General features: G+C 42.3%; 3 protein-coding genes across 5 annotated transcripts in view; 1 reads left to right on the top strand and 2 right to left on the bottom strand.

Moving 5' to 3' along the window:
- Window positions 1-1,635, bottom strand: part of LOC145356961 (dual specificity tyrosine-phosphorylation-regulated kinase 2-like) — a 17,109-nt gene extending 15,474 nt beyond the window's left edge. The window contains exon 1 of the mRNA XM_080209978.1: window positions 1,294-1,635. Within this exon, the coding sequence (XP_080066104.1) occupies window positions 1,294-1,357 (64 nt within the window). The 5' untranslated portion in view covers window positions 1,358-1,635. The remainder of the gene's footprint in view (window positions 1-1,293) is intronic.
- Window positions 1,636-7,579: 5,944 nt separating this feature from the next.
- eif2d (eukaryotic translation initiation factor 2D) lies at window positions 7,580-45,759 on the top strand. Of its 2 annotated transcripts, XM_080209977.1 has the most exons (16): window positions 7,580-7,793; window positions 13,111-13,301; window positions 16,749-16,832; window positions 21,087-21,177; window positions 21,611-21,718; window positions 27,019-27,410; window positions 28,744-28,861; window positions 29,945-29,990; window positions 31,603-31,706; window positions 33,060-33,212; window positions 35,358-35,447; window positions 38,816-38,911; window positions 39,813-39,933; window positions 43,361-43,535; window positions 45,273-45,358; window positions 45,498-45,759. In XM_080209977.1, exons 1-15 carry the CDS (start codon window positions 7,738-7,740, stop codon window positions 45,344-45,346), a joined length of 1,899 nt encoding a protein of 632 aa, XP_080066103.1. In that variant the 5' UTR covers window positions 7,580-7,737; the 3' UTR covers window positions 45,347-45,358; window positions 45,498-45,759. The 2 variants fall into 2 exon arrangements, with proteins under 2 accessions (XP_080066103.1, XP_080066102.1); XM_080209976.1 differs by having other exon boundaries at window positions 45,273-45,759.
- An 8,054-nt stretch (window positions 45,760-53,813) lies between these two features.
- Window positions 53,814-143,916, bottom strand: LOC145356958 (TBC1 domain family member 30-like). 2 transcript variants are annotated; one of them, XM_080209974.1, is made up of 13 exons: window positions 143,532-143,916; window positions 129,233-129,294; window positions 120,624-120,689; window positions 112,999-113,124; window positions 104,524-104,709; window positions 89,253-89,421; window positions 82,756-82,924; window positions 74,188-74,284; window positions 70,207-70,301; window positions 69,998-70,110; window positions 67,816-68,007; window positions 61,444-62,102; window positions 53,814-57,361 (listed from the first exon to the last, which is right to left on the bottom strand). In XM_080209974.1, the coding sequence occupies exons 1-13, from the start codon at window positions 143,695-143,697 to the stop codon at window positions 57,281-57,283; spliced, it is 2,181 nt and encodes a 726-aa protein (XP_080066100.1). In that variant the 5' UTR covers window positions 143,698-143,916; the 3' UTR covers window positions 53,814-57,280. The 2 variants fall into 2 exon arrangements, with proteins under 2 accessions (XP_080066100.1, XP_080066101.1); XM_080209975.1 differs by lacking the exon at window positions 53,814-57,361 and having other exon boundaries at window positions 59,993-62,102.
- Between the last annotated feature and the right edge of the window lie 263 nt (window positions 143,917-144,179).

The raw sequence follows: 144,179 nt of genomic DNA, 5'->3' as shown, positions 1-144,179 counted from the left end.
TTCGTTCTACGCGAATGGTGTAAAATTTACTTCACCAAAGCTTAAAGACCTGGCCACCGAAGCATACATATAAACATTTGCATCAACTGGAAACCATAGAAACATCCACAATTGTTATGTCACAATCATTTAGAGTCAGTGGTTGGATTCTAGCCCTGTTTTCAAAATAAAAGATTCAAGGAGCCAGTTACACAGAGGAATGTGTGAAATGGGAACAAGCCAGCTAGTTTAACAGACAAAACTCTGGCAGATCCTGACAGAAAGGTGGTTCAAACTTCTCGAGGCCAAAGCTTATGAAACAACATGGACAAAACTGACAAGTCAACTAAAGTAAATCGGGAAACTGGCTGACACAAGCACACTTTCTGAACAGTAAAAAAATGACTGAATAGAAAACATATCTCACAAGGGGTTGTGGGGGGGAATCGAGAGGGGACAGTTGGCATCCGCTGCCATATGCAAACAGTCTTCTACTCTTGAGGCAGTCCCCAAGAAGGCTAAAGTTATCAAAACATTTTGAGCCATTTCCCGATGTGACTAGTACAGAAAGTGGTGGCATTGAAAGAACAGAAAGTTCAAAGAGCGACACATGGGGAGTTTTCATTTAGTGGAAAATCCTGAACAGGAAGTGGGAGGGGGGTTTATCCTTATTTAAAAAAGGAAGGAAAGTGGGTGGGGAAAAAACAAAATAGGGTGGGGGACATGCATGATCATGATCTAAATAGAATGGAATAAAATCACACAGAACAAAGCAGAATGAAAGAATAAAGGAGGAATAAGAGATTTTTTAAAAAGCACATTTGAAGGATCTACGTTGTTTAAATGTTTGGTGGACAGACATTTAAAACCCTGGGTGGGGGAGGGGGAACACATTGAAAACCCTGGGTGGGGGATGGGGGGAATACATTGAAAACCCTGGGTGGGGGATAGGGGGGAATACATTGAAAAACCTGGGTGGGGGATAAGGGGGAATACATTGAAAAACCTGGGTGGGGGATGGCGGGGGGAGACACATTGCAAATCCTGGGGGGGGGGGGGGGCGGTGGGAGAGACATATCGAAAATCCTGGGTGTGAGGCAACACATTGAAAATCCGGGGTGGTGGCGGTGAGGGGGGGCGGGAACACATTGAAAACCCTGACCATAAAATGTAAATCCCTCAGCACAAAAATCAAACTAGTGAAAGATTATATCAAAGCTGAACATCAGATTTGTGAGAGGATAACCGATTGACGCGTGGGTGACAATCCCACGCTGTAATGGAGATAGAGGGACATCATTAAGTGACACATACCGAGTGAGGAGCTGCTGTGACCCGCGGCCAGGTATCCGGGAGCCGCCGCTTTCCTTGTTAACATGGCTTTCAGAGAGCGTTCAGCTGCCTCCCAGCGCCGGCCATTCCGCACACCGCTCCCCTGCAGCCGGCCATCTGTCCGTGTCCAGGCCGGGCTGCAGCCAGGATGTCCCTCAGGCTTCCCCCCCCCAGGTCCGGTCCTACGCCTCCCCGCCGCTCACTGGGTGTCTGGCCACAGCCTCGCCACGATCGCCCACCCGTCCCTGTCCGGTACCGGCCCGGCTGTTTGTCCGTTAACGGCGCTCCCCCGCTCTACGCGCGGCCCAGCGTCACTCAGTTAGCCCGAGCTCAGACAGAGAATGGGGGAGGGGAGGGGCAGGGGAGGGAGGGAGAACCACCGCCCGGCCCATCCCCCATTCTCAGTAGGCTGCCAGCGCCAGACCTCCCGCCCCGCCCCTACTCACTGCTGCCCTCTGCTGCCGGGAGGCCCTCCAGCTGCTCTCTGTTCGACAAGACACCGTTTCCCCTGGTTGGCAGGATGACCCCCTTCGGCTTCCCCCTGCAGGTGGGATGACCCCCTTGCGCCCTCCATTATACCATACCATATTCCCCTGGCTGGTAGGGTATAAAATAGAATCCCTACAGTGCAGAAAGAGCTATTTGGCCCATCTACTGCACCAACAACAATTCCACCAGACCCTATTCCCCGTAACTTCATATATTTACCCCACTAATCCCCTTACACAAACATGGTCAATCAACCTAATCTGCACATCTTTGGACAGGGGAGAGAACCAGAGCACCCAGAGGAAACCCACACAGACAGGGGGACAATGTGCAAACTCACACAGACAGACACCCAAAGCTGGAATCAAACCCAGTCCCTGGTGCTGCGAGAAAGTAAGAAGTCTCATAACACCAGATTAAAGTCCAATAGGTTTATTTTGGCAGCACAAGCAATGCTAACCACTGCACCACCCCAAAGAGGATGACCTCCTTCTGCTTCTCTCTGCTAATGGCAGAACCTCCCCACCCTCACTGCTGCCCTTGTTGGAGGGATCCACTTGTTCACCCAAGATGCTCCCTCCTCTGGTGAGAGGGCCTCCTTGAGCTCCTCACCTCCACTCACTGGTGCCTCCTGCTGCTTGGAAGGCTTCCCTTTTGGACCTCCATAACAAAAGACTGCCCAACTCATAATTATAGATGGTGTCCATCATTTTGGTCCACATTGGATCAACAATTCCAGAAGCTATCATGAAGCAAAACTCTCCTCACTACCCTTCACCATTTCACAGGGAGCGCTCCCTCTGTGACACCCTTGTTCAACTCCCCATCCACTTCCCACAGCATCTTTCGCCTTCCGCACCCGTTGGGCACTGCAGGGGCTGAGGTGCATTATGGACCCTGACAATCACATTTTGATTTGATGTGTCTTAAGTTTCCTTTGTACTTTTTGTTTCTGTTTGAGCCGTTCCCCCTCCTTTTGGGGAGCTGCCCCCTTTTTCTTTGTCCGAATGTAATTTAAGTTTGTTTACTTGGTTCGACCCGAAAGACTTGACCCGAAAGACCGACCTGAAAGACTTGATCCAAAAGAACCACCCCCCCCCCCCACAGCATCTTTCCTTGCAATCGCAGAATGTGCAACACCTGTCCCTTTACCTCTCCCTTCCTCACTATATAAGGCCTCCAAATACTCCTTTTAGGTTAATCATCATTTCACTTATACACCTTTCAATTTGGTCTATTGTATTTACTGTTCCCTCAGTCTCCTCTAAATAGAGAAGGCAAAGATATTTTGGCCTTGGAGGGAGTGCAGAGGAGGTTTACTAGGCTGATACCGGAGTTGAGGGGGTTGAACTATGAGGAGAGGCTGAATAAACTAGGCTTGTACTCGTTGGAGTTTAGAAGAATGAGGGGAGACCTCATTGAGACGTATAAGATGATGAATGGGATGGATAGGATAGAGGTGGAGAGACTCTTCCCACTGAAAAAAGACAGTAGGACTAGGGGGCACAGCCTCAAGATAAAGGGGGGGCGTTTTAGAACGGAGTTGAGGAGGAACTTCTTCACTCAAAGGGTGGTGAATCTCTGGAATTCTCTACCCGTTGAAGTGGTGGAGGCTGCCTCGCTAAATATTTTCAAGAAGCGGGTTGATGGGTTTTTGATAAGAGAGGGGATTAAGGGTTATGGGGAGAGGGCCGGAAAGTGGAACTGAGCCACGACAGATCAGCCATGATCTTATTGAATGGCGGGGCAGGCTCGAAGGGCCAGATGGCCTACTCCTGCTCCTATTTCTTATGTTCTTATGTAAATGCAGACTGGGTGGCTGCTTTGAGAAACACCTTGACTCACCACTTTCACTCAGCCCACAAGCATAACCCAACCTTCCTGGCTTTATTTTAACTCAGCATCTTGCTCTATCCTTGGCCTGCCTCAATACTCCAGTGAACCTATCCTTTGTCTGCCTCAATAGTCCAGTGAAACCCAACACAAGCTGGAAGAGCAGCTTCTCATTTTCTGATTAAGTGCATCACAGTCCTTGGAACTCAGTGTTGAGTTTGGTAGCTTTAGACTGTGATGTTATTCCTCCATCTTAAAACCATTTTTGAAAAATATCCCATACATTTATTCTCCCAAAGCAAAAGCCTTCCCTTCACCCCTTTCCCTTCCCACTCCCAGCCATTTGCATTTCATTCTGAATGTTGCTACATCTTGTTGGAATCTTTCACAGTCACAGTTCATATCTAACACGTTTCTCCCTCTCCAGTTCTGATGAAGAGTCAAACAGACTCAAAACATTAACTCTGTTTTCTCTCACTACAGATGCTGCCAGACCTGCTGAGTTTATTCAGCATCCTCTGTTCTTATTCCAAAATCTAATTATTCCTTATATGCCAATGGGGCTATACACCTCCACCGCTTTCTGGTGAAGTTCATTCCATGGGTTTTTTACCCTCAACATGCATCTCTTCACTCAGTCAAACTGTATGTAAATGTTTTTGTGAGAGTTTGGTGTGCACCAATGTTGGTTGCCCTGTTTCCTACGTTACAATGGTATCTATACTTCAAAATCACGTATTCGGCTGTAAACTGCTTTGAGGAGTCTGGTGGTCAAGAGTAGTCCCCTCAGGAACTGTTTCAAAAAGGCCACTTTTCATTCTTCTACAATCCTATGAGTGAAGGCCCAATCTGTTCAACCATTCTTCCCCAGAGTGAATTGAGTGAATCTTCTCTGAACTGCCTCTAATGCAATCAGATTTTTTTTCATGTGAGGAGCCAACAACAGTACACAGTATTCCAGATCTGCTATCACCAAGGCCCTGAACAACTACAGTAAAAATTCCTTACTATTTTATTTGATTTCCCCTTGCATTAAATGCCAACATCCTGTTGGCCTTCCTAATCCCTTGCTGCATCTGCATGTCCACTTTTTGTGATTAATGTACCAGACACACACATCCCTCTGAAACATTAAGATCTGCAATCCCTCTCCATTTAAACAGCATTCTGTTGTCTATTCTTCCCACCAAAGTGGACATGTTCCCATTTTCTAAAGTTATTATGCATTTGCCAATTTTTTTGCCCACTCATTTAATCCATCTATATCGCTTTGTGAGCTTTTTAACCTCCTCTTGACAACTTACTTTCTTACCTATCTTAAAACTATAGGAAAGCATAATACAGAAAGAAGCCATTCAGCCCATTGTGTCTGTGTCTATTCAATCTTTTATCAAAGCTGCAATTTTTATGGAGCCTATCTGGATCATAAATTTTGAATCTTGAATTTGGCTAGGATAACCATGATACGCTTCACTTCAGGTATGATGGAAATGACTTAGTAGGGAGCTTTTATCAAACAATGTTTATTCAAGAATATAGTTAACATGTAGAGTAAGAAAACTAACAAGAGCTTTTATTAATTACGAACAAGAAACAAAACAACCAGAATAATGTATAACCTTTAACAAAAATATCTAAGTGTCTTCCAATCAAATCAAAACCCTTGCCATTAACAAAACCCTTTAAACAGGTTCAATACAGCAAAATCTACTACTCACATAATACTGGAATTGAGTCCTTGAGGTGGAGAATTGGATACTCTCAGTCTTGTAAGTTCTAGTAGTCCTCTTGACAAACCCAGAACAGTTTGAAATCAGAACAGCTTCCAAGAACTCCAGATAGACTCTGGTCAAGCCACCAACAGCAGAATTTCTATTCCAGGAAGGCTTTCTGCTAACCCACAGAATTTCCAAGATCACAGAGAGAGAAATACTTCTTTTCAGCTTGCTGTCCCTTCTAAAACTAAAAACTCAAGTCTGTAGCTCAGAACTAAAAATGAAAGAGCTCCTTTCGCCTGGCCTGCAAACAGTTTTTCTCCCAACAAGACAGAGTACAAAACAACAACAGGCAACACAGTAGTTAGCATTGCTGCATGACAGCTCCAAGGACCTGGGTTTGATTCCTGGCTTGGTTCACTGTCTATGTGGAGTTTGCACATTCTCCCTGTGTCTGCGTGGGTTTCCTCCGGGCATTCCAGTTTCCTCCCACATTTCAAAGATGTGCAGGTTGGGTTGATTGGCTATAGTGGGTTGAATTTCCATAGTATCCCAGAATGGGTAGATTAAAGGAATTAGTGGGGTAAATGTGGGGGTTGAAGGGAAAAGGCCTGGGATGGGATTGTTGTTAACTCAATTGATTGTGGACTCAATGGGCCGAGTGTCCTCCTTCTGCACTATAGGATTTTTATGATTCTATGAATCCAGAGTTAAAATAAACAGACCCCAATTAAACTATTGAAGTAACAATAAAAGGACCTCTCATAGACAACTCGACAGCAATGAAACCAAACTGATAAAGGTCTGCTTACAACAGGATTTGAAAACAAAAACTTTCTTAAAGGTCAGTACCTCAAGTTCTTTGATTTCCTCAACCTCTTTCAGTATCTTTCCACTTATTGAGTACTTCCTTGCTTTGTTTGCCCTCCTCAAAGGCAGTACCTCACATTTTTCCGGATTGAATTTGATTTGACACGTCTCCATCCATTTAACCAAACCATTGATATCATTCTGAGTTGATAGCTATCTTCTTCACAATCAAGTACACAACCATTTTTTGCATGATCTTCAAATTTTCCAATCATGTCTCCCATAATTAAATCTAAATCTTGGTGCCATTGGCAAATTTAGCTCCCTTGATCCAAGTCATTGACGTAGATTGTAAATAGTTGAGGCACCAGCACTGATAGCTGCGGCCCTCCAGTAGTTACAGCTTGCCAACCTGACAAAGACTCTTTTATTCTCAGTCTCTGCTTCCTGTTAGCTAAGCCAATCCTTTATCTGTAATTTATTACCCTCGACACCTGGTCTTATCTTATGTGGTAACCTTTGATGTGGCATCTTATTGAATATCAATTGACAATCCCTTTTTTGACTTTACAACACACACACCCACAGCATAAGTGTTCTGTATCTAGGCAGGAAATATAAGGGAAAATTTGTATGTAAACGCATGCTGTAACTGCACACCTATACCAATCTTAACATTGTAGCCCTCAATGGAATTGTTGTTGGTGGAGGCTTGATGGGCCGAATGGCCTCCTACAGCATTGTAGGGATTCAGTCCTAGCAATCATAGGAACCCTACAGTGCAGGAGGCTACTCAGCCTATCGAGTCCAAAATGGCAACAACTCCACATATTTACTCCGCTGATCCCTCTAACCGACACATCCCAGAACACTAATGGTCAATTTAGCATGGCCAATCAAACCTAACCCGCACATCTTAGGACTGTGGGAGGAAACCGGAGCATTCGGAAGAAACCCACGCAAACATGGGGAGAATCTACAAACTACACACAGGCAGTGACCCAAGCTGGGAATTGAACCCAGGTCCCTAGAGCTGTGAGGCAGCAGTGCTAACCACTGTGCCACCCTAGTTATTCATCCTAGTTATGACTGTAACACTACATTCTGCACTGTCCTTTCCTTCTCCTCCATGAATGGTACATTTTGTTGGTTTAACGTGCAAGAAACAATACTTTTCACTGCGTCCCAATTCATGTGACTACAATAAATCAAATTAAATATGATTTTAACCTTTAAACTAACATAACGCTCTCTATTCTACATTGAATTGAGTACTGATTGACAGCGTTTACCATTGTCAGTAGATTTATCTTTGATGCCTACATTTGGAGAAAAGGTCATACAGTGATTGATGTACAATTGGTCTTGCTGCAGTGCTTGGGGCAGGTAGGAACCTCCAGAGCGGTCACACTGGAAGCGTGTGTTCCACTCGGAACACTGAGGGGAAACACGCAAGATGGCTGTGTGTGCGGTGGACAGAAGCCGAACAAACATTGAAAAAACAATTGCTGTCTAATTAAACAAGTGGCTGTAATACGGACGGGCTTTTTGAGAGCCGCCCAACAACGCGAAAGGGGAAATGTTCGCCAAACCTTTTCGCGTCAAGTCCAACACTGCGATCAAAGGGTCGGATAGGTGAGCTCATGATGTCCGCTCTGTGGTGTGTTCCGCCGGCTCCCTCCCCTGAGGAGACGATGAGCCGCCTTTAGAGGTTAAACGTCTTTCTCATTGACAAATAATCGGAATCAATAAACTCCAGCACGTCAGAATGTAATGTTTACGCGTCAGTGTCACGGTGATTTGAGCTAATTAAACTGCAGTCTCTAGACAGTCCCAATCCCCCTTTGGCAGGCCTCAGATTATCAGCAGAAAGTTGTTGCTGAGTCTTTTTCTCTCCTGTACAGCACCACAGCTTCTTATTATTTTCAATCTAATATGTTACGAGACCTTCCAGGAACTCGTGAAGTCAGTTCTAACCCCAGGGGCAGGAAACTTGTTTTTAAATAATGCATTTCACAGCAGGGTTATAGCCAGTGAAGCACTTTTGAAGAGTAGGAACGGCAAAAGTGTGTTCACTTTATCTTAAAATCCCTTACAGTGCAGAAGGAGGCCATTTAGCCTGTTGAGTCTGCACCGACCCTCCGACAGAGTATGTACCCAGGCCTTTGATCCGACCCTTTGATCTCATTGAGACGTATAAGATGATGAATGGGATGGATAGGATAGAGGTGGAGAGACTCTTCCCGCTCAGAAAGGACAGTAGGACTAGGGGGCACAGCCTCAAGATAAAGGGGGGGCGGTTTAGAATGGAGTTGAGGAGGAACTTCTTCACTCAAAGGGTGGTGAATCTCTGGAATTCTCTGCCCATTGAGGTGGTGGAGGCTGCCTCGCTAAATATTTTTAAGACGCGGGTTGATGGGTTTTTGATAAGTGAGGGGATTAAGGGTTATGGGGAGAGGGTGGGAATGTGGAACTGAGCCACGACAGATCAGCCATGATCTCATTGAATGACGGGGCAGGCTCGAAGGGCTAGATGGCCTACTCTTGCTCCTATTTCTTATGTTCTTATCCCTGTAACCCCATGTGTTTATCCCACTAATTCGCCATCCCACACATCCTGGGCCAGTAAGCAACAATTTATCATGGCCAACCCAGCTAACCTACACATCTTTGGACTATGGGACGAAACTAAAGCACCTGGATGACGCAAACGTGGGGAGAACGTGCAGATTCCACATTCTCACCTAAGGTTGAATTGAATCCAGGTCCCTGGTGCTGTGAAGCAGTAGTGCTAACCACAGTGCTACTGTGAAAATCACCCTGCTTGGTCTGCACCTTGTGTACCTACTGTATATACCTATTATCGCTGTCTAAGAGACCAAATATGCATATGACTCGAGTTGATTTGTTTCAGGCTTGCTGAATCCAAAATGAAATCAAGAAGTGCTGGAAGTACTCAGTCGGTCTGACAGCATCTATGGAGAGAGAAGTAGAGCTAATGTTTCAAGTCCAATATTACTCTTTTGAACTGCAAGTTTCTGAAGAAGTCATATTGAGCTCAAGATGTTAACTCTGTTTCCCTCTCCGCAGAGACTGCCAGACTTGCTGAGTTCTTCTAGCACTTTTTGTTTCAGCTGTCCAGCATCCACAGTGCTTTGCTTTTAGTTTAGCTGCCAAATGCAAAACCAGAGCAAGATGGAAGATGTACGTGGCAAAATGCTGGGAGGAGGGGGAGGAAACGCGTGTTAATTATTTTTACTTAACTTTAGATGGGTGTGGGGGGGGTGGGAGAGACAAAGTGCAGCCTATCTTGACAAATGGAGACAGAGGAATTATAAATATTTTCAGTTTGAATTCTCAGTTTAACAAAATCATTTTGTTCCAGTGTCAGGGGAATGGATAATGTGTACAATGGATCAGTTCTAGCCATATTTTCAATAAAAAGTTTTTGCTGTACTGTCTGCTCTCAAATCCACATCCCAGTTAGGTTAAAGATTGCTTGGTGACTAGACAATCTCTTTGAAGTGATAGTGATATACACCCAAAAGACTGGTGTAGACAGAGGATAGGCTGGAGAGAGGGTAGAGACAAATTCATTGTTACTGATGTTCAAGTCATATACTTGGAGTTTGATGATTAATTTTATCACTTTCACATCTTTTGTTGACAATTCTTTCAGCATTAAAGGTATTGCTCACCCTCCAGTTTAAATCAAGTAATTAAGTTTAAGTGAACTTTTGAAGTTGGCACAAGAATAATTTTACTCATGGAGAACATTGGGATCCAAGAGGAAAGATTGTTACATCCAAATTTGTTAGATTACCTGGCTGTTTGCGAGATATGCTCCAAGGGGGAATAATTTAACTAATTGTGGATTTAATCAGTCTTTATGGAAACTGTCTTCCTTGCATGAATTTAGTTTAAAATTATGGTATATATTCTGAGTCATAACATTAAAATCGTGACTTGGGTTTTGATGTTCAAAATGTTTCTGATGAAAATGAATTGCATAATAAAATGCACAACCAGTGCTAAAATGGTCTCCCTTTTTAAAATTCAGTCTTTGGTTTCTGGTTTGCATTCAGTCTACTTCTGGATGGCATGTTCTGTAAAAGCAACTATAGGGTCCAAAATTAGATGGTGGCAAACTGTTCTCAGATCTTAAAGCTCTGCAAAGACTCCTTTTGTGTGTGGTTTTTGAAATTAAATATTACCTTCAGTGATTGCAAGACTGTGTTTTAGAAATATAGAAAATAGGTGTAGGAGTAGGCCATTCAGCCCTTTGAGCCTGCAGCACCATTCAATATGATCATGCACTTTCAGTATCCCGCTCCTGCTTTCTCTCTATACCCCTTGCTCTTTTCAGCCATAATGGCCATGCCTCTTGAACATATCTAATGAAGTGGCCCCAACAGCTTTTTGTGGCAGAGAATTCCACAGGTTCACAACTCTGAGTGAAGATGTTCATTCTATCTCAGTCCTGAATGGCTTACTCCTTATTCTTAGACAACGAGGACTTCCCCAACATTGGGAACGTTCTTTCCACATCTAGCCTGTCCAGCCTCATCAGGATTTTATATGTTTCTATGAGACTCCCTCTCATTCTAAATCTCAGCGAGTACAAGCCCAGTCGACCCAGCCTCTCTTCATTTGTCAGTCCTGCCATTCTGGGAATCAGTCTGGTGAACCTTCACTGGACTCCCTCTATAACAAGAATATCCTTCCTCAGACTAGTAGACCAAAACTGCACACAATACTCAACGTGTGGCCTCACTGAGCCCCTGCATAACTGCAGCAAGACATCCCTACTCCTATACTCAAATCCTCTTGCTATGAAGGCCAGCATGCCATTAGCTTTCCTCACCACCTGCTGTACCTGCATGCCAGCCTTCAGTGACTGTTCCACCACGATGTCCAGGTCAAGTTGCACTTCCCTTTTTCCTAAACTGCCACCGTTCAGATAATCGTCCTTCCTGTTTTTGCTACCAAAGTGGATAACTTTACATTCATCTGCATTATATTGCATTTGTCAAGTATTTGCCCACTCAGTCATCATGTCCAAGTCACCCTGCAGCCTCTTAACATCCTGCTCGCAGCACACACTGCCACCCTTAGTGTCATCTGAAAATTTGGAGATATTGCATTCAATTCCTTCGTCCAAATCATCAATGTATATTGTGAACAACTGGGGTCTCAGAACTAAATCCTGTGGTTCACTAGTCACTGCTACTCTGAAAAAGACTCGTTTATTCCCACTCTCTGTTTCCTGTCTGCCAACCAGTTCTCTATCTAAGTCAGTACTTTACCCCCAATACCATGAGTTTTAATTTTGCTCACTAATCTCTTGTGTGGGACCGTGTCAAAAGCCTTTCAAAAGTCCAGGTACACAACATCCTTTGTACTGGTTACATCCTCACAAAATTGCAGAAGATTTGTCAAGTGCAATTTCCCTTTAGTGAATTCATGCTGACTTGGACCGGTCCTGTCACCACTTTCCAAATGCTTAGTTATTACATCCTTAATAATTGACTCCAGCATTTTCCTCACCACCCATGTCAGGCTAACTGGTCTATAATTCCCCGTTTTCTCTCCCTCCTTTCTTAAAAAGTAAGGTTACATTAGCTACCCTCCAATCCATTGGAACTCTTTCAGGGTCTATAGAATGCTGAAAGTGATCACCAATGTGTCCACTATTTCTAGGGCCCCTTCCTTAAGTACTCTGGGATGACAGGCATCAGGCCCTGGGGACTTATTGGGTTTTAATCCCAGCAATTTCTCTGAAACAATTTCCCAACTAATAAGGATTTCCTTCAGTTCTTTCTTCATGCTAGACCCTCTGTCCCCTTGTATTTCTGCAAGATTATTTGTTTTCTCCTTAGTGAAGACAGATCCAAAGTATTTGTTCAGTTGGTCAGCCATCTCTTTGTTGCCAATTATGAATTTGCCTGATTCTAATTGTAAGCGACACTTGTCTTCACCAGTATTTTTCTCTTCACATATCAGTAGAAGCTTTTGAGGTCAGGTTTTATGTTTTCTGCAAGCTTACTGTCATATTCTATTTTCCCCTTCTGAATTAAACACTTTGTCCTCTTCTGCTGAATTTTAAATTTCCGCCAGTCCTCTGGTTTGCTGCTTTTTTTGGCTAATTTACATGCCTCCTCTTTGGCTTTAAAAGTATTCCTGATTTCCCTTGTTAACTGTGGTTGAGTCACTTTCCCCGTTTTACCCTTATGCCAGACAGGGATGTACAGTTGTCAAAGTTCATTCATATGTTCTTTAAATGTTTGCCATTGCCTATCCACTGCCAACCCCTTAAGTACCATTTGCCAGCTTATCCTGGCACGACTCAGACCATCAAAGTTAGCCTTCCTTAAGTTCAGGACCTTAGTCTCAGACTTAGCTATGTCACCGTGCACCTTAACGAAGAATTATGATCACTGTTCCCTAAAAGATCTCGCACTTCAAGGTTAATCCTTTCAAATGAATTGTTTATCATTATTGACAATGTTATAGAAGTTGGGGCATGAAGCAGCTTTAAAATTACAGAGGAATGGGGATTTGTTAGGAAGTAAACCTATTTATTTTGAAGTACTGCATTTGACAATGTTGTGCTACAGGTGATACAGTCCAGCTACTGCATCCCAGCCACGCTGCCCTGCAAATCCTTGACTGCAGTACGAAAGTGATGTTTCACGTATTGGACTGCTGAGTGAAATAAAAACATCAGACTACTATAATGTTTGAAAAAAGCTTTGCTTAGGGAAAGTGAAAACTGATTGGAACAAGAGAGAGAACAAGAACACTCTGTACACAGTGGAATGAAACTATGTAAATACACACTAAGAGATTTAAAAGTAGAAACCCAAACATGGATTGATTGTCGTGAGAATTAATGTGTTGATAAAGAATTATTATTTTAAGCATCCGATCCAAATTGCTTTTCGTTCCACAGGAGGAAGCTCAGGGCTGACTTACAGTCTGCCTTCCCTTCTTTATCCGGTGAGAAACTGTCACAACTCATACCGAGCAAGGAGCAGCTGAATGTGGTGAAAATGTATTTACACAAAGGAGAAGCAGTGACTGCCTACGTTTTGAATAAGAACCCCATCTTTTTTGAACTGAACAAGAGAATTTATCCAACAGGTGTGTGTGATTTATTTAAAAACTGCTGTAATCAGAAAACACAATTTCATAAGAGTAGAAGTTAAGTCTGCAGGTTGGGTGGATTGGCCATGGTAAATTGCCCCTTAGCGACCCAAGATGTGTAGAAAGACCATGTCAGCAAACCCATGGGATCACCAATATCCGGAAGTTCCTCTCCATGTCAGTCACTATTCCTGCACTGTTGCTAGGTCAAAATCCTGGAATCCCTCCCTGACAGCACAGGGTGTACCTACATCACATAGACTGTAGCGGTTCAAGAAGGCAACTTACCACCACCACCTTGAGGGCAATTAGAGATGGGCAATAAATGCTGGCCTAGCAGCAAAGCCCACATCCCTTGAATGAATTAAAGAACAAACTGATGTCGTACCTGAATCTGTCAAATTTAATTTTGTGCACTTGTTTTACTGTATTCTGACCTCAAAATTCCATCTCCAAAGTAATGCGCCATTGATGTTCTGTTCCACGGTGTCATCTACCTGAGTCAAGTGGCAATTTAGCAGGGCCAATCAACGTAACCTGTACATCTTTGGACTGTGGGAGGAAACTGGAGCACCTGGAGGAAACCCACCCACACAAGGAGAGCATGCAAACTCCACACAGGCAGTCACCCAAGGCCAGATTTGAAACTCGGTGCTTGGCACAGTGGCACTGCTAACCACTGTGTCACCATGCCACCCATTATTCCTGTTGTTAACTGAAGCCTTCTCTGAAGCTAGCCCACTGTCAATGTTGGATCCTGCCAACCATGACTGGTAACCCAGAGCCCTGTGTGCACCCCTACCCTTATGTGCCAACACTACCAGAAGGGACACATGAGGAGAGAAGCATGATTGGCCAGAGATAGAGAATGAAAATAGGAGATAAAACAGATGAAAACATCTTGTAAAGAGAGGAAAATAGGAACAGCATATTAACACAAACCCATAAGAGTACAACATAGGAAGGAAACACACACACACACGTGCGCGCGGATATATCTTGTTGACTTTGACATGGCTAACAGAAGTAGGTGTCTTCTTGTACACTTACCACCACAAGATTAACAGAACAATTTTTCTCTCATTAACTTTATGGCACAAGCATCCTGATTGTTTGCCTGTCTCTACCATTGCTTGAGAAAACAAACAATTTCATTCCATTATAATATTTCAGCTGATTACTGACATGTGCTTGCTGATTTAAAAATACAGCAGGACAAAAAATGCCCTCTTTAAGTACATCAGTTTATGGTTCTTTTCCTGTACATTACATTGTATAGCATGGACCTGACTCAGCTACTCCTTTATATTTCTGCATGCCAAAAACAAAAATCAGGAGGGTTGTACTGTATCTGTATAGTTATTTCCCATTAATCATGATAAAGCTGCAGGACGGTATGTTTCATTATAATTTAGTTAATTGGATGTCAAGTGCTTTATGCTACCAAGCCCAGTAATTAATACTTTTTTGCTGGAACATCCTGCTTCATCCTGTTCCCCATTCCAGATGTTGACTTGTACTCTGTAGCTTAGTTTTATTATAATCTTTTGGGTATATTTTATTTTACTGTTGTTTCTAAAAAAAAAACACAATTTAACTGGAAATCAGTAAAATGAAATTATAGAGGAGTATGGAGTACTTTGCTGTAAACCATGAGCTGAACAGGAAGGGGAGCCATCATTTTTCCACTGGAATGACCTCAGCCCAGCAGCATTTAACTGACCAAATTACTCTGGAAGGATATGGGGGTAAAAAGAATTATACCAGATTTTCAAAGGGGTATGTAGTACTTCTCATTCCTTGTTAAGATCCCTGATGTTAGGGTTTCAGTCCCTATTTTAAAAATAATTCAGAATTTTCACATCTAATGCCAGAACAGATGTCTTAACAAAAACATTTTTATTCATTGTAATACTGATAATTAGTTTTTTCAGCCCCAAATTCCCACTGTTTTGATTTATTTGCATGGCTTAATTTGATTTACTGGTATTAGAAATGCAAGATGGTTATGTTTTAAAATGTCTCCTCTAACTTAAGGTGATACAGAATGTTCTGGATTGGTGATGGTGATCGCACCTCTGACCAGAGACAAGCCATTGTGATTTGGTTTCCATGGAAAATAAATCCAAACTGAAACCTTTTGAAAATCAAGCAATAGTTTTCAACTCTTGGCAAAGAAAAGTGACCATTTTTTCACCCTCATGCAGAAAAAGGATACTTTTCACACCTTGACACAAAAAGTAATGGTTTTCACGCCTTGATATGGAAAGGTGACAATTTTCACACCTTGACACAAAGCTGACAGAAATGTGAAGAAAACTGACCTACAAGCATGACCATTTTCATATCCTGATACAGAAAAGGGACCACTTTCATGCTTTGATACAGAATGGTTGAGCCAGTTGACCAATTATCAGCGCACCCTAATTGCTCCCTGTTAGCTTGTCTTGGTACCTGTTTTTTGTCAATCTTAAACAGAAGTGTTCCCATTTTCATAAGCATGCTCATCAGCTGGTTCTTACTAGCTTGGCCCTATGCAGTTACAACAATCATTTCATGCAAGTATGAAAGTATTCTGAAGCACGTACATAGGCTCAGGTTAGAAAAGTTCACTTAGAGTTTGGATTCCGATATTTGAGGGAAGGCATATTAAAATGGGGACTTCGGATGCTGACTTGATCCCCTTGTAAAATGTGATTTACTCACAGTGGACTGGCTTTCAAAAGAAGTTGCATCCTGGTATGACGGGGGAAAATAAGCCTGCTGGAAAGCTGGGAGTAACCTGGAACTCATTCTTGTGTTGCTGTGTATCTGTCAAAAGTGTAGTGCACGCTGACATGAGTTGTAAGGTGTGTCTCAATCACATCAGTTAGTAATGCTTTTATTTTGTTCAATGGATTAATTGCCCATTAGTTAATATTTGGTGTATGTTGATTTTAATTTGTTTGTTACAGTAAAAGTCTTAAAATATGAAAGCTTTGCAAACTGAAAGATTTGGCTCTTTTGGAAGCTATTGGTCTCTATGGGGATTATAACACTGTTAATTCATATATTTAGCATGTGAAAATCACTGAATAATCAGAAATACTCTGTAATGACAAACACTGTTCTCTGCTTTTGACAAGTGAAGAAATTTTGTTAATGTTTAAACAATAACGTAAAGACTTCAACATTAAATCTGATTTCAGCATCAGGTCTGAGTGAATTGTTCCCATTTGTATGGAGCATCCAGTGAATACAATGGAGGGGGTGAGCAGTGTCTTGGTGACAATGGGGGCTACTTTAAGATGGACGACTGCCATTATACGTCTTTCTGGAAAGAAACTAGTAACAGGCAGCTAATTTGATACCATGCATATTTCTCTATTGGTCAAACTCAGAATTCCTTTCTCCCCGTGTCTTTTGTGTTTAGTAATTTGATATATTTTTATTTCTATTGCACAGTGTATACCCTCTGGTCTTACCCAGATCTGCTCCCTGCATTCACAACATGGCCTGCTGTACTGACAAAACTTGCTGGAGGAGCAGGTGAGGCATCTGAAAGCCAAAGGCACAAAAACGTTTTATAAAGAGAAAGATTTAAAATGACTTCAGTCTATGTAATAGTTCACATTTTGTGGAAGAATATTTTCTGTTCCTATAACTACTTGAGTATGAGCCGTTTAGCTAAACTTGACGTGGCGACTAAATAATAAAACTTAAGAAAGCATTCTGTAATCCTGAATGCCACTTAATTCTCAAGATTTTCCAAATCACTACTTGCCAGAGCGCATTCATCTTTTATGTCAATTGTTTTCTGTTTTGTGGCTTTCTTCAGTGTTCATCTGTGGAGCAGTCATCACAAATCCTTATTGAATGTATTTATTAGGGTGCAGTTTTAGGAAAATAAATAAATAATCCAATTTCATGGAAGGCAGAAGAGTCCTTAGACTTTTGTGGAAGAAAACACCTTTTTATGCTTTAACTACAAATAGCATAGCATTTTTAACTTAAACGTTGCAAGGTGATTCTCGAACAGCTTCTTCCCTGCTGCTGTCAGACTTTTGAATGGACTTACTTTGCATTAAGTTGATTTTTCTCTACACCATAACTATGACTGTAACACTACATTCTGCACTCTCTCATTTTCTTCTCTATGAACGGTATGTTTTGTCTGTTTGGCACGCAAGAAACAATACTTTTTACTTTATGTTAATTCATGCGACAATAATAAATCATATCAAATCAAAAAGAGAGTCAGAGGTCTGGGAAAGATAGTCCAGAACTTGGGGCCTAGACACCTGAGCCACCAGTGATGGAGAGATTAAAATCAGGAATGCACAAGAGACCAAGGATTAGAAGGGCATGGTTGAGGGGCTGGAGGAGTTTACAGAGACAGAGAAGGGCAAGACCATAGAGGGATGAGAATTTTAAAGTCAAGACATTGCTTAATTGGGAGTTCAGTGAACACAGGTGATAGGGGTTAAGACATGGACAGCAAATTCAAGCCTGCTTTTCTTTCAAATCAAAGTTTCACTTGAAGTATTTTGGAAAAAATTATTTGCCATGGCCATATTAGCTTTCAAAAAGTTTGACGTGCCTTTTCTGAAAGAATATTGTACACATGTACTCAGTGGTCACTGCAGATCGCCAATGCGCCATCACTATGTAGCAAGCTCTGTCAGTTGCTGATTGAGGACTGCACATTCCTTTGCCTTAACCAAACCATTGTGTAACATCTCATCATCTATGATGCAATGTAATTGCACTTATTCAGTGAGTGTAATTAGACTGTCCAAACTATTCATTCTACTCGTGTGAGTTAGGGTTTGTTTAATATTGTTGGTGAACTTCAGACCATCCAAAACTGCTGCCCATGCCCTTACTTTCACCAAGTCCCATTCATTCCCATGTTCACTAGCCTACATTCACTACCAGTCAAAGTGTTGATTGTAGAATTTTCTTTGTTGTTTTCAAATCCATCCATTGCCTCACACCTTCTCCATCTCTGTAATCAACTTCAACCCCAAAAAGCCCCAAGATATTGACATTCATCTAATTCTAGAGTTTGAGCATCCTTGGTTTTATTGCATCACAATTGCCAGTCAGGCCTTCAGCTAACTATTCCCTAAGCTCTAGAACTCCTCCCTGAATCTCTGACTCTCTACTTTGCTTTCTTCCTTTAAAACATTTCTTAAAACTGACCTGTATAAACAAGCTTATAAACATGTGCCCTAATATTGCCTTATGTGTCTTATTGCCCCTGTCGGGATTCTGCACCAAGAACATCTGAACTTTATCAGCCACCCTCCTGGCAATATTGGATTACCAAGAAAATATAGTTTTTATAATACCATACTTGCTTTGAATACTAAGAAAAGATGTTTTTAATAATAGAGTACTTGCTATTTAATCATAAGAAAATATGGTTTTTATAATTGAGTAGTTGCTGTTTAATCCTTTGCCATCAACCTAATGGAAAATCAACCAGGGCGTATACTAGGGACCTGATCCAATGTCTCCAGTTTTATGCCTCTACATTGACTATTCCAAAGCACTCCTGACCTGCCTCCCACTTTCTATCTTCTGTAAACTTGAGGTCATCTGAAACCCTGCTGCCCATGTCCTAACTTGGATCAAACCCAATTCACCTGTCACTCCTGTGCTCACTCTCCAATGTAGGTCTCTGGTTAAACAAATCCCTGATTTTAACATTTTTATCCTTGCTTTCACATCTATCCATGATCCCATACTCTCTATCTTTGTAATCTCCTCAAGCCCTACAACCCTTTGAGATATCTGTACTCCTCTAATTCTGGCCTCTTGAGCATCCCGAATTTTAATTGCTGCACCATGATGGTTGTACTTTTAGCTGCCAAGGCTGTTAGCTCTGAATTTCCCTCCTTACACCTCTCTTCTCTTTCCTCCTCTTAAGACTGTCGCTAAGGCACTGGCCAAAAGCTTGGTCAAAAAGGTGAATTTTAAGGACAATGTCAGATTAGGTTTATAATGTTCCTTTGAAGTGCTTTGTGTCATTTTATTCCTCGGGCAAGTAAATACAAGTTGCTGCTTTTCTTGATGAGAAGTTGTCAGGCAGCAGGAGAATCCAGTACAGCTTCTTGTGGGGAAAAAGGCATTCATTGTAATTTTGAACTTTCAAACAAATATTCAAATGTAAGGGAGAGAGAATGCAAAACATTCACTTTATAAACATCTTGACACATCGCTAAATTACTGTGAACTTTGCTTCTGAGGTTAATCACAGCAACTGAACCCCTCTATTAAATTGTACTATGGGGATTCAATCCAAGAAATTATTTTAATTTTAGCTTTGTGTCTTTTTATTTCTGGTTATGCATTTGATTTTAACCCAAGCTTTCGCTGCCATGTTTTAGTTTTTGGCAAAGGTTTTAGTCAAATATTGGGTGGGATTTTCTGGTTGCTCCTGCCGATAGGATCTTCTGGTCCTGCTGACAGTGATACCATGCTGTGAGTTCCCCAGCTGCAGAGGGTGAGAAAATTGGAACTCTGTTGACAGTGGCGGGACTAAAAGATCCCGCTGCTGGCCCAGGGCAGGTCATCTCCACCTCCACAAAACAGAGTGCAGAAAACCCCACCCATTAGCTTTTTTGTCGTGTTCTTTTTTCCAGGATTTATCTTTTTAGGAATTATGTTTTGTAAATTGTTATTTCTCAGACAAGGCCACATGTTGAAAAACTATTAGATGAATGGCAATGAAGACATGAGTCATCTATTCCAACTTCCAAAGTTGTGACTACTGGACAGTGTTGTAGTCATAAGCACAGGAAACAAATGTCAAGAGTGATGGGAGTAAAACAATATGCTTGCTCCTGTTCCATTTTATCAAGTCTATCATATAACTATCTTGAATTTCCCTAACTTATTTGAGTGTACTGCTTTCCCTGATAGATATTTATACAGGAAGTCAGTTAGCTCAGTTGGCTGGATAGCAGGTTAATGATGCAGAGCGACCCCAACTACAATTCATGTACCAGCTGAAGTTAATCATAAAGGCTCCCCCCTCCTTCTTAACCTTGCCCCTCACCTGAGGTGTGGTGATTCTCAAGTTTAAATCACTACCAGTGGCCATTTGGGACTATGGCGACATTACGTTTTACATATTTGTATAAAGCTTTCTTTTCCTAGGATCTTAAGTTAAATTTTCTGGGATATAGAATTTTAAATCTAGTGTTTGCAAATCATACTTAAATGTACAACCTCTAATTGTACTGTTTGGACTGACAAACTAATATTCTAGATTTGTCTTGCCAATGCCATTTAAAACTTTATATGAAATCAGTTAGGTTGCCCCAGACTTCACTCACTAGATGATCAAGGTTAGGCTTCTCTAGTCTGAGTTTGTTCCCCTTTGTACGTGATCATCCTTGATGTTGTTCACTCCTCCAATCCATAAAACTCCCTTTTGAAGTGTGTTAACCAGCAATGTACACAGCCAAATTCTGACTGGTATGTCATAGAAGTCAGCATAATCTCAAGAGACTTGCACTGCAGTGCAATAGTTTAGTATCATTTGCCCATAATCTTACTTCAGTTAATCTTTATAAAAATATGTCTTATAACAATTAAATATCAACCTACATGGCTGAATCATTGATATTCATTACTCTATTGCTCACAAAATTAAAATTAAAAGTTTCTACATTTGATTAAAATATTAATAACTTACAGATTTAATACAGAAATTGCTTTCTAATGGATATCTGCTGTTTTAACATTTGGATTCACTGCATGCAGTAAGTCTGGATTATTTTACTGTTATAGATCTTATGTTGCCTGGAGTGGTTGTGCCACCTTCTGGTCTTCCTGAGGTAGGGCAGGGAGATCTTTGTGCCGTTAACCTTGTTGAAAACAGGTACAGTATTCCCATTACTACATTTAGATGTCCAATTTTTATCCCTTTTGCAAAGTTTGTTTGCAAGAAATCTTTTTTTAAGATTGTACTGGCAGCCAATTTTGTGCTATGCATCCCACAGAAAATCATTGAAAGTTAAAGCGTGAAGCTCAGAGATGACCATTTAGCCTGTTGTTGGCCTTGTATTCTTTGTCTTGTATTCTTGCTATTCTATTGAAAGTTGCTGGTTGATGTATGTATTGCAGACAAGTGGAATGAAGATCACCACTTTCTAAAGCCGTGAGTGCACAAAACAGATCCAGCAATACAACTACTTTTAAAAAAGAGGCACACTAATTCCTCTGAGAGGGGAGGAAGATTCATGTGACCCTATTTAAATTTAAAATAAAAATGGCATTGCTTTATTTTACATCTTTTGTTCAATATATTGTAGAGCTCCAGTGGCAGTAGGCTTGGTTGCTGTACCAACAACAGAGATGCTTGTGGCTGATATGAAAGGAAAGGGTGTCATCACCCTCCATACGTATTTGGATCAATTATGGTAAGAATGGGGAGTACCTCAATTCAATTTGTAACCTTTATGTGGCCGTAAACAGATTGGTTTAAACATGGCAATTGTATTTTTAGCATTTTAACTGTTAGTATCTCTTAACATCAGTTATTGAATCCTTGCTGGCAAAGCTTTTCATCTTGCACTCATCAGGACAGTGCATAACAAGAACAAAACCAGTAACGAGAACTGTTATAATCCAGGTCAGAATTCCAAGAATTTTTAAGAAGTCATCCATTATCATAAGTTTTGTACTTTGAAGTTGGGCACCAATAAGCATAAGATGCATCACTCCAGGTATGATTCAAATTATCCACAAGAGAGCTTTCATAAAACAAAATTTATTTAAGAATACAGTTAACACATAGAAAGAAAATTAGAAATAACTTTTGCCAATTTCAAACAAGAAAGGAACAACCATGATATTGTATAAACCTTAACAGCTAAGGATACACTTGGGTGGCACGGTGGCACAGTGGTTAGCACTGCTGCTTCACAGCTCCAGGGACATGGGTTCAATTCCCAGCTTGGGTTACTATCAGTGTGGAGTTTGCACATTCTTTTCGTGTCTGTGTAGGTTTCCTCCCACAGTCCAAAGATGTGTGGGTTAGGTTGATTGGCCATGCTAAAATTGTCCTTAGTGTCCTGAGATGCACGGATTAGCGGGTAAATATATAGTGATATAGGGGTAGGGCCTGGTTGGGATTGTGGTTGGTGCAGACACGATGGGCCAAATGGCCTCTTTCTGTATTGTAGGATTTCTATGATACTGTTCCAGTACTACGTTCTTACCAACATTTATGCTCATGTGATATTGGATCTTGTATCTCTGCAAAACTTGCTGTGAACTAGTTCTTTGGATGGAGAATTGAAGCTCTGACTTCCCCGTCCTATAGCTCCCAGCACACCTCGAGGTAGAGATAGAGCCACTGCTTGCCTCTAGCTAGCAAACCACCAATAGCAAAATTTTCGCTGCAGAAAGGCAGGAAAGACTGCTTTCAACTAGCCAGGAGAATTTCCAATACCAGGGAGGGAGACAAAAACAGTCCATGCAGTTTGGAGTCCATCACCTTCTAACAAGCCAGCTGCCAAAACTGAAACTCCTGTGAGAAAAAAATCCTGTCCCACCTGACCTGTCACCTGTCAATTATTCCCAAACCACCCCCCCCCCCCCCCCAAAGGAAGGTTGTAAACTCCAGGAGAGTGCATTAGGCCCCGCTTAAAAATAAAAAGCCTATTATTTGACTCCAACACCAGTAAAAGACATACAGCTTGGTGCCTGCTTACAACTGCAGTTATCATGCTTCAAATATATCTCTTTAAGGCACAGTAGCATCGCATAACAATAGTTTATACTACATGAGAAGAGAGTGCTGATTGGTTGACAAGTGGGTTTTGATTGTTGGAGGCATTGCCATAGAAAATACACCAGGAAACAGTTAACTGTCAAGCTTTTGTGCAAATTCAAACCAGACAGGTCCACTGTGGTCAAGGCATTACCATGGTGAACTAACCAGGGAATGGTTGTCCCCCAAACTTCTGTTTAGTTGAAAAGGCGTAGTGCTTCTTGTGTTGCAAGGGCCCTGTGTGTGAATATATGTAGCTTCTAGCATACGTAAGTGAGCCACTGTGCGAGCACAACTGATAATCTTAAATTGGTTTTCAATGTAATTCGGTAAATGTTGTCCAATCACAGAATCATATATAATGTTGAATAATATGGCTGGGATTTTACCATCGCGTTGTGTTCATTTTACGAACGCTGGATTTCTGGCGCAGTCACCCTCTTGCCAGAAATGGGCGAAAGGCAGGTTAATGTATTTAAATTCATTTAAAGAAGCATTTACATATCATTAGCGAGCCCAGAGCTCAATCATCCGGACCCACCCCCCCATGACCTCGCTGGGAAAGGTTCTCACCAGCGAGGGATAGACACTGTAGGAAGAAACCAGAGCACCCGGAGGAAATCCACACAGATATAGGGAGAACATGCGGATTCCACACAGACAGTGACCCAAGCCAGGAATCGAACCCGGATCCCTGGCTCTGTGACGCAGCAATGCTAACCACTGTGCTCTGACCTGCATGATTTGAATTTGAAGAAAAAATTGGCAGTTAACTGTTTCCTGGTGCATTCTCCATAGCAATGCCTCTACCAATATCCACTTGCCAAAGAATCAGCACTCTCTTCTTGCAGTATAAATTGTTGTTCCCTTCAGTATTGGCTTTCCTGCCAACTGTCCCGATGAATGTAAGATGAAGAGCTTTGACAGCATGTCTCTCTTTTTCAGCATTACTCCAATTCTGTACGACTAAACGGCTTATGTAACTTAGGCTCATTTACCGTCCCTTGCAATCCATTGCATACTTCAGTTATGCACTTTTAGCGACCTGCAAAACATTTCCTGTGCAATTAGTATCTTTATTGTAACAGTACTCCTTTAAATTCCCATCTCATTCCATTTTCTCCTTCTCATGTCATACCCATTCCATTCCTTTCATCTTCTCATATTACCCCTATCCCATTCCTCATTCCATATCTCCTGTACATTCCCCCTTCCTCTGCACTCTAAGCCCACTAAATGTACCTACCAACTGACGCAGCCCTTAAAATAGTCCGGACAGGTAAAAATTGTGTATTATTATTGTTGCTAGGTAGTATTGGTATAATAGCATGATGTGCCACAAGTGGGCATATCTGCTAAACCTTTTAACTTGTGGCCTCATGAAAGATTAAAATTAAGTTATAAAATCTCTTGGACACTGAGGTTGCACTAACCCGTAACACTTAGGATGTAATTTATCTCCTTTTACCTAACACAATTAACAGCTGACAAGCAGATTGTAGTGTGAGTGGCACAATAAAAAAAACTTAATTTAGCTTCTCCAATCTTTCTGTTTGCCTGAATCTTAAAAATAGAACACATTTGTTCAATTTTCTGAGGTTGATTCATTTGCTGCACGCTCTTGAATTCAAGGGTAAATAAAGCGATCTTTGTATCTACCTATTTGAAGTGCACTGCTGGTTTTCACACGTTACGAGTTATCTGCTTTAACTACCATTCAAACGTCTTTTAGTTTTTAGTCTGAAGGAGGGTATTATGTATGTTTTGGGACATTTATACCTCATAGGGTGTAAAGAATGAATTATGTTTTGAGGATGGTATCTTAAAATAAAGTGAATTCACACAGGCTTGATAAGGAAGGTTCCTGGCCCTCCCCCTGTTAAACAATTGTTTTATCATGATTGGACCCATGCAAAGTCTTCTTATCTTTCCTAATTTATTGGCAATTTTCGAACATCGGTGTTCTTGGCCTTCTAATCTTTTATTGGCTTTCCTATAGCTGTTACATTTGTCCTGATTTGCAATTATCATCTGTGTGGTAATTTAAAAAATACGTATATAATTTACAAAAGGAAATTGTAATCTGGCACTTGCTGTCCTGTAGATGTGGAGTCATTTGAAAATTTGAAGATTCTGATTAGAAAATAGTTTCACTGAGTAGGCGTATCAAGAGATATGGAAAAAAAACCCGATAAATGGAATTGAGGTAAAGATCAGATTGAATTGCAAAGCAGGGTGAATAGCTTACTGTGTTTCTATGTGCTACACAGCAGGGCTGTGGGCAGAAACAAATATCTGTTGTGAAAGGTAAGCTGAAATAGGGGACAGGAGTCAAAGAGGACATGAAAGAGTGCTGCATAGGCAAACAAATGACAAAATAAAATAGCAACAAGTGAAAGAAAGGAAATAAAAGTAATGAACAATATAATGGACTAGGCAGGAATGATCTAGGTGTAAGTGGAGAATAAAGAGAAAACGGAAAGACTTGCAGTTTATAGCACCTTTCACAACCACCAGATGTCTCAAATGCTTTATAACCAATGAAGTACTTTGAGATGTAGTCATTGTTGTAATGTAGGAACGTGGCAACCAATTTATGCACAGCAAACTTCTACAAATGGCAATAGTGGCCAGATGAAGTGTTTTAGTGATGTTGAAGGATAAATATTGATTAGAGCACTCTTCTTTGAAATAGTGCCAAGAGATCTTTTGCATCCACTCGCACCTAGATCATTCCTGCCTAGTCCATTACATTGTTCATTCCTTTCATTTCCTTTCTTTCACTTGTTGTTGCTATTTTATTTTCTCACTTGTTTGCCTATGCTGCACTCTTTCATCCTTTCGTTGTTCATGACCTCTTTGACTCCTGTCCCCTATTTCAGCTTACCTTTCACAACAGACATTTGTCTCTGCCTGCAGCTCTGCTGTGTAGCACATAGAAACACAGTAAGCTATTCACCCTGCTTTGCAATTCAATCTGATATTTACCTCAATTCCATTTATCAGCTTTCTTTCCATATCTCTCAATACCCCTACTCAGGAATGGCTGCAGTTTAACAGGTCATTCGAAATAGCAGTGCCGCACTCCCTCCATGCTGCACTGAATAATCAGCCTTTACTTTTGTGATTTTTTTTAATAGGGAGAGAAACTTCTTTTTGGGGCGACACAGTGGTTAGCACTGCTGCCTCACAACTCCAGGGAACTGGGTCCAATTCTGGCCTTGGGTCACTGTCTTGTGGAGTTTGCATGCTCTCCCTGTGCCTAGGTGGTTTCCTCTGGGTGCTCAGGTTTCCTCCTGCAGTCCAAAGATGTGCGGGTTAGGTTGATTGGCCATGGTAAGTCACCCCTTACTGTCAGAGGAACTAGCAGAGTAAACTCGAGGAGTTATGGGCATAGGCCTGGAATTGTCGTTGGCCATAATGTCTTCCTTCTGCACTATAGAGATTCCATGATTCTATGAAAACAGTATACCCTTAACTTGACACAAGTAACACTGAGTGATTCCGTTTAGGTTAGTGCCTGTTCTATACTCCAATACAAAACTCCATTCTATTTTCTTTCTTTCTAATGGAATCATCAATTTGGGTTCTTAGAAATTCAACTGTTTCCTTTTTTCCTCTAATTGCCCTATCTGTATTGCTGTCCAATTGGATCTAATGTAAGATCCATGTTCAAACAATTGGTGAATTATTACTGTTCACTGGATTGATTGGGTGAGGTAGTTAAAGGAAATAGTGTATTCCCCTATTGCCAACTGCACCCAACCCCACTTCCCCTTTCAACCCTTGAAAAAGGAAAGAGGATCAAAGCATAAGTCCATGTATTTTATTTATTTCCCTTTGATGCAACATGACAGCTGGTTCAAGGCTGTTTTAACTGGAAGGTGCAGCTTCAAAGAGGAAGAGAGAGAAAATGTTTTTCATTAATCTTTTATTCTTTTTAAGGGCATTCGGAGAAAAGGCTAACCCACCTGTGATTCCTCACATGTGCTGTGACCCTGGGGCGAATGGATATCAGGCTGAGGAGGAAGAGGAAGACGGGGAAAAAGAAAGAGGAGGAGAAGAGAAGGAGGAAGAAGTGATCATGAATGCAGATGATATTGAGAATGTGACCGCAGTGCTGGACAATACAGAGAATGATACACCAGACATGGACAGTCTTTGTTTGAATGTGGAAACTGAGTCAGAACATGTATCCTCAGCAACAGGTCAAACGAACGACGATGAAGATCATGGCTCAGAGAGTGTTGATCTAAAAGAAATGACAAAAGATAGTGAAAATCACCAGGATACAGAGAATGACCAGGACACTGCAGAAATGAATGGGACTGTACAGGGTATGAAGGAGCTTTCTTCTTTTTTAACATCTACACGAAACCATGAGAGGGAATTGTCCTTGCCTTTAAGTGCTTAGCTGTGTATACCTTGCATTTCTTGCAAATCAGTTAAAAATCCTGAAATCGCACATAACCATACATTCATTCTTTCACTGGATATTTTGAGAAATGCCCAGAAATTTTAAGCAATGAAAACAGTCCAGCAGTAGGAAATTAATGTTTTTTAATAAAGCAAAAAATATTTATGAACCAATAGAGTGAACTCTGAGACCAAATTTTATTTTCTTTAACAATTGTTGCATTTGATTTTAAAGAAGTCTATAGATCCTCGCTTGAGGATCAGCATGGCACGGTGGCACAGTGGTTAGCACTGATGTTTCACGGCGCCAGGGACTTGGGTTCGATTCCCAGCTTGGGTCACTGCGTGTGTGGAGTTTGCACATTCTCCCTGTGTCTGCATGCGTTTCCTCTGGGTGCTCCAGTTTCTTCCCACAGTTCGAAAGACGTGCTGGTTTGGTGCATTGGCCATGCTGAATTCTCCCTCATCATACCCAAACAGGTGCTGGAGTGTGGTGACTTAATTGCAGTGTGAGAGTAAGTTTAGTTGTGTCTAATAAATAAACTAAAAAAAATTTTTTTTTTAACTTTTGCATTTTTGCCCGGTGATGAAAGCTACACAGTTCATCATTTTCAAAGAAATCCTTTTGTTTCATAAAAATACAAAATGCTACAGCAATCAGGATTTAGTTTGGCATCTTAATCTTTCCAAGTGTTTTTTTATTATGGAAAGAAGGATGTATTTTACAAACGGTGGTCTACTTATAATTTAGTCACCTCCTAATGCAAAAAAGGCTGACTAACCCAACAATTTGAATTAAACAGATAACGCAGCAAATTAGGAATGGAATATAAAAGATTGCATTATCAAGAAGCTTAACAAGCAACGAGTAGACTATGCAGCAATGTTTAACTCTATAGGAAGTTTTGTTGCAAAACGTGAATAAACTTGAAGGTTTGAAAAAGAATATCAGTGTTAAAAAGTTAAAATAAATGGAGAGAATAATATGTTTTTCGAAAAAAATCTTAAGATCTTCTAATTATGGAAGGGTTTGTAGCCAGTAGCAAAAGCTAAATGCCTTCAGGAGTAACATAGTCACATTACACACAGGGCCCATTGTCATTTTGTGCATTCAGTTTAATTCCTGTCTCAGAATCTTGGCAGCCAGTGGCACTTGCAGTTAACTGACCTGTCAAGTCAGTTTAGCAGCAGACAGCTGGATCCTGTAGTGGACAGAGCAAAAATAGCTTTATTCTCCTCTTCCTATTTCTACAGAGCAGATGGATGAGCTCCTTCTACAGTGTTTCCTTCATGCATTGAAATTTAAGGTGAAGAAAGCAGACCTGCCACTGCTTGCAAGCACCTTTCTCAAAGTTCATGTATATCCATGTTGGTAAGTGTAATAGTATTCAATCTTGATTGTAATAAGATGTTCACTCATTGTTTAGTTGGTACTCCACATTTGCAGGTTAGTGAAGGACTCAAATTAGCTCTTGCTTTATGGTTAGTCAAGTTTTCTATAACAGGCTGCACTTTATTTAGAAATTGAGACAATGGATCAAAGAAAAATAAAGGACAAGAGGTCTTACATCTTATTGCTATATTCCTGGAAAGAGAAGAAGCCCAGCTCAGAATTAGACTTTCATATTCTGGAACTATTTTTTTGAAAAACAAATAAGACCGCCTTTATTTTAAAATTGATTAAATCGGAACAGACCTCCTCCCCTTAACATTAAAAATTAATATCGGAGCCTCTTGTTCCATGCCAAGACTATATGCCCACTTAAAAAGTTGAGTGAAGACAAGAATGGTTATTCTGCATTTAGCTTATGGAAGTACCAAAACATGCGTGCATGGTACAGAATAGTTTTACCCTCAGCCACTGAATAAGAGACAATGACTAGTTTAGTCTATTTCAGACTGAACTTGCAACCTTTCCAAATTTCATTGTCATAATGAAAATGCATTTGTCAAATTTATCTTCATCTGTTTACGAGCCAGCAATTTAATGTAATTTGTTTTGTTGAGTAACTTGTTCTGAGCTGGATAATTACTTCATTTGTGCGTCACATGTTAGAAAATGCTAGATGACTCTTCTCACTTTCCCAATGAAAGATACTAAAGAGAAATTTGCTTGTGTCACGCCACTTTGAAAAGCACAGCCGGAGACTTGTGTCGATTCACCAGGGCAGGCAGCCATACAATAATAGCAATGAAGAATGCCAAGTGAGCCATGTAGGTAGCAGCCTGCGGCACTGCCTGCCTCCAGGGGATCGACTTATGTCTGCTAACTGCACCACACAAAAGATTTTCTCCACAAAACTTTGTCAAAAATTTTTTCTTGTTTATAAAGAAATGGTTCTCCTCAGTTTATGAGAACCCCATTTTCATCTTTGACTGCGTAATTCACTAAAATCCAAAACCATAATTTATGCTGAATTATTTTAATTTTCTTGTGCTTTCTTTTCTTGCGTAGCCCTGAAGGCCGACAACTAGACATCAAAAAATCAAGTTATAAGAAGGTAAGGATGCATAGAAGTGTTTCATGCAACAGCTAAACAGAGGAAAAATTACAAAATCTTTGTAGAATCAATGACACCACATTGATCCATTGAACCTATGCCTGTGGCATATTTTCATTTGAAGATAAGTGCTCTCAGTGCATTCCCCTGATTTTTCCTGTATTCTTCAATGGTTCTTTTTGAAGATTTATCAACTTTACTTTTAAACAGTATGATCTCTTCCTCAACAGGCGTTTATGCTCCATATTCTAATAACAACCTCAATGGCGGCATGGAAGTACAGTGGTTTGCAGTGCTGCCTCATAGCGCCAGGGACCTGGGTTCGATTGCCAGCTTGAGTCACTGCCTGTGTGGAGTTTGCACGTTCTCCTCATGTCTGCAGGTGTTTCCTCCCACAATCTGAAAGATGTGCTGGTTAGGTACATTGGCCATGCTAAATTCTCCCTCAGTGTACCCAAACAGGCGCCAGAGTCTGGCAACTGGGGGATTTTCACAGTAACTTCATTGCAATGTTAATATAAGCCTACTGTGACACTAATAAATAACTTTAAACTTTGGAATGTATTTTGATCTCTTCTTCATTCTTTAGCTTTGAATTTATCCCCTTTGCTGATCATTGAAAATATTCCTTCTCAAAAGTTTCAATAATTTTGAAAACCTCCTTTTACCCTTCTCTGTTCCAGTGTACACAGACTAAATTTTCAACCCTTTCTTCATGAACCTCATTCCAGGTTTTATATCGTTGACTCTTTTCTGTAGCCTTTTCCTGTCTTTTAGAACTGCACTTTAATCTCTGAAGTTACAAATTCCTTGTGCAAATACAGTATCACTTCCTTACTTTTATATATTTTGCACTCGTACATAAAGCCCAGATTCCCATTTGGCCTTTTAAATCACCTTTCTTTTGTGTTGTGTTACAATGACAAAATAATTATTGTGATCTATGTGACTATTGTGTTTGTTCTCATTCTTGTGTAATCCCGTCATCCAAACTGGTTGGTGTTTTTGAAATTCAGTTTTAAAGTTGTCCTCAAATTTTCTGCAGTTAGATCATTGTTGGTGGTAAGAGTACCCATTCTGGGTGATCTTGGACCTTGTGAAGTGACATATATTTGGCAGCAATTGTGCTACAATTTCATGTTGCTGGGAAGCTTAAACTTCATAATGGCGGGAAACGTTCAATATAATTACCTGGATTGAAAGATCATAGAATCCCTACAGTGCAGCAGGAGGCCATTTGACTCCTCAACCCTTTACTGACAACAATCCCACCCAAGCCCTTTCCCCATAACCCATGTGTTTACCCTACTAGTCCCCCTGACACGAAAGGGAAATTTAACATGGCCAGTTAACCTAATCCGCACATTTTTGGAGTGTGGTAGGAAACCGGAGCACCCTGGGGCTGTGAGGCAGCTGTGCTAACCACTATACCTCTCCTCTAAAGCATTGGTTTCTTAATGGGAATCCTGAATATCACCGTCATATAATCAGTCTTGTCAATGAGAATCCAGTGATTTAGAGCAGAGATTGAACTGAATGCTCTGCATTTCTAATGCTATCAATTATTTGGTTTGTATGAGTTTTTAAAACTATGTTTAAATCTTGTCTTCAGCTTTCCAAGTTTCTTCAGACCATGCAGCAACGGCAGATAGTGCAGGTGAAGGAACTGTCGAAAGGTGTGGAAAGCATTGCTGTTGTGAATTGGAAGCATGCGGAGTATGTATGCAAAACAAAACCACTCCTTATCAATTAGTTGCCCATGTAACACTGTACCAGTAGAAAAGTGTGTTAAGTTGAGATCTTGCTGGTTTGTGAATTTTGATTATAGCACGTGTATAGTGTGTGGAGCAAGTATCATGCAAACTCGGCCTTTACTTCGCTGCTATGATGAGAAAAATTGATTTTGTTTTTCTCACTTTATTAGCTGATAGTAGTTTCACACCCTTTGAAATCTTCTTAGGTGCTGGGATCCTAGGTATAATCTGTTTCTTTGCTGTCATAACATGAATCAGAAAATGCAAAGTGTGACAACAAGCTGATGTTCAGTGACAAATAACTGGCACATGTTGCCACACGAATTGCAGTTTTTGTCTATTCAAAAAATATATAACTGAGACTTTGGAAAGGGGAGGTGGGCCTGGGTAAGTTGCTCTGTTGGAGACTTGATGGGCCAAATGGCCTCCTCCTGCACTGTGGGGATTCTATGGTTTAATCTAATTTGATGTGAGGAGATTATTTTGCAGAACATGAGTTATTCATTGAGGAAATGTAGAAAAATATATATCCAAATGTAGTTGGTGCAAGAAAACTGTTTATTTTTCTCGTCCTCTTCTTCACGTCTGTCCTTTCCCTGCTTGAATCTTTTGGCATCATTACAAATCAAAAATTTATAGATTTACTGTCATTCCCAATGTTATTGAAAAAAATTGTGCATTTTGAAAAAAGAAGCAGGAGTAGGCATTATGTATAATGGCTATTAGTAAACAGTAAAATAATAGATCAATTTGCCAAATTTAAAAGAGCTAATTCTACTGGGGATTATCACAAAGAGTTTCTTGCTTTTCTTCTTGGACAAGATTAAGTTTCTTCTAAATCTCACATAACTGCCATAAGGAGAGACTGAAGCAGGCAACATTGACATATTAAGGAGAGGCTAGGTGCATACATGAGAGAGAAGGGAATCAAGCCATCTGGGGGCAGAGTAGGCTGAAATAGCAATTCGAGAAGGGGGAAACATGTGGGATAGAAACATCAACGTGGCTCAGTTGGACTGAATCACTTCTTATGTGCTATTGATCCTATACAGTTTAACTCAATGTAACATAAGGGGAACAAAAATTAAAGATTCCAGCACAATAGTTCTCTAAAATCTAGAATCTTCATTAAGAAACTCCATTGGCAATTCTAATCATACACATTGAAATTGAAGAAGTGACATGCTTATAAAAGGGTGAGTTCCATCTTTGCAGGAACCTTCCCCACCAGGGGAGAAAGGAACACTGACTCATTAGAATAACTGTTAAATGAAGTTGCCTTCAAGCCATTTAGAATTGCACTTTCTGCTTGCAGCCTGCAGGCCTTCAAAGTTGCTGAAACAGCTTCTGATGAAGACTTGGTGAAGACGGATAATGTGAGAGAGAGACCCTGCGAACCACTTGAGATCAAGTCCTTTTACATTGTTTCCAGTAAATTAATTCCCCTGTTTGAGCATGCGGGACTCAAGTAGGTATTGTTAAACTTGTCTGCCTGAAGCGTCTGTTACAGTCTGTCTCTATTTGCATGAGCAACCCAGTTTTTTAAAAATGGGAATTATTTTATGGTCATATGCACACTATTAGATAGTGAGTAGTGAAGAATGTAAATGACAAAGCTGTGAATTTGTAAGTTTGGGTGGATCCTGGAGTGGTGCCCAATACATATAGAAAGATTAGAGAAATGTTAATGATCTTGATGTCCGGCAGAAGTGTGGCCAGATGTTACCGTGGATTATTAACACTACCTTACAGGATATTGCTAAGATTCATTATGACCCTGTAAGATCTGAAATGTTAACTCTCTATGGATGCTGCCAGATCTACTAAAAATTTGTAGCATTTTCTGTTTTTACTTAAGATGTCTCTTGAAATAGGAGAAGCCACAACTCTACCTTTCAGAACCCAGTCCTTCGGAATTGTTATACATGACTGCCAGGATAAGGGGGCATGAGTACAAGCTAGTGAGTGGGAGGTTTAGATATGGAGTGTGATGGTAGTTCACACAATGAATGATCAGCAGATGCACTTCTGGTGGTGGCAAGAGAATGGCTAGTTCTTATGATAAGGGCCTGTAATATTTCTCCTGAGTCGACAAGCCCTATCTATATTGTGAAGTCAGATCCAGAATCTTATGCACACGTAAGATCTTGTTGAAGTGGGAGAACTTTCAATTTCAGTACCAACTACTTTTCTGAGTTTTCAGCATTGATCAATTTTGGTTGAAAACTTTCTTTGCTCTTCAGAAAGTGCGCTAACAACTAAAGATTATGGGGACACAAACCTTTGCACTTATTTGCCAGAGATCTGCATATTTGCAAAAATGGCCAATTCTTTATAATTTTGTTGGATTAATCATGTTGCATTACAGTTTTGAATCCAGGTAAATCCAAAACTGTAGGGATCCTATTCCAGTGTTCTAGTTGCTTCACTCAATATATCGACACACTATAACTTAACTCACAGCCATTTTTTTCCTTCAAACAATTCCTTACCTGTCACTGAGTTTTACTTCAGTACCCATTGTCCAAAACAGTATGGCAGCCTTTCACAAAGAACTGGGTGACAGGTTTTCTGGATGGCTTGGTATTCTGTAAATGGGTCATTCGAGCAACCACCTAGGACAATGCATCCTTAAAATAAAGTTATGTAGATTGGTCAGGCAGAATTTACCCTTTCTGTAGCTTGTACATCACTGGCTAAATATTTCATAAATACTTCTCAGCTTTGTTTTTCTGATCACTTGCATTAATTTTCCAGTTATTGCAGAAGGGCTGATTGGCTGATAGATACTTGGGCTTGGATTTAACACTGTGGCAAATTATATGATGAAGATGAACATAGGAATTTACAGTGTGCAATGATGAAGGTTACTGTTTGCTTGTTATCTGTTCAATAAAATTTGTATATAGTGATAAAATCTAAACATGTTTTTGTAACACTGTTACCCTTGAGGTCACGGACAATTAGAACTCATGTTTGAGAACAATCAAGGTATGAATGCCAAAACATCTTGGGGAATAAGGGCAGCAAAGACCCAAAAATGTAACAATCTATTTCTTTTGACTTCCTAAGATACATCGTTGCCTTTGCTCTTCACTCTGACCTTTCTAAACACACTACTTCTCTCTATTACAAACAGTTGTGTCTTTATAAGATCCTTTATCGCATTGTGATCTCCTATTCTACCATACTTTCCAATTGCCACAAAAAAATCTTTAATTATATAGTGAGTGCTTCTGATATTTACATACATATACCTTCAAACATTACCAGCTATTCTACTGTTAGCATTTAATTTTCTTCCACCAAAGATCTGTGGCCTCTGAGAGATTTGTAATTTTTTTATGGATTAATGGGCAATTTCCATCAGGAACTGATTTAAAATGACTGAAACTCATGTTTTACTTGGTATTCTTACTGGCCTCGGTGAAAGGAGACTAACCCAGCAGTCTAGGCTGGATTCTGGTTTGGGTCCCAGAGGTAGGTCAGTCTACTGCACTGTTCTGCTCCCCACATCTTCCTTATATATGCATCTGGGTTGCAAAGTATCTTGAGAGATACAGAATTCTTTTTTTCCATGCTTTCCTGGTAAATTTGTTTTCATTCTGTTTAGGAAAGATGCACTCCTCTCAAATGCAGATGTTAGAAGCATCATCACAACTTATATAAAATCCAATGAACTGATAGACGACTACAATAAAAAGTAAGTAATCCTTACATGAGAATATAAACCACATGAGAATATAGATTTTAAAAATAATTTAGGCTTTTCTTTAAGAATTTGGGGAAAGAATAAGCAGTCTGCACTTTTGAAACTTAATGGCAGAGAGAATTGACAAGATTACACAGAGAAGCTACAGGAATTAGAAAAGATCAAGGATTCCTACCACCGAGAATGCCTCAATATAATTTAGCTAAAATGTGTATTATTGAGTAAGTTAGTTGGCCGTGGTTATATTTTTCATGTATCAGTGGGGAGAGTTGAGAACTGGGGGCAGTGTTTCAGAACGAGGAATTTCCCATTTGAATCATAGAAAACTTCCAGTACGGAAGGAGGCCACTTGGCCCATCGAGTCTGCACCTACTCCCTAACAGAGCATCCCACCAGTCAGATGCAAAGGAACTTTTTCTCAGGACAGTGAATGGCGGAGCAGGCTCAAGGGTACAGATGAGTCTCTTCTGTTCCTACTTCATTGAATCCCTGCAGCACAGAAGGAGGTCATTCAGCCCATTGAGTCTGCATCGACAACAATCCTACCTAGCCCCTAACCCCGTAATCCCACATATTTACTCGAGTAATTTCTCTAACCTACGCATTCTGGGACACTAAGGGGCAATTTACCACAGCCAATCCACCTAACCCGCACATCTTTGGATTGTGGGAGGAAACCAGAGCACCCAGAGGAAACCCATGTGGGACACGGGGAGAATATGCAGATTCCACACAGGCATGTGACCCACGCCAAAATTGGCATTGTGAATTAGCACTGCTAACCATTGTGCTACCATGCCACACTAATAAAACTTCTAGTTGCTAACTCCTGAGACCATTGTATTATGATCTCTTGTCGGAATAACCCAGTTATTCATTTGTGTTTAGAAGAGTTTATTTAAATGCTCTGAACATGAGTTGTAAAGGTCATATTTGTCATCTCGTTTATAATGCCAAATCTTTTAATGAATTGGAGGTACAGTCTGTTTTATGTGCATTATTCATGCATCCATTGCATTTTGCTTGATTTAATAATATCTCATTACAGTGTAACTACTGAATATCTGATGTGTCTTCCTTTCATGGACTCACTTATTTTGTTATCATTTTGGTTCATTTTATCCTAAAATTATAAGTTACTAAAACAAAAATCTGTTAATTCTGCTATCCATGTAGAAAATCATAGTTAAGTGTTTACTAGTGTCAAGGACAGAAGGGTGTTTAATTTAAAGCAGTCTTGATTTCTTCCCTCACCAGCTGTCTGTAAATAGAAAGGTGTTTTTGATGTTTGTAAGTAGTGTCGTATTTTCTAAAACGCTTCAGTATTGGAGTGATCTAATCCTCTATTAATAACCCAACAATAAACTTGAGCTGGGTAAAATCAGATGGTTAGTTGATCTTACAAACACTCAACATGGGAAGAGGGTTTGCAATTGCCCTCCTGCCACTTTTTGCATTTGACACAGTAAAAGGATATAAGAGAGTGAGAGAGGGCTATTGGTCAATGAATTATTGTTTTAAATGAGTTCAGAGCCTTGAATCAAAAGCCCAATGGTGTATTCCTTCAGAGATGTTTTCAGGCTATAACTGATGCGGTGTAATCCACTTTTCCAGTAGCACTGACTTCCATGCTGGGAGGAGCACATAGCAACAAATTAGTCTTGGAGTAGTTCACTGATACAGAAGTTCATGGGCTCGATTCTCCCCAAAAAAATTCTAAGTGCTGAATTGACGGGATAAATGGCGTAATTCACAATTGTTTTTTCAGTGAGAACTCATTCTCAAATCTCCCACACTCTGTTCACAATCATGAATCTCATTAAAAGCTCGGGGAGGCGGTACTTATTCACATCAGAGTCTGACAGTTCCAGGCCTCTGCACATGCGCAGTGGCCCTGATCCGTCAGCTCCTGATTGCTGGCCAGCCCAGGACCCTCGCAATGCTGCCCTCCAACCCTCCCATAGCCCGATTGGGGCCCCCACGACCATTCCTGGGCCACCCCAGCAAACTGGCAGACACTCCCCTCCTTCCCCACCCCGACCAATCCCGCGAAATGGCCAACACTTGCATCTCTCAACCTGACGCGCCAAAAAACTAGCACGTTGTGATGGGAGAATCAAGCCCCATGTGTTCCAGTAGAAATAGTGTAGATGAGGGTCAGGCAATTCATATCTGGACAGAGCTCTGGTTTTGCTACTGCATTATTGATGAAAGTTGGCAGACTGCCTCTTCTAGACAATATTACAAGTTGTAGCGGCTTTGGGGATGGGAATCATGTGACATAATTCTCACTCTTCCCCTTGGTTTGCACAAAAGATCTGTATTCCTGGGCTGAGTTCTTGAGATGGCTAATGTTTCATCCATTAATACATTTTGTGACATAGTGGTTAGCACTGCTGTCTCACAGCGCCAGGGACCCAGGCTCAATTCCCGGCTTGGGTCACTGTCTGTGTAGAGTTTAAGTTCTCCCTGTTCTGCGTGGGTTTTCTCTGGGTGCTCCGGTTTCCTCCCACAGTCTGAAAGACGTGCTGGTTAAGTGCATTGACCCAAATAGGTGCCGGAGTGCAATGATTAGGGAAATTTCACAGTAATTTCATTGCAGTGTTAACATAAGCCTTACTCATGACTAATAAATAAAAACTTTAAACTACATTTACTAGAGGTTTCAGGGTCCTTTGACCCCACAGACAGATCATCTCCATTGTTCAGAATTTTTCCTCAGAAACATAAAGGGGCCTTTGAGCATTTCCTTGGAATTTGATTTCTTCAGTCACAGGGAGGGATAAATGCTTCTTTAGAGACAACAAGATTGTTACAGAATCATAGAATCCTACAGTGCAGAAGGAGTCCATTTGGCCCATCAAGTCTACGCCAACCATAATCCCACCCAGGCCCTATCCCCATAACCTAGCTTTTACCCTAGCTAGGCCCCCTGACACCAAGGGGCAATTTAGCATGGCCAATCCACCTAATCTGCACATTGTCTTACTGAAGGCTAGAAATTCCTTTTGTGTGAGTTGTAGCCAATCATGGCTTCAGTCAGTGTAATACCTTTGTTAGTTTCTTCTTTACAAATGTCATGAGGTAGCCGGGATGATCTAGATGTATATATTTTTTCATGCCTTCTTGGTATGATACTATTAAAGAGCACAAGTAACATTTTGATTTTATTCTCCTGTAAAAGTACTGCCATTTTCCTGAAAGGGACAAACATCAGAATGGATTAGCATATAAACTTAAAATTCAGAACAAAATAAATCCTCAGCTGTGATATTTGTTTCACACCATAAGTATAAAATTAGATTTTTGTGATTTCTGCATTTTACAGTGATAATTTCACTTTTGTTTTGCTTCCTCAGTTATGTAGTCATTAATCCTATACTTTGCGATTGCCTATTGGAAAAATCTGAGCATCATACTATAACTAAACTCACTTGGGATGACCTCTTTACCAGGTAAGCAGAGCTATTAAAATGCTGCACTCTGTCTGAAATATCACAACAGTGTCCACTGAGAGAATGTAATATTAAGATTGACAACAGCTTGCATTTATCTAATCCCTTTAACATGGAAAATAATTGCTTCAAAAGTGCTGATAAAAGCTTAATCAGATCAAAATCAACGCAGAGACAAGGAAGATATTAGAAGGGGTGACCAACACCTTGATTGAAGAGCTGGAGGTCATAGACCATAGAATCCTTACAGTGCAGAAGGAGACCATTTGGCCCATCAAGTTTGCACCAACACAATCCCACCCAGGCCCTATTCCCATAACCCTACATATTTACTCTGCTAATCCCCTGACACTAGGATCAATTTAGCATGGCCAATCAACCTAACCCGCACATCTTTGGACTGTGGGAGGATTAGTGGGATTGCCTGCAGAGAGAATTCCAAATCTCAGTGTTAGATGTCTGAAGACAGAGCTGCCAGTGGGGGCTCATATGGGAAGGGGGGATAGCTTAAGAGGCAGAGTTGGCAGGAAGCTACATTCTCGGACAGCTATAAGGGTTGAAGGTTATATTTTGGAAACAGCTGAAGGTTATATTGGTTGGAAACACAATGAAAATGTTAAATTACAGGCCTTGTGAGACCGGGAATCAACATAAATAAGCTGTTTATAAAGAAAAGTTTTATTTTCTGTCATTTTTCTATTGCTTCATGTCCCTTCAAAAGCATTAGGAAACGGTCGGTAATTTTACCTTTAAAGTACTGAAGCATGCAAAGGTAGCATTAATATTATAAGAGCTGCCACTAACTGCCCTCAAAGGGACGGGTTTAATCAAACTTTAATCACATTTTGTGCTTGGTCTGATTTGTGGCTGTGATCAATTACAACTTGAGTTTGTGTTGCAGGTGCCTGAAGAAGCTTCAGAAATGTCATCAAGTGATTTTCCCTGGACAAAAGCCAGTTGTTCGAAAGGGTGAAATTAAACCCATTGACATTGATATAGCACAGCGTGGTTCAAACAAAAAGGTCAGTAGCTGAAAACCATTTGTCAGTGAGACTATAATGGATACTTTGCGGTGAGTTAGAATCAAGTTGAGAGATTTGGGCATCATCACCTGAATAGCTTATGTTTATTCACTGCATTTTACTGTGTTAAGTTTAAGTGATTTGGAGTTCCCAGTATGAAATTAAGGTTGTGAATTTTCTTAATATTTCTTCTTCTTTCTGCTGTCATTTCTAATTGGAAGATGCTACATAAAATAGGAACTGAATTAGTATATGATATAAGACGTAGAATATGTAGCATTACTGTTTGTCACTATCTTGTAAGCCTAGGATGTATTTAAGAACATAAGAAATAGGAGCAGGAGTAGGCCATCTAGCCCTTTGAGCCTGCCCCGCCATTCAATAAGATCATGGCTGATCTGAAGTGGATCAGTTCCACTTTCCCGCTTTCTCCCCATAACCCTTAATTCCCCTGTCTGTCAGAAACCCATCTACCTGTGACTTAAATATATTTAGCGAGGTAGTCTCCACCACTTCAACAGACAGAGAATTCCAGAGATTCACCACCCTTTGGGTGAAGAAGTTCCTCCTCAACTCTGATCTAAACTGCCCCCCCCCCCCCCCCCCCCCCCCCCCCCCGCCTTATCTTGAGGCTGAGTCCTCTAGTTGTGCTATCCTTTCTAAGTGGGAAGAATCTCTCTACCTCTACCCTATCCATCCCCTTCATTATCTTATACGTCTCTACAAGATCCCCCCTCATCCTTCTAAACTCCAACGACTACAGACCCAGTCTATTTAGTCTCTCTTCATAGGCCAACCCCTTCATCTCCAGTATCAGCCTAGTGAACCTCCTAGCAGTTTTTGGTTCATAGCAGTTTTGATGCAGAATGCAGTGCTTGTTGCACTGGATTCTATGTGCACAGAAGACTACTTGCTTAATTTTTAAATTAATTTTTGAAGCGGTGACAAAGATAATTGATGAGAGAAGGGTTGTAAATGTAGTTTAAATGGACTTTAATTAATAAAGCATTAGACGAGATACCACCAGGCAACAGGTACAAAAAAAAATCACATGGGATTCGTGGTGGATGGGCTGGCTAGATAGATACAGAACTGCCTTGGTCATAGAAGACAGAGAGTAGCGGTGGAAGGGTGTTTTTCAGAATGGAGATCTCTAGCTAGTGGTGTTCTGCAGGGATCAGTGCTAGGACCTCTGTTGTTTGTAGTATAAATGATCTAAAGTAAAGTTTTAAGTTTGTTCGTTAGACACAAAGGCTTACATTAACATTGCAATGAAGTCACTGTGAAATTCCCCTAGTTGCCACACTTCGGCATCTGTTCGGATCAATGCACCTAACCAGCACGTCTTTCAGACTGTGGGAGGAAACCAGAGCACCCAGAGGAAACCCACGCAGACACAGGGAGAACGTGCAAACTCCACAGATAGTGACCCAAGCCGGGAAGCGAACCCGGGTCCCTGGCGCTGTGAGGTAGCAGTGCTAAACACTATGCCACCGTGCTGCCCACATCTGGAAGATAATGTGGGTGGTTGATTAATAAGTTTGCAGATGACATAAAGAGTGGTGGAGTTGCTGATAGTGCCGATGATTGTTAGAGAATACAACAGGATAGAGATAGATTGGAGACTTGGACACAGAAATGGCAAATGAAGTTTAATCCGGATAAATGTGAGGTGATGCATTTTGGAGGATCAAATTTAGATGTAAATTATACTGTAAATGGCAGACCCCTTAAAACATTAACGTACAGAGTGATCTGTGCAGGTCCACAGTTCACTAAAAGTGACAACACAGGTGGCCAAGGTGATGAAGAAGGCATATATCATACTTGCCTTCATCAGCTGGGGCATTGAGTACAAGAGTTGGGAAATCATGTTGCAATAATATAAAACCTTGGTTAGGCTGCATTTGGAGTATTGTGCGAAGTTCTGGTCGCCACACTATCAGACGGACGTGGAAGCTTTGGCGAATGTTCACCAGGATGTTATCTGATCTCGAGGGTGTTGACTATGAGGAAAAGTGTGCTTATATGGCGAATCCAGTTAAGTTTCTGGTCAATGATAACTGCACTGTGACTACAAAAGCAGGTCCGAGGCTAGGAATCCTGCGGCGAGTAACTCACCTCCTGACTCCCCAGAGCCTATCCATCATAGCTCAAGTCAGGAATGCAATGAAATACTTCCCACTTGCCTGGATGAGTACACATCCAACAACATCAAGAAGCTTGACACAATCCAGGATAAAACATCCTGCTTGATTGGCACCACTTCCATAAAAATTCACTCCCTCTGCCACTAAAAAGTCTGACAACACCAGGTTTTAGTCCAACCGATTTATTTGATAATCGGTTGGACTAAAACCTGGTGGTGTCAGACTTTTTACTGTGTTTACGCCAGTCCAACGCCGGCGTACCCACATCATGACTGATGCACAGTGGCAGATGTGTGTACCTTCTACAAAATGCACTGCAGCAACTCACCAAGTCTCTTCAGTAATACCTTCCAAACTCACAACCGCTACCATCCAGAAGGGTAAGGGCAATAGACACATTGAAACACCACCACCTGGAAATTCCCCCTCTGAGCCACATCCTGATTTGGAACTATTTCGCTGTTCCTTCATTGTTGCTGGGGTAAAATCCTGAAACTCCTCAACAGCACTGTGAGTCTACTAACACCGCATGGACTGCAGCAGTTCAAGAAGGCAGCTCAGCACCACGTTCTCAAGAGCAATTAGGGAAGGGCAATAAATGTTGGCCTAGCCACCGGTGCCTACATCTCATGAATGAATGAATGAAAAAGAAAGTAATCCCATCTTTGTTTCTCCCACGTGGGTAATTTTCAACCCTCCAATTCCTACCCCAACATGTTGTTATTCCCTGCATTTCTACCTCTCTTCATCATTGCAGACTTGAATCCCTCTTGGATGAGCCTGTGGTTACAGTCATGCTTTTTCAGCTATTCTAAAAGCTCTGTTAACCATATCCTGTCCCTCACCTCACCAAGATCTGCTCATTTCATTGAACCTTGCTGATCTGCACTGGACTCTGGTCCTCCAATGCCTCCATTTTGAAATTCCCATCTCTGTTTATATTCCCTCATGATTTTTTTCTCTCCCAACCCTACAGCTACCTTCCCCTCTTCACTTCCACCCCCAAGAACACTCCATTCCTCCAACTGTTCATACTTGTGCATTTCACTGCATCAACTGTTTTGTTGGCTGCTGTGTTGTAAGCTGTCTCAGCTTGTAGTTGCCCTCCTAAACACCTAGATGACTCCATGTCAGTTTCACTTTATAATCCTGTTTTATTTTTGGTTCTCTGTCCTTCCATGTCTGCTTATTCTTCTTTGAATGGCCTTGAAAATCTTAAAGAAAACTTATAAGTGAAAATTATTATTTTTCTTGAGCTTTATTTGTGTTTTTGGCAGGTAACTATTGTTAAAAACCTTGAAGCGTTTGGTTTAGATCCTCAGACCTTGGGAAATGCCCTTCAGCAAAAAGCTCAAGCCAGTGTAACAATGTTCCACGTGCCCGGTACAAAGGACCAGATGGCACTTCAGGTTCAAGGCAACCAGGTTAATCATATTGCCAAGCTCCTAACAGGCAAGTACTGTACTTTAACTTTAAATCAAACATTCATAAGTTGAATAAAACCATTTCCTGAATTGCTAAGCCCATAGAATTTTGTGTAATTGATGCATTCTTTTAAATTATATGAAATATGCTTTACATTTGGAAACATGCTATTCTTCATGAGGCATGATGAACTCTGACAATATAAAATACAATATAGATGTGTTGACATAATAACCAAAGGGCTTTTTGTTAAGGACTAAATGTTTACTAGGTAGTGTAATGATGTTAGCACATGTTAATTGAAGCTATCTTTACATAAAAAGGGGTAGTAATTTGGAATTTGTCACCGAAGAAAGCATGGAATTTGGAATCGGACATTTGTGGGGTGGCATGGTGGCACAGTGGTTAGCACTGCTGCCTCACAGTGCCAGGGACCTGGGCTCAATTCCGACTGGGTCACTGTCTATGTGGCGTCTGCAGGTGCTCCCTGTTTCTGTGTGGGTTTCCTCCAGGTGCCCCATTTTCCTCCCACAGTCTGAAAGACATGCTGGTTAGTTGAATTGGCCATGATAAATTCTCCCTCAGTGTGCTCAAACAGGCGCCGGCTGTGGCGACTAGGGGATTTTAACAGTAACTTCATTGCCATCTTAACGTGGCTAATAAATGAACTTTACTTAATTTGTGGGGGCGATTGGAGGGGGGTGGGGTGGTGGCAAAGAACTGCAAGTAATTTCCTCATGAAGGACACTCCCATATCTAGCCTATAAGTACTATCTACAACCATACATTCGGCATGGTGGCACAGTAGTTAGCGCTGCTGCCTCACAGCACCAGGGACCTGGGTTCGATTCCCGGCTTGGGTCACTGTCTGTGTGGAGTTTGCACAGTCTTCCTGTGATTGTGTGGGTTTCCTTCAGGTGCTCCGGTTTCCTCCCACAATCCAAAGATGTGCAGGTTAGGTGCATTAGCCATGCTAAATTCTCCCTCGGTGTATCCGAACAGGCACCAGAGTGTGGCAATTTTCACAGTAACTTCATTGCAGTGTTAATGTAAGCCTACTAAGAATCATAGAACCATAGAGGTTTACAGCATGGAAATAGGCCCTTTGGCTCAACTTGTCCATGCCGCCCAGTTTTTACCACTAAGCTAGTCCAATTGCCTGCATTTGGCCCATATCCCTCTACACCCATCTTACCCATGTAACTTCTAAATGCTTTTTAAAAGACAAAATTGTACCCGCCTCTACTACTTCCTCTGGCAGCTCATTCCAGACACTCACCATCCTCAGTGAAAAAATTATCCCACTGGACCTTTTGTATCTCTCCCCTCCCACCTTAAACCTATGCCCTCTAGTTTTAGACTTCCCTACCTTTGGGAAAAACTGTTGACTATCTACCTTACCAGTGCTCCTCATTATTTTACAGACCACTACAAAATCACCCCCAAAGATTCCTATGCTCCAGGGAAAAAAAATATCCCAGTCTATCCAGCCTCTCCTTTATAACACAAATCATCAAGTCCCGGTAGCATCCTAGTAAATCTTTTCTGCACTCGTTCTAGTTCACACTAATTGAAAATAAACTTTAAACATTGATTAGTGTGTATACCAGTTGTTAAATTTTATATTAAGTGCGGTATTTTAATTAAATCTTACACAGTCATTCAGTTTACACTGTGCTGGGCACCTTTGTAACTAACCACAAGGAAAGGTGTTCTGAGAATCATTTTGTTCAGTCTGACAGTTGCTTTGTGATTGTATTGCAGAGGAGTACAGGATCCCTACGAAGTATATTACTGGCTTGGGAAAAGCCCCGAAAACTGGCAAGAAGAAGCGATGACATGGCAAATAGGTATAGCAAGGGATCCAATCATAGCAATAAATCACTGCCGATACCTGTTCTTGTCAATTTGTTTTAAATTTGTGATATCAGACTTTCTACCAAAAATGTACTAGACATCAGGTTGCTATGCATTTTTGTGTTCCTTTAGAAGAACCTGAAGAACTGTTGCATTTGACCTTAACTGAAAACTACATGTGAACTTTGAATTGTGAAAAGATCACTGGAAGTAATTTGCATTAGCTACTGGGCTGCTGAATTACATGAGGAATCCTGAAGCTTCATTACTAACTAGTGTATCTGAGTTCTTCCAGACCCCAAGCCTACGTAGCAGGTTGCATAAAAACCATTTCAACTGTTACAAGGAGCTGTAAAAATGTAAGTAGTCTTCTAATAAAAATTGCAAGAACTGATCTTTTCAGACTTATGTGGTTATTATGAAGGAAGGGTGAATATTTAAAATATTTTATTAATCTGTTAAGGGACTATTTAATAGCATTCAGTGTTGATGTATGTGTAAAATGTGGGTGGATAAAATACTAAACTGAATTGCAGATTTTCTAATTGCAGATTTCCTAGTTGAGCTCTCTGAAGCTAAAGTTTGAAATCACCAAATGTCCTTCCCCGTACCCTTCCACTCTTTGACATGAAATAATTCCTGACCAAGCTAATTCAGAATAGCATTCATAATTTTAGAACAGAATAGTAGCTATAAACAATGATATTCCACTGCGTGCTTGCATTCTATCTTTTGTACCTGAATTTATATGTAACTGTTTGCTATCTTAAGTAATTGCATTATGAGATGGAGAATCTGGTGAACTGGTGCAGTGACAATAATCTCCCTCAATGTCAACAAAATTAAGGAGATTGTCATCAACTTCAGGAAGTGTAAAGGAGAACATGCCCCTCAAAATCAACAGGGACGAAGTAGAAAGGGTCGAGAGCTTCAAGTTTTTAGGTACCCAGATAACCAACATCTTGTCCTGGTCCCCCCATGCCGTCACTATAGTTCAAAAATCCCACCAATGCTTCTACTTTTCTCAGAAGACTAAGGAGATTTGGCATGTCAGTTACGACTCTCACCGACTTTTACAGATGCACCATAGAAAGCATTCTTTCTGGTTGTATCACAGCTTGGTGTGGCTGCTGCTCTGCCCAAGATTGCAGAAACTACCAAAGGTCGTGAATGTAGCCCAATCCATCACGCAATTCAGCCTCCCATCCTTTGACTCTATCTACACTTCCTACTGTCTCAGCCGGGGAATCCCATCCTATCATTCAGAAAGTGTAATCCATAAGAATTAGATAACAAACAAGAAAACATTTGTCTTACTAAGATAAATATTATGATACAAACTCAGTATTTAGAAGCAATTAAGCATTAGTAGCTCATACATCATACAGCTGGTTGCATTTACAATTGTACATTTCGCATTAGTGCAAAGCAGTTTCTTCTTTATGCCAATGTTAAATTTCACAATGCCAGATTAAAGTTCAACAGGTTTATTTGGTAGCACGAGCTTTCGGAGTGCTGCTGCTTCTAACCTGATGAAGGAGCAGCGCTCTGAAAGCTCATGCTACCAAATAAACATAAAGAACATTACAGCGCAATATGGGCCCTTCAGCTCTCGATGTTGCGCCGACCTGTGAAACCAAGCTAAAGCCCACCTAACCTACACTATTCCATTATCATCCATTTGTTTATCCAACGACCATTTAAATGCCCTTAATATTCGCGAATCCACTACTGTTGCAGGCAGGGCATTCCATGTCTTTACTACTCTCTGAGTAAAGAACCTACCTCTGACATCTGTCTTATATCTATCACCCATCAATTTAAAGCAACGTCCCCTCATGCTAGCCATCTTCATCCAAGAAAAAAGGCTCTCACTGTCCACCTTCTCTAATCCTCTGATTATCATATGCCTCTATTAAATCACCTCTTATCTTTCTTCTCTTTAACAAAAACAGCCTCAAGTCCCTCAGCCTTTCCTCATAAGACCTTCCCACCATACCAGGCAACATCCTGGTAAATATCCTGTGCACCCTTTCCAATGCTTCCACATCCTTCCTGATCTTGGACTTTAGCCTGCTATTGTGAGACTTCTTACTGTGCCCACCTCAGTCCAACGCCGGTATCTCCACATCAGTGTTAAACTTGTGCAGTGGAGATTGGATGTTCAGGATCAAACTGATTCTTCAGCATAGTGGAATAAGATGCCCCAGGGTTTCCCTCTGCTTCAGTCTCAACAGGGAGATGTTGTCCCTAACTTGTTCATTTCATTCAGAGAGCTCAGATGGATGGCTGTTAGAAGCCAAGTGTCACACTGGGCAAGTCCTGACTCCGAATAAGGCGGCATTCAGACTATAATTGCAGTTTTTGTTGTTTGGAGAGACTACTCTGATTTGACCAAGGGAGCGTTTATGCACCTTTAGATGAAGACTAAAGCACCTTTTAAAGTGCTCAGAAATATACAGTTAACATAAATGTAACATGAATTTATCTAATGCCTCCAATGTAGTAAAATATCTTGTACTTTGGAGGAATGTTATTGAACATAGTCTGACACCAAGCCACTTGAGCCAATAGGACAGGTGAACGAATGGTTAGTCAAAGAAGTAGGTTTCATGTAATGTAGTAAAAGTGGATAGATGGTGGACAGCTTTTGGGTGGGAATTCCAGAATGTGGAACTGAAGGCATAGCCACCAACGGTGGAGCAATTAAAGTTGAAAATTCGCAAGAGGCCAGAACTGAAGGAGCACAGAGATCTTGGAGAGTTGGGAATTAGAAGTAAGCAGTAAAGAGGTCATGTAGGAATTTGCAAACAAGGTTGAGAATTTTAAAATATAGGCTTTGTTGTTTGAGAACCAATGTAGACAAGGGTGAATGGGCCTTGGCTGAGTTAGGAAATGAGCATTAGAGTGTGCTGAGGATGGTAGGTAAGAGAAAACAAGCAAGAGAGCATTGGAATAGTCAAGTTAAAGGTATCAAAGATCCTGCAGCATAATTTTATAAACCACTGTGACCTAAACTTGCAACAGTTGTCCATTTAGGCTGTGTAAATGAGATGACCAATTTAGTGTCAAATCTCCAATATTACTCACTTGGAACATTTATTAAACTGCACATACAAGTTTCTTTACTCCTCCCATGCAATGGAAAGTCTTTCCTGTTTGAAGTATATTTACATTCCTTATTTTTGCAGAATAAAACATTGCGTCACGTTTTCCACTTTAAATTGCGTTTATTATTTAACAGCCCTTTTTCCTAGCCTGTGTTCCTGCCTTTGTCCTGACAGTTGCTGTGTTTGTTTGATATTATCAGCAAACTTTGACAAGCACGGCTTGTTGTTCAGACCTGTTTTACGTACGTCTAGAATACATTACAAAGAGTGAGTGATCTCAAATTCCGAAGATGTTGCACCAATGTTCCAGTTAAAATTGAGGATGAACATGAGGCCAGAACTTAGTGGAGTGCAGATATCTCTGAAGGTTGTGGAGCTGGAGGAGATTACAGTTGCGTGGCTAGTACAATGTTTTTCTTGTTGTTGAAAACTATAATTCCCCTCAAGTAGGCAGACAAAATCATGGAGTGGTTTAAAATGATTTATTGATAACTGTGGCTACAGGACTCTGATCCAGTCTTTAAGACTAGTTAGAATGCGGAATTCAGAAATATACAGGCAGGTATAGTTTCGAATTTGATTATAAGCAATTGGCATATACCATCAAAGATTTGCATTTGCACAGAAGTCATATCTATCCACTCAGAACTATCAATTAGGTTTACATCATGCATACATAAGGGTATAGTTGTCCAATTATAACTTGTGCATGTCTTCCTAATTATAATATCATCAAGCAATGATAGCTATATTTCTGTCCAATGCTATATCAACATTCCTTTCCATTATCCTTTGTTCTAATGGGCAAATATGAGTTGCACTTATACATAGCTCAATTGAATGTTCTTTGACTCTTATCTGGGTCTGCTTTAATCAAGACCTGTGTTTTCACATAGCTTCCCTGTGTGACTGAGATACAACTTGCAGTTTACGTGATTTTTAAACTTGTGAGATTATTAACCCTTTCACAGAAGTAGGGAGGGGCAAGTTTTGAAAATAATGATGAGAATTTTAAAATTGAGACATTGCTTGACTGGAAGCCAGTATAGGTCAGCAAGGACAGGGGTGGTAGGAAAATCTGATATGCTGTGAGTTAAGACCAGGGCCAGCAGAATTTTGGATGACCTCAGGTTTATGGAGGGTAGACCAGCCAGGAGTGCACTGAAATAGTGGAGTCCAGTAGCAACAAAAACAAAAATTATTTCAGCAGCACCTAAACTGAGGCTGGGTTAACTCAGGTGATTTTATAGAGATGGAAGTAGGCAGCCTTAGTGAAGGCACAAATATGAAGCAGGGAACTCATCTCAAGATGAATTCCAACAATAGGTTGCAAACAGACAAGCTTAATCTTGGACTGTTGTCAGGGAGAGGGATGGAGTCAGGAGTTGGGGAATGGAGTCTGGACCGAAATCCAGAACAAGACATTGTATTAAATTGAGAGAGTGAGGGACACTGATTAACACAATAAAAGGAAGATTTAGCGAATTGGGAAATTTATCTTGCGTAAAGACTGCTTGATGCATGGAATGACCTATTGGACAGAATAGTTGAGACAGAAACTATAATAAGTCTTCGGAGGCAGAAGTCCCTTCACCAAAATCCCTTTATTTACAGCTTCTAACAGCAATACATAGAGTACTAGAGTCTGTCTCTGGGAGTGTCAGGAGAATGAACACTCCCAGTTAAATACAAGGCAAAGACTCTCTAATTGACCCATCAATTGGATCCTTAATCAGGGACACCTTTTGTTGTCCAACCAAATAAACAAAATCAAATTAACTTAGGGACAACTCAAAGGGGCAGCTCCCTAATAGGAGGGGGACCACCTGAAACAAAAAACAAAGCAGAAAGGACACTTCAAACATCAAATTAAAATGAAATTAAGGAGAGGGGGGATATCCTTCATCAGGGAGTTCATATTCCAATAGGCCAACCTCAATGATCTGATTGAAGTCATTACAGAAAAACATGAAACATTTAAGAAACAATTAGACATTGCAGTGGGAGCTCTGTCGTGTTAATTTGTATTTATTTATATATTAAGATGGGCTGAAAAGCCTCCCTCATCCATAATTACCTTGTGGAACGGAGGCTAAGATCAAGTATGGTATCGACATGCTGTGCTTGGTTAAAGTTGTTAGGTTACATTTTAGCTTCATTTGAAGCAATTTTTAAGAGCAGCATCTTGGCCTTTTGGCTAAGATGCAAATGAGATCAAGCATTGGAGGAACAACTATGCCTACTGCAATCAGTTTGGATCATGTAGATCAAGCCCAAGACAGGAGATGAGAGCCCTGTCTTGTCAGCTTGGATCAGGAATTTCTCAACTTGTTGAGACTCTGAATTGGACTTGATTTGATTGAATTGGAATAAAAACAAATAAAAGGAGAACTTTTGCCATGTTAGGATTGCATATGGGTCAGATACCGATGGTTCTGGAGATACCTGTGCTCACGTTTCAGTTGCATTCAAGTCCATCCCGGTTGGTATTGAGTTTGATGCTTATCCTTGATGTGTCTTGGATCTATTTTATGTTAATAATCATGCAACGAAAGGGGAGGTATAATAGATACTGAAGTGACATTAAATTGGATACATCAGTCCTTTATTTCAAACACAAGTGAGTAATAATAATTTCAGTATTTGAGCAGTAATTTACAAAGACGTACAGTGTTATTATCCTGTTCCTCTTCTGATAGAGCGCCTTGTTCAACTGCTCCCTCTAGTGCAGCATCTCAACCTTCACAATTGGAGGCTGCTTCATCCAAGGTTGTGTTCCTGGAAATCACAACTATAGGTGAAACATTGGTTCTCATAGAAATCAATGTTAAAATTGTAATTTAATATGTAGGCCTCCCTCATCAGAATAAAAATAGTGAAACATTGCACCCTCTAACTTGAAATATTTTACATTGCTAAGTTTCTACATTTATTTTAAAAATTATTTTATATATCACTTTAATATAACTTTCTACCTGAAGCACCTCCTGCTCGATGCTGATCCTGAAGGGAGACACAAAGTCAGAAGGGAGCCTCTGACGGGGCTTCCCCATCTGCCCTTCCTGCCCTAGATCTTAGACCATTCATTTTCCAGCTTCCCTCATGAGGTAAACCAGCCTGAAATACGAGACTGGGAGTGAAATTCTGTTTGTGGCTAATGGCCATTTTGGGACCTCAATTCGGACAAGGGAAATTGATCTCTCTGAGGCCTTGCCTACCCCAGCATAAAATTGCCATGAGGTCAAGGTGGGCAGGAACCCAGAGGGAATCCTCTTCTTCCAATCTTGCACTCTAGCTTTGGATTGCATCTTGAATGGGAAAGCAGGTCCAAGCGAGGGAAGTTAGGGTTGTGGGGAGGTCAAGGAGGAGACCATAATCTAGACGTCGGGGAGTGGGGGCTGAGGGGGGAGCATAATCTGGAGATCAGTGAGGGAGAAGACCACAATTCTGAAGGCAGGAAGAGGCCACTTCAAAATGGCGCTAATCAGATCACACAAGTAAAACGAATCTTGGAATGCTCAATGACATGACAGGCCCACAAACCTTTTCATGTTAAAGCAAAACAACGTTAAACAAGGAATTACTGTACCCCTTTCAGTCTTGCATTCTCATCACCTTCATAACTGTTGTGGTTAGCATTGTCCCCATTTTGTCTTCCCTAATCCGGCAGTGCACACTGTCTGTTTTCTAACCTGGCTGCTTGATGAAGTTAAGTTTTGTAACATCAGGAGAACGTGAGATGTCACACTGCAGCCCAGATCTTTTATGTGATCAGGAGCCATCTGCTTATCAGTGCTGCTTTCCCCATTGCTTTAGGTGATCACAGATACAATTATTTCCTTATCTGATGTTGGCCTGATTGAATGATAGTTCCAGTTGTCTTCTAATGTATTAGCAGTTGTGTTTTTGCTTTAAAGCTAGGTCTGTTTGACCATGTAAAAGGTGACTGTAGTCAGAGAAAGATGTCACTTTTATTCCCATCCCTAATATTGGATGAAATCTTACCAAAAAATGGCAGTGTGTTGATTCAGGCACGAAAAACTGTTACCCACTGACGGCACTGGCGTATTTTTGAGTTGTACCATGAGCCTCATTAGTGATATTCTTCATGCCCACAAGTTTTACAGTGCTCTAACTGTATGTTCCCTCTGATTTGCCTGCTCCGCAATGACTTAACTGCTGCAAGCACAAGGGAGTTCCATATAAATTGCTTCCTAGCACTTGTTCCACAAGGACTGCAGGGGATGGCAGACAGGAAGGCAGCACTGCGCTTTTCAGAGGGGCCTTCACCAGGATGCAAGATAAGAGCACAGCAGAGGCAGGAGACACTCTACCCCCAATTTTCTTTGCGCAGCCAGGGTAAGTGAACCATCCCCAGCTTCTCACTGGACCCCCAACCCTTTCTCTCGGCCACCTTGACCTTCGCCAACACCAGGCCTCTCCTCCGCCCACCCCCCCCCCCAAACACCATGTTCTCCCAGTAGTTGCTGTGCTCCTCACACTCCAGCTCCCACCCAAGCCCCACACCTCATCACCAACCTGTCAATACTCCCACTCTCTCTGTGTCACTGCAGGACTAACTCAACCACAATAGGTGTCAACCGGCACAGCCAGCCTGAGCATAGAATCCACACACGTTTTATGGATCGTGCCCTTCACCAGCGTCAGAGACTGATAGCTTGTTAGATCTCTTCAAGGACGTCTTGGCCTGTTTGGAAAAACATGTGCTGCCTCTCTGGCACAGTGCTGCCTCATAGCACCAGGGATTCCGGTCTCAGGTGACTGTGTGGAGATTGTACATTCTCCACGTGTCTCGGGTTTCCTTCGGGTGCTCCGGTTTGCCCCCCCGTCTAATAATGTGCATGTTAGATTGATTGGCTATGCTGAATTGCCCCTTAGTATCAGGGGTTTAGCAGGGTAAATACATGGGGTTACGGGGATAGGGCATAGCCGGGATTGTTGTTGTTGCAGGCTCAATGGGCCGAATGGCATTCTTTTGCATTGTAGTGATTCTATGAGACTATACATTATCTTTCCAGTAGTTAAAGCATCTATGTGGGGACATAGGAATAAATATGTTATTCACATTCTAGACTATGGGGGGAAGTTTCACATCCTGCTGGCTACGATTCCTGTGGTGGATCATGCAAAGGTCTGTGCACCTCAAGTGGGATTTTCCAGTTTCTGGGGCAGGCATAATCAGAAAATCCTGCACTATCTCTTACAGGAGGGATTTATCAACACAGGAAGCAGGAAAAACCTATTCTAAATTAGGTTTAAATGAGCTTTAAACATGTAAATACTCAGATAAAAATCATAAAGATATGCTCTCCAAATGGAAAAGTTGTATTTATTTAATAATCCTCCAGAAATTACATTTCCACATCAAACACAACTTTAGATTACAACTGACAAATCATGTACATACAAACAAAGCCAATGAATTCAACTGGTCTGTTAAATGAGACAAGCAACATGTCAGTAATACACTATTATTGACACCACTCCTGTGACAACATCTAATAACATCAAATGAATTTCAATGTCAATATGAAGGACTGTATTACTCGATTGACACTCATCAATAAGGAAATCCAGTGGATCAGATGGAACAATGGATCTTACACCCAGCCCAATATTGCTCACTGGTTTCAATGGGGAAGTAAATTAATTTATCAATTTCAATCTATCAATAATCTATCAAAATCTATCAATGATCTTACATTACTTTGACCAACCTTAATTGAAGTTACCTTAATCAGAACTTGAAATGCCTCTGCACTCTCAAATTGCCAGGATGTTATTTGTAACTTGAGAAAATTCCTAATCAGCGGTATGGTTTTTGCAAACATGCCACTTTGTTGCAAAATACCTTTAAGTTGGACTTTCTCTTTGTCTCAACATCAATTAATTCAAATCCAAATCGCAGAACAAGGAGACAGTGGACAAAGAGGACAGGACTTCTCCACTGTGAGGACAACTACTTTCCTCATTGATATGTCTGGTTAATAAGTGCTTAAGATTTCAGATTTTTAAAATTAAATGCTTTGCACATTTTGGAGTTTCCCCTCACAAGCACTCAGTGCTTCATCAATTGGCTTAACACTCAAAATTGAGCTTTCAATATAGGGCAGGGTTTTCTGCCCCACTGCGCTGGTCAAGTAGCATAGCAGGGTGGGAAATATGAGTCAGGGGCAAAGAATCAGACAGGGTCTGATGGGAGCGGACACTGATGGGGAGGTGGGGAAGTCCATGCGGGGGGAGGGAAAGGGGGAAGTCCATGGGGGGGTGAGGGAAAGGGGGAACTCTGCATTGGGGGGGTGGGTGAGGGCTGGTCAGTGTGTACTGGGAGATAGAGACACCTGCGCAATGGCGCCCCTGGCTATCTGCAGCCAGTCTCCGAGCATGAATACATACTCTGCCTTCTGGCAAGAATCACATTATGTCCTCTGTGTTACGCAGAGTGCTGTAAATTGCCACCATTTACCTCACTGGAATAACGGGCAAGAAAACCTCTCATTTTCTCTTCTGTTTGACACTATTTTCCTGAAAATTTTCCGACCGCAGTGTTTGGCTATGGGAAAATTTATTTTTCTTGTTCATTAGTGTGAACCTTCACTCACTTCTAAATTGTGTTGATGTCCACAGTTGTGGATGCTTTTGATTGAATACATTCAAATTTTTTTTAAGTTAGCTGGCTGCTTCTCCATGGTGATATCTGGGTCAACAAATCAAGAAAATGATTAAGACCTTCAAAAATTGTTCCCTTCCAGGTGAATATCCACTCAATTGTCTATTGGCCTTTGCCTTCTTGGAATCTTACTTCATCCTTTAGATTTTACATATTGTGTCTTTCAGAGCTCTTCTGTATGGATTCTAAAATGTTTGCTCATGGCTTGCCTGCATCAACAATGATTCTTCGGTTTTGTCCTCTAATGCTTTTTGTTTGGCGTTTCCTCCTCTGATAGCTTTTTAGAATGGGAGGAGGTACTTCCTTCTTATTTATGCCATCATCTCCCACTTCCTAGGACTGAGCATTGTGATGGTTGAACTAGGAAGACAAGGCCTCCGGAATACAAGCTTTTCTATGCAAGTGAAACCTGACCTTTTCCTTGCTTATATCATTGGAATGAAGACTGGCAATAGTAGAAAATGGAAGACGTCCTTACTGACAGCATTAAATAAGTCTTGGTCAAGTACAACACAAATCAGAAACAATATAACACTCTCCCTACATTGCTTCAAGGCAATGCGCTGGAACAATTTTTGGAACAGTGGTTAAGAATGCAGTCTTTCCAATGGGTTTTAATTTAAAAAAAAACTTTTGTAGATTTATTTCTAAGGGTAAAGGAATGGGATTACCCAGAAACAGTTCATTGGGAACTGCCAATACCAATTTGTTTTGGACTGAGTTTGAAACTCATGCCTCGTAGGCGAACATACTGCATTCTACCAGGTGTAAGCATCCTGCCCCTACAATGCATTTATTTTTGGCTTACCTAAGCTCTAGTTTGCTTGACACATTAAGAAAAGCAAAATTTGGCAAAATGGCTCATCATGGCTAGAGCTGTAAGATTTAGCGAAATAATTTTTTTTTTAAATCTACTGTTGAGCCAGTTTGGGTATTGTGTGATACCCAGATTTGGTGTTTAATCCCTTTCCAGTTAAATTTTCATTTTCAACATGAAGGCACTGGTTACTTGGAAAGTACAAGTTGGTGAGATTTGACTATTGCACCTTTCAAATCCAAGGTCAAATCCAACCTAAAATGAAAGAGTTATTTTCAGGTTTGATTGTTATTTGATGTCAGTAGTTATTTGTGTCAGAAATAGCAACATCTATTGTTACGATAAAAATTGCTGATGTATTCCAGGCTTAGCTGACGTACTTATCCACAGAATCTCTTCTGCTGCATGCACCTATTGTATTTGAAAGTGGCACTGATTTGAAGGAATTACACTGTTAACGTAGGAAGCATGCATCTCAACAATCATGACTTATTAAACTTTTTCAGCACCGAGCATCCTGAGACTCGATGCCTCAACTTTAAAAATATAAATCTGATTCCAAGTATTTAATCAGGATTTGAGAAGTTTATAAAGCCATTGAATATTCTTATGTCTGCAGTATTTGCAATTTTTTTCCCATTCTATGCACCAAATAAGATTTGAAAGAAGATTCTAATAATAGGTTTAGCAACACTGCAACATGGCAGTAAATCATCAACCTAATGGAAATTCCTAACTTAAACTCAGCTGGTTCTGGAATTCCTACAGTACACATTCTGTCAATGCAAAAGCACACTGTCGCATATCTCTCCAAGGAGTGAATTGCAACAGCCTGATGTTGGATTACATTCCTCGCAACACAGACTCAAATAGCACAAAAAGAATACTGTTAACATAATGGGTTTTTGAAAGTAAAACGTGGTTATGTTACACAAACGGTTGTCTCCGATACACATAGAACACGACTAGAAATGCTACAGCCATATTAAATTGGATCCATCCCAGGCTGGATACCCCACAGCAGCCATTCTGTCAAAGTCTAGATATCCACAGTAAGCTGCTCTTTCCCTTACTCTAAGCCTCCTGTAGCAGCTGTTGTCTCTCTTTTGACTGGTCCCCCGCAGCTATGCACTCTTGGTAACAGATTCTCCCTGCAGCATGTGATGTCTTAAACTGTGGCAACTCATCTCCGCAGCTGCTCCTGTTCCAGACGGCAGTGGCAGTTCCTCTGTGCAGCAGATGGCTTCTCACTTTTCAACCAGTATGCACTGAATGAAAGGGTGAGATTCATGCAGAGTCAGTTCGCCTCTTCACTGTGAGATCCCAGGGACTGGGCTGTAGTCCACACTAAACAGTCTGCAGTTAGAAACCTGTGCAACTACAAATTAAACAAAGTTTCTTTTTCTTTAATTCTGAAGAAGAGTAAGAGCTGTATGAAACAGAAAACATAACAAAATAGTGTCTCCACACATCAAGAATCAGCCAGTATTCAGTACGTTCCCATGGAACAAATAGTTGGTAATAAATGACCGACTTTGTTAAAGAATATTTTGTTTTTACTCTGATGCCAGATGATACTATGCAAGAACTGATATAAAAATTACCTCTGATTGCAGACATGAATAGCCAAGGATGCTACAACTAAAATAGAAGGTTTATTTATCATTTATTATTCCACCAGATTCCTAGTCCCTAAACCTATAGAAACCTATAAAAAGCAGTAACTGGATTCCCAAGACTTTAAACTGTCATTTCTCTCCACAGATGTTGCCTGACCTGCTGAGTATTTCCAGAATTTCTGGAAGTTTTTTTGGCTGTAGAAACTACATTCAGCTCCAATACAATTAGGATAAGATCCTTTTTTTTAAACAAAACTTTCATAAAATTAACTTGGTGCTTTCTCTGGGGTGGTAGATACAAAGTCATGTCTATACTTTTGAGATTGACAATGAAATTTTAATCTGGCTTTCCCTCCCCAAACTGTGCATAAGATTATTTATGAATGAAACATTAGTGCGCGATGATGAAAAAATGCATTGGTCTCGTCTCTGTGAGCTGCCAAAACATGCAAACTGATAACATGAAAAAAATACTAATTTGGATCCAGTGGTCTTTAACGACTTTGTGAAAGAATGTTGTGCCGTTCCCCAAAAAAAGATTCAGAGCGTTACTGGGGATAGAGATCATATCAAGTGTAGATCTAACCAAAATGGTGATTATTGCATTAGGCAGTTACTTCCAAGCCAAGTAACATGCAAGTGTTCAATTCAGTTTATTTGTGAAATGGAAGTTGCTTTCCAACACATTTAATCGGATGCAATTAAATTGGAGTAAAACTGAATGGAATTCAAATTATTTTGCTATTCTCAGATGGTTTCAGTTAATTATTGAATGCTACTGGCAAAGCAACAGTAATCAGAAACTATGCTCCAATAACTACTGTAATAATCATTCTGCTCTCACTGTATTCCAGATATATACAAAATATCCATTTATTTCTACGACTTATACATACCAACTTTTGCAGATTTCATAGCATCATGGAATCCCTACAGTGCAGGAGGAGACCATTTGGCCCATTAAGCAAGCACTGACAACAGTCCCACCCAGGCCCTATCCCATAACCCACACATTTACCCTATTAATCACCCTGACACTATGCATAGCCAATCAACCTAACCTGTGCATCTTTGGAGTGTGAGAGGAAACCGGAGGAAACCCATGCAGACATAGGGAGCATGTACAAACTCCATGCAGCCAGTGACCCGAGACCGGAGTTGAGCCTGGGCTTCTGACGCTGTAAGGCAGCAGTGCTAACCACTGTGCCAATTTGTTGCAAGTTTATTTCTCAGTCAAATTCAGTCTCAGGCAAGATCTTACAAGGCCTCTGAAAATTGGGGGTTGTTAATCGTACTTAATTGCATGTGCTGAGACTCCAGAGAACTGACTACGGAGGCCTAGTCTATTACGTTGCTTTGTCAAGCTACCTTTCTGCCTGTCTTGCCTTGCCCAGAGTCAGCTACTTTCCTTGCCTCGCTTGACGCCTGCAAAGCTGTTTGCTGTTTGCCTATGCCTTTCCTACTGCTGGAAGGCCAAAATTGCTGTAGTTGCGTTGTCTCTGAAGTTGCTGCTGCTCGGATCTTAATAACTTTTTGGCTGTGTTTTGCAGTTAATAATTCATTGCCACTAATAAAACTTGCTGTTTGATTTGTTTTACTTTTCTATATAAAATCCCTTCGATTTTTTTTAGAGCTTCTCTTGATTTATGATTGTACGTTGATGTATCTGGCATGTTTGATTAAAGTTTCCAGTCATTCACAACAATGATAATATAATTTACGCCTGATAATTAAAGGTGCGTTTTTGTGCAAATATTTCTGAATTTTCCAAACATTTGAACACAGAAATGTAAGAATTTACCAGCAAATTTCAATAATCAAATAATCCAGATTAAACAATTTGAATTGAGAGATATAGGATTTGATATGCATTCAACTATCTACCTGTGAATAATGATAATAGGCAAGCATAAAATAAACATAGTTGATACTTATTCACTGTGAGTGATGCCTGGAGCTTGGGGATAACATTTTCTTTTAATTGGGGGCGGCATGGTGGCACAGTGGTTAGCACGGCTGCCTCACAGTGCTAGGAACCCAGTTTCAATTCTGGTCTCGGGTAACTGTGTGGAGTCTGCACTTTCTTCCCATGTCTGCATGGGTTTCCTTCAGGTGCTTTGTTTTCCTCCCACAGTCTGAAAGACGTGCTGGTAAGGTTTATTGGCCATGCTAAATTCTCCCTTAGTATACCAGAACAGGCGCCGGAGTGTGGCAACTAGGGAATTTTCACAGTAACTTCACTGCAGTGTTAATGTAAGCATTCTTGTGACACTAATAAATGAATAAATAGAAAACAGGGGAAAAAAAACAGGCTGCTTTTTGCTGTAATGATGCGGAGATGCCGAAGTAGGACTAGGGTGGGCACAGTAAGAAGTCTCATAGCTTCAAGTTAAAGTCCAACAGGTTTATTTGGAATCACAAGCTTTTGGGCGCTGCTCCATCATCAAGTGATTCCAAATAAACCTGTTGGACTTTAACCTGGTGTTGTGAGACTTCTTATTTTGCTGTAATGATTACTCACTAATATATACAGGACAAGCTTCAAAACTATGTGTTCCTCTGATTTCATTAACGGGATGCGAAATATAGAAACAAACAAGTATTTATCGGGCTTTTCATTATAAGAGGAATTTCAGCCTCTAATTATCAGGCCAGCTTTAAAAATGACGAACAACAAATGATGAAATAGATGGTGCATCTGTTACTAGAAGAATGATCAAAACACGATGAGCAACTTATTGATTAAGTCCGGCAGAATTTTATTTTCCATGTGTATGTCATTTAAACTGAGGAAAGCACTAGCCCATTTTGCAGCCAGCATTGTTCCATTATGAAAGTCTACCATGCCTGTGCTAAATTCCTCACTGCACTATTTTGTTACATGAATTAAACAGTGTGCTACAGGAATTTAGTACATGTACGTCAAGTCTTTTATGTTAATAGCATTAGAATGGTCCCACTATCCATTTCTGGATTTCTTATCTGTCTATGTAAAAAGTTAAATGCTTTTACATTTTCTTTTTAAAGTGGTGAGCATTTGAAACAAAACACTACATTAATATTTATCAATTGATCTTTACATTATAATTGATGAAGTTGTCTTCAGTTCAAAATAAATATTAATGGTCTTATGTTAATCGTTAAATCAATTTTGGCACAGTGATTAGCATTGCAGCCTCACAGCGCCAGGGACTCGGATTCGATTCCTGGCTTTTCTCTGGATGCTCCGGTTTCCTACCAGAGTCCAAAGTTGTGCGGATTAGGTCGATTGGCCATGCTAAATTGCCACTTTCTGTCAGGGGGACTAGCTAGGATAAATGTTTGGGGTTATGGGGATAGGGCCTGGGTGGGATTGTGGTCAGTGCAGACTCGGTGGGCTGAATGGCCTCTTTCTGCATTGTATGATTCTACAAATGAAGAATCATTTTGTCGTCGCTATCAGACAAGCTTATATGATAACTTGGCAATTATATGATGTTCAATTCATAAAGAATCCCAGCACGGAGAAACCCTAGCCCCCAGAGGTTCCCAAACAGCACACAGGTTAATGCTTTGTAAAATAGTTTCATTGCAAAGTAAATGATGTTTCTGGCACATGGAATTTCTCAAAGCTATCACTAAAATCCAGTGGTTTATGGTGAAAATACTCAACTTCTGCCAAACCACATGTGCAAATTAACAGTCACCAATGCTTAGTATTTGACTTGTTGGCCACTATGAAATGAGTTGAATTTATCCCTTTCCCATTACCCCTTCCTCACCAAGTCAGTAGCATTTCTTTTCTTAATCATTTATTGAATGGAGCTATCTGAATGTTGCCACACGATCCACATAAACCTACGTTTTGTGTTCCGAGAGATTTTCCAGAGAGATGCACAAGCGGAATATTGTTTAGAGGATTTGCTTTCTTATCAGACTGAGCTGCGAAACTCTTTGCTCTGAGCTGATCTTCTCTCAATTCTGCAGAGCAGTCGTAGACCCCTGGCTTGTTGTTGGGTTCCGCCGCCATTGAAGAATGGTTTGGTTCACCTATTTGAAGCGTCTTGAATAAACGTTCAACCCCTGCCAAGTTATCAACTTCTTTTTCGTATAGCTGGATGGCTAAATGTTCGTTGTATTTTGTTTCAATTTCACAACGTAATTGAGAACTTTTCCTGCTCTCTCTCATTACAATGTGGACGGAGTCATCAACTTTGGCATTTTCCACTTTGTTGCCATCAGTCAGGTCTTCCAGAAGACCGACCGTATCACTGCAGCCTGATTTAACTTTCAAATTCCTGGTCAGACCTTTCCGGGGGACCCTCTTTTGAGAGCACCAAGGGACAGTTATCTTATTTTTCTGCTCTTTCTGTGTGGGCTGAGGGGTCCTGGGACTTGGGGTGTGGTGCACTCGGTTACTTTTGCTGCTGTTCTTTAGCTTTTTGCCTCCAAGGAAACGATTTATGACTTTAGACCTTTTCAAACGAAGTGGTGTCCCCGGAGAGAAAGAATCATTGCTACCTGCAAAAAAAAGACACATTTTATACATTACTCAGTACTCTTTCAAAATTTGACTTTTTAGTTCATATTCTTTCCAGACTGGTTACAAATAATCCATGACAGTGCAAAGGAATAGTTGGTTTGGACCTAGTGATGACACAGAGAAGTGGGAGGAGGCATTATCAACATGGACCAGAAGGGCTGAATAGCTTATGTCTGTGCTGTATATTCTACATTATTCACAGAATTGTAGAATCCTTGCAATGCAGAAGAAGGCCATTCAGCCCATCGAGTCTGTATCAACTATAATCCCACCCAGGTCCTATTCCTGTAATCCCATATATTTACCCTGCTAATCCCCCTGATAATAAGGGGCAATTTAGCATGACCAATCACGGGGAGTGGTGGGGGGGGGAGAGAGAGCAGGGACTGGGCGGGGAGAGCAGATGTTGTTGGAGTTTAAGGTAGGCACAATTATAAAACAAAACAATGCAGCAAAATTAAGCCTCATCTTCCTTTCTGATATCAAAATATGCCAAAAGTTGCAACTCATACAACATTTAAAAAAATCCATGGTATAAAATTCGCCACAAAAATCACAATTTACAGTCATACAAGAGAAAGTTATTAGCTTTTCACAGAACTCTGTACATGAACCAGATGCAAGGGACTTATGATTATTGAACAGGGACCGATGGTTGTGATTTCAGGGAACTGGGACTGTGTGTGTGTGTGTGTGTGTGTGTGTGTGTGTGTGTGTGTGTGTGTGTGTGTGTGTGTGTGTGTGTGTGTGATGTGGTTGATCCGCAGACAATGTCCAAACCGGTTCCACATCTGAAATGCAAACTCCTGTCCAACCTCTACAGATGGTGGGATGTTGCCCCCAACTCTCAGAAAACAAAATAACCAATCCAGACATACCAACTCCTCTTCTTGAATAATACCCAACAACACCACATAGACTCGAAACAAAGCCTCAAACCCACAGAAAAGCTTCCCACCCTATATAAAAAGAAAGCCCAAACCTACCCATCAATACCCCTGTCAAGGAACGTCCCTGGTACTCTCCCCGCACCCGCCCCCCACCCCCAAACCAGCCTTCCCCCCAGCAACTCACTACTACCTCCCGGTAAAAGTTCCCCCCAGTACAGCGACTTACTCAGCAACATGCACACAGAACCTCCCCAGCTCCAAAAAAAACCCCTTTCCACGAAACCACCACCTTGGCATCCACCCCAGCCCGGGGAACACAACATAAGTCCCCAACCAACCAAGTCCTCCCCCTAACGCGCACCACCTCAACAAACACCCCTCCCCAATCATCTAAAAATACAACAAATATCACATACCCACTACCCTCCACCCCACACCCCCCTCACTTTTTTCCAATCCCCCTGGCCCACCATCTCTCCCATATGTACACCAACAACCCCCACCCACCCCCACCACATCACCTCAGTCCATCACCCTCTACCCACTAACAACTAAACCAAGTCAGAATCCACTGGATCAAATGTTCGGAGACTTTGGTAACTTTCATCCCCCTGAAGAAGGCACACAGAGGAAATGGGAATTGGGGCTGGGTGAAAACCCACAGGGAAGAGGCCAACCACACCACCCCCCCCCAATCTAATTACATATGGTCATACATTGGAGACAAGGGCCTTTGGCCCACCGAATCTGTTCCAATAACAACCACTAAAGATGGGTTAACCCCATTTTCCTACAGGAGTTCCGGAACAGGGAATATTAAGAGATATCACTGCAGCCTGGTCAGACCTTTCCGGGGGACCCTCTTTTGAGAGCACCAAGGGACAGTTATCTTATTTTTCTGCTCTTTCTGTGTGGGCTGAGGGGTCCTGAGACTTGGGGTGTGGTGCACTCGGTTACTTTTGCTGCTGTTCTTTAGCTTTTTGCCTCCAAGGAAACGATTTATGACTTTAGACAAAGGCTCACCAAAATAAAACCTGAAAAGTGCTATGACGTTAGGTCCCATTTACCACCACCATGCTCTGAATAAAAAAGGTTTTTTTTCTCAAATCTGTTCTGAATTGACTGATCTTTATCCTAAAATTATGCCCTCCTGGGTTGGACCCCCCCCCAACTAAGGGAAACAACTGCTCCCTATGCACTCTCTCAGGGCTCCCCACAGTCTTACGCACCTGAGGGAAACCCAAAGAAAAGTATTCACTCAAGACCCTTTCAATACCCAGCACTCTCTCACACACGGATAACTTCCCTGGTCCCTAAAGGGCCTGAACATCCCTTTTGTTAATCATTAATCTAGGCATTTACAGAATATTTCGGGATTCTACCCAATACAGTATACAAGCCCCCTCCCTTGGGCCCCCTTCCTTGGGCCCTCTCTTTATCTCCTCAAGTTTCTCCTCCCCCCACCATGTACCCCATGAATGAAAGAACCCTCTTCTTCCTTTTTTCCCCACCACACAAATACACCCTGTCGACCACTCTGCACAAAAAAAGGCTAACACGAATAAAAATAGACAAGCTCTCGGGGACACGAAGACAACAAGCCACAATATAAGGGCAAGGCACTACAAAGGACAACAATGAGCTGAATGAAAAGTGGCAGAGCAAGCAGAAAAGGGGACATGTCCTCCCTCTGTCCGACCCTAGAAACTGAACCAACTATTGCTCCTTGAAGCTAGTTCATTGGCTGAGTGTTTGGAAATACCCATCTGAGCAACTTCCCAGTTTGAAACCACAAACATCCGATCTGATTTCTGCAACATCTTCATTTATGTTGTAGTAGCACATTTGGCAGATCAATTCAAATACTAAATCCTGCCACATTACCCCCTTCACTCCAAAGTGCTTAGGACAGCATGCATAAGCCAAAAAACCTCTCTCCATTTGTTTCCCAGATTTGAGACAAATCCATCATCTGGCATGGCCAGCTGTCTTATTTCATTGGCCCTCTTTATTGCCAGGTAGTTGTTACCTTCATTATTGCTGATGCTGCTCACTGATACTCAGTTTGGGTTTTGCCAAGGTCACTCAGCTCCTAACCTCATCGAGGCCTTGATCCAAGCATGGACAAAGAGCTGAACTGCAGAGGTGAGGTGAGAGTGTCTGCCTTCTACATGAAGGCCGCATTTGACCAATTGTGGCATAAAGGAGCCCTAATGAAACTGGAGTTGGTGGGAATTGGAGGAAACTCCTCTCTGGTTAGAGTCATGTCTCGCACAAAGTATGATGGTTGTGATAGTTGGTGGTCAATCATCTCAGCTGCAGGAGTTCCTCAGGGTAATACCCATCTTCAGCTGTTTCATCATGACCTTTCCTTCAAAGTGGGGATGTTTACAAATGATAGCAAAATGTTTAGCACCATTTTCAACTCCTCAGACACTGAAGCAGTCCATGTCCATATGCAGCAAGACCAGGACAATATTCAGGCTTGGGCTGATAGTGGCAAGTAATATTCATGCCTGGCAATGGCCATCTCCAACAAGAGAGAATCTAACCATCTCTCCTGACTTCCAATTGCATTATCATCACTGAATCCCCCAAATCATGGAGGTTACAATTTACAGAAACCTGAACTGGACCAGTCATGTAAATGCTACAAGAGCAGGTCTGAGGAGTTCTGTGGAGAGTAACTCAATTCCAGATTCTGGAAAATCTATCCACTTGTCCATTTGACTGGCACTCCATCCACCGCCTTAAACATTCACTCCCTCCACAGCAGTGCGTACCATCTACAAAATGCACTCCAGGAACTCACCAAGGCTCCTTTGGCAGCACTTTCCAAGTCAGTGACCTCTACCACGTGGAAGGACAAGGGACAGCAGATATATGGAAACACCACTACCTGCAAGCTCCCCTCCATGTCACACACTATCCTGACTTACAATTATATTGTCGATCCTTCACTGTCACTGGGTCAAAATCTTTCCTAGCAGCAGTGTGGGTGTTCCTACAATACATGGACTACTGTGTTTCATGAAGGCTGCTCACCATCACCTTCTCAATAGGGATGGGCATTAAATACTGGCTTAGTCAGCAACATCTACATCCCACGAATAAATAAAAAAATCTATTCTATCTAAAATTGACTTCAAAATCTGTTTCCAATCTGAGTTAACTTAATTATCGATCAGGTACACTTCAGTTGTTAAACTATATGATGCCAAGTATTGAAAAACAGAAAATATCTCAACAGTTTCTCTACAGGAGTTAGGACATCTTATTGAAGTTGTACAAGATGTTGGTAAGGCCACATTTGGAATACTATGTGTGGTTCTGGTCACCCTATTATAGAAAGGATATTATTAAACTAGAAAGAGTGCAGAGAAGATATACTTGGATGCCACCGGGACTTGGTAGTTTGAGTTATAAGAAGAGGCTGGATAGACTGGGACTTTTTTGTCTGGAGCGTAGAAGGCTGAGGGGTAATTTACAGAGGGCCATAAAATAATGAGAGGTGTAAATCAGCTAGATAGTCCATTTCTTTTCCCAAAGGTAGGCAAGTCTAAAACTAGAGGGCATAGGTTTAAGGTGAGAAGGGAGAGGTACAAAAGGGTAAAAGGTCAGAGGGGCACTTTTTTCACACAGAGGGTGGTGAGTATCTGGAACAAGCTGCCAGAGATAGTAGTAGAGGCGGGTACAATTTTGTCTTTTAAAAAGCATTTAGACAGTTACATGGGTAAGATGGGTATTGGGGGATAGGGGCCAAATGCAGGCAATTGGGACTAGCTTAAGGGTTTAAAAAAAAGGTGGCATAGACAAGTTGGGCTGAAGGGCCTGTTTCCATGCTATAACCCTCTATGACTCTAGGTTTGTCGATGTCAGTACACCACGAATGATTTTATCTTTGTAAGTTAAATGTGATGTAAACTCATTCATATATACTTTTTTTTATTCATCCCCAGGTGCCCTTGAGATAATATAGTGGCTTGCTATACATTTCAAAGGGACATTAAGAATTAACCGCATTGCTATAGATCTGGAGTAATGCATAGGAAAGACCAATGTCCCCTATAAGCCACACAAAAAAATCTAAAGGTACCACAGATAAACAGGCCAGTCACAACTAAATGAATGTAGCAGGTATATTGGGCCTGACTGGGTAAGGGAAGTAGATTTCCTTCCCTAAAGGATATTAGTGAATCAGATAGGTTTTCAATGAGAGTCTGGTAGTTTCATAGCCATCATTATTGATACTAGCTTTTATATTAAATTCTAGACTTATTTTATTAACTGAATTTACCAGCTCCCGTGGTGGGACATGAACTCATGACTCTGGATTATTAGTCCAGTAATTTAATCACTATGCTATTGTAGTCATCATGTCACATCGGTGGCACAGTGGTTAGCACTGCTGCTTCACATGTCCTGAGACCCAGGTTCAATTCCGGACTTGGGTGATTGGGTGAAGTTTGCACGTTCTCCCATTTCTGCTCCGGTTTCCTCCTATTGTGCAAAATGTGTAGGCTAGGTGAATTGGCCAAGCTAAATTGTCCCTTTGTGTCCAAAGATATCTAGGTTAGGTGGATTAACCATGGTAAATTATGCAGTTACAGGGATAAGGTGGGGGAAGCGGGCCTGGTTTCGATACTCTGCCAGAGAGTTGGCAGACTCAGTGGGCTGAATTAGCCTCTTCTGCACTGTAAGGATTCTACGATATAGTTTATATGGATATTGTAACAGAAATTATACTTTTGCAATAATATTTTAGAAGTACAGATGATTGATAGGTATATAAATACATTACCATGTCTGGGAGTTGGACACTGGTTTTGTTGCTGTCTCTTGGTCATTTTTGAGTACTGTTGTTTCATTATTGGTGTATGTGTTGTCATTTGGTCGGTGTTGTTTAATGTCATTTGATGCAACACATTCTCACCAGATGTGGCTTGGACAATCTTTGTCACTTTACAGTTGCCTTCTCCCTTTTCGTGTTGAGCTGGCGAAAGACAAAACACACACAAATAATTGCTCTATGTTTTCTCATTGACCGGACAGTGTCTTGCTGAATCTTCAGGATTATACGCTGAATTGGGCCTATCATTATCTGTAGGTCAGAAGTTTGTATGTAATGCACGTCTGTCACACCTCAAATGTACCACATTCGGGGGTGTCAAACTTTGTCACACTTGTAAATTTTGGTTTCATTTGGTTAGCACAAAGAGAATCAATCACAGTCTTAAAAAAGAAAGAATCCATTTATTTGCTGATAATGATGTTCACAAGCAGACGTTACAAGTGGATGACGAGGATAGATTTGGACTGTTCTCCTGAGAGGGAAGAAGGCTGGGTGAAACCATGATCAGGTAGGGGACGGGGCTAGCCCATTGCACTGGGGGGGGCGGGATGCTGACACCTGTGATTGTGGTTTTTCTAAGTTAGGATAGAGTAAAGGATTAGGGTAGCCAACGAGGTTAAACCGAGGCTTTACCTGATGCAATTTTTCAAAGCATTTAGGCCTTTTGGTTAAAATGAAGCATTACATCAAGCCCGGGAGGGGTTGCAATGCCTCATCCAGTCAGCTTAGATCTTTTTTGATCCAACCCAAGATGGGATGCAACATCTTGTCAGCTTAGATCTGGCTTGTCCCTCGTGGGAACCATGATCAGACTGAGTTTGAATTGGCTTTTTTGATTAGAAATAAAGTACCAAAAGGTACCAATGAAAAAAAAAGGCTTAGACAAGATTAGATAGAGATGTTCAAAATCATGAGAGTGCTGGATAGAGAGAAACTGTTCTTGTTCATAAAAGGACCAAGAATGAGGGCACAGATCTAAAGTGATCTGCAAAAAAAACAAACGTGACGCGAGAAAAACTTTTTCACACAACGACTGGTTCGGGTCTGGAACGTGCTGCCTGGAAGTGTGCTGGAGGCAGGTACAATTGAAGCCTTCAACAGGGTATTGGGTGATTACCCAAATAGAAACAATGCGCAGGGGTACGGGAAAAAGGGAGAAGAGTGGTACTAAGTCATAATGCTCATTCGGACAGCCGTTGTAAACACAATGGGCCGAATGGCCTTCTTCCACACAATTCTGTGATACTATGTTAATATTTAGCAACATTGCTCAACAAAAGCAACTAGCCTCAAATTAACTTCAAACTGTAATTATTTAAACCAAGTCCCATCGAAAGTAGCTGAGAAGTGTTAAAAGGACAAGCCCCGATACACAGACCTGCTCGGACTTTGTACTACCCTTGAGCAACAACACCATGGACGGGATTTTAAGGCCTCACTTGTACCAAAACCATAAAATCCCACCCCAGGTCAATGGACCTTCCCATTGTCCACCCCACGCCAGCTCCAATTCCTGTGGCAGGTGGGGCAGTAAAATTCCAGCAACTGGATCACCTCATACTTGGAAATAATCCAATAGAAAAAGGAAAGGGAAGCAGAAACAGACTTGGTTAACTTGACATTGCCAAGGGCACTATTAAACATAGTAGCAAGACAATCCTAAAGATGGTCTTTCAAAAACGTGGAATCATATTAAAAGTAACACATCTAAGGGGGAAGATCACCATTTTATAATATTTAATTGCAAAATCACTTGAAGAGATACACAAGTAATGGCTAGCAACACAATGGCAAATATCGAAAACAGTAGCTGGGGTTTTGTGTCTGTGTTCGTCGCGAATGCAAATAGTGATGCGGTGCAAAATCCATGGAGAGGCCCAAAACGAGAACCTCGCCTGTGAGATCTCGTGACGTGATAGTACCCCCCCACCCTCAACTCCAGCCATGTAACTCGCTCCCCAAGTCATTCCCTGTAGCATCAATATTACCGATCTTCCACTATAACTCTCGATCTTTCCCATTGTTTATTTGGTCTTTGGTTCTGACGTTCCGCCCCTTCACTCCCACTCTCTTGTCCTCCTCGGACCTTTACCACTATGGCCACAGCAGTAACTGAGCTGAACACTATTACCTGTTTTCCGACAGTTTGGTGCATTACGTGCCCGGGGGTAGCCTACTGCAGAACAGGTTCCACCAGCCTCGTTTGATACCTTCTTCGAGCACTGAGTTTCCTTCAAGTGGCAGCTGTCAGGAAACAAACAAAGGATCATATCAAATTGTTACATTGGAAGAGTTTGACATGAAACATTTTCTACATTTTAATCATGTAAGGAAAAATACCTTGAGGCAGCAACCTTCTGGAGGGGCGTAGGACTGTACTTCTTTCTCAGTTCAACCACTTGTGGAAAGGGGAAAGTTGCCATTGAATACACAGCCTGCAAGATATGTAGCAATGTTTTTAGATGTACAAACCAAGATATAATTACAGTTCATAGAATCCTACATCGCAGAAGGAGGCCATTTGGCCCATCAAGTCTGCACCGACCACAATCCCACCCAGGCCCCATTCCCGTAACCCCACTATTCTACTTGCTAATCTCCCTGACACTAAGGTCAATTTAGCATGGCCAATCAACCTAACCCACACATCTTTGGACTGTGGGAGGAAACCGGAGCATCCGGAGGAAACCCACACAGACACGGGGAGAACGAGCAGATGCGGCAGACAGTGACCCGAGGCTGGAATCGAACCCAGGTCCCTGGCACCGTGAGGCAGCAGTGCTAACCACTGTGCCATCATGCTGCCCAACTGATAAATTATAAACTGGAGGGAGGCTATATTATTTTACTGGTGTTGTTCCTGTACCTTGGTGACTTGTAAATGATCAGGAGCAACAGCAGCATCCTGAAGGATTGGGTTCCATTTGCAAACACACCATAATCTCAGGCCAAAAAAATCAAACAATGTCTTTGGGATTGGAATCATTAATCACAATGCAGTGTTCTCCTTGTCATGTGGCCGCACTCAGATTTAAAGTAAATGTAATAATGCAATAACGAAGGAAACCGAGTGAGACTCCTTCGTCAGAACCGGCCACTGTAAATTTTGCTTAAGGTGTCCCCCATGTTACAAATCATTCCCTCGGTAAGCAAATCAACTCGGAGGCCTCAGTCAATAGGGTTGCTAGGAATCTGAAAATGCACATAAGTGCTGGGCAGCACACAATCAAACAGGGGACTCCAAACATGTCTGGACAACGACTGTACAAACAAATCCATCAGGCTGCATAGTGGCACAGTGGTTAGTACAGTTACCTCACAGCGCCAGGGACCTGGATTCGATTCCACCCTTGGACGGCTGTCTGTGTGGAGTTTGCACATTCTCCCCATGCCTGTGTGGGTTTCCTCCGGATGCTCCAGTTTCCTCTCACTGTCCAAAGATGTGTGGGCTAGTTGACTGACTGTGCTAAATTGTTCCCTAGTGTTGGGGGGGGACAAGCAGGGTAAATTTGTGGGGTTACCGGGATAGAGCCTGGGTGGGGTTTGTTGTTGGTGCAGGCTTGATGGGCCTTTTTTTTTAAACCCCTAAGCTAATCCCAATTGCCCACATTTGGCTCATATCCCATGTAACTATCTAAATGCTTTTTAAAAGATAAAATTGTACCTGCCTCTACTACTACCTCTGACCGCTTGTTCCAGACACTCGCCACCCTCTGTGTGAAAAAGTTACCCCTCTGGACACTTTTGTATCTCTCCCCTCTCACCTTAAACCTATATCCTCTAGTTTACGACTCCCCTACCTTTGAGAGTTTTAGACTCCCCTACCTTACAGGTCTACAGCACCAAAAAGGCCCTTCAGCCCATCATGTCTGCACTGGTCAAAGAGAAACCTCCCAACCATTTTAACCCCATTTTCCAGCACTTGGCCCATAGCCTTGGTATCACAAGTGCACAACCAAACACTTGTTAAATGTTATGAAGGTATCTGCCTTCACCACCCTTTCAGCCAGTAAGTTCCAGACTCCCACCACACTTTGGATGAAAAGGGGTATGGGAGGAAGGGGGGAATCAGGTTATTGAATTTGATGCTCAGCCATGATCAAAATGGGCCGAGTGGCCTACTCCTGCTTCTATCTTCTATATTTCTATGTGGGGGGAAGCAGAATGCAATCAATTTTCATTTTCAGATGCAACAAAAGGAACAAACACACAACACAATGGCTCTGGATTTCTGTGAAATAATCAAACTCAATGCTGTAGTGCAAAATGGTACATGAGGTATGATGTTTTGCGGAGAATCTTGTTGGCTCCAGTTGTTGGGGCATAAATCCATTGGCTGATCACCACTTTGGATATGTTTGGGTCCTGCCAGCCCAGTGAAGCATGGTAAGGTGCCAACAAGTCTGTACTTGACATGGACTGGAGCACGTTTTGCATTCAGAGCGTAATTGAATCGCTAGGAGTCACACATAGTCAGAACATTAGGTAGGACATTCAGTGATTATTGATAATTAGGTGTAACGCAAATGTAATGTAAATGTAAATCCTTCCTTTCCAGACGGGAAGTACATCTTCATTCAAATGACCAAAAATAAATAATCTTCGAAAGGTGGTTTTGGGATAGGGTAAAAAGAGGTTGGATCGGAAAATACAATCAGATACACGTTAACACGCAAGGGCTGGAATTTTACATGGTGGCAGTATCCCCTCCCATTGGCTGGAAAATCTGGGAAACCCAGCCTCCACCGAGTGCTGGAAACCACAACCTGGTTTTACGGTCTTCAGGCAGTTAATTGTTGGTGGTCATAAGTCCCACCTCTCGGAGGCAAGATGTCTTGCCCCCTAGAGCAACTGGCAAATCAGAGGGCTGGCAGCTCTTCAGGCCCAAGGGCACCGTTAGGAGCAGTGGCCACTGCTGGAACTGCAGCAGTCTTGAACCAGCCACCATCAAGGAGGCCTGTGCCAATAGGTGGGGATAGGGTTTGCTGGGAGAGAGAGTCATGGAGGCCTGGGCAAGGAGGGTGGGGAGAAAGAAGTCAATCATGTAGGCGGGTTGATCTTCTAGTGAGGGCTGATACTGGAGGGTCCCTCAATCGACCACAGGGTGCCCAATCAGGAAGGAAACCTGCTCCAAGCTTACAGGGAAACTGCCAGGTTTTACTGAGAGTCCTCCCCAGGTGTACACCTTACCCGCCATGGGTAAAACGCTAAAAAACAAATTTTATAACAAAGTATTCCAAATTATGACCAGCTTTTGTTGTAGATTTCAGTTCCACAAAGAAATGTACTAGAATGTTTAAACTTGTTTCACAGTAGACTTGTACTATAGTGAGAGGACAGTTTTCATTTAACTCAAGTTCAGCAAAAATCAAAGAACATTATATAGTAGAACCACAATTCCAAATGTTTTAATAAAATCTTTTGAAGAAAATGGAAAAATACAAGTACAAACTTGTAAAAATGAATTAATTAAACTCAGTGAAGATGGTAATAACCCACTGAACACAACTGGTAAGAGGCAGGAGACTGAATAAAAGAATAATTCATCACAATGTGCCACATTGCTTCATAAGCAATGAAGCCCTTTTAAAGTCTAATCATTGTAATAATTAGCAGCAGCTAATTTCTGCACTGCAAGCTCTCACAAACAGTAATGAGTAAATAAGCAGATGATATAGGCCTTTCCTTGAATAGTGCCATGCAATAGTCTGCCAGATAGGAGCAGTCAGGACCTGTTTAACACCTAAAATCAACTGTACATTTGCCAACACTCTTGTCATTGGATTTCACCTCATTATCGCTCAAAAGGGCACCAAACTCCTACCAGCCTGTTGCCTCACTCCTCCCAATTTAAGCATGGTGGCCAAGAGACCACACACTGCACAGCCTTCTGGGAAAAGAAGCTGCTACCACCTGTCACTAATGGTGAAGGTGTGAGTTGAGAGCGGGCCTCTCCTCCACACCAGTGACAGGGGAACCGAGTTTACCTTGGTTTTCTTTTTCACTTTCTGCTTCTTCCTTTGCCTGGAGCGTTTTATGAAATGTGCTCCCAGTGCATGTTGGGGAATAATGCAGCAAAAAAAATGGAATTTTTAAACAGCTTTAATCTTGTAAAATGCTGATCTGATGGATTTCTTGAAGCCTCACTGGGGACATCACAATACTTGGCCAAGATTGCATGCTCAAGTTTCAGGAGTGACCTTGAACTCTCAGCCTTCCCACTCAGATGTGAGTATAGATCCTGAGCCGTTGGCCGAGACTTCCCCTCATGACACTGGGATTGCCACTGCGCACCAGAAATGTTGGGTTTAATGTTCTCACCTGCATCAGCTCACTACAGTCCATCAGCTTAGTCTCCATTAGCTCCTGGCTCAGCCACTGGGAAACCTCGTCAGGACTTTGACACTTCTTGATCCACCTGTGACAAGTCAAAGCATGGTTAACACAAACCAGCAAGAACCAGCTATTCAGACCTTACTAAGCACAGATCATACTGCGTTACATTAGCTCAAGGACCTCTTTGAAATCAGAGCGGGGTGATGAAGTTCATGGGCCGTCAGCCTGTGGCACTGAAGAATTACCAGATCTTCCTTCCGGGACTGAAAAAAGAACCATTAGAAATATCACAGCATTACAAGGAATATTCTTTCCACACTGTCTGTCTCCTCAACTCATGCATCAAAGAGTAAACTGTAGCCACCAAATTCGGAGTTTCTTTAATTCTGCGGCCAATGGGAGCCTGTCAGAGCCAAGAGTTGTAACTCTTCACAGTGTCTGTCTCTGGCCTCTTTAAAGTTTACATTGTTGATCTAGAAAACTGGATTTGCTGACCACATTCCATCATCACCTCTTGCGCAAATATTGGTAACTCTTGGTGAGTTTATTCAAACCTCCAGAAGGCATGCCATCCAACATGGACTAACTTCACAGAAGCAATTTAAACTAGACTTAAGCAACAGTGATCTTAACAGTATAATTTAAAGGTACTTCATAGAACCAAAAGCCATCACAGGGGCCCAAACAGGGCGGCACAGTGGCACAGTGATTAGCACTACTACATCAATGGTTCAGGGACCCGGGTTCGATTCCCGGCTTGGATCACTGCCTGTTCTCCCCGTATCTGTGTGGGTTTCCTCTGGGTGCTCTGGTTTCCTCCCGCAGTCTGAAAGACATGCTGATTAGGTGCACTGACTCGAACAGGTGCCAGATCGTGGCAACTCAGGGAATTTCACAGTAACTTCATTGCAGTGTTAATGTAAGCCTTACTTGTGACACTAATAAATAATCTTATAAACTTAAACAAATTTTATGCAAAATGAGAAGTATCGAATCTCCTGCCCATTATATGAACCATCTAATATTCATTTCTGTTTACTTCAGGCAGCAGATGGTGAACTGCACAACCCCCCCACCACTCCCACCACACCCCCAGCCCCACAACCCACCCAACACCGGAATCACACAGCCATATTTCAGCATCTTGCTGTACTGCAGAACAGCTCTGACAGTGTCTAAAAAAGGACTAGTCTGCACTGGCTATGTAAGTACTTCAAAACTGCAATGACAATAATCATTATCATTATATTCAAAGGCTGACTTCATCACACATTCTACTGGTGAAGTGCCTTCCCTACAGACTGCCCATTTCAGGAATTCTTGTGTGCTGTCCACAATTTTCTGACCATTATGGAAGTTAAACTTTCCTGTTGCTATATTGAGCACTTGTACACTGAGCACGTATCCCCTTTCAGAGTTCATGTTGGGCATGTAAGAGGAGATATTGTCGAAATGATGCTCAGTCGGAAAGCTCAGGGCAGCCCAGCTTTAGTTGTCTGGGAGACCCTGGACACATCCTGCAGTTAATGAGCTGCAGTTAGGGTTCCTGTCCCTTTAAAGGATCAAGAAGCTGGCAGAGAATGGGCACCCTCCCCTCCACCCTCCCCTCTTACAGGCCTCACTGCCTGGCGGTACCACCCATCCATCCTACACTTTTGTACAGAACAAAGTAGCTGATGGATCATCCTTTATTCTTTCATGGGATGTGGTCGTCACTGCTCATTCCTGTGGCTCGGTGGTCACATATATAGGGCAGAATAGGGCAGGTAAGGTTGGCAGATTTCCTAAAGGACATTAGTGAACCAGATGGGTTTTTATGACAATCATTTTGTGGTCAGTATTAAATGTTTAATTCCAGATTTTTATTGAATCCAATCTGCCACGGTGGGATTCAAACACAGAGCAATACCCTGGGTCGTCTGGATTAGTTGTCCAGTGATAATACCACCATGCCACCGCCTCCCCCAAATCTGATGTACCCTTTTCAATTTATCTACTATCCAAATCCTTGCAATAAATTTCACTGCAAAATCCTTTTAGCATAATTAGATCTCTTGTTTGCAAGATCTTATTTTTGTCATTATTGCAGATGGTACATAAGGATTTTCATCACCAATTAGATGCCCTGAAAATTAAGATAATTTGCCCAAGTGGTTATTGCAATTTTCCAACAATACAACCATGGCTGTGACACTGAAACCTATTTAGCAATGTCAGTGTAATTATCTATTAACAGCTCAGTGAATTATCACAGAAAGTAATGACATTTATAATCTAATTGTGATTGGCACTGACTACTTCACATTATGAGAGCAGAATTCAGTGGGAGGAATGTACAAACTATTTTGGAATTGGAAAGAAGCCTTAGTGCTTGGCATAATGTGTTATTTTGCTTACATTATGCATCTTGGAAGAAACATGAGTAATTTCAAGAGACAGAAATGTTCCTTCATGGGTCCATAGAGAGAAGCCAACATTCGTAAAGTTAGTTTATTTATTAGTCACAAATAAGGCTTACATTAACACTGCAGTGAAGTTACTGTGAAATTAATGACCCATGGTGCTGCCTGGCCAAGGTGAATCGATATTAAGTCTGCAGAAGATGGTACTACAGAATGCTGCGGTACAGAGGGATCCGGTGTCACAGAATAATAGAAACCCGACAGTACAGAAAGAAGCCATTCAGCCCATCGAGTCTGTACTGACCACATTCCCACCCAGGCCCTATTCCCAAAACCCCACATATTCACCCTACTAATCCCCCGATACCAGGGTCAACTTCACATGGTCAATCAACCTAACCCGCACATCTTTGGACTGTGGAAGGAAACCGGAGCACACCCACGCAGACATGGGGAGAACATGCAAACTCCACACAGACAGAGTCCCGAGGCCGGGAATGAACCCTGGCACTATGAGGCAGCAGTGCTAACCACAGTGCCACCATGCCACCCCGTGGTGCGAAGGGGATGATGCATAATGGGTCAAAATCCTGGAATTCCCTTCCTAACAGCACTGCGGGTGTATGTACCTACAGTACATGAACTTCAGCGTTTAAGAAGGCAGCTCAATACCACCTTCTCAAGGGTAATTAGGGATGGGCAATACATCCTATCTAAGCCAGTGATACCCACATCTCAAGAATGATAATTAAATAAATAAATGTAGGGACAACTCGCTCTAACTTTTCAGATAGTCCTTCAGGATAAAGAATGAGTTGCTTCAATTCCAGTTTGCTATGTTCGGAGATGGCTAATAAATCCAATGTACAATCTGCAGATGCTGCCATATGTGGGGCAGCCGGTAATCAAAGGGGTGGTGGGTGGGTTGTTTGGAGGTTTGCACGCTCCCTCCGACAAGACAACTTCACCTCTGCATGTTCCTGATAAAATCTCCGTCTTCCCAAGACAGCCATTTTGGTCAGTCACAAGCCAGGGCCTCCCAAGAGTTGGCAGGAAAGTTTGGCCTCTTCAGGGATGTTTGGGAGACATTCTTAAAGTGGTTCCACAATCCTTGTAGGAATCTCCTGCTGTGACTGAGTTCAGAAGATGCAACAGCTTCAGGAGTCTAGTGTTGGACATGTGAATGACATATCCCAGCCAGTGGAGCTGGTTTTGAGAGATTAGTGCCTCGATGTTGGTTTGGGAGAGGACACTGTGGCTTGGCCACCTTTCCTTGCTCTGCACTTGAAGAATCTTGCAATGGTACTGCTGGTGGCACTTCTCCAGTGTGTTAAGCTGCCTGATGCAGGGTGTCCAAGCCTCAAAAGCAAATAGAAGCATGGGGGTTAGTGCTACTTGGTAAGTCATGACTTTAGTCTTGGCTTTGTGACTTGAGTCCTCAAACACCCTTTAGCTCAGTCAGCCAAAGGCTGAGATCTCACATTGGAGACAATGATGAAATTTGTTGTCTATGCCTGCCTTCCTTGAGAGGAAACCCTCAAGAAATGAAAATGATCTATGCTTTCCAGGATCTTGACATTGATCTTAAAACAGCTCCACGTGGCATTGGTAGGACTGCACCTAGAGTGCCCCATTTAGATTTGGTCTCAGTGGAATATTGTTGCATTAGAGATAGTTCAGAGAAGGTTCACTAGGCCCATTCCAGTGTTGAAAGGATTGTCTAATGAGGAAACATAAAGCAGGCTGGGCCTATACTGATTGGGAGCAGTTTAAAATTCAGTAAAGGAGGACCAAGGAATTGATTAAGAAGGGAAAATAGAGTATGAAAGTAAGCTAGCAGGGAACATAAAAACTGACTGTAAAACGTTCTCTAGGTATCTAAAGAGAGAAAGATTGGCAAAAACAAATGTAGCCCCTTACAGTCAGAAACGGGAGAATTCATAACAGAGAATGAAGAAAGGGTTAAGGAATTAAATTCAATCTTTGCTTTAGTCTTCACCAAGGAAAACATGAAGAATGTACCGTAAGTGCTGAGAGAAACATGTTTTAATGAGGCGCTGAAAGAAATCAGCACTTATAGAGAAATGGTTTTGGGGAAATTAATGGGATTGAAGGTAGATAAATCTCCAGGTCCTGATAATCTTATACAAAGCACTTAATGAAATGGCCCTGGAAATAGTACATCCATTGGTGGTTATTTTCCAAAATTCTTTGGACTCTGGACTGGAGGGTATCTAACGTAAGCCCGCTATTCAAAAAGCGCAGTAGAGAGAAAACAGGGAACTATAGACCAATGAGTCTAATGTCTGTGCTGGGGAAGTTGCTAGAGCCCCTTATTTAGGATTTCATAGCTCAGCATTTGGAAGGCAGTGGTATAATCAGAAAGTCAGCATGGATTTACAAAAGGGAAATCATGCTTGACAAATCTACTGAATCTTTTGAGGATGTAACTAACAGAGTTGGCTGAGGAAAACCAGCGGAAGTGGTTTATTTAGACTTTCAGAAGGCTTTTGACAAGGCCTCATGTAACAGACTACTATGTAAAGTTAAAGCACATGGGATTGTGGATAGAGTCTTGAGATGGACAGAAAACTGGCAGGCAAATAGAAAGCAAGAATTGGCATAATTTTTTTTTCTGACTGATAATCAGTGGTTAGTGGGATTCTGTAGGGATCTGTGCTAGGACTCCATCTGTTCACATTATATATTAATGATTTGGAACAGGGAACCAAATATATTGTCTCCAAATTTGCAGATGATACAAAGTTGGGTATCAACTGGATATTTTATCAGCATCATGTTAAGTCAGCAATTTAATATTTACTGTTATCAAATCCTGCAACACTTGAGGTTAAAAAATAAATGAATGTTAAATCATCCTGCACACTGTCTCAGAAATCTGATTCATTAAAGTGAATCAAATTGTTGGAGATGACAGACCAATAAGGGTATGTTGATTGAAGATGTCTATCTTGTCTGTCAAGCATTTGGACTAAGCTAATGGGAGTGAATCTCCATCAGTTCACTCAACTGTCTGTCATGATGTTTGTCGAGCAACAGTAGGAACTTTGGGAGTATAACCCAATTGGGATTTCTGTGGCTCTTTAATCAAATTCAGGGCAGACGTTCCAGACATCTCCCTCCCACAAAATGAAGCTTCAGTATCAGCCTGATCTTGAGCAGAATTTTCCCAGTTCAATGGAAACCAAGTTGGTTAGGATTGTATTCAGTGGAGTTTAGAAGAGTGAGAGGGGAAACTTATAAAATTCAAAAAGAGTTAGGCAGGGTAGATTTAGAAAGAATGTTCCAATGGTGGGGGAATTTGTGGTCACGGTTTGAGGAAAAGAGATAAACTTTTTAGGAATGAGGTGAGGAGAAATTTCTTCACCCAGAGAGTGGTGACCACACTAAGTACTTGGCGCCAAAACATTGTTTGATTTCAAGGAGAAATTAGATATAATTCTTAGGGCTAAAGGAATCAAGGGATATGGGGGTGGGGAAGGGGAGAAGGATCAGGATATTGATTTTGATGATCAGCCATGATCAAAATGAACAGCGGAACAGGCTCGAAGGGCCAAATGGCCTAATCCTAGTTCTAGTTTCTATGAGACAGGTTGGGAAGTGGGAGGGCTGGCTGGATGGTAGGGAACATATCAGGACAGGGCTCCATGCATCCCACAGCCGCAGTATAATTCCAGAGGTGGGAATATTGATGGCACCGCCCCCTGCTGGGAAGCCAATGGAGCCACTTCACCCCGTGGGCTTTTGTCCCCATTGACCGGGGAACTCCAGGGGCACTGGGTGCCTCTTCACCTGAGGAACTGCCGACAAAACCACTCCCCTCCAGCTTCCAATCATTATGGCCTGAGACAGGCACATACTCCTCGAGGGTGCCTCGCCATTGAGTCACGTTCTTCATGAAGCCGCCACCTCAGCACTGGCAGCTGCTGCCAAGGTTACTACACTGCCAACCTCTGATTGGGCTGGCAACTTTTGGGGGGGTGGGACAGGTTGCCATCTTCAATTGGACAGTAGCTCCGCCTGTTAATAGGCTGCCATCGGTAAGATGCTGTCCCAGGCTCCTGCTTCCCGCTGGATTTGGATAGGCTCCAACTTATTGCCCTCATGGCAGAGTTCAGCTCCCAAAACAAAATGCAGTGCTCGGTTTCCCGATTCCATTGATTCCTGGATAAGCAGCTAGATTTAGCATGTCAAAAGAGACAAATTCCTGGGTGGAGTTGTGGTCAGTGCAGACTCAATGGGCCAAATGGCCTCCTTCTGCACTGTGGGGATTCCATGATCGCTCCAGAGTGTGGAACACGCTACCACAGGAAGTGCCCGAAGAGAATTGTATAGATGTCTTTAAGGGGAAATTATACAAGTGCATGAGGGAGAAGGGAATAGAGGATTGTGATGATTGATTTAGGAGAGGAAAGATGGGAGGAGGCTTTTGGAGGATGAGCATCGATGTGGACAGTTTGAACCTAATGGTCTGTTTCTGTGCTGTATATCCAATGTCATCCAATGAGATTGAATATTCCACCGCTTTAACCACTTCCTCTTTCAGCCTCATTGCTACCTTCTGTCAGCATGATCCGGCTTGCTACTTTCTCAATACCTTTAGTCAGCACTGTTCCCAGTCAGTGACAGGAATGAAAGGGTGGAGCAGATCCCCTTCTCTGATTGATTACTTCATCTCTCTTGACATGCTAAACCTACTGCTTATCCAGGAATCAATGGAAAGTGTTTACTGAGACGCAGTGTAAATGCTGGATAATAGAAGCTCTATCACAAGGACCAAAAGTGAAAGGGTTTCTGTAAACCATAATTTCTTTGCCCACTTCGATTGTTCAATGTTTTATGGAAATATCTGAAGAAGGGAGACAATTTGTTCAGCAAAGTGGCATTGTCGTTAAGATACTGCCAGCACATTGAAATGGGAATGGCCGAAACTTTTTACATTGGGAATTTTTATTCATCCATGGGATGTGGGCTTCGTCGGCTAGGACAACATTCAATGCCCAGCTTGTTGAGAAGGTGGTGGGGCGCTACCTTCTTTAACTGCTGTAGTCCATGTGATGTAGGTACACCCTATTCTCATAACCCCACATATTTATAAGGATATAAGAACTGAGCATCTGGCCCCTCGAGCCTGCTCCGCCATTCAATAAGATCATGGCTGATCTTTTCATGGACTCAGCTCCACTTATCCGCCTGCTCACCATAACCCTTAATTCCTTTACTGTTCAAAAATCTATCTATCCTTGTCTTAAAAACATTCAATGAGGTAACCTCAACTGCATCACTGGATAGGCAATTCCACAGATTCACAACCCCTTGTGTGAACAAGTCCCTCTTCAACTCAATCCTAAATCTGCTTTCCCTTAGTTTGAGGCCATGCTCCCTAGTTCTAGTTTCATCTGCCAGTGGAAACAATTTCCCTCCTTCTATCTTATCTATTCCTTTCATAATCTTATATGTTTCTATAAGATCTCCCCTCATTCTTCTGAATTCCAATGAGTATAGCCCCAGTCTACTCAGTCTCTCCTCATAAGCCAACCCTCTCAATTCCGGAATCAACCTAGTGAATCTTCTCTACACCCCCTCCAGTGCCAGTAAGTCCTCTCTCACCATACTTTGCCTAACAAAGTTTCTTCTGAATTTCCGACCGCGTTTCTCGGTGATTATCTTATATTGATGGCTCTAGACATGCTCCTCCTCACAAGAGGAACCATTGGCTGGTATTCTCCGGTCTTGTATGCCCTGCTACCGCAGCCAGCGGGAATGGAGAATTTGGCGCTCAGCCAAATCTCCATTCACAGCAGCGGGACTGGAGAATCCCAGCCACGGACAAGGTCAAAGAATCCCGGCCACAATCTCTGTAGCCCCTCTATCAAAGTCTTGCATATAATTTTAACGATCTCTATTCACTCAGCCCCACAGCCTTCTTTCTCAAGAGTGAAGTGACCCAGTTTGATACGTATCCACACATTTTTATATCATCCTCATAAATCTTCCTTTTTTTATAATCTGGTGACCAGGATAAACATGGAGTACTCTGAAGTGTAGTCTAACTAATTAAACCATCGCCTCTCAACTTTTCTTTTCACTGCAATTTTGGGTTTTGCATAAAGGAATTCAATGTACTCACTCTCCAAGTTGAGCCCATAATGCCAGAGCCACTCGAAGTAGCACCTCTGACCCTTCAAAAAAGACCGCATCCCAGATCCGGAGGATGGTCTCTTTGGGAAGACAGGAAGTGAAGAGAGTCAGGAACCACTGCATGGTGACGACACTGGTGAGCGGCAGCATGCACCTCCCTGTTTGGGAACAAAATTGATGGTTTTGAAATGTATTTTACCAGCACGGGTACATCTCTTTAAACAACGATAGCATCAAGTCACAGGGTGGTGTTTCTTCTCATCCTGTTTTATACTTGTTGCAAATTCAGAAACCACAGAACTTTTATTTTTCTTTACTCTTTTATAGGATGTGGGCATCGCTGAGAAGGCCAGCATTTATTGCCCAGCCCTAACTGAATAGCTTGCTAGGCAATATTACAGGGCAGTTAAAAGCCACACGTAGGCCAGGTCGGGTAAGGACAGCAGATTTCCTTCCCTACAAGAGATTTGTGAACAAGATGGGTTTTTCCAACAAATTATTCATAGTTTCATGGTCACTATTATTGAGATGATCTGTTAATTCCACATCTTATTAATTGAATTTAAGTTCCATCAACTGCCAAGGTGAGATTTGAACCCATGTACCCACAGCATCAGTTGGGATCTCTGGGTTATTAGTTGAATTCCATTACCACTATGCCATTGTGTCTCCTGAAGAAACAGACCAATCTTGCAGCAAACTAGTCATGTCCTGTAATTCCAGCATTTCAGTCTATCTTTTTGTGATGTGTTGGAATGATTCACCACATCAAAGAATCAGTACAAGTATACGCTGTTCCTATCCATTGCTACAGGTTAGGGCTTGGGTACACAACGTTAGCAGTGCCACACAATTCAGTCTCATTCCCTATTCTCCCTTTTTTCATTAAGTGGCAGTACAAGACTCGGTCAGAAATGGATCTGGTTTTGGACGTCCATCCAGCTACATTCACAGTGGAGAAGGATTGGATGGAATGAGGACATTTATGGCAGGTTTTTTTTATTTATTAGTATCACAAGTTAGCTTACATTAACACTTCAATGAAGTTATTGTGAAAATCCCCTTGTCGCCTCATTCCAGTGCTTGTTCAAGTACACTGAAGGAGAATTTAGCACAGCCAATGCAGCTAACCTGCACGTCTTTCGGACTGTGGGAGGAAACTGGAGTACCTGGAGGAAACCCATGCAGACATGGGGGGAATGTGCATGCTCCACACAGACAATCACCCAAGCCAGGAATTGAACCCGGGTCCATGGCGCCATGAGGCAGCAGTGCTAACCACTGTGCCATTGTGCCGGCCCTGTGTGGGGGATGGGTGCTTACAATGAAAAATGATAAGAAGAAATAAATGCAGCGGCTGGAATGTTAGCGCCATTCACGCCGGCCAGTTTCCCCATCCCACTGCAGTGAACAGAGGTTTGGCTGGGCACCAAATTCTCCAATCTCGCTGCAGTGAGAACATGGCATGAAAGGCTGGTAAGATCACACCCTCTATATATATAACTTTGAAATAACTTCTACAGGGAAAAAAAGATCAGCTTTAAAAGAAAAAAGATTTGCATTCAACCACCAGATGTCCCAAAGCACTCTGACGAAGGGTCATCCAGACTAGAAATATTGGCTCTATTCTCTCTCCACAGATGCTGCCAGATGTGTCAAGATTCTCTAGCATTTCCTGTTTTTGTTTCAAATTCCAGCATCCGCAATATTTTGCCTTTGTGCCAAAGCACTTTCCAGCCAATGCAGTATAGTCGTTGCAAAATAGAAATATTTGTATTCTCTCATGGGGGTGCAGGTGTCGCTGTTAAGGCCAACATTTATTGCCCATTGCTAATTGTCCTTGAATAGTTTGTGGTGATGTACCCATTTTATGCATGGCAGCCCACCTAATGCCTGTAAACCCACAGTGCTAGCTAGCTGTTTGACTGAACTGAGTAGCTTACTTGGACATTTTGGAGGACCAGTTAAAGAGTCAACCACATTGCTGCGGGTCTGAAGTCACATGGCGGCCAAACCCAGATGAGGATGGCAGATTTCTTTGCTAAAAGATGCAGCTATGATTTGGGTTTTTACAACAATTAATGGCACCAGCATGATACTTTTACTGAGACTTTTTTTATTAGTTAAACTTAAATTCTAGCAGCAGCTGTGGTGGGATTTGAATCCATGATCACCACGGGGATTGGTGGGGTAAATACGTGGGATAGGGCCTGGGTAAGATGCTCTGTCAGACAGTCGGTGCAGACTCAATGGGCCATAAGCCTCCTTCTGCAATGCAGGGCTTTTATGATTGTGATATATGATTCCACTGTTCTGCAAGGAATCAAAACACAAGTGGAACCTGAAAAGCACGCAACTCCTTCGCCAAGAAGTCATCTGCCTGAATCAGGATTCCCATAAAATACAGATAAAACAGTAAGTCTTTGAGCCAGAGCTCGTGCAATCAATCATTCAGTGAGGGCCATGGAGGAACTGTGCTGTCACAGAGACACTGAGCCGAGACTTGATGCTCATGCACATTCCCTGAGGACTGCTGAACAGCTGCAAGTTAACTACCAAAACTGTACTGCCAGACGCCCAGGATTGGCAGTGGGGGATATAAAGTGAAGGTTATAAAAGTATGGGGAAATATTTGGATTCAATGCTGCTAAACTTTACCCCCAGAAGGGTCACCGCCTTTGAAAAATGAGGCCAAGGGCAATTTTATGAGTACCATGCTTAGCAGAATTGAAGGCATGCAAATTAATATGCTGAAAGAAAAACTAAAAATGTTGTTGGACCTGAACTTGGAAATCTAAATGTGTTGACAGGATTTGGGCTCATCCTCATAACTCTCCAGTGGCCTTTATTGCAAGGCTTTTGGAATATCAAAAACAGGGAAGTCTCACTACAATTGCACACAGCATGAGTGAGACCACATCTGGAATACTGTATATGGTATTGGACTCCTTACTTAAGGAGGGACATAGTTGAACTGTAAGTAGTTCAGTGAGGGTTCACTAGGCCGATTCTTCGAATAATGAAGTTGTCTAATGAGGAAACATTGAGCAGGTTGGCTTAGTAATAGGGTCCAGTACATCCAAGGTTAGTACTGGATCTAAGAAGGCACATGATCCACAGCTAGGGTAAGTGTAGAGATGGATTGAGATGCGTAAAGGCCGACACTGCAGTCAGCTCCTGACCTCCATTCTCCACTGTATAGTCATCAGTTGTTAATTAAGACTTGCTGTTAATATACTCTTGACTGTGAAGCCTATTTCATGGTGTCTGAAGAAGGGTTCTTCAATTGGGACCGTATTCATTGGGGTTTAGAAGAATGAGAGGCAATCTTATTGAAACATATAAGATTTCGAAGAAGCTCGATAAGTGTGAAGAATCCTGAGAGATACGGGGGCATCTCAAACCCAGAAGGGTAACTCGGAACGCTGGTTCTTAAGGGTGTGTTTTTTCAATTTGGCATAATGTGAGGACAGATATGCAAAGCGGTGAGGGGAAAGTAACCACTCAAATGAAAAAATGTTTATTAACATGTAAATCATTCCTGAACTCTGAGAAACGTCCCTTGGACCCAAAACAATCACTGCGTAAAGCATAACTCAATGAGCTAAATCCAACAAATAATTACCACCCATAGCCCAGAATTCTGCTTTCTTGGGAGAGTTCTGCTTTCCAGCTGGGTGTGACTGTGATTGTAATTGCTTTCCAAATATTTCTCTTCTTTCTCCATTTCCCCTTCTCCTGTCAGTACAGATATACTTTATTTCCCTTTTAACCTCCTCCTATCTAAACAAATCACCTTAGAAGCCAGGCTTTTAGCAGATTTGTGTGAACCGCATTCTCATGTCTCCACTTTGAACTCATCTCTTCTGCAATTTTAACACTCAATTTATATACTTCCATTGTTACCCACTTCACTTAAGCAAAGATCTGTTTACCTTGCTTCTAACCTAATTTGTATATCAAAACCCCAGATGGCTGCATTCTTATCAATTTCTCTTTCATCCCATTCTTTAAAGTTTATTTTATCCAAGATCCTTTAATCTTTATTTTATCTCATTCTTAAACCTTTACCTTATTCTAGCTCTTGACATAGGGTAGATGCTGAGAGAAAGCTTCCCGTCGTGGGAGAATCTAGAACTAGGGGGTACAGTTTAAAAATAAGGGATCTACCATTTAAGATGGAAATGAGAAGAAATTTCTTCCCACAGAGGATCATTCTAGGTGCCAGAAGGGGACGAGACTGAAAATCCAGGCAATGTCATATTGCTCCTGTGCCAACAGGTCGGTGTTAAAAAACATACAAACTGGCATTGTTTCAACCTTGCAAACTGTACGTTGTACAATGAAGACTAAGACATAGTGAGAAAATTCAAGCTGAGGATAGTGAAGATGCATGTGAAGAAATATAAAGATGAACACAAACTAGAACCATGTTATATTGAACCAAATTCGGTTGATATATGGGTCCGTGCACATAAGGTCAGCATTCTTTCCTCACCAAAATTCTCCTCTTCTTGCTTGAAGGTGCCGACTGAACATGAGCTCCCTAGTATCTTGTCCAAGTTGATATTGCTGAAATGTGAGTCTACGGTGAAGTTGGGCAAACCATTCCATTGTTGGGGGCATAACACCTATCTAAAGCTTGTCTTCACCCAATATCCCCAGATTTCACTTTTCAGTACAAGGTTACAAGCTGGAGAGAGAACTGTCATTGGTTTGTAACCCCCCTTCCCCAACCCCTGCCCCGCCCTTACTGATCCGAAGCATTGAGACCACTGGTGGACTCAACCACTGCAACCCCGAAATTAAGGACAGGACTTCTGATTCCTGCCGTTAGGCTGAACTGATGATTAAAAGCTCCCACTATGTGAAAAACAGTGTGGGACTGTGTACAGTACCACTATGTGAATTACTAAATTTACTCGACATAGTCCCACTCTGTTTCAAACATAGTGAGAGCTTTTCACAATGTGATTTTTCCTCGGGGCAGCCAATTAATGGCCAGAGGGCAGGTTCGCCTCCAATTAAGGGCAATGGGCAAGCTCTTCAAATGGCAGCGCCAATCAGAGGCCTTCCAGCTTGAAAGGAGCAGGGGGCTGCCTTAGAGGCTGCCAGGGCCTTTAAGCCTTCCTGGAATGCTGATCCTTTGATCTGCTGTTAGGACGCTGCCTCCAGGCACCTAAATTTAAAACAGCACACAGTGAAATGTGAGGAATGAACACATTTTATTGAAAAACGGAACTGTAATGTCTCAGAACTGAGCACTGTAAAATACTGAAGTTAAGGAAATTGTAAGTATGACTGTTTTTGCTCTGTCTGTAATGATTGGAAATGTTGTTTCTCTAATGGTTTATTTCCAAGTATTTATGAATAAAGTATATTTTTGAAATTAAAAAAAAATTAGCCCCTGCGGCCTGGAGGAAGCTGGAGGCCAACTCGGAAATCCCTGCTGGCTTTTAATTGCTGCTAATAGGTTCTTAATGAAGTGGTCAGCTACTCACTGTAACACTGCCCCTTTATCCTGCCACACAGATTCAAGCCCCACTAAGTCAGCATCAGTGAAGGATAAGCTTGGGCCGTTACGGGGCTTTACAACTATGTCCTGCACAATGCAGATAAGGTATCATTGTCCAAAAATCCAACATCATCAGTAACGGGAAGAAGGAAACATAATGGTAATGGCACTGGATTGGTAACCAGAGACCCATGATAATGCTCTGGGGTCATAGGTTCAAATCCCACGATGACAGCTAGTAAAATTTAAACTCAAATTAATAAATCTGTAAACATAAAGATAGCAGGTGATACAGTGATTAGTGCTGCTGCTTCAAAGCACTAGGGACCTGGGTTCAACTCCTGGCTTGGGTCATTGGCTGTGTGGAGTTTGCATGTTCTCCCCATGTCTGTGTGGGTTTCCTCTGGGTGCTCCGGTTTCCTCCCACAGTCCAAAGGTGAGGTGAATTAGCTATGCTATATTTTCCCTCAGGCGCCAGAGTGTGGTGACTAGGCAATTTTCGAGTAACTTCATTGCAGTATAAGCCTACTTGTAACACTAATAAATAAGCTTTAACTTTAGTTGCAAAAATGGTGAATATGGCAACAAACATCCGTTATTGTTAAAAACCCATCTGGATCACTAATGCCCTCTTTGGAGGCAAATCTCTTGTTCTTATCTGATCTGGCCTACATGTGACTCTGGATCCACTCTCAACTGCCCTCTGAAATGGCTTAAAAAGCCAGTCAGTTCAAGAGCAATTAGAGATGGGCAACAATTGCTGGCCATGCCAGTGACGTCCACATCCATGACAGAATAAAAATAGACGCTTTATGTGAATTTAAATATCGCCCGCTACGTATCATAATCATATGTCAAAGTTTGCACAATGAAACAGTTTCTTAAACAAAAAACACCATGTTTTCCAATTAATCATTCTGATAGGTTTTATATAACAAAGACAATACTGTACTTCTTTTCTTAGAACCTACCATCATTGCCTTTCTTGGCTGCAGTGCAAAGACGGTCCAGATGTTGGGAAAGTTCGGGAAGCTTGATTTGTAACAGGTCATGGAAGACTGCAACGTCAACAGTCAAAGCACTGAGATTGTTAGCAAAATAATTGTCTGGAAGAACTTTGTCGAGTAGATAGACCAGGACCTTGGAGGAGAAATGAAATGAAGAAAAAAGCATAAGACAAGAGTTAATGCTAAAAATGATATATTTCCCATACAGGTGTTTGAATACAGTTCAGAATGATTTTAAAACTTAAATGCAGCTTTGCGTTCTCCAGAAAGTCAAGTGCACCAGAAGTGAGCGTTGGAAAATTGTGCTGTCACCGATGTAATTCTGTTAAGTTTCCCTGAGGTGGCACGGTGGCACAGAGGTTAGCACTACTGCTTCACAGCGCCAGGGACACGATTTCAAGCCCCAGCTTGGATCACTGTCTGTGGAACAAAGAACAAAGAACAACTCAGCACAGGAAACAGGCCCTTCGGCCCAACAAGCCCACGCCGCTGCATCCTCCTATACCTACCCTGCCCTGTGTGTATGTGAGAGTTTGCACATTCTCCCCATGTCTGCGTGGGTTTCCTCCAGGTACCCCAGTTTCCTCTCACAGTCCAAAGCTGTGTAGGTTAGATGGATTGGCTATGCTAAATTGAACCTTAGCATCAGGGGAACTAGCTAGGATAAATGCATAGTGTTACGGGGATAGGGTCTGGGTGGGATTGTGGTTGGTGCAGACTCAATAGACCAAACGGCCTCTTCCTATACATGACAGATTCTACGATCTTTCTAACACAACCGCACTGTGTGCGGGGAATGCGTTTCTCCTGTCCACTCATCCCCTGAAAGTTCCAGAGGCTTTGCCTAGTTGCCATTTTTCATTGTGTGAGCCTCGGCAATGTGTGTCGCCAGCCCACTAAAATGTGGGCAGCTTCAAAGCTGTGCCCTCTTCAAAGCTCAAAGCCATGCGCTTTCCAGGGAGAGTTACTAGATAATGAATTGAAATGGGAATCTCATCTGACATTCTGGGAGGAATTTCAACTTTGGACTAACTGTGTAATGATTCATCTATCCTTTACTGTAAAGGATTCTGTGGGGTTCAACTAACACTCCACACCACAGAATCTCTCCAGAGTAGAAACAGGCCATTCAGCCCATCAAGGCTGCACTGACTGTCTAAAAGAGCATCCCACCAAAGCCCTTCCCTCTGCCCCATCTCCATTATCCCATGCATTTACCAGGGCTAATCCCCTTAACCTACAAAACTTTAGACTTTGGGGCAACTTAGCATAGCTAATCCACCGAACCTGCACATTTTTTCGACAGTGAAAGGAAACCGGAGCTGCTGGAGGAACCGAGGCAGACACAAGGAGAATGTGCAAACTCCAGTGTGGAATAAATCGGGAATCAAACCAGGATCCTTCAATCGGTACAGTTCAGTACTCATTGAGCACTGCCTTTTCCATTAGTGCCATATTTTAGAACTTGGGTTAAAAACAGAAATTGCCATTGCAATGTACCCAGCAGTGCTGAGCTGTGTAATCCTACATCAATTTAGCAGCCAGTAGATATGTCATCCCTAACCCTAATGTGTCTGTTTCTGTGCCTTTGTCCACTAGATTGCTGGAGGCAAGAATGAATGAGCAGAAGAGGGTCACACAGCCCCTTGCTCCGCCATTCAATAAATTAAGTGCCTAAACGTCAACGTGAAATCTATTTCCCTGTCCTAACCCCATATCCTTTTATTACCAAAAAACAATTGATTTCAGTCTTGGGTATCATCGTTGACTGAGCATCCACTGTCCATTCAGGTAGAGAAGGCCAATGATTCGTAAGAAAATGCTATCACAAATCTTGTTGCCTTCACTGTGAAAGACACTTCTATTGATAAACCAGATGTGAGATTTGGTCATTAAAAAGAATAAGACTGACGTTATGTGGCTCAGTGAAGTAGATATTCTTTCTGAGTGGTTCCTAGCAATATGTGAACTACATCAGCGGTGAGCCGGGAGTTGGTCACTTGCCCTCCTTCATCAATCTGAGGATGTGTAGACATGATGGGCCCATCATGTAGAACTCGATAACTCTAAAATAAAATGGCGGCAGGAAGGCAGATGGGAAAACAGAACACTGGCCAAAAAAAAATGTCTGTCGTCTTATAATAAGAGAGATGTAAGACTACAGGTGTGAAATTCTTCCTCTGTTTCTACAAAGTACAAATAAATCCTGAAGAACATGAAACTGGTTTATGAGAAAATGTTCTGCTCAAATCAAGACTTCTCTTACACTGCAGATAAAACAGGCAATTTGCAAATCACTGAACCACAGCCACACAGTACCTCAGCTGAAGCATAATATACATATTTCTATTTCACACAAAGTAATGAGACTGATGAAATAAGTTGATTTCTCTGCTTCTGGTAGTGGATTTACTAGGGCCAATTCCCATCTCGCTATTATTCTATTTGCGGCTAAGAACAGCTGGTGGCCTAGTGGTAATGTCATTGCACTAGAAATCCAGAAGTCCGTGCTCTGGGGTTAATGGGTTCAAATCCCACCATGGCAGGTCTGCTGGAATTTAAAACTCAATTAATAAATCTGGAATATAAACCCATTACATCGGTAATGGGGAGGCCAATATGAGGTGGGATTCTGGTTTGACAGTAGTGGGGGATGCAGGTCATGTTGGTGGCATCTGGAGATGAGAAACATCTGCTGGAGAATATCATTGATGGTGAACAGCCCTGAGTATAGAGAAAACTGTTGCAAGAGAAGCAGTAAATTTTAAGCCTTTAACTCAGTGGTTTCCAAATAGTCGATCTCGATCAATAGTTCGATCCTGGAGTCACAGGAAGTAGAAGGTCATTGGTTGCTGAACTGCTGCCAGAATATATGGGACTCAGGCTTCTCATGATAATGAGCAAATCTGCTCATTGGCTGCCGAATTGTAGGTGACAAAACGTGGACTAAGCTGGCCCAACAGAAAAGGAGGAGCAAAGAGCTGGGGGACCTCCAAGAGGGGACGAAAAAACTATCATTTCCTCCAGGAAGGGAAAATGAATTTCATTTTACAAATGTCAAAGGTAAGACCATTTGTCTTGTTTATCAACAGTGTAGTCCAGCATGAAAAGGTAATTTAGAACAGCATCACAAGGGCCACGCATGCAAAATTTCAAGAATATTCCCCTTTAAACAGCACCATTCGGACAAAGAAAGTTGGGCTTTTAAAGGGAATGTTGCAAGCTCAACAGTTGTGCTTTTCAAAAGCTGTAGCTAAAGGCAAGGTGAGAAAAAGGCATCTTGTCACATTGGCCAAGTGCTGACAAAACAAGAAACAGTTCATTGATGCAACGTTATCAAGGAGGCTACGGTGGTTGCTGCTGACACCTTACTCAATAACTTCAAAAACAAAGATGAAATTTTGGCAGCCGTTTGGTGCTTTAACAGTAACCATGATCTGGAGATGCTGGCGTTGGACTGGGGTAAACACAGCAAGAAGTCTCACAATACCAGGTTAAAGTCCAGCAAGTTTATTTGGTAGTACAAGCCACTAGTTTTCAGAGCGCTGCTCCTTCATCAGGTGATTCAATACCTGACGAAGGAGCAGCGCTCCAAAAGCTAGGGGCTTGTGCTACCAAAAAAATCTATTGGACTTTAACCTGGTGTTGTGAGACTTCTTACTGGGTTTAACAGTAGCCAGAAGGGTGGAATTGTTGTCTGAGCGTGCGTCTCAGCAAATACACCAAGACTTATTCAGCTGTGAATGTTTCTCATTGCAGTTGATGAGTTAGTAAACATCATGGATATGGCCCAGCTGATTGAATACCATCTGAATGGAAACAAAGATGCAACAACAAAACAGGACTTCGTCACTCCTTTGCCACTCAAAGTGGGGACAAAAGGTGAGGATGTCCACAACGAATTTAAAAAATATGTGACTGAGAAAAATATTCCAGCCAAGAAACTGGTTTCAATCTCAGTTGATGGTGCACCGTCAATTCTAAGTGTAATTGCAGGCTTTGTTGCACTTGGCAGAAATAATCCTGAACTCCCTATCTTTGTCATTTACCTTTTGTTGTCCACCAACAAGCGCTAGCGAGCACAGTTATTGACTTCTCATGTAATGACAATTGTTGTCAAGATCATCAACTCAATTCGTGACGGAGCCCTGCAACATGGCTTGTTCAAATCGTTACTTGATGAGCTCGATGCCACCTATCCTTCGTGCAGATGTGAGGTGGAAAGACCTCCAGCGATTGTTAGATCTTCTCCCTAAAATTGTCCCCTTTCTTAAATCAAGAAATGAGACGTACAGCGAGCTGTAGAATAATGCATGGTTGCTAAACTTGGCATTTCTTATGGACAAAAGCACAACATTGAATGAGCTGAGCCAGAGGAGAGACAGAGACATGTCATATATGATCAGTGCATTGAAGTGTTCAAATTGAAACTGGGCTCGTGGTCCTCCCAGTTAAAGGCCAAATTACTGAGTGCTTGGGAGAAAATCCACCAACAGGTCAAAGAGAAAAGGTTCCATCCAAACCACTTCTGTGACCTCCTGCACACATTGGAAAAAGAATCCAATGAATGATTTCAGCAGTTAGACAAGATGGTACAAATCATTATATTTGTCTCAAATCCTTTTCTTCAAGTGGAAATTGGAGAACTGACAGCAACATTTCAGCAGGTGATTGAACAAAGCAGTGGACTTGATATGGAAATAATCACCATGCAAAATGACATGGAGCTGATGGCCAGGTCAAAAGACAAAGACTTTGGAGAGTTGTAAACAGAGACAAGAACCATCTTCGGACATCATGTGCACTCAAGGCGAAGGCCAATTTTGGTTCCACATACCTCATGAGGTGGCTTTTTCCCAGGTGAAAATCATCAAGTGTATTGTCTCACTGATGCCCATCTTATGGAGTGTATTCTGGGGGACTGGATGAAACTGACCATCTCAAACTATGACCCATACTTCACAGCACTCACAGACAGGATGCAAGCACAGATGTCACACCAAGAATAGGTGACCGCTAGGCATAAGGGCATTTTGGGAAGTTTTATTAAGATTGAACTTTTAAGAGTCAATCTTGTGCTGCACTTTGATGCTAAAAGTGATGTGCTTAGAAAGGTTGGGGACCACTGCTTTAACTGAGCGTGAACTTGAACACTCTGAGCAACAGTTTCAAATAGGGGGATTTACACAAGATGGAACCAGTGCTACACACCTACCATTTGTCATAAAATCTGGGTTTGATCACTTTGTGTCAGTATGCAAGGTTACAATGAGAATCTACGCAGCACAACTGTTGAAGAACAAGATTTTCAAACACTGCGGCTGCACAATGTTACCGGTATAAATATTTTGGCAGTACTAGTAATAAAGCATAATTATTGAGCCATATGAATACATTTTTGTTTTTGTTGAAAAGAAACAGCGCTATACAGGGACCAAAACAGCAGGTAGAAAGATTATTCATCAATTCACCACTGAAATTTCAACCAAAACCAGATGGAGGCTTCATTCATTTATGTAAATTAGGATTATATTTGAGTCACCAGACTCCAATTCCATTTTTCATCTGTGTCCATTTTGCTCCCAACGCTTCGTCAACCTGCCTACAAACCCTAGGAGGCAGCTAGAATCATAGAATCCCTTCAGTGAAGAAGGAGACCATTCGGCCCATCAAGTCTGTACCGACCACAATTGGACCCAGGCCCTATTCCCGTAACCCCACACATTTACCCTGCTAATCCCCCGGAAGCTAAAAGTCAATTTAGCATGGCCAATCAACCTACATTCCACATCTTTGAACTGTGGGAGGAAACTGGAACACCCGGAGGAGACCCACACAGACAGGGGAAGAATTTACAAACTCCACACAGACAGAATTGAGCCCAGATCCCTGGCACTGTGAGGCAGCAATGTGCCACCATGCTGCCATTTAGTTCCAGTGTATTTTTTAAAAAGGGATCATTACCTTCATGAGAGGGATCTTAACAGGATAGATCGAGGGGAAACTGTCCCCATTAGAGGAAGGGTTGTGAACCAGAGGGCAGGAGTTTAAGAGGACTGGCTAAACCACCAAAAGGCACTCTGCAGTGAGTTGTTAGGGTCTGCAATAATTCCCCAAGGGTGTGGTGGAGGCAATTGTGGCTTTCAAAAGGGACTTGGAAAACTAGGGTCATGGGGAAAAGATGGAGGAGTGGGGCTAGCTGAGTTGCTTAAGCAGAGAGTTGGCCTGGCGTGATGGGCCAAACCGCCTCCTCTGAGCCCTAACCATTTGATTCTCCAAGCTAATACATGCGGGTATGGGGATCGGGCCTGGGTGGGATTGTGGTCATTGCAGACTTGATGGGCCAAATAGCCTCCTTCTGCACTGTAGGATTCTCAATGAACTTCGAAAGGTTTGCGAATGATTTTGCTTCCACTGGTGACCTATTTGTTCATTAGATTATTTCAAAGCAGGCGTACAAAAGTGACTTTTGACAACGCTCTGCTTTCTGTGTAAAGAGAAGCTTCTGGAAATTCAGCTGTGGTAAGGTCTTGGGAAGAGGAGGAGGAGGACATGCAACTGGAGCCAGTAGCAAACAAAGTTCAGCCACGGGAGATTAGGTAGAATGAGTCATTCCTACAGAACACCGCAATGTCCTATCAGAGTCTACAGGCCCACGCCACCTGGCTGCAATCCATGGCGCAGTGTGTGAAGATTGTGATACTCTAGGGTGACCACCATTCAGCTATGTGACTACTGCAAACAAGACGTACAACCCACCTTCCAGAGGCAGCAATGGGTTCTCTCTTCCTCTCAAGTTTGTTGCAGCTCGCTTCTTTGAAGCTATTAGTGGAGATGTTAATCTGACTCCAGTTGATGCCTGCGGGCTGGAAAAAGTGTGCTCACAACAGCAAACACTTTCCATGGATGAAAGGAAGCAGCAGAATAAGACTCAGCATTTCCCACGTTTTCCATCAGGTTTCCTCACCGACTCCTTCAGACAACTCCAATGGTGTCAGGCATTGCAAGTGCTTCTATTCCATTCATATGCACCTACTGAGTGATCGTAAGAATTGTGGATAAAAGTAAATCACTACGGATGCTGGAATCTGAAACCAGAAGAAAAAGTACTGGAAAATCTCAGCAGGCCTGGCAACATCTGTAAGGAGAGAAAAGAACCGATGTTTCAAGCCCAGATGACCCTTTGTCAAAGCTTTGGATCATGGCTCCAAATGATTGGTGAACTGTATTGCAATCAGGTCCAAAGACCAACAAGTGTCCTCATCAAGCAGACCAGTGGTGAGAATTCTGCTGCTTGGACAGGTTAGAAGGCTTCCTGTAAAACTGCCCACCAACACTATCCCAAATGATACCCTTGTGCTGCAACATGTCCATTAGGTAGGACATTCTCAAATGAATGTAAGTTCCATCTCAGCCTCGTCATCATCATTCTGCCGTGTGTTGCACAGAATAAAAGAATAACAAATGGATTTGCAGCCGGAATGATTACTGGACTAACATTATATAAACCTCCCCAAGGTAGCAGAAAAGGCAACATTACAAAATTCTCAGAACTTGCAAAAAAAAACATCGCATTAGTGCATTTGTATATACATGTATGCAAATCAAATTGGATTAAACCAGTTTAGTTGGGTACTTCAACTCCCATGTGTATGCAATTTTTGTTATTTTTGTGCAAGCATATCACATTCTGGCAACAAGGATAGGATTATAGATTCACTCACCAAGTAAATTTGATGGACAATCTTCCAGCAAACTAGCAGAGCAACCATGAGGAATAGGCTTTAAAAACCTGATCTTAGAGTAAAGGCTTCTTGTACAAGTGAGTGGAATGACCTTCAAAGGTGGCTGCAACAACAGATATCATTGGGTAACTGGGAGAGTATAGCTGCGATTAAGAGTTCGTGCCTTTGTGGTGGTGAGAGAATAATCCATCCTCGATGAGCCTGACAATCCAACTGCTAAGCAGACTGTGCAGGAAAAGGGCCATATTTTTGATGGAAGTGGTCCATATCAGCTACGACTCTCACCAACTTTAACAGATGCACCATAGAAAGCATCCTTTCTGATTGTTTCACAGCTTGGTATGGCTCCTGCTCTGTCCAAGACCACAAGGAACTACAAAAGCTCAAGAATGTAGCCCAATCCATCACACAAATCAGCCTCCCATCCATTGACTCTGTCTACACTTCCCGCTGCCTCCACAAAGCAGCCAGCATAATCAAAGACCCCACGCATCCCGGACATTCTCTCTTCCACCTTCTTCCTTCGGGAAAAAGATACAAAAGTTTGAGGTCACGTACCAACTGACTCAAGAACACCTTCTTCCCGGTTGCTGTCAGACTTTTGAACGGACTTACCTTGCATTAAGTTGATCTTTCTCTACACCTTAGCTATGACTGTAACACCAAATTCTGCACTCTCTCATTTCCTTCTCTCTGAACAATATGCTTTGTCTGTATAGCATGCAAGAAACAATACTTTTCACTGCATGTTAGTATATGTGACAATAATCTAGTCAAAATACTGGAACTCCCTCTCTAACATGTGATATAGGTACAGCTACATGGGATGCCAGTGGTTCATGAAGGCAGCTCACTACCACCTTCTCCAGGATCAGTAGGGATGGGTTATGAATGCTGGCCTTGCCACTCATGCCCATATCCCTTTTTCTTTTCCAGTTCACTGCTCCAACTTGCAAGATAAAAATCATGATACACTTTGACTATCCCTTGAGTCCGCACTAGCTTACTGTTTGCAGGTGAATAACAATAGACTGAATTTCTACACGCTTCGCTTACTTTTCATTGCGTGAAATCGTAGGACACAAACCCACAACATCATTCTGCAACACAAAACCTTGATGCATTTGAGATACCACACGGCCGTAATTGGCTCGCTTACGCATTAATTTAATGCATGAGGATCATGATGCAAAGTCAGTTGGCTTCAGTCAATACCTACTGCAGAATGGACTCTTCCAGTGTCATATACCAAAGGAAAAAAGATACATTCAGCGTTTCCCTGGATTCATGTCCTCACTACAATGTAAGGCTGTAAGCTGTTCCCGTGAGACAGACAATCTCATTACATAGTAATAACTAGGAACACAGCAATAATACAAAACAGCCTCCAGCACATTTGTGTACACCATGAATGATTTACGAACGTGGCCACATTGCAGAGAACGGGCACCGTCTGACTCTTGATTTGTTTTGAACCAAAGCTTTCAAAACATTAAATGATTTAAGTTGAATCGCTTGTGATTTAGTAATAGTGCCGGTATAGCAAGGTGTACAGATATAGACGTTAAGAATCACACAGACGACTGAACAAAGCTTATACCTGGAAGGGTTAAAAATAGAAAGGTTATAAATCACACCCAGGTCAGTTAGCATTTGAAAGAGAAATATAGCTCCCTTTCAGAGTGAGACCCTCAGTCTGAGCTGGCCAATTGTGAGGAAAATGATCACATTTAAAACATTAAGCCATCGTCTCCTTAAGAAACTAATGGATGTGTTGCTTTTCTTGCATTTCCTGTTTTCTTTCCAAATTTCCAACATTCAGAATTTCCTCCAACCTCAATCCACTGCACCTGAGAATTAAGTGCCAAAAGAATCTGCCTTCCTCGAGGAACTGTTTTATTTCAGAAAAGGCATTTGGTTGAAACGAAAACCTCTTTAATCTGTAGTAGAAGCATTAAAATCACTGAGATGGGCAATTCATTGCAAGATATAGCATCAATATACAGCAATTCAGAGATGGGAGTGTTCAAAGAAGTCTTTGCCACAATACAAAACCAATGCATAGCCCCATAAAAGCTAAAGCTCCATTAGTCCATGTGGGAAACCATGGTCAACAAGCAAGATTTGGGACAAGTATCAATCTACACTATGGATAGTATACTTAGCATTAGCCTAAGAATTATTGGATACAATCCCTACAGTGCAGAAGGAGGCATCCATCTTAAACACTAGTTCCCACCACCACAGATGCACAATAGCATGGGTGCCATGTACAAAACATGCTGCAGTGATTCACCAAGGCTCCTTGGACAGTACCTTCCTATCTGAGGCCTTTACCAGCTAGAAGGACTAGCACAACAGATGCATAGAAACACTACCATCTGCAAGTTAGCCTCAAAGTCGCACACATGCTATCCTGATTTGAAAACATATTACCAATTCTTCATTGATTTTGACTCAGAAACATCGAACTCCCTTGCTAACAGCACTGTGGATGTTCTTACACCATATGGACTGCAGCGGTTTAAGAAGGTGTCTCCCCACTACTTTCTTAAGGTTAATTATGGATGGCCAATCAATGCAGGCCCGGTCGGTGATGCTCATTTCCCGTGAACGGATTAAAAAGCAAGTTGGAGTTCAATGTGGGGTGGGAGGAAATTGTTCATTTTGAAACCCAAGAACAATAAATGGGAACATTTTCCAAGTGATGAGGGAATAGGAGCAAAATGATTAGGATGGTCATGTACCCAAATCATTAAAAACTAGTGCACAGGTAAATAAAACAATCAGAATCATAGAACGATGCAGGACAGTAAGAGATTGTTCATCCATCATGCACCCCTTTGAACAAATCATCCAATCACTCCGACCACCACCCCCTCCCCTACCCTCCCCCACACCACCATCTTTCCCTGCAGTTTTGATTTTGATTTGATTTATTATTGTCACATGCATTAATACAGTAAAAAAGTATTGTTTCTTGTGCACTATACAGGCAAAGCATACCATTCCTAGAGAAGGAGATGGGAGAGTGCAGAATGTAGTGTTGCAGTCATAGCTAGGGTGCAGGAAAAAATAAACTTAATCAAAGTAAGTCCATTCAAAAGTCTGACAGCAGCAGGGGAGAAGGTGTTCTTGAGTCGGTTGGTATGTGACCTCAGACTTTTGTATCTTTTTCCTGACGGAAGAAGGCGGAAGAGAGAGATGTCCGGGGTGCGTGGGGTCCTTAATTATGCTGGCTGCTTTGTTTTACTTGTACACAGTTTCCGTCAGACCCCATCTAGAGAACTGCACTCAGCTTTGGGCACCGTACCTCAGGAATGCTCTTCTGGTTGTGCTGGGGGTTCAATGCAGATTCATCAGAATGGTACCGTTCCTGCCAGGGGAACTGACTGCATAAGCTTGACTTGAGTTTAGGAAATTGCAGGTTAACCTAATGCAAGGTGCTTTCAGTGATAAAAGGGAAATTTTTCCCCACACGTGGCAATCAGGAACACTCTCCACGAAAGGCTGGAATGTTGAGCCAATTTAAATTGTCAAGACTTAAATCAAGATGTTTTTGATAGACAAGGGCATTAAGGAACATGGATCACAGGTGGGTAAAGAGAATCGGGGTACAAATGAGCTGCAGTCTGACGGGAATGGTGGAGGAGGTTGGAGGGGGAGCAAATGGCCTGCTCATGCTCCCATGAAACATGGAATAGTGTCCTTTTCATTTCTGAGCAAAAACAGATCGAGAAATTGCTCCGACAGTAACGGCTATTGCCAGATGCTGCCTTAATGGTTTATACGACGCAATGTTTTAGTGAATAAGAGAGAGGATTGCAGTCTGGCCTTATACAGACTCTGCTGTGACTGGTTTACAGATGGAACTGCAGTGCAGAGAATCAATTCAGTTGGCGAACACGTCATTGGCAATTTCTCAGTCTGATGATCAAAGCCCTTAGCAATGCAGCCCAGCTGTAATTTGAATAAACCACTTTGACCAGCGAATCCCTCAAGGTATTTCATCTGCATCAACAAAAATATCACCAGAAATATATTTATCGTGGGTTCGAAAATTCAGGTGTGTACCTTGCAGACAATACAGGCACAGACTCTCCTGCCCGAGTGATGAGACATAATGTGGCTTCCGCCAGCCCAAACTCGCCTCAAAGAGCCGGCTGCTGAAGTCAATGAAAATCAGGGAACTGAGGACCACAGGTCACAGGATTAGTGACCATGAGTTGGAATGTGAAATCAGAGGACGGGGGGGAACTATCAGAGGGCGAGGAGTGTTCAGAGGCTGAGGGCAAAGAGTGTTCAGAGGCTGAGGGCAAAGAGTGTTCAGAGGCTCAGGGCGAGGAGTGTTCAGAGGCTCAGGGCGAGGAGTGTTCAGAGGCTCAGGGCGAGGGGGGACCAGAGGCTGAGGGCGAGGGGGGACGGAAATATCGGAGGGCGAGGGGGGACGGAAATATCGGAGGGCGAGGGGGGACGGAAATATCGGAGGGCGAGGGGGGACGGAAATATCGGAGGGCGAGGGGGGACGGAAATATCGGAGGGCGAGGGGGGACGGGAATATCGGAGGGCGAGGGGGGACGGAAATATCGGAGGGTGGGGGGGACGGAAATATCGGAGGGCGAGGGGGGACGGGAATATCGGAGGGCGAGGGGGGACGGGAATATCGGAGGGTGGGGGGGACGGGAATATCGGAGGGTGAGGAGGAATCGGAGGCTGAGGGTGAGATAGGGGAATAACGAATGGAGTGTCAGAATCTAGGAGACCAGGTAGAGGCTAGCTGTGGCAATCGGTGTTATGGGGAAGGCAGCTGAGCTGTCTTTTATGGTAGAAACAAACTCAAACATATGGGTTAGGAGGATGAGGCCACTCAGCCCTGTTCTGCCCTGTTCAGCATGTCTGCTACAACTCTCACCAGTTTTTACAGATGCACCATAGAATGCATCCTTTCCAGATATATCACAATCTGTTATGGCTCCTGCTCTGACCAAGATCGCAAGAAACTACAAAGTGTTGTGAACGTAGGCTTGTTCATCATGCAAACCTGCCTCTCATCCAGTAACTACATTTTACACTTCCCACTGCCTCAGAAAGGACGCCGCACCACGGACATTCTCTCTTCCACCTTCTTCCATCAGGAGAAAGATACAAGGTCTGGGGGCACGTACCAACCAACTTTTTTCCCTTTGCCATCAGACTTTTGAATTGACCTACCTTATATTAAGTTGAATTTTCTCTACACCTTAGCGTGACTACAACACTACATTCTGCACCTTCACCTTTCCTTTTTCCCTATGTACACTATGAATGGTATGTTTTGTCTGTGTAATGCACAAGAAACATACTTTTCACTGTAGATCAGTACATGTAACAATAATAAATCAAATCAATTGAGGATGCTGGACTACATAATAGCTCGTCCCCATAGAGTTCTGCTTCTGGTTAGCCTAGTATTTTAAAGATAAAGCAAGTATTCACACAATTCCCTGTTAATCTTTAAATTTTCAATGACTGGTTTGTGGTGCATTGCATCCCTGCACAGATTTGAAGTTTCTTCATTGTGTTGACTTATTCAATGGATCCAGCCGATGTCTATTGTACAGAAAAAGATTGCTGCTGTTCTTGGCTTTGAGCCAGATTGTTTATGATATTGTTATTTTGTTACTGTCAATAAGGAACTCACATGTGCAGTTATTCTCCTGCTATCACTGCCTATGCATGCACTTGAAATGGAAGATCTTGGTGATTTTTATTATTCTGGGACGCAGAAATGCCATAAAAAACAATCTGGTGGATTTGCAGGAAATTCTCAATGACCCCAGTGAACTACTTTGTCACACAGCTCATGGAGCTTCTTAACTGGCTGTTTGTAAAATCATACATGAAAGAATTGGAGGGAGACATTAAATAATTTCCTCTATTTGCAATGAGGGAAGGGAAGATTGGGACATAAACAAAGTTCACAAATCGGAGGCGGGGGGAGTCTCAATCTTGACCCAAGTTTCCCTTCAGTGGTTTCATCCCGGGCACTCTTTGACCAAGTGTTGATCACCTGTCCACTCTTTGATTCCTTCTTAGACTATAAGTGTCGCTGGTTAAGCCAGTGCTCGTTGCCCATCTCTAATTGTCCTTGGGAATGTGGTGGTGAGCCCCCTTCTTTAACCACTGCAGTTCATCTGATGTAGATACACCAACAGTGCGATTTCTTTTACGGCACATTTTTTCTAATCAAAAAAGCCAATTCAAATCAAGCCCAATCATGATCCCCACATGAGGGGCAAACAAGATCCAAGCTGACAAGACAAGACCAGAGATTGCATCTCGTCTTAAACTCAATCAAACAAGGTCCAAGCTGACGGGATGAGGCATTTCACCCCCTCAGGGGCTTCATCTAACGCTTCATCACAGCCTTTTGGCTAAAATGTCTTTTGAAAATTGCATCAGGTTTTCTCACACAGAGGATGGTGAGTGTCTGGAACAAGCTGCCAGAGGTAGTAATAGAGACGGGTACAATTTTGTCTTTTAAAAAGCATGTAAACAGTTACATGGGTGGGATGGGTATAGTGGGATATGGGCCAAACGTGGGCAACTGGGACTAGCTTAGGGGTTAAAAAAAAGGGGCAGCATGGACAAGTAGGGCCAAAGGGCCTGTTTCCATGCTGTAAACTTTATGACTCTAAAACCTCGATTTAACCTCATTGGCTGCCCTAATCCTTTATTCTACCCTAGCCTGTGAAAATCACGGTCGCAGGCATTAGCACACCCCAAGTACAGTGGGCTAGACTCATCCCTACCTGATCTTGGTTTCACCCCTACCAGGTAAATATTTACAGTGCTGTTAAGGAGGGAATTCCAGAATTCTGACCCCCCACAACAGCGAAAGAACATATTGATAAGTTCTGAGTCAGGCTGGCGTGTGACTTAAGAGGGGTACATGCAGTTGATGATGATCCCACAAGTCTTATCCTTCTGGTTGGTAGAGGCATTGGGTTTGGAAGCGGCTGCCAAAGTGGGTATGGTGAATTACTGCAGCGTATCTTGTAGATGATACACATAAGGAGCCACTGTGCGTGAAATGACTGTTTAAAATAGTGTATGTGATATTGGGTCAAACGAGCTGCTGAATGGCACTGAGCTTCACGAATGATATTGGAGCTTCACTCCTCCAGGGAAATGGATAATACAACTTAACATCTCCATATCACTGTATTTAATAATTGCTGCTGTGAAGAGTCTTAGGAAGCTTTGCTGCATTTTAGGCGTTGTATAAACCTAAGTTGTTGCAGATCAAGGAGACATACCCATTTTAAACAGAATGATGACAGTTCTTACCCTGCTGCATGAGGGCTTTCCCTACCCCTCAGCTACAGTCAAGCAACCACAAGCTGAGGGGTGGAAATGAGCTATTAATGGGGGAAAAAAAACTGAAAAAAAAAGGATATTTTTTCTGACTTTTTTCATGATACAAGGCATTCGAAAGTGTCAGAGCTTACCTTCAATGCATCACCCTCATCTCTTTCCATCACCATCAATATGACTGCTGCTGGTATAATGAAGCCTTGACAGTAGCAGATTCTCTTATTCCACCGGGCATATGCCAGTAAGAGTTGTTTTAGTGCAGTGTGGAATTGTGCCACATCAGAGCCACTGTAGAAATTTGAGCTGGACTGACGCAGATCCTTAAAACAAAAGATTCATGGAAAACAGAATCAGTTTAACAAGCCAATAAATTCATCGCTCATCACACAGCCCATTTGTGGATTTATTCCCTTGGCCTTAATTTGAACAGAGCAGCGGCTTTTTGTGAATCCAATGTCAGGTTAGCTTCTCTTTTCCGACATTTCCTAATGCTGTCCCGCATTCTCTCCAAATGGTCTGAAATTGCCCATGGACCTCAACCTACACAGATAAAAGTGAACTCTCCACATCCCAGACTGAGATATTTTTACTAAGCCTCAGCCTGAAGGATTGAAGTTTAAAGAATCACAGAATGGTGAGTGCACAGGGGGCCACTCAATCTATCATGTCTGTGCAGGCTCTCAGTGTGGGCAACTCACCTAGTCCCACTCCCCTGTCTTCTTTCTTAGCCCTGCAAAAAAAATATTTTTTCAGATAATTATAGAACCCATAGAGTCCCTACAATGCAGGGGGAGGCCAATTGGCCCATCAAGTCCACAGTGTCTCTTCGAAAGAGCACTTCATCCAGACCCAAACGCCCCCCCCGCCCTATCCCCGTGCATTTACTATAATTAATCCACCTAACCTGCACATCTTGGCAGACCACAGGGCAATTTAGCATGGCCAATCCACCTAACCTGCATATCTTTGGATTGTGGGAGGAAACTGGAGCACCCGGAGGGAACCCACCCAGACACAGGGAGAATGTGCAAAATCCACACAGGCAGTCACCCAAGGCAGGAATTGTCCCTGGCGCTGTGAAGCAGCAATGCTAATCATTGCCGCCCTCTAGGATCACTGTCTGTGTGGAGTTTGCACATTGTCCCCGTGTCTGCGTGGGTTTCTTCCGGGTGCTCCAGTTTCCTCCCACAGTCTAAAGTGTTGTGGGTTAGGCGCATTGGCCATGACAAATTGCCCCTTAGAATCAGGGGGATTCGGAGAGTAAGTATGTGGGGTTACGGGGATAGGACCTATGTGGGATTGTTGTCAGTGCAGGCTCCATTGGCCAAATGGCCTCCTTCTGCACTGAAGGGATTCTATGATTCTATTATGCTTCATCTAATTTTCTGTTGAAAGCTCCACCATATGCCAGATTCTAACCATTTGGTCCGTTAAAGGTTTCATCTCACATTGCCTCTGGTTCGTTTGCCCATAGCCTAACCTCTTGTACCACACAAAGTACAATCTGAAAATAAATGCGCTGTACGCAGCGCCATGTAACATAAAGAGCAGAAAACACACATAGACCTGAAATGTTAATCACATTTTCTTTACTTTCTGACATTTTATGGATCTGCGGTGAATTTCAAACACTTTGTCTGCTTTTATTTTGCATTTGCAGCATCTGCACTTTTTCTTCACCTGCAGTAAGAATGAAGCTTACGTTTATTAGTCCGGTGGGGGAAGTAATCCCTCCCCAATGGGGGCTTGTGTTTGTGCGGGGAAAGGTATTATCGAGCAGATGAGAATGCTTATTTTAATCCGGGTTGTGTTTATAAAACATGCTCTTTTAATTGAGCCTTGATGAGCATCAGAGCCGCTCAGCGTGAAAAGCAGCTTCCCTAGGGCAATGCGATTACCATGGCGACCGTGTAGAAACAGCTGCCTTTTTATGAATCCGGGCCACAGAGATACGGCAATCTTTTGATGTGCTATTGAGTTATGAGAACTCCCCCCAACTCCCCGACAGTTAACAGAAATGGGAGATTGGTTTTCTTCAATGAATTTCAGAGACAGATCATACATCCCACCATGCCCATACATTGAAAGAACTCTTCAATTTAGCCCTTCTCTCAGGATGGGAATAGAGGGATCTGGTCTCTGGAAGGGTAAGGGGTTTTAGTTCAGATGGACAGCATAGGCTTGGAGGGTCGAAGGGTCTTTGTTCTTTACCTTTTCTTTGTTCTTTACCTTTCTCCCCACAACCCTCAAAATTTAACATTGCCTCTTAGTGTCAAGAGGGCTATCTAGGGTAAATGCTTAGGGTTATGGGGATATGGGATTCTACTTGGTGCAGATTCAATGGGCTGAATGGCCTCCTTTTGCACTGTCTGATTCTATGATTCCACGATAACATAGAATCACCACGTGCGGTTGAAAATGGGTAACAATCAACTTTAGCAAAAGATAGCTACGCCAGAGCGAAGCGGAAGCCTAATACAGTCAAATCCAAATGAAGCAAAATACAACTGGCTGTCTCCAGGATCTTTAACAGCGTGCAATTTATTAAAGGCTGCTTTATTCATCCAAACTCCTGTCACACGACGCTGAGGCCCATTAAGAGAAATAAATGTGCAAGTACAGATGCTCCACAATCCTCTCTTAATGTCATACCTCAGAAATTGCTGACGACAGACATTTTGATGCTAATACTGCGGACGCAGAATCTGAAATGTAAACAGAAAATGCTGGAAACACTCGGCAGACTGGGCACTGTTGGCAGAGGGAGATCATTTCCCAGGTTGGGTGACCTTTTGGAACCTGACATAGGGTCACCAACCTGAGGCATTAAACGCTGTTACCCACTCTACAAGGACGGTGAGCTGAGCAGCTGAGTATTTGCAGCCCATTTCTGCTTTATGTTTTAATGATAAGATTTCTCTGAGGTGGGATCGTGCTGCGTCTCCGAGGAGAAGGTCGTGTAAGACACAGCCCATTGCCTTCTGATTGAAGCTTCACTTGCTGCTGGAAATGTCGCCAAGCATCACATCAATTTTAAAGCATAAAACACAGGAATAATGGGCCTGAGAGACACACATAAAATGTCAGTAATTGCACAGACACCAATCTTTATATTTAGAATTACACAGTTAGGTATCAGAAGCTTTAAAATCCAAAATATGATAGGAGTATTTGTGACATGTAGTGGATGTGCCTTTCCAACACCCTACAGTATTTGAGAGTATTAGAGAGATTCACAGGGCCTTCTTTCTCAGAGCGTAGAATTTCAGAGGAAGGCTAATTTCATTGAATTCCAACAGCGCAAAAGGAGGCCATTTGGCCCATCGAGCCTGCACCAATAGCAATCCCACCCAGGCCTTATCCCCGTAACCTCACATATTTACCCTGCTAAGCCCCTTGACACTAAGGAGCAATTTATCATGGCCAACCCTACACACTTTTGGAGTGTGGGAGGAAACCAGAAAACCAGGAGGAAATCTATGCAGACACGGGGGAGAATGTGCAAACTCTACACAGACAGTGGCCCAAGGCTAGAAATGGAACCCGGGTCCTGGTGCTGTAAGGAGGAATGTCACAGAGTGGAGCTTTTGAAGCTCTGAACTTCACCCCTCCCACCAGCAGCAGGGTTCATGGAGCGCAGGAGCAGAGAGTATGAGGAGAGGAAAAAACAATCTGCTTCCTAATAGCGAGAAATTCCTGCAGCGACCTGCAGTCCCAATTGTCATGGCCGGATAATATTGGGGTCGCCGTTGTCACAGAAGGTCGTCAAAGAATGGATTAGCACATCATTAATGGCATTCATATCAGCATCAGACCGGAATGGCCCTCCCGCGGCATATCCTGTGGGAATTCACATCAGTCCGATTCCCAACCCAAAAACGTGGCTTTCACATGGCGGGACAGCACTTATTTGAGAAGGCACAACAGGGATCGCACAGCGGGAAAGTGTACGGTGATCGAAGACAAAAGTGGGGGTGTGGGGAGAAACCAACAAGCCTTGAAAGGGAGATTACACAGAGGGAGTGGTCTGTGCGATGACGGTATCCTGGGTGGGGGGAGGGAGGCGAACCAACCACACTGTAACTGAGAGAGCGGTCAGGGGAATGTGGCATGGTGGAAGGGCGAGGGTCCCTCTGTGGTGGGTGCAGGTCTCGTCTGGGTTGTTGGAGTGGACAAGACCAGTGGGTGGCATGGCGGCACAGTGGTTAGCACTGCTGCCTCACAACGCCAGGGAGGATTCAACTCCTACCTCGAGTCATTGTTGGTGTGGAGTTTGCACATTCTCCCCATGTCTGCTTGGGTTTCCTCCAGGTGCTCCAGTTTCCTCCCACATTCCAAAGGTGAGGGTCATGGGCTGGATGGACCAGTGCTTTGCAAATGAAGAATCCCTGTGCTCCAATCCTCAGGAAAACCTTCCAGGGAAGGTCATGCCTCAAATGCTGAACAGTAGCTAGGAAGCTCAAGTTAACTCTATACTCACACAACCACAAGCTCAATCACAGAGAAACTGCTCCTGCTCCTGGGGGGGGGGGGGGCGTGGCTTTTATCCAGCCCTTGGATGAGGAAATGCAAAATATGTGATGGGTGCCCACCCATTTTCCCCATGCAATGAGCTACAAATCGCACAGGCAGTGTAAAATCAGTCTCAATTTGATTTTGTGGTCTTGACTGGCCCTTTATCTGTTGGTGGGTCTGCATCTGATGCACGCACATCTGATGACACACGTCTGCCAACCACAAACTAGCGTGCATTCGCAATGTGCTCGGGAAATGCACCCCATGTCTTCTTGTGAAATTCTGCGCACTTCCAGGTCAGACATGCACCTGGTCCAGGCACGTAAAATCCTGGCCAAGGTTTTGATGGAATAGACACTTCTGGGAAAGAGTAAAATTAGATGCCTTCAACATAAGATAATCACCAAAAAAAAATACAAAATTCAGAAGAAATTTCTTCGCCAAGAGAGTGGTGAAAAGGTGGAACCCACTATCAGAGGAATGTTTGATGTGAATTGCTGGTTGAGATGCAATGAAGGGTAGATTAGACAAGCATGAGTATGAAGAGAATGGAGGGTCATGTCAGTAGAAATAGATAAGACAGGGAGACAGTGTAATGGAGCATTAATGCTCAAATGGATCTTTCTGTACTGTACGTTCTATGTAATTCTCTGCATGTTCTCTGGGTTGTTCACTATTATCCAGTCAACTGGACAGATGTTCTGCTCACATAGCTTTTTTCCTTAATATTTGTAATCTGTCAGCCAAACCGAGCACTATGAAATTCTATGGATCATCATAAGAGGCAGAATTCCATACCACATCCTGTCACCTCACGTCCAGCACAATGTTTGGTCCACCACCTCATTCAAACAAGGAGATTGAATCTGGTTCAATGGAGTGTGTGGAAACTCCAGACTGACCTTAGAATGAACCACCAACCTTATTAAGCTATAACGCAAGAGATACCAGTATCACCAAAAGGTGAACGATATAAAGAGAGCTCTGTGACTGCAAGGTCACTGCAACAGTGCAAATCCCTTTACCAGATCCAGTGGAGAATGGCGGTGGCCAATCAAGCTTCAAATGTGCAAAGGAGGCTCCCTGAATAGTCCATCCCCAATCATGCAAGTGTAAAAAAGAAGGCCACTCTGTTTACAAATGCTTTCGTCAAAAGTGGAAACTGATAATCATATGCAGTGACTTTGAGGTCCCACCTCAATTGGTACCAACATCCAAATAATTTGGTTCACATCTCATGATAGCCAGACATGGCCACAACAAAGGCTATGGGCCCATTAATAATCCCTGGCTTCAGTCCCAATGATCGGGCATCAGAGTTTGTTGCTCCCTTAAACGTAGAATACCTACAGTGCAAAATAGAGGCCATTCAGCCCATCTGCACTGACTTACCGACCCAGGCCCTCTCTTCTGCCGCATGCATTTACCATGGCTAATCCATCTCACTTGTGCATTTTTGGACACTAAGGGGCAACTTAGCATGACCAATCCAGCTAACTTGAACACTTCTGGACTACGGGAGGAAACCCACGCAGAACATAGGGAGAACTCCACACAGACAGTTACCTGAGGCTAGAACCGAAGCTAGGACCCTGGTGCTGGGAGGCAGCAGTGCTAACCACTGTGCTGTCCAGTTATACTGGAACAAGAGGACAGCAACGTGGCAGATTGGCCAGGTATGCCCTAACAACAAAAAACTAAATAAATCTAATAAAAACAGACAACTGTAACACAGGCAATTGGCAACTGTTGAGGCTCTTGCCAGTCATTGTTCAAGATGATAGAATGAGTAGTTGCATCAAGGAACGCCCATTCACCAGCAACTTGCTCATCAATCTCCCTTCAGTTTGTGGCAGAATTACAGGCTCCCAATCTCATCACAGCTTTGATTGAGACATGAACCCGAGGAAAGGTCAAGGAAGCAAAGTGCCAGAGGAAAAGCAGCATTTGACAGTGTATATTTTCAAAGGATCTGGGTAAATTTGAGGTCAAGAAAACATCATCAATATGTAGAATCATCTGAAATGTTGAAAGTTGGTTGCATTACGACTTGTCTGATGTCAAACATTCCAAGCCCAGAACATTTTTATTGCGGATCTGAAGTTTGTCTAAGCCAGCTAGATCAACAGCAAGATTATATGATCACACCTCTGCACTGCTACTCTATGTGTGACTCCTCAATGATCTAAACAAACTCACATCAAAATCTGGAATTGTCACTATTATGCTTGACGATTGCAGTCACAATGAAAACTCAAAATGTCTGCCATCATCCAAGGCAGAACAATCCACTTCACAGAACCACTGAAACTCACAATAGAAAAGAAAACCATTTGACAAGTCATACCTGTGCTGCCTTTTCAAAGGAGCATTCTTGCTGAGATCTATATCCCTGCTTTTTTGCCCAGAATCCTCTCAGTTCCTCATCCCCAATTAAGTGTCCAACTCCCTTTTTAAATTATTCATGAAATCAACTTCCACCACTGTCACAGACTCAGTAGACATCGCCGTCAGCTGTTGCAACAGCCATTCCCTCCACTAGTTTATCTGTGGCATGTATTACCCATGCAGCAATTTTCCAGGTTTCCTTCTGTAGCATCTCCTAATCCCTATAGCCTCTTCCATTCAGAAGTCCAAGCACTGCAAAATCATAGAAACATCATTTAGACCTGGACTTATATGACATTCCTTCATTACTGTTATATATTTCAGTGGTTGCATGATTGCTTTAAGAGCTGATCACATGATTTGATGGTGATGTCATTGGGGTGTTACATTTCACAGGTTCCGGTTTAGTTTCATTTTCTACTTTGTACAGGCAACATCTCCTTCAATAAATTGGTGTTGTTGTTATTTTGAATCTACATGTGCAAACCACATCTTTTCCTTTTGTGTAAAACCCACAACCTGAATAGCATTCACAGAATCCCTACAGTGCAGAAAGAGGCCATTTGTCCCATTGAGCCTGCAACAACAACAACAATAGCACCCAGGCCCTATCACGCAACCCATGCATTTGCCCTACTAATCCCCCTGACACTAAGGGACAATTTAGCATGGCCAATGAACCTAACCCACACATCTTTGGAGTGTGGGAGGAAGCCAGAGCACCGGAAGGAAACCCAGACAGACATGGGGAAAACATGAAAACTCCACACATTTAGACAATCACCTGAGGCTGGAAACGAACCCGGGTCCCTGGCTCTGAGAGACAGCATTGCTAACCACTGTGCCACCATGCCATCCATTACAGGTTCATGAAGAAGGCCCACTAACAGGGTGGCTGGAGAAGGACAATATATATATAATCTTGCTAGTATTGCTCACACTTCTGAGAACAAGTGGGAAAAGTGTCAAACGCCAAGGTGGTTCAGATTGCCTGTTGCTTTGATTTTCCTTATATCTGCCAGGGTGGCACAGTAGTTAGCGCCACTGCCTCACTGCCAGGGACCTGGGTTCAATTCCCGGCTTAGGTCACTGTCTGTGTGGAGTCTGCACGTTCTCCCAGTGTCTGTGTGGGTTTCCTCCAGGTACTCCGGTTTCCTCAAACAGTCTGAAAGATGTGCTGGTTAGGTGTATTGGTCGTGCTAAATTTTCCCTCAAGAGTACCCGAACAGGCACTGGAGTGTGGCAGTTAGGGGATTTTCGCAATGACTTCATTGCAGTAAGTCTACCTGTGACAATGATAAATAAACATAACTTTATAACACCTCCCCCAGCGCCACCCATCGGATTTAAAACTCATGGGAGGTAACTTTCACCTTTAATGGGTGAGCAGTGGAATGAACAGCCTGGCCATTCCTGAACATGGCTGAAGTTCATTCCCATTGATGTAAATGGAATGAAAATGGAGGCCCAGCACTTTATTAAATGACTTCCCTTGGTAGATGAACGTGTATTTGTGTTAAAGCCCTCTGCGGTGCAGTATAGCAACATATCCAATCAGTTTTATTCTTGTGACAACTTAATATTGTAACAGAGGTTAAACAGTTCCTGCCTTTAATTTCAGACCCCGTGTTAATTTAAATTCACGTCCAATTAACTTCACACTTGTGGCTAGGGATTAAGGCAAAGTGCAATTACTGATTCCTTACCTTGTCTATCTGGATTCCCAATGCATCCTCATTTAGGTTCCTTTGCTCATTAAGAAAGAAGTGCTTGGTTTTCTCCCAGTTAATGGAGATGCTTTGAAGATAGTGGTCCGCCAATGTTACCCAGACCTACAACAGGATATGAAATGAACAGGATTTTAAGGTCACAGACACTTATTGAGCACTTCAGCTCCTTGGTGCTAAACAAAAGGGAAAAATGCTGAACATTTTGTTTTCAAGCAAACTTAGACTTGATTCAGCGTAAGGCACATCAATCAGATTGAACTCACACGGGAACTGTGCTCGAGGCTGTTAAACTGTACACATGCAGGCAGCAGAGGAATGGAATCATTAAGTGTTTCAGCTGCACTTTTTCATAGTCCAGAGTTGATGGATTTATTTCCTTCATTTGACATCGAGTGGAGAGGCAGGTAACCTGCTCACCTTATTATACCCAGCGGTAAATGGCAATCTAATGCCTAACTGGAGTCCAGGACAGCAACACAAGGGGCTGAATTTAATGGTCTATATACTGGGCACCTGTTGGCTACCCCACCATGGTTATTTCCAGGTGATCCAAGGGATTCAATTTCTATCAGGCAGTTTATTTGCCCGCGGCAAGGCTTCTGGGGCTTTCCAAATAAGGATCCAGCCTTCTAGAGGGCTGGCAGCTTTCTGTCCCAGTGCCAGGAGAAGCGACTGGAGCTCAGGAGGGGGGTAGGCTTGCCAGAGCCTGAGACTGGCAATGGGGCTAGCGTGAATAGTTAGAACAGAGGGGCAGTAAAAAGGGCCCTTATCCAGGTGGTTCTACCGACTGATGAGGTCCTTGATGGGACACAGAGTGCCTGATTAGTTGATGAGGTCCTTAATTGGCCATTTAAGGGCCACAATTGAGCTAAGGGAAGACTGACCTTGTCTTCCTTGAGGAAGATGACTGGCACTTCATCCTGATTCTTCCCAACTGATTAAATGGCGACTCTCTCGTCTATTCCTCATGGAAAACAGACAACCCCGAGATATGGAATTCTACAAGTGACAACCAATGGATTTCCATGCTACATCAAGAAACTTGGTGGAGGAGCAAAGAGGGCAGTGACCCATTGTGAAACACATTCAACTAAGGCAAACATCACTCAAATGACAGCTAGCTGGTGGTCTCAACCATTTTACCATCTAGCTTTCAAACATAACACCAGCTCATTCACTACTGAGTGTTCAATACATAGAGAATATCAGAAACACTGGATATAACTATCAAACGATTCAGATAGTCTCAAATTACAGAAACAATCTGTGTGTCAAATGAACTTTGAGATTGGAAATCACTCCATTGTCTCTGTCACCTCATAGGAAAATAATTCTCTATTCATAAGCTGGTTTCATTTTTAATTCCTGTGATGTAGGCGTTATTGGCAAATAAAAAGCCAGCATTTGTTGCCTATCCCCGGTTGCCCTCAGACTGACTAGCTTGCTAGGCCATTTAAGAGTTAACCACATGCTGTGAGTTTGGAATCACTTTTATGCCAGATCAGGTAAGGACAGCCAATTTCCCTCTCCAAAGGACTGTGAACCAGGTTGGTGATAGTTTCATGGCCATCATTGCTGAGATTAGCTTTCAATCTCAGATTTATTAATCAAATTTAAATTCTATCCGCTACCATTGTGTGATTTGAACCCACGACTCAGAGAATTAGTCTGTGCCTTTGGACTACTTACCCATTATTAGCTACAGTCTTGTACGTACTGTTGGGCTGTTTGTGGCTTCTGCTGCAGAAACCAACAGTTCATGGGACCCCTTCAGTGCAGAAGGAGGCCATTCAGTCCACCAAGCCCTCACTGGCAACCATCCCCCCCACATCCCCAGGTCCTAACCCCATATATTTACCCTGCTAATCCCCTTGGCACTAAGGGTCAATTTAGTATGGCCAACCTAACCCACACATCTTTGGAGTTGGCATACTCCATCTGATGAGTGTAGATGCTAGCACTGCAGCAGTATGACTGATACGCTTAACACAACATTATTCTCAGGGCACAGTTTGTACTGATTATTGCAGAATTCTGTGGGAGCATATTTTAATAAATGATCGTATATCTTTCCCACTGCTTTGATTTGGTTGGTGTAAAAGCTCAATCAGGAAACAGATCCATGTTTAAATACACAATGTTTCTTGGTCCTGGTTAATAACATGTAAATTAAATCCACTGCATACACAAATACATCACAAGAATATGTGGTATTACAATTCCAGAAGAAATCCCCTTTCGTTGCAATTATTAATGCAGGATTTCTAAGCTAATCTATCTCAATGTTAATATGCTGCTAGATTGCAGTCCCTGGGGCAACTGAACTATCTAGTCATTTTCAGTAATATTCATCTTCATCAGTTTGTTCAGTATTAGATTTCATGCCTTCATTTATAATAACAATCTTCGTCATAAATAATCACAGACTATCTTTTAATTCATCTACCTTTAACCCATTCAGATAATTGGTGATCTTTCTGTATCACTGGTGCCCAGATATATCGGCTTATCAAAGGAGACAAGTATATCGCTTTCAAACTATCTGCTTAAAAGTCTGTGCATGTTTAAATAGACAAGTCAGTGCTGCATAAGCGATAGAACATTTTTGAACATCTTTAAGGAACATGAAGGGAATTGATAAGATAGAAGCAGGGAGGTTGTTTCCACTGGCAGGTGAAACTAGAACTAGGGGGCATGACCTCAAAATAAGGGGCAGCGGATGTAGGACTGAGTTGAGGAGGAGCTTCTTCACCCAATGGGTTGTGAATCTGTGGAATTCCCTTCCCAATGGGGCAGTTGAATGTTTTTAAGGCAAGGATAGATAATTTTTGAACAGTAGAGGAATTAACGGTTATGGTGAGCGGGTGGGAGAGGGGTGGGGATAAATGGAGCTGATTCCACGAAAAGATCAGCCATGTTCTTATTGGATGGCAGAGCAAGCTCAAGGGACCAAATGGCCTACTCCTGCTCCTAGTTCTGATGTTCTAGTAACAGTAAGAACGAACCACATTTAAGAATGAGATCTGATGTCCATACGGGTGTAGCACCCACCAGCTAATAATAAAGGTGTGACAAATGTGACACGTCTGTAGGTTCCTATCCGCCTGACCAAAGGAAATTATTAAACTCCTACTGGAACCTAAAGGACAGCTCACACTGAAGCCTATTGTATGGGGCATCCACCTAGTTGAAAATAGAAGTGAGATAAATGATGAAGCGTTGTGAAGCTTTGGGTTTAAAGTCCAACAGACTGCAAAAGGAGGCATCTTGAAAGAGAGAAAGCGATACAGATTTCCCCTATACGAAAGGAGTGAAATGGAGTACGAGATTAATCCTGATTTCAATAGAATGAGAATACAGGGGAGAGGATGACAAGGGACATCCAAATTTGAATTGAGGAAGAACATGGCAGAGGGGTACAGGGAGATACTGACCAGAACACTACTGCATTATTATAAATTAATTACAGGTCAGAAACAGGCCATTCAGTCATGTTGATGTTTATGCTCCACACAAACCGCCTCCCACCCCGCTTCATCCAATCCCAAAAACACATCCCAAGGCCACATTTGGAATATTGCGTGCAGTTCCGGTCACCACACTACCAGAAAGGTGTGGATGCTATGGAGAGGCTGCTAAGAAGGTTAACCAGGATGCTGCCTGGTCTGGAGGGTTTTAGGTATAAGAACAGATCGGATAAACTCGGAGTGTTTTCACTGGAAAGACGGAAGCTGAAGGAAAACCTGATAGATGTCTACCAAATTATGAGAGGCAGAAGCAGGGTGGATAGAGGCTTTTTCCCAGGGTGGAAAAGTCAACTACAGGAGGGCACAGGTTCAAGGTGAGAGGGAGTAAGTCTAGGGTAGAGTTTTTCCACACAGAGGGTGGTGGGTCCCTGGAAGGCACTGCCAGTGGAGGTGGTAGGTGTAGGAATGTTAGTAACGTTCAAGGCATATCTTGATAGACACATGAATGGGAGGTGGATTGAAACCACATATGGACAATAAGTAGTGGGACTAAATAAGGATGGGGAATCGCACAGGCTTGGTGGGCCAAAGAGCTTATTCCTGTGCTGTGTTGTTTTTTGTTCTTTATCTTTCCCTCTTAGAGAATTTAGAAACTCTACAAATTGGTACCTGAGGTTGTCAAAATTACTCTTTTCAATTTAGAAACTCTACAAATTGGTACCTGAGGTTGTCAAAATTACTCTTTTCAATTTATCTAGCTTTCCTTTGAAAGTATCAATGTTATTCCCCTCACCCACTTCCTCTGGTAGCAAACAATGGTCTTGATACAATACAGAGGGACAAAACAGGTTGTGATGAAAAGAGAAAAAAAGCATGACTTTGAGATGAAAGTTAATTTACTTGTGTCACATGTATAATAGAATCATAGAATTATGGTGCAGACAGAGGCCATTTGGCCACCGAGTCTGCACCAACAATAACTTCACAGGCTCCATCTCCATAACCCCACATATTTACCCTTCTAATCCCCCTGACACTAAGGGGCAATTTATCATGGCCAATCAACCTAACCCACACATCTTTGGACTGTGGGAGGAAACTGGAGCACCCAGAGGAAACCTACGCAGACACAAGGAGAATGTGCAAACTCCACAGTCACCCAACCAAGGCTAGAATTGAACCTGGGGTCCCTAAAAAAGCACTGTGAGGCACCACTGTGCCCCAAAAATAGGCTTACATTAATACTGCAATGAAGTTAATGTGAAAAATCCCCTAGTTGCCACACTCCAGCACCTGTTCGGGTACATGGAGGGTGAATTTATCATTAGTATAGTGAGAATGACACGAGTAGAAATACTCTGTAACAGGTTAATGTTCCAATCATTGAATTTTATATATTTCAAGACTGCTAACCATTTCCAGCTGTTGAAACAATAATCTTAAATATTGACGATAATACAAGAATTTTTATTTTTAAGTTCATAATTGCATTTCTCAAATGCCAACAGAATAACTTGTAATGCCTTTAATGTGATAAAATATCCCAAGCACTTTGCTGGAATATTGTCAAACAAAACAACATTAGGACAGGTCCGAGCAAAAGTTTGGTCAAGCAGACAGGTATTAAGGAGTTTCTTACAAGGACGGGGGAGAAGGTGCGTGATTGAGAGAGCTAGGGTGGAAATTCAATGGTGGTGCAAAAGAAGTCATAATGTGGAGCTGCTGGCGTTGGACTGGGGTAAACACAGTAAGAAGGCTCAACACCAGGTTAAAGTCCAATGAAGGACTTGACTTCACCTGACGAAGGAGCAGCGAGCGCTCCGAAAGCTAGTGGCTTTTGCTACCAAATAAACCTGTTGGACCTGGTGTTGTGAGACTTCTTATGGTGCAATGGAAATCAGGAATGTGCAAGGAGCCAGGATTAGAGGAGCATTGAGATCCTGCACTCATTCTGCTGCAGAATATACATATACGCGGAAGAAAACAGCTTTTCAACTCCTTTACTAGGAACCAACTTGCTGATTTTTCTGTGAAGTAAATTACCATTTAATGGGTTAAATACCAATTTTTTAGATACAGACTAAACTTCCTTTCTACTTTTACTGCCTCTCACAGATATAGTGCTACAATTTGGGATAATCCCTGCTTGGTTATTCAAGACAAGCCTCGAGTGTTGGAAGTGATGATTTTTTAATTAGTTTCAAATCCATCGACATAATTTGCTTAATCCATTGCTTTTCATTGCTGAAGCAGAAATGAATCCCTGTTTGATTTTGACAGGGAATAATTCCATTCAAATATTTTCACTTACAGCTTAATTTCTTTGTCAGTCAGATGTTATTGTGAGAAGGCGAGAGCACTCAGCGAGGCATGGCAGCTCAGGTTGGCTTTGCATGAATTTTAAATCTGCTGTTTTATAATTTTGCAAAAATAAATCTCTCTAGCCCCCATCAGTGGGGCATGAGCTTCCCCTAAGAGTTGAAATGTTTTTTGATCACAAAGCAAAATGAGAGGCAATCCAGTAAATAACCACTGCCTTCAGCACCAAAACTCCAAACTCAACATGGGATTTGCACTGACTGATAAAATGGCAGTGTATTGTGCCATCTCTGAACAAATATGTCATAGAGTCATAGAGGTTTACTGCATGGAAAGAAGCTCTTCGGCCCAACTTGTCCATGCTGCCCTTTCTTTATTAAAACATCCAAGCTAATCCCAACCGTCTGCATTTGACCCATATCCCTCTACACCCATTTTACCTATGTAACTATCTAAATGCTTTTTAAAAGACAAAATTGTACCCGCCTCTACTACTACCTCTGGCAGCTTGTTCCAGACACTCACCACCCTCTGTGTGAAAAAATGCCCCTCTGGACACTTTTGTACCTCTCTCTTCTCACCTTAAACAGATGCCCTCTAGTTTTCGACTCCCCTATCTTTGGGAAAAGGTATTGACTATCTAGCTGATCTGTGCCCCTCATTATTTTATGGACCTCTATAAGTTCACCCCTCAGCCTCATACGCTCCAGAGAAAAAAGTCCCAGTCTATCCAGCAATGGGCTGGATCCAGCCATATGGGCACTGGGGAAAGATTAGGAGGGGGATGCTGATTGGGTAGTGTAATGATGCCACAGAGAGGAAAATCTCATCACCAAGTTACTTTATTTACACCATACATCTGTACACAGCCAGCTCTCCAGTTGCTCCCTGCTGAATGCAGGCTGCGAGTCTGACATACCTGCATTAAATAGGGAGCATGAGGCTCCCTCATTTAACCATCAATTAGGTATCTCTTTTACTAAACAAATAAACTAACTCAAATTAACTTAGGGAGGACTCATCAGGTAGTTCTTTTCATGTACCCAACAAGTAAAACGAACTCAAGTTAACTTAGGGACAAATTAAAAGGGGCAGCTCCCCAAAAGCAGGGAGAACAGCCCAAACAAAAAACAAAGTACAAAGGAAACTTAAAACATCACATCAGAATGTGATTTTCAGGGTTTATAATACACCCCAGCCTCTGCAGTGCCCAACAGGCGCAGAAGGAGGATTCATCAGGTTGTTCATACTCTAGGAAGCCAACCTCATTAGCCTGGCTGAAGTCATCACAGGTAGCTCTTTCAAGGAGCTGGCTCTGACACAACAGGCTGAATGGCCTTCTGCTAATGTAAAATTCTATGCTTATAGCACAAGGTGAATTTTGGCATCACCACCAGTTTCCTATCACATTCATCTGGGAGAGAGGGAGCAAATAAGTGTGATATTAATGACAGCACTTTGCCATTTTCCCTCACCCTTTATAATATCAAATAAGTCTATTTATTAGTGTCACAAGTTGGCTTACATTAACACTGCAACGAAGTTACTGTGAAAATCCCCTAGTCACCACACTCCGGCACCTGATTGGGTACACTGAGGGAGAATTTAGCAAGGCCAATGCAGCTAACCAGCACACATTCCTTAAAGAGGAGAGGTCAGAAAAGTCCATTGTAAAGCACAATCGCAGAAATGTGATGTGTAGTCACCTAGTAAAAAATAAAGCATAAAACAATGGAGCAAATATTTTGGCAGATCAATGAGGTAGCAGCAGGAGTACAGAATTCATCCAAGAATCTGATGGATTCGCTCACTTACCCTTTGCCTCCACCACTTGGGAATTCCTGTTGGTAACCAAACAATAGCTCGACAGGTCTCAAACCACTGAAAGCACAACACAGGCTTGATCAGAATTAGTACCTGGAAATTGTTCCCCTTTGAAATTTAGATCAGAGATTCATTTTGATCATTGGTTGGGCTTACACGTTAGCTATATATACACATTTCAGAGTTTCTATTTCATTCTCAGCCAAAAATGCAGATTGATATTTTTCAGGCTTTGGCTTGCTATTATTATCTTAACTGTTGATACTCTAACACAATTTTGTACAGCAGCCAGACTACATTGCATCAGTCACTCTTGCCCTTTATCCTAATCACTCCCACTTTCTTTCAGGTTTCTCATTTCCAAATGCCAGGCAGCAATTATATTCATACTCCAACAGCTTATTTTTAAAAAGCATTCTTTTCTTCGGTAAATTGTTTCGTGTTTTGTGAAGTGCTTTTTTTTTTCTTCTGAGCCCTATGTGGTTCTCTCTGCCAGAATTTACTAGTATCTGCCTTTAACAGAGTAAAACATCTCAAGACACTTCTCGGAGGTGGCACATCTGTTCCAAAGACTCCAGGAACATTGGCACAGGCAGGTAAGTATGCAATTGGGAGGAAGTCCCATTCCGTGGGAATGGCCGTGGCCAGTTTACCACCTGTCTCCAGCTGGTGAAATGGGCCATCATGGTGGCCATTAAATTCAGGGCAAAATTTGAAGGAAGTCATACTTTATAGCAGTGTAGCACCATTTACATCTTAAGGGAGGTTGAAAGAATTCACAGTTAATGAACTCCGCTTTACTGATATTTTGTAGGCAGGGGTGTCAAGCAATGACAATGAGATAAATCTAAATTCTTTTGGTAGTGGAAGTTGAAGGGATGAGATCTCCCCAGTTCAGCTAGATTAAAGTCAAATAGTTGAATGGGAGCTACTAATCCACCTCAACAGGCAGACAGGATCTTAGAATCTCGACAGTGCAGGAGGAGGCCATTTGGCCCATCAAACCTGCACCATTAACAATCCCACCCAGGCCCTATCCCGTTACTCCACATACTTACCCTGCTAATCCCCCAACATGAAGGTGCAATTTTAGCATGGCCAATCAACCTAACCTGTACATCTTTGGACTATGGGAGGAAACTGGAACAACTGGTGGCAGCCCACACAACACAGGGAGAAGGTGCAAACTACACACAGACAGTCACCCAATGCTGGAATTTAACCCAGGTTCCTGACGCTATGAGCCAGCAATGCTAACCACCGCGCTGCCCTTCCCCCTTAATATCTCATTCCAAAAAACAGCATCTATTCAATACCAGAAGGAAACATAGTTAGAGCATAGCCAGCAAGTCAGAAGTGGAACTTGAGGCTACAATCTTCTGATTCAGATACGCCACTGAGCCAAGCTGGTATGTTCATCTGTTTATGCTGCAGTGTGCACCCATCTGTGAAATGTTATGGGCAGCAATGACATTGCTCTTCAATTAGAAGAGCAGAGTTCATTTGGCATCCTGAAGGCGCAAAGGCAATTTTGCTAGTCTCAGCTTGATCATGATAGCTAAGGGAAATCCATCCAGAAAGAGATCCTGACTAATTAAGAGGGTCAACGGTTGCCCTGACAAAAGCACAAGGTCAGCAAATTAGTAGACAAATCTATAGCTACAACAGTCTATAGTCTTGATAGAAAAGGATTGTGTGTGGATGCAGAAGAGAAAACAGGTCTCAAATGCAACTAAAGGGATTTCGTCTGACCACTTGCCCAAGCCAAACATAATTTGTAACTTGTGCAATATAGTGTTGGAATGAAGACCTTTGATCAGAAAGAGTGACAGATGGGCACATGCACTTGTTTTCTGACTTTGCTTGTTCCTGCTGCAATGCTTTCCAGTGTTTGAATTATTTCAGGATGATGCTAAAAGGCAAAGTGAAGTAGGAAGAGGTGTTCTCTGTACAAATTAATTTACAATAAATCTGACTATCAACTTCATTTTTAAACAGTGAAAAAAAAACTAAACTATAATCTTTTAAAATTCATATGTTGGGTTCGAGGTTCCCACTCTCTATTTCACAAGAAACATCCTTTCTTAATATACATCACAGAGCCACTGCGGCTCCATCCGCTGTTCCAGCTTGCTGCTTCTTAAATGATTTCCAGTTTTTGGCCCTATCATTCTGCTCCGAGGTTCATTCTAAGTGTTGATTATTCCACGTTAAAATGCGTCTTCTCATTTCAAGGTTGTCTTTTCCTAGTTTAATCTTGTGTTCGCTTATCTTAATTTAAACTAGCGTTCCTCATTAATCGTCACTGTCATCATGTAGGAAACAGGGCAACCGATTTGTGCACAGCAAGCTCCCACAAACAACAATGTGGCAATGGCTGGATAGTCTGTATTTGTGATGTTAATTGAGGGATAAATATTGACCCAGGTGGCCGAGACCAATTCCCCGGCTCTTAGAATTTTATAGAATGCCTATAGTGCAGAAGGCGGCCATTCGGTCCATAAAGTTTGCACTGAGTCTTCAACAGAGCATCTTACCCAAGGCCTATCCCTGTAACCCCATGCAAGGGGATTAGCGGGGTAAATGCATAGAGTTACGGGATAGTGCCTGGGTGGGATTGTTGTCGGTGCAAGCTCGATGGGCCGAACCTTCTGCACCGTGTGGATTCTATAATTTACACCACTAATCCCTCTAACCTACATATTTTAGGACACCAAACAGCAGCTTAGCATGGTCAATCCACCTAACCTGCACCTCTTTGCTCTTGTTCAAAATTGTGGTATGGGATCTTTTACATCCAACCTAGGAGAGCGCACATGGCCTTGTTTTAACACTACAAGCAAACCAAAGCACTTCCATCAATATTACACTGGAGTACCACTGCATGGTCAAGTTGCTGGAATGGGACTTGAATTCACTATTTCCTGACTCATGTGGGGTAATTTTCCCGTCCCACCTGCCAGGAGAATCATATTGGGCAGGGCGCTGACCATGATCCCAAGTGGGATTTTCCAGTTTTGGGGTGCACTCAGCTGGAAAATCCTGCCCATGAGGTAGGACTGCTATCTGTGGAACCACAGCAACAAATAACTGCAAACAGAAATCACTGGTGTGGTTTGATTTCAAAGAATTCCAAGAACAGTATAGCACAGAAACAGGTCCTCCAAATCTGTGCTGACACAGATGCCTCTCTAGTCTAACATGTTCTTGCCTCTTTGTGGTCCATATCTCTATTTCCTGCCTATTCAAGTCTCTTTCCAGATGCTTCTTGAATATTGTTCCAAAATCTGTTTCCATCATCTCTTCCGGCAGTGCATTCACCTCTGTGTTAAAAACTAGCCCCTTACATCTGTTTTAAACTTTCTCCCTCTCTCTTTCAACCTATGACCTCAAGTAATTGATGTGGATATGCCGGCGTTGGACTGGGGTAAACACAGTAAAAAGTCTGACAACACCAGGTTTAAGTCCAACCAATTTATTTGATAGTAAACTCACAAGCTTTCGGGGTTAGTCCCTTCATCAGGTGAATGGAAAGTTCTGGCCTCAGACAGAGCAGATAAAGCACAGACAGTTTACAGATTACTGATTAGAATGTGAATCCTTACACCTAACCTGCTGTTCAAGTCCTAAAGTGGCCGACAACGTGAGTGGAAGGAGCACTGATCACAGGTTAAGGAGATGTGTCTTGTCTCCAGACAGCACAGTGAGTGAGGTTTTGCAAACCCAGGCAAGCCACGGGGGTTACAGATAGTGCGACATTGTCGGCCACTTTAAGACTTGAACAGCAGGTTAGGTGTCAAGATTCGCATTCTAATCAGTAATCTGTAAACTGTCTGTGCTTTATCTGCTCTGTCTGAGGCCAGAACTCTCCATTCACCTGACGAAGGGACAAACCCCGAAAGCTTGTGAGTTTACTATCAAATAAATCGGTTGGACTTAAACCTGGTGTTGTCAGACTTTTTACTGTGTTTTCCCAAGTAATTGACCCTTCGACCTTAGGAAAAAGACTCTGGGCCTAATTTTACCATTGTGTTGTGTTCATTTTTGGATGCGATAACAAGAAGCGCGATCCGCCTCCCTGTTTGCATTTAAATTGACTCAATGGGCTGCATGCCGAACTTTACTGGCACTTCCCCCCTTACCACTGCGTTTGCCCATCCGACCATTGAAGGCCAGCATACCATACACCTTCTTGACCACCTTGTCCAACCGAGTTGTCACCGATCTGCTAATATTTCTTGGGGTTCTACCACTTGCTGTGTATTTTCCTTCTGCAATAGATCTTCCAAATCACGTCACCTCTTTGTCCGGGTTAAATTCCAGTTGCCATCTTTCGGCTCAGGTCTCCAGCCAATTTATATCCTGCTGTATCCCCTGACAATCTTCCTCACTATCCACGACTTGCTCAATTTTGTGTCATCTTCAAACTTACTAATCAGACCACCTACATTTTTCTCCAAATCATTTATATATATTACAAACGGCAGAGGCCCCAGCACTGATCCTTGTGGAACACCACTCGTCACAGACTTCCAGTTAAAAAAATTTCCTTCCACTGCTACTCTCTGCTTTCTATGCCGAAGCCAGTTTTGCATCCGTCTTACCAGCTCACCTCGAATCCCATATAACTTCACCTTCTATATCAGCCTGTCTGACCAAAGCATTTTAAAGTTTGATCCTTTGTATTTCACTCCTTCGGCTGTGCAGTTCTATCAGCTTCGTTAACTGCTGCTCTGTATTGTTACATGTTAAATGTGGAGACTATTAAGACTCCTTCTTCTCCCAATTCTCTCCTCAGCTATTTCAAAAACAGTTTTTACTACCTAAATGCAATTGCAGTTTAAACTTGTCTGTATTAAATTGTGTTTAACATGTTCTGTAATTAATGGTCTACCTTCTTCAATTCTGCTGTCCTCTCTGGCTTAGTACAGTCTGTTCCTGTAACCAATTTGCAATGAGTTTCAGAATCCAAATCGCTCATGAAAATTGGGAACAGTATTGGTACCAACACTGAGCCCTGGGACAGTGCGCTCAGTATTTGGCTTTACTCTTGATATTAACCCTTTAACCACTCACCGCTGGGCTGCCAAAGCCTTTCCCAAGGGTTACAATTTTCTAAAATGAAATGTCTTACCATGCTATCTAATAAACAAGTGCCTGAAATTATCACAATCGCAATGCTTACATTCTCTAGCACAGAAACAGCCGTTGAGTCCAGTTGGTCTCTGCTGCTTCTTATATGATACACAAGTCAATTTCCACTCTATTTAATTCTCCTCACTCTGTCCCTTTATCTCCTGCATTCTTTTCTCTATTATGTTTACATCAAGCCTCACCTTGAATGTGTTAATGTAGTTACTCCAGGCAATAAATGCAACAGCTATTTACACTGAGTGAAGGGAGAATGAGGAAAGAAATTCTTTCTAAATCCTCGAGTTGATTTGTTGTTAGCTACTGTCTGCTTCTGCCTTATTGTTCTAGGTTCATCCATAAATGGGAAATATTTCTTCATGCCAAGCAAGCCCTTTCATAATTTAACAGAACGTGATCAATTCTGCTAGATATGGGGCGGCACAGTGGCACAGTGGTTAGCACTGCTGCCTCACAGGACCGGGGTTCAATTCCGGCCTCGATGACCCTCTGTCTGGAGTTTCTGCATTCTCCCTGTGTCTGCGTGAGTTTCCTCCGTGTCTTCGGGTTTCCTCCCACAGTCCAAAGATGTATGAGTTAAGAGTGATCAGCCATGCTAAATTGCCCCTCAGTGTCAGGGAGACTGGCTAGGGTAAATACATGGGGTTATGAGGATAGGGTCCAGGTGGGATTGTGGTCAGTGCAGGCACAATTGACCAAATGGCCTCCTTCTGCACTGTAGATTTCTATGGTTCGAGACAGTCTTTCTTCGAGAAGAATGAGGACCAGCGGGGGCCCTATCCTGGTTCTGGGAGGGTGGTGAAAGGGTGTGATAAGTGGTACAGGAGATGAGTCAGACAGTCGGGAGCACTGCCAATGACAAGTGGGCGGGAAATCACGATTAAAAGAAAAAGGAAGACAAGTTAACAGTGTCACTCTGAAAAGCTGCATTATCGGAACAGATGCAATGAAGTCGAGGGAACTGAGAGAATGAAATAGAGGCCTTACAGCAAATGGGGTGTGAAGAATTATAGTCATCATAGCTGTGGGAGTGTGTGGGCTTGTAATGGATAGTCGTGTTTAGTCTAAACCCAGAAATGAAGACAGAAAGGTCAAGGAAGGGCAGTGTTAGAGATGGACCATGTGAAGGTGATAGAGGGGTGAAAAATGGAAGCAGAATTGTTAATTTTTTCCAGGTCCAGTCGAGAGCATGAAGTGGCAGCAAAATAGTTGTTGATGTATCGGTAAAAGAGTTGTGAAAAGGGGAACATGGTACATCCCTCTGACTTAACATTGAGTTCAACAACTTCAGAACATGTACTCTCTCCTCCACCTTCACCCCATTTCCAGATCTTATTGATTTATATATATTTTATTTTCATTTCTTCCATCGTTTCATTTGTCCACCCTTTTCAAAAAAAATCTCACTTTCTATCTTTTTCCCCCCACCACCATCTTCCCTTCCCCACTCACCAGGGTCTGTTCTCACGTTGTCACTCTGCTTACCTCTACTCTGCCATTTATACATTCTGATTTCTTAACAGCCACTATTAGCACCCTTCTCAGCCTTGATCACAACCATTTACCTTCCCTTTGACTTTTTGTCTATGACATCTGACCCCTGCACTGCCCCCACCCCCCCAACAGTATAAACATCATCCTATTTTCCACTGTCTTCAGAGCTGATGAAGGGTCATCCAGACTTGAAACATTGGCTCTATTCTCTCGCCACAGATGCTGTCAAGGCTGCTAAGATTTTCCAGCATTTTCTGTTTCTGTTTCAGATTCTAGCATCTGCACTATTTTACTTTGAACTTCCCTTAACTTCTACCCTCTGTTTTGTAGCCATCCTTCTACTTCCTGGGCCCTGACTCCACATGTTTTGACAGTTGTCTTGTCTTTTATGTGTCACCTTATTCAAGCCTTCCTGAGAGTAAAGCTTTCTGTAGATAATGGTGAATGGCAGATAAATCTGCTGAAAGTCTTATCATCCCACTTGAGGCAGGTCACATTGGGTTGAGTATAATGCCGCATGTGAAGCCAAATGCCAAGGATATTATTTCATAGTCAACACAATTTCTACAAGCCAAGAGGCTGCATCAAACACCAATAGTCTCAAATGTGAAATCAATGCCATTTCATTCAGCTCTATCGAGTCAGTGTCGCCGCAATCAGCGAAACTAGAACCTAACCACAGGGATTAAAATCAACTCCTGCTATAGGAGAGTATCAATAGACCTGATTTATATGAACCTAAATAGTTAAGGCACCCAGCTGCTATCTGAAGATGCTCACGGCAGAGTGTTAGATTTTTGTGTGCTAACTGGCCCTCTAAACCCTGGGCAGGATGTGTACGCCCATCTCCAGCTGGAAGTGTGCCATCCTCCACATTGACACAAGGAAAGAAAATCAGTCATGCATTGCCCGCACCTAAAAACAAACATTAGGCCCTTTGCAAACTGCAAGACTGAGTCCCATTCTGGCAGCACCAGCTTTTTATCACAGTGTAGATTCTTTGCTTGCCTGCACTTCTTCAGCTGTTTATCCACATCAAAGGCATTAAATAAATGCATGCTGCTGTTGGTGCTTTCCGGTTCTCACATCAAACACCCTCACATCAGTTCTGATTACTAACAGTCCCACCATTTCTTTTGCCAATCTGCGCTGCAATGCGAGCAGTTTTTGTGCTGGAGGCCTGCGTGCGCCAGGGCCAACATTGCTGCAATCCATTTACCTTATATAGGCAAGAGATTCTGGTTCTCACACACTGGCCCGAATTCAAATCAAGATCAAAGACTTTTAATTATCTAATCCTAAAATGATCTTGAAGCTTGATCTTGGTCTTTGTGCATCCCCCGAGTCGATTCGAATAATTGTGAACTTGGTGGGTACTTCAAAGGGTTACGGTCTCCACTGTGATTTCTGATAATTTGTTTTATTATTACCAACATCACAGGGAAGTTACTTTGGGTTCTATTAGACTCTGACATATATTAACTTCCTGAAAAGGTTTATCCTTCTCTACTGTGTCACTGTGCCAAATTTGAAAGGATTTCATTATGTCTAAGGCCACAAGAGTGTTGAATACAGTATGTGATGTACTGAGTGAAATACTTTGTAGAGTGGTGTTCTGACAGGATGGAAGGATGCCCTGTTACCTAGGTGGTGAGTTTACAGCCTCACCAACAACCAGACTCCTTTTCATACCTAAGGAGGCAATGTTCTCTCATTGCCCAACTCAAGTGTAGCACGGAGAGGTACTTTAGGCCTGAGGCCTGGCCCATCCTGCTGTCCGAAGAATGAGGAACAGCAGAGCGATCAGAATAGCAAATACAAAGGACAAAAAAAGAATTGATCAGAGTAGACATCAAAGTTAAACAGTTGAATTATCCAGTCATTGATAACTGTTCACATAACACAAAATATCTGCCGATAGTTGCAGTTGAATGTGGGACCAGAAGACAACAAACCTGCTGAAATTCATTTTGATCTGGCAAAGATTCAGTGTTAATCTTCAGTCGTGGGTCAGCACCTATTAAAATAACCACACAATACAAGCAGATTAATACAAAAACAACCTATACTTTCCTGAAGATGCTCAATTAAAGTCAAGACACAGGAAATATGGAGTGAATTTTCAGGCCCCCCACCCATTGGGAATAGTGGGAATTAAGGTGGGCTGGAGTTAGTGGGCTGTACCTGAGCACTTGCTCTCTGGCTATAGTCCATGTCCTGATCTTACTGAGGTCCTCAAAGTGCAACCACACTTTATGCTGGCACCTCAGCTGCAACTCAAAATCCACTTCTGGGAGGAAGTGCAATTCCAATGGAATATATATTCCATTAAAGATTATTTTAAAAATAATAGGAACATTATTTTAATAATTATCAATATTTGGTTCTGTGCCAAGCACACAACGGGATCCTTGAGACGTCAGCTAAGGTCTGTACTATGGAATTATGTACAGTCCAGAGAAAGGGGATTGGATTTTCTCACCAGAAAATCCTGCTTGAGGTCAGCGGACCTTTGTATGGTCTGCCCCTCCCTGCTCATTACAATTCCCGTAGTGAGCGGGAGGGAAAATTTCCACCCAGGGTCTTCAGTCCAGTTGCTCTGTGCATTGGTTATGCTCGATTTTCGAACCTCTTCCCACTCTGCTTCACCTTGTCCTGTCAGCATATCCTTTTCCATCTTCCCGGCCTTACCTATCTAGCTTCCCCTTGTATCCATCAGTGCTATTTGCCTCAATGTGGTCCATGTGCCTGCCCCTCTCAAAGTAAAGCTGCTTCTCCAGGATTCCCTACTGGATTTATTAGTGACCATGTTACATTTATGACCTGCCCGTTTTGGTCTCCCCTGCACGAGGAAATATCTTCTCTAATCTTAATAATTTTAAACATCTCTATTGGGTAACCCTACAGCCTTTCCTTCTCTGGAGTAAACAGCCCCAGTGGACTCAGTCTTTCCTGATAGTTAAAAGTCCCTCAAGTTCTGGTGCAGCCAGTGGAAGTCTATTTGTGCCTCTCCAGGGTCTCCACATCCAGTTTGTGATATGGAGGCCAAGGATACAATGTTTGGAGGTTCAGATACAATGCCTTTTGGATAGAGGTCAACTGGCTTTACCATTATATTTTAAAAACCCTTCAGGAGTACATGTTTAATCAGCCTCATATTTAAAGCCAACTCGGCGAAAGGGAACCCTGCACGGTTGTCCCAAACTCTAAATTAATACTAATGGACTACAAGGAAAAGAACAGCATGAAACTGGGACAATATCCATATTCTGCATTGTAATTGCTTCCAAAGGTTATAATTTAAATATGTTTAAGCCAACTTATATTAAAACAAATATGTTGAGGAAATGGGGGTTTTGCAATTTAAAAGAACATACTTTATTATCTTTGTTGTACAATAGCACAGTAACACGCATCAGTGAATAAATACCAGTCAGTTAGATTATGGTCACTCTACCAAATTGAAGTAATAAGAAAGCTCGGCCTGAAGCAATATACTGGAATGCTAAGCCATATAGACAGGAGGTTGCAAACAAAACGATTGTAGCTGCAGGTCAGTTGATCATAGAATCCCGACAGTGCAAAAGGAGGCCATTTGGCCCTTCGAGTCTACACCGACAACAATTCCACCAGGGCCTATCCTATTAATCCCACATATTCAACCTCCTAATCCCCCTGACACTAAGGGGCAATTTAGCATGGCCAATGCACCTAACGCACACATCTTTGTACTCTTTGAATCTCTGGGTTCAAGTCACACTCCAGAGCAGGAGCACAAAAGTCAAAGCGGACACTCCACGGAAGGAGTGCTGCATTGTTGGTCGTGTTATCTTTGGGGTGAGATATTAAAGTGAAGCCCTCGCTGCCTGCTTGGGTGGATTAAAAGATTCCATGTCACTATTTAAACAAAGAGCTGGGGAGGCTATAGCGTAATGGTCTTGTCACTGGACTAGTAATCCAGGGACCCAGGATAATGCTCTGGGGACCTGGGTTTGAAACCACCACGGCAGATGGTGAAATTTGAACTCAAATTTTAAAAATCTGGAATTAAGAATCTACTGATGACCATGAAACCATTGTCGATTGTTGTAAAAACCCATCTGGCTCACCAATGGAAATCTGTCATCCTTATCTGGTCTTGCCTACAGGTGACACCAGATCTTCAGCAGTGTGGTTGACCCTCAGGGATGGCCATTAAAGGATGGTGTAGAGATGCATGCGTTGGACTGGTGTAAACACAGTAAGAAGTCTCACAACACCAGGTTGCTACCAAATAAACCTGTTGGACTTTAACCTGGTGTTGTGAGACTTCTTTCTGCATTAACTGATGGCCCAGCCAACAATGCCCACATCCCATGAACGAATGGAACAGTTAATTCTTACTGCCCTGACCAACGTTTAACCCTCCCCTGCCTATCATCCATCACAAAAACAGCTCATCTGGTCTCAATAAGGAATTTGCTTTATGTAAAACTGCTGCCTTTTCTTACTTACAACAATTCCAACACTTCAGAAGTATTTAGCTGGCTGTTATCAGCTTTGAGGTGTCTGGCAGTTGTGGAAGTGCTAAATATGTGCAAGCCTTTCTCTCAGTTACAACTGGTGATGGGGGAGTCTCTGGAATGGCAGCTGGGAAAGGTTAGCCAGGGTTCCCAAGACTGGGGTTAGGCTTTTAACAGGTATGAAACTGTGTGTTAATAAATGCAAAATGTTGCAAATCTGAAATAAAACAGAAAATGCTGGAAAAACTCAAAAGATCTGGCAGCATCTGCGAGGAAACAGAGTTAACGTTTTGAGTCTGTAGAAAATCTGTAGGAGAGTCAAGACGGACACAAAACGTTAACTTATTCTTTAAAACTTTTGTGTTGTTAAAAAAACTGCTCACATTTCATTTCCACAGAAATAAAAACGAGGTGGCTTCTATGAGAGAAGGGTGACCCGCAACACCAGATTATAGAATCCTGCAATGCAGAAGGGGATCATTCAGCCCATCGAGTCTGCACCGACCACAATCCCACCCAGGCCCTATCCCCATAACCGTTTACCCTCTCTAGTCTCCCTAACATAAAGGGGCAATTTACCATGGCCAATGCACCTAACCTACACATCTTTGAACTGTGGGAGGAAACCGGAGCACCTGAAAGAAACCCACGCAGACATGGGGAGAATGTACAAACTCCACACAGACAGTGATCCAAGTCAGCAATCGAACCTAGATCCCTGGCGCCGTGAGGCAACAGTGCTAAACACTATGCCACCATGCCTGGGTGAAGGCAAGTTGAAAAACTACCCTGACCTGTATCCAGTGACTGGCTGTTGGAGTGAATTTGACAGTGAGGTCACATGATAGTCAATCTGACCTGGTTTCACATTTTCAAAATATCTTACTGTCGACAAACATTGAAAAGGCGATATAAACCTACCATTTATAGAAAATACCTCTAATATTCTGTAAGACCTTTCTTCAATTTTTTGTTTGTAGAGATGTCTGCCTTATTAGAGCCATTAACATAGTCGTGAAGTCCAAATTCTCAGTGGAATAGTCTATTCTTGAGCAAAACCTGTCAGACAAGAGACTTTGGGCATCTGTTGTAAGTGCTGCTGCTATCCATTAGCAAAACATCACACTGACAGACTCTGTTAGCATGATACTTACTGTAAAAGTAGAAGCATTCCCTTGTGATAACCCACACTGTAAGAGTTGAAAAAGCCTTTTCCACATGATAGTCGGAACAATGTGCGCGAGTCAATAGTTCTGGAAAAACTGCCATGTGATCTGAGGTCCGTGGAAAAGCAGATGTTTTATGTGTGAACAATGAGCTGAATTATTATTAATTATGGAACTCGAGTTTTGAAATAATGACGTACACACTTTACTGAGTTAAAGAAATTAGTTTCCCATCAACTGCCCCTCTCCACAGCCAACTTCCTGAGTGTGCTGACTCACATTGAGTATGATGGTTCCACATGTACCGATTCCCAGGTGGCAACCTAGTCATGTGGCCAGGGAGGCACAGTGGCACTGCTGCATCACAGCACCAGGGACCCGGGTTCAATTCCAGCCTCGGATGACTGTGTGGGGTCTGCACATTCTCTCTGTGTCTGCGTGGGTGTCCTCCTGGTGCTCTGGTTTGTTCCCACATTCTAAAGATATGAGGGTTAGGCTGATTGGCCATGGTAAATTTCCCGTTAGTGTCAGGGAGACTAGCAGGGTAAATATGTGGGGTTAAGGGGATAGGGCTTGGGTGGGATTGTTGTCGGTGCAGACTCAATATTTTTAATAAGATTTTAGGTAGCAGTTGGCACCAGGTTATTAAATTGCAAAGGGTATTATAAGCAAGGCTAAACCTGTCCTCCCCATATTCAGTTTCCAACTGGGATAATGATCAGCTGTAGGAATTCTTACTCAATTTCTCTCTCCTTAGACCAGAGATAAATGAAGTGTTGTCACCACCTTCCTGAGATGTTAAATCAGCACAAACCAAGAATGAAACCGTCAGGTTTTCAATGTGTAGGTATATTTGCAGTATAAGTGCACATTCAGAAAGCAATAAAACAAAGGCTTGAATTTTATCATGGGCTTCAGGTCCCTGATATCAGAGCAAAAATTGGGTCCCTGATTTTCCCTTTTGAGAACTAGTTTTTAAATGTTTTGGAATTTGTCGGTACTACATTAAATGTAGGTACTAATTTGTAATAATAATTATGTAGATAGATGTAGGTACTAATTTGTACCTACATCTGTCTCCTCCAACCTTCTCCCTTTCATCTTTATCCCCAACGTGTGTTTTCAGCTGGACTTCAGTTTTTGACAAATCCATTCATGGGATGTGGGAATTCATTCAAGTTGTCAAGGCAAACATTTATTGCCAAACCCTAATTGTCCGCGAGGAGATCATGTTTAGCCACATTCCTGCACCTCTGCAGGCCGTATACTGACGGTATTCTTGCAAGTGCTGCCAAGTAGAAGGATTTTGACCCAGCAATAATGAAGGAACAGGGATATATTTCCAAGTCAGGACATTGGGCAATTTAGAAGGGAACTTGCAGGTGGTGATGTTCTGATGCAGCTGCTGCCCTTATCCCTCTTGGTGGTAGAGGGTGTGGGTTTTAGAGGTGCTGTTGAAGAAGCTTTTGCAAGATGCTTCAATGAATCTTGTAAGTGGTGCAGATTCTTGGCATGGTATGCTGGTGGGGCAGGTGATTGAGTGTTTAAGGTGTTGGATGACGTGCTAATCAAGGGTCTTGCTTTGTCCTGGATGGTGTGGAGTTTCATGCATGGTGTTCAACTCATCCAGGCAAGTTGAGAGCTTTCTAACACACTCCTGACTTGTACCTTAGTGACGGTGGATAAGTTTTGGAGAATCAGGAGGTGGGTAACTCATCAAAGAATTCCCAACCTCTGACCTATGTTTGTGGCCATGATATTTATGTGGTTAAGTGTATTGTCAGTAGTGGCCCCCAGAAAGTTGTTTGTGGGGGATCTAGCAACGCGGCTGAATGCCAACAGGAGGTGGTTGACTCTCTCTTGTTAGAGGTAAGCATTGTTTGGCAATTGTGTAACGTGAATGATACCTGCCATTTATCATTCCGAGCCTGAATGTTGGCCAGCTCCGCTGCATGGGATCACAGACTGTTTCCAGCAGTCAAGGAGTCACGAACGGTATTGAACATGGTGAGTGAACCATAAGTGAATGTCCCCACATACAAACATACGAATCAGAAGCAGGAGTAGGCATTTGGGTCCCTTGAGTCTGCTCCGTCATTCAACCAAGATGCATTGGTTTGGTCTGGAAAGGTTCCATCAGATAGGAAAATAGCAAATGTAACTCCTCTATTCAAGAAAGGAGGGAGACAGAATTCAGGAAACTACAGGCCAGTTAGCTTAACTTCTAGCAGAGGGTAAATTCTAGAATCCATTATTAAGGAGCTGGGCACTTAGAACATCTCAATGAAATCAGGCAGAGTCAACATGGCTTTGTGAAAGGGAAATTGAGTTTGACTAATTTATTAGAGTTCTTTGAGGAAGCAACTAGCAACATGGATAAAGGGGAAACTGTGGATGTGGTGAACTTGTATTGCCCACTTCTGAATTTATGATGGAAGGAAGGTCATTGATGAAGCAGCTGAGGACCACTTTGAAGATCTCCTACCAGAGCTGACATTATTGGCCTTCAACAACTACAGCCATATTGCTCTTAACCAGGTATGGCTCCAGGCAGTGAAAGGTTATTCCCCTCAGCCCCGATTCCAACTGGCTTCAATTTTATTAGGGCTTCTTGATTCCATGATGGGTGAGTTGTTGCCCAAAAAGAAGACACTTCTTTCCCATTTTTGGACCAAGGCTGTAATGAAGTCTGCAGCCAGACTGTGAAGTTGGAATCTGGTTACTGGTGAGTAAGTGCTAGTTAATGACATTGTTGATGACATCTTCCATCACTAGGAAGATGATTTGTCAAGTGGTCACTGCCAAAGGACATTTTTTAGTTAAGTATCTATTTATGGTAATATTAAGGAACTTTAAGCTTTCCATGCAAAGTATTGATTATGCTCCTGTGAAACCGGAGCTTTAGCTGCAATCCCGTTTCAGCAAATATCAAAGGCAATTACTTCACACCTATCCTCGACTAAAAGAAAAATTGCAGACATCTAATTTTCCTCTTCCAAACTAAATCAAACGGCATGGTTAAATTAAATGATCAACATTTTCCCCTAGCAGTGCTTTCCTCAGACACTTCTGCTGTTTTGCTTCTAGCCTTCACTAATTATTTACATTCCAGACTTTGCGATGTTTATTATGCGGTATAATGCCAGACACGAAAAGCAATAAAAATAGCAGTGATCCCAAACTCAACATCAAACTCAAACATCTTAAATATTATATAACCCATGAAGAGGGTAAAGAATTCAAAGGAGTGGAACAAACACTGTTGAACAGATGTATTACATCTATTTTCACAACAGTCTGAGAATTGCATATACTTTGCCAGTGTTATCTTCGGGAGAGTGTTCAGCAGTTGGAATACCTGATAACATACATAAAACAGAACTTAGTGTATTCACTGTCAAGCTTTTGATGTTAAGCTTTTCCACAAATTTGTTACTAAGAAGAAATGAATGCCGAATATGTCATCCTGTCCTGGTAAATCAGTAAGCATTTTAACAACTAAAAGACCTGACACAATTGTTATTTCTATATTCCTTGGGCAGATATTACTGAATACTTGAGGACTTGGGCATGATTACAAGGCGACAGGTGGCACTGTGGTAGCACTGCCGCCTCACAGTGCCAGGAACCCAGGTCAATTCCCAGTTTGGTTCATTGACTGCATGTTCTCCCCATGCCTGTGTGGGTTTAAAACAGAGATAGATAAGTTCTTGATTAATAAGGGGATCAGGGGCTATGGGGAAAAGGCAGGAGAATGAGAAAAAATTCAACCATGATTGAACAGCGGCGCAGACTCAATGGGCCAAGTGGCCTAATTCTGCTCCTATGTTTTATGGTCTCCGGTTTCCTCCCATAGTCCAAAAGATTGGCCATGCTAAATTCTCCTTCAGTGTGTCTGAACAAGTGCCAGAGTGTGGCAACTAGGGTATTTTCATAGTAACTTCATTGCAGTGTTAATGTAAGCCTACTTGTGACACTAATAAATAAACTTCAATAAAATCAACTGAGTGTGGGAAATAGGACAAGTGTAATCTCTCCTTTTGAGGTACAAAGTGATTCTACAATTGAAAGTTGCCTAGACCTGCCCAGCAGGATCTGAGCACAAAATCCATCAGGAATACAGCAAAAATCACAAGTGGGATTTGAGATTGTCTGAAAATCCAGACAGGAAAGGGAGTTAGAGGAATGACAATATTACTGGAACAACATCGGGATTGCTTTGAAACATAAAGGGCTACATTTGCATGGTGGTGCGGAGTGGGCAGGAATGGAGGTAAAGGTGCTGGCAAAATCTGATCACTGGGCAGCTTGCCAGTTTCCCAATACAGTTCACCTCCCACACATTTCAGTGGAGCTGTCATATAGTCAGTAGCAGAAACCCTTCCGATAGTGGTGGCTCATCAGTTGTGAATGCAAATGAGCCAAGGAGCACAGAATCAGATCAAGAAGAGATGGCTCTGGAAACACACATAGGATCATTAGCTAATCCACTGGAGAAAAGGTGGATTCGCAGCAATGAGTCACTCACAGAGCAGTGAGCAACTCCTAACCAGGAATGAAAGGCGCAAGGAGCAGAGCGCACTTAGAATCCTACACTGCAGGAGGAGGCCATTCAGCCTATCGAGTCTACCCCAACCACAATCCCACCCAGGCCCTATCCCCATAAACCCATGCATTTAAACTAGCTAGTCCCCCGACACTAAAGGGCAACTTAACAAGGCCAATCAACCTAACCAGCATGTCTATGTACTGTGGGAGGAAACCAGATCACCCAGAGGAAACCCACACAGACTCAGGGAGAATGTGCAAACTCCACACAGTGACCCAAGCCGGGAATCGAACCCAGCTCCCTGGCACTGTGAGGCAGCAGTGGTAACCACTGTGCCATCACATATAGTAGACATTATTAAAACGATCCAAGCCGGTTACTGAAGTCAAAACCACGAGCTTTCCTTCACTGAGAGCTTGTTCAGGCTCACATCTCTCCTCCCACACAACCCAGTGTCCCACCTATCCCCATTAATATGTGCTCAAAGTCATTTAACACTGACACCTGTTTCTCTTTCCCATAACAATCTAACTGAACTGATGTTAACAAATCTTAACAAAGTAATTGACATTACATTAACAGCCATTGTGAAGGCAGAGCTCATAAGGAGTTTAATGTGGGTATTTGGGAGGGGTGGGGGAAAATGCACTGTTAACGGTTAGTATGAAAAATTGGGGGTGGAGGGAAGGTCCAGCAGTCTTTGATTCTAAACTCCTGGCTTTCGGCACATATGCACACAACCTTAAAATGGTGTCAAACTGTTCCCAAGGGCCACCATGGAGAGGTCCATCAGACTTTTGAAGAAGCAATGTTTGTATCTTGATGAACCCGGGGAGGCGTAATGAGTGGAAATGGAATGGGCCTCCTCACTCAAGTGTTTCTTGCATGGTGATAGTGTGCTGCACTCTTTGTAACATGGTTCCCCAGAGAAACATGGACCTTAAATAAAGAGAAGTGAGCTCCATATTCATTATCTGGGGATGTTTCAGAACCTTTCACCCTCTCTTAGATAAATTCCTATTTCACCATTGTTGACTTCTTAATGAGTAGCCTGACAATGTCGAGGATGCCCACCACCCTCCCCCCCCCACCAGCGCCCCCCATCATCTCCAAGGGTGCCAATATAGCGAGCTGCCTTTGATAAGGACTATGTGCTCTCTAATCCAAGAGTGAGACATTGGAAAATGGTGGGGCCATCCTTCCACGAATGCCGTGATCATTGCTGCTTTCTGCCATTCCAGAGTCCACAGTCATGGTGGCCCACCTTGTCCATTTCCTATTTATTCACCTTTCTCAATTGGACAAAAAATATGCCTCTGGGCCAATAGTTGGCCACTCTAGGGTTAGGACTCAGGTGTGAAAATCCTGCTGCAAGCTGCTCTGGTAAAGTGGGGGGAAGGGCAGCGTCCCTAAGGACAGATTGTCTCAGCTAGTAAGGCACAATTTGCTATAACTGGCGAAGGAATTGCATTCATCATTGCTTAGAGTTGCCCTTGACTATGTAATTGAGATGCCTCTTTGCGAATGCAAGTAGCTGAAAACATGAGCAGATCGGGAACCCCAAGAGAGACTGGGCGTCTGGAACCTGAGTGAATGGGGCAAATTCTTTAAAAGTTTTAAGTTTATTTATTACTGTCACAAGTATTAGTGTCATGTTAACACTGCAAGGAAGTTACTGTGAAAATCCCTTAGTCGCCACACTCTGGCACCTGTTTGGTTACACTGAGGGAGAATTCGGCATGGCCAGGTCACCTAACCAGCACATCCTTCAGAATATAGAACCAGTCAAATTGTAGATGTGTGAAAATAACCACCCCTGGGCCAAGATTCAGCCTAAATCTGTGTGGATGAATTTAATGTGAATTCAGTAGCAGAAAGAGAAATAAAGGAAAGAAAGGTTGGATTGAGAAAGCGAACAAAAACAGACAGAAAAGAAAGATTAAAAAGTAAATGTTACATTTTTATAATCTCCAACAATTAAACTGTGATGCCACGATTGTAGTAGCTAATTTGCAGTGCTAGAGTAATTAACATTTTTTAAAGGTTACTTCGGCTGAAATCAGCAAGATTTCGTCGTTCATAGTTTATATCTATAACTTTACACTAAACAATGTTAATGGTGAGGCAGGCACTATTTTTGTAAAGCTAATGGGTGAAATGATGCAACTCAGACTCCAATCTTTGGAGTTCCACTTTTAACCACGTATTTGCTATAGCATTTGCACATAACTAACAGAATGCATCATTAGACCCATCATTATTTTGACAGCAAATTCATAGAATCCCTACAGTGCAGAAGGAGGTCATTCGGCCCATCAAGTCAGCACTGAATCTCTGAAAGAACGTCTTTCTCACACTCTCACTCCCCCCATCTCTGTAACCACTCACATTTACCACAGCTAATCCACCTAACTTACATATCTTTGGACACAGTTGGCAATTTAGCATGGCCAATCCACCTAACCTGCATATCTTTGGATTGTGAGAGGAAACTGGAGCACGCAGAGGACACCCATGCAGACACAGGGAGAACATACATGCAGACACAGGGAGAACATACAAAATCCACACATGCGCGCGCACACACACACACACACACACACACACATCCATGCCGAGCCTCGATATCTTTCTGTGCAAGCCTCATATGGGCAACAAAAGCAAAATACTGCAGGTTGCCAGAAATCTGACATAAGACCAGAAAATATTGGAAATACTCAACAGTTTGAGCAGCATCTGTGGAGAGGGACATACAGAATGTCTCAGGTCAATGACTGACCATCAGTCAGTTCTATTTTTACCTCAAATATGGTACGGCTTCAGTGCACTAAATACGCTATAGAAATGATGAAAGTTGTTGTAAATATTTTACAAAGGAAAGCCAATTAACTCTTTAGAAATTCTGTCATCAAGCCTAGACATGTATCAACTGTCTTTGATACATTTTAATTCCAGCTGATACATATTGACGATTGCCTAATTGGAGAATGTGCATCCATTCAACCAAATTCTTTGTTCATCTCTACCACAGGTACCCATTCTTCATCTTGCTGCTCAACTTTAATTCAGCTGAATAAAAAAAGAAAATTGCAAATGTTATGTATGCAGGGCACGATCTCTTTAAGAGGACAAGTTAGCTGACCCGGAATGTGGGGGTGACCTGCCCAGAAACCGTTCCTGCAGCCACATGAGGGCTGAAGTGCAAGGTGTACAATTCTTCAGTAAGCTTAATTGTTCCTACGGCTTGCCTTTGGTGTGACTTCTTTGGATATACCACCATGTAGTCTCAGACTTGTAAGCAGAGTTATATGGTCAATATCAAAAACCAATAGCCACAGGATCATTCTGTTCTTTTACCTTTAATTTTTGAAATCCCCAGCATTGTGTTGGATCCCGAGTATAACTTCATACCACAAATCCTATCTGTTCCCAGGATCATTTACTTGCAGCTCCACAATGCTGACCATCATTTCCTCGGGAGATAAAGTCATAATCCATGCTTTCCGCACCTTCACACTCAACTGCTCTGGATCTGTTACATGAGCAGCACAAATTGTAACTTGGATACTGGAATATGCAATATTCTGGCACCAAATGAATTAAGGATGTAACAAACAAATCACTTTTATTTGTTTGTAATCTGCAATGTAACTGGCATGACGCAGCTACAGCACTGGTCTGCTCTTGTTAATGGTCACAAAGGGAAAATTGTTTGGCAGTCAGCCCCGCTTCTAAATGTGCATTAAATCAGAGAATGGTTATGGCACAGAAGGCCATTCAGACCATCGTGTAAGAGTCAAATACAAATGGTGTGGGTACATAACCTGACAGTTGGGTACACAGGACCGAGGGTGTGAGGAATAGAGATGTTATTACAAGATAGTGAGTTCTGAAGCTTTTGATTCCAGCACATTGTGGGAACTGCTTAGAAGAAGCTGTGAGCTTCAGACCACCCGTGCCAATACTAATAAGAACTAAACAGACATTACATCAAGTAGTAAGAAAGAACAATCAGGAAAGATATTCTCATTCTGGGATCTCAAGCAGGAGATTTCCATGTTAAATCAAAGCACAATCAACCTTTTTTATTCTGGGCATGGGTGTATCATAAGTAAGAAACATTGGCTGAATCCTGTTAATCTGCTACAGGAACTAATCAATTACATTCCTACTGTGTCACGGCTGAAGACCAAAGTGAAAATAAGAAAATTATTTTTTAACTATGATGCAGTAACACTCATGAATATACAGATACTATAAACATAATCACATCAATTTGCCAAGGTTCTTAAGCCTGTTACTGGGATCAGTATGAAACTTTAGATTTTAAAAATGTCATTTCTTTCTCAGAGTTGCAAAGCCAATGTGCAGAGTATACAGGAAAGCCACTAACCCATCTTCTTGCTTGTTCCAAAAACCAATTTAAATTGAATCCCATTCTGGCCTCTACAAAGGAGACATACTATTCCGTCAGCTTGGGTCTTGTGATTTTTTAAAAAATTCTTATGCCATCCTTAAAGTTACAAAGCCAAAATTCAAAGTGGATGGATAGACCCAAATCCATTGCTTGTTTGCTCCAAAAGCCAAATTCAAAATCCAATTGAATCCAATTCACGGTCCCCACAAGAGAGACAAACAAGATCGAAAGCCAACAAGACATTGCACCCAACAATGGGCTTCATCTTAGTCAAAAGGCTAAGAAGTGGTAACTCTAAATAGCCAAGTACCTGTTTTACCTAAGTATTTTGCCAGAGTAATCACACCAGTACAAAGAAAAAAGGCACTTTAAACCCCCTATTATAGAATCACAGAAACCATACAGTGCAGAAAGAGGCCATTTGGTGCATCAAGTCTGCATTGATAACAGTTCCACTCCAGACTCTACTCCCACAAATTTACTCTGCTAATCCCTCTAACCTACACCTCCTGGGACAATATGGGCAATTTAGCTTGGCCAATCAACCAAACTCCTTTGGACTGTGGGAGGAAACCAGAGCATCTGGAGGAAATCCACGCAGACACGGGAAGAATGTGCAAATTCCACACAGACAGTGACCCAAGCTGAGAATTGAACCCAGGTCCCCGAGGCTGTAAGGCAGCAGTGCTAATCACTGTGCCACTGTGGTATTTGTAATCATCAGATGTCTTGTTTAGCCCAAGCTCCTGGATGGAGTAAAGAATCAGATATGTGGCATATTTTGTGACAAGAGTGCATGACATGTGAAGCTAGGAAGTTGTACAGATCACCTTGTGAGAGGCTTCAGGTGTTTGTGAGGCCATAATGTCATCATTATCCACTGCATTGGCTTTGATTGGCTACCCAGGCTGGTGTAGCCATTGTGTTACATCAGCAATGGGAAATAAGTAAGGCGATTGAAATAGTGCACCTGCAATGTACTGGCCACACAAATGGAATGGACTGTAGCCAAGTTCCTAATCTTCATACAAGCCATTGGAGCTCAAGGTAATATCTTAGCTTCGAAGTTCAATTTTAGTCTTTTTTTGTTGCTCACATTCCTACTTTACAGCCCACTGTACCGCGATGGAGTCAGACAATTTTGTCTAGCTTGCCAGACGTCATTAGACATATCTGGGCATTTTGGCTGGCATATGCCAACATGCCAAGAACTGAGAATATCATCCTCAGCAATGTGTCTTGTCATTTTTGAACATCGGCAAAAGGTGTTGCTAAAATGAAGTGTCTCACCGTTTGGAAAGGGGTGCTGGTAAGGATATATCCTTAAAAGGAGAGGGGTACAAAGTAAAATAATTTACTCCAAAATAGATACGTTTAAGGTCCAAAACACAATGCCTGCTCACTCTGAAATCAAAAGCAGCATCAACATCCTTGGAAAGAGTATTTCAAAGCATCAATTAAAGTAATCATTAGCATTCAATACAGATCCTTTGCACAATAAAGGAGATTGCATTTTATCCCGGGGCACGGAGTCGGGGCCCCTCGCAAAAGAAAGGGATCATTAAAAAGTAACAATAAAGCATCATACCCGCATGCCAGTGAATGAAACAGTGACTGTACCTGACTCTGAGGTGCAGAGCAACCGAGGTGCAGACCGTGAAATGCATTTCCTTTTCTGCAGAACATTGCTGAGGACACTGCCGAGGCTGCGGTTCCTTTTTCTAAGGCACCTTCCAGCATGTCTGGCTGAATTCAGATTTACTACAGGGATTTGATCTTGGTTCATGCAGAACCAGTTTGCAGAAAACACAGGAGAGGAAGAGAGGGAGAAAAAAAATCTACACTTTTTCAAAAGAGTGTGGAATCAATCACAGTATCGCCAATTCAAGTTTCAGATGTGTCAACGTCTCAGCTTTTTACCCCCCTCTCCCTTCTTCACAGTCACAGGATATTCCCCACCTAACCTGTACAGACTGAAAAGCAGCAATTCTCCAATATTCTGCTACACTCCATCAGGCAACACACTGTATCAGCAATATAGCAAAAAAAAATGCCATTGCCCCTCCTCTTGACCAACTTTGGAGACATGACATCACCCTCTCTCGGGGAGGTGTTACCGACACATTGGGTTGTGACTGGTCAAATTCACACACACACAATTAACATTTAATATTATCATCCGCCTTGGTGAATTGAAAAGCCTGTTGTCGAATGGAGCTGTTGGTTTCACCGTTGCTATTGTAATTGTTGAGCCTGTCCATTGGTCAC

This window comes from Carcharhinus amblyrhynchos, chromosome 22, assembly GCF_965287045.1.
Source record: "Carcharhinus amblyrhynchos chromosome 22, sCarAmb.v2.hapA, whole genome shotgun sequence".
Classification (NCBI taxonomy): Eukaryota; Metazoa; Chordata; class Chondrichthyes; order Carcharhiniformes; family Carcharhinidae; genus Carcharhinus; species Carcharhinus amblyrhynchos.
Note: the sequence above shows the minus strand (reverse complement) of the source record. Positions and strands in the feature narration are given on the sequence as shown.

What these genes read in the sequence shown, in the direction of transcription:
- LOC145356958 (XM_080209974.1), bottom strand. Translation starts at nt 143,697, where the DNA reads ATGAACCAAGATCAAATCCCTGTAGTAAATCTGAATTCAGCCAGACAT. An exon ending in ATCAAAATGAATTTCAGCAG is followed by an intron (nt 120,690 to 129,232) that starts GTTTGTTGTCTT and finishes TTGTGCTTTCAG; the next exon opens with TGGTTTGAGACCTGTCGAGC. An exon ending in TGGGAATCCAGATAGACAAG is followed by an intron (nt 104,710 to 112,998) that starts GTAAGGAATCAG and finishes TTTTGTTTTAAG; the next exon opens with GATCTGCGTCAGTCCAGCTC.
- eif2d (XM_080209977.1), top strand. Translation starts at nt 7,738, where the DNA reads ATGTTCGCCAAACCTTTTCGCGTCAAGTCCAACACTGCGATCAAAGGG. An exon ending in GTTCATGTATATCCATGTTG is followed by an intron (nt 28,862 to 29,944) that starts GTAAGTGTAATA and finishes TTTCTTGCGTAG; the next exon opens with CCCTGAAGGCCGACAACTAG. An exon ending in ATAGACGACTACAATAAAAA is followed by an intron (nt 35,448 to 38,815) that starts GTAAGTAATCCT and finishes TTGCTTCCTCAG; the next exon opens with TTATGTAGTCATTAATCCTA.